The 144,179-nt window shown below is 34.8% G+C and overlaps 11 protein-coding genes and 1 long non-coding RNA gene across 15 annotated transcripts; 8 read left to right on the top strand and 4 right to left on the bottom strand.

Moving 5' to 3' along the window:
- The first annotated feature begins 1,703 nt into the window (after positions 1-1,703).
- LOC133307294 (uncharacterized) lies at positions 1,704-7,084 on the top strand. The gene is made up of 3 exons (XR_009751022.1): positions 1,704-3,644; positions 3,891-3,955; positions 6,479-7,084. It is a non-coding gene; the product is annotated as an uncharacterized LOC133307294 (long non-coding RNA).
- Positions 7,085-7,594: 510 nt separating this feature from the next.
- On the bottom strand, positions 7,595-17,557 carry LOC133307286 (protein transport protein SEC23 E-like). Of its 2 annotated transcripts, none has more exons than XM_061507775.1 (12): positions 16,659-17,557; positions 16,380-16,553; positions 13,035-13,196; positions 12,598-12,740; positions 11,337-11,412; positions 11,025-11,197; positions 10,839-10,923; positions 10,147-10,224; positions 9,229-9,390; positions 8,877-9,140; positions 8,523-8,627; positions 7,595-8,355 (listed from the first exon to the last, which is right to left on the bottom strand). In XM_061507775.1, the coding sequence occupies exons 1-12, from the start codon at positions 17,388-17,390 to the stop codon at positions 8,209-8,211; spliced, it is 2,301 nt and encodes a 766-aa protein (XP_061363759.1). In that variant the 5' UTR covers positions 17,391-17,557; the 3' UTR covers positions 7,595-8,208. The 2 variants fall into 2 exon arrangements, with proteins under 2 accessions (XP_061363759.1, XP_061363758.1); XM_061507774.1 differs by having other exon boundaries at positions 7,596-8,355; positions 10,842-10,923.
- A 5,698-nt stretch (positions 17,558-23,255) lies between these two features.
- LOC133307285 (peptidyl-prolyl cis-trans isomerase FKBP62-like) lies at positions 23,256-27,023 on the top strand. 2 transcript variants are annotated; one of them, XM_061507772.1, is made up of 12 exons: positions 23,256-23,508; positions 23,681-23,767; positions 24,222-24,482; positions 24,584-24,658; positions 24,748-24,828; positions 24,909-25,103; positions 25,223-25,312; positions 25,396-25,595; positions 25,684-25,806; positions 25,899-26,045; positions 26,160-26,287; positions 26,453-27,023. In XM_061507772.1, exons 1-12 carry the CDS (start codon positions 23,331-23,333, stop codon positions 26,619-26,621), a joined length of 1,734 nt encoding a protein of 577 aa, XP_061363756.1. In that variant the 5' UTR covers positions 23,256-23,330; the 3' UTR covers positions 26,622-27,023. The 2 variants fall into 2 exon arrangements, with proteins under 2 accessions (XP_061363756.1, XP_061363757.1); XM_061507773.1 differs by having other exon boundaries at positions 25,432-25,595; positions 26,453-27,022.
- A 406-nt stretch (positions 27,024-27,429) lies between these two features.
- On the bottom strand, positions 27,430-34,621 carry LOC133307291 (pentatricopeptide repeat-containing protein At5g27270). Its single transcript, XM_061507779.1, has 8 exons — positions 34,026-34,621; positions 32,434-33,847; positions 32,032-32,343; positions 30,247-30,351; positions 30,078-30,165; positions 29,859-29,980; positions 29,368-29,432; positions 27,430-28,592 (listed from the first exon to the last, which is right to left on the bottom strand). The coding sequence occupies exons 1-8, from the start codon at positions 34,578-34,580 to the stop codon at positions 28,029-28,031; spliced, it is 3,225 nt and encodes a 1,074-aa protein (XP_061363763.1). The 5' UTR covers positions 34,581-34,621; the 3' UTR covers positions 27,430-28,028.
- A 14,242-nt stretch (positions 34,622-48,863) lies between these two features.
- On the top strand, positions 48,864-49,299 carry LOC133307302 (cysteine proteinase inhibitor B-like). The gene has a single exon (XM_061507791.1). It carries the CDS (start codon positions 48,864-48,866, stop codon positions 49,224-49,226), a length of 363 nt encoding a protein of 120 aa, XP_061363775.1. The 3' UTR covers positions 49,227-49,299.
- A 6,076-nt stretch (positions 49,300-55,375) lies between these two features.
- Positions 55,376-59,694, bottom strand: LOC133307280 (MAP kinase kinase MKK2/SSP33-like). Its single transcript, XM_061507766.1, has 5 exons — positions 59,555-59,694; positions 58,985-59,039; positions 56,204-56,401; positions 55,538-55,612; positions 55,376-55,432 (listed from the first exon to the last, which is right to left on the bottom strand). Exons 1-5 carry the CDS (start codon positions 59,692-59,694, stop codon positions 55,376-55,378), a joined length of 525 nt encoding a protein of 174 aa, XP_061363750.1.
- A 13,620-nt stretch (positions 59,695-73,314) lies between these two features.
- On the top strand, positions 73,315-83,091 carry LOC133307281 (kinesin-like protein KIN-12B). The gene is made up of 16 exons (XM_061507767.1): positions 73,315-73,554; positions 73,732-73,953; positions 74,031-74,156; positions 74,239-74,298; positions 74,393-74,446; positions 74,528-74,620; positions 76,791-76,886; positions 77,462-77,607; positions 78,675-78,824; positions 78,906-79,035; positions 79,158-79,610; positions 79,650-80,000; positions 80,087-80,185; positions 80,268-80,420; positions 80,504-81,346; positions 82,743-83,091. The coding sequence occupies exons 1-16, from the start codon at positions 73,315-73,317 to the stop codon at positions 83,037-83,039; spliced, it is 3,513 nt and encodes a 1,170-aa protein (XP_061363751.1). The 3' UTR covers positions 83,040-83,091.
- An 11,661-nt stretch (positions 83,092-94,752) lies between these two features.
- On the top strand, positions 94,753-97,044 carry LOC133307293 (probable amidase At4g34880). Of its 2 annotated transcripts, none has more exons than XM_061507781.1 (5): positions 94,753-95,326; positions 95,660-95,871; positions 95,991-96,227; positions 96,307-96,499; positions 96,586-97,044. In XM_061507781.1, exons 1-5 carry the CDS (start codon positions 94,775-94,777, stop codon positions 96,940-96,942), a joined length of 1,551 nt encoding a protein of 516 aa, XP_061363765.1. In that variant the 5' UTR covers positions 94,753-94,774; the 3' UTR covers positions 96,943-97,044. The 2 variants fall into 2 exon arrangements, with proteins under 2 accessions (XP_061363765.1, XP_061363766.1); XM_061507782.1 differs by having other exon boundaries at positions 95,783-95,871.
- Positions 97,045-108,017: 10,973 nt separating this feature from the next.
- On the top strand, positions 108,018-110,157 carry LOC133307282 (probable amidase At4g34880). Its single transcript, XM_061507769.1, has 5 exons — positions 108,018-108,572; positions 108,872-109,083; positions 109,201-109,437; positions 109,517-109,709; positions 109,795-110,157. Exons 1-5 carry the CDS (start codon positions 108,018-108,020, stop codon positions 110,155-110,157), a joined length of 1,560 nt encoding a protein of 519 aa, XP_061363753.1.
- A 2,855-nt stretch (positions 110,158-113,012) lies between these two features.
- On the top strand, positions 113,013-120,062 carry LOC133307283 (probable amidase At4g34880). Its single transcript, XM_061507770.1, has 7 exons — positions 113,013-113,570; positions 113,813-114,024; positions 114,146-114,382; positions 114,462-114,495; positions 119,171-119,329; positions 119,415-119,771; positions 120,006-120,062. The coding sequence occupies exons 1-7, from the start codon at positions 113,013-113,015 to the stop codon at positions 120,060-120,062; spliced, it is 1,614 nt and encodes a 537-aa protein (XP_061363754.1).
- Positions 120,063-130,482: 10,420 nt separating this feature from the next.
- On the top strand, positions 130,483-135,942 carry LOC133307290 (MACPF domain-containing protein At1g14780-like). Its single transcript, XM_061507778.1, has 7 exons — positions 130,483-131,145; positions 131,278-131,516; positions 132,135-132,336; positions 132,409-132,486; positions 132,570-132,753; positions 133,372-133,538; positions 135,065-135,942. Exons 1-7 carry the CDS (start codon positions 130,879-130,881, stop codon positions 135,764-135,766), a joined length of 1,839 nt encoding a protein of 612 aa, XP_061363762.1. The 5' UTR covers positions 130,483-130,878; the 3' UTR covers positions 135,767-135,942.
- Positions 135,943-141,236: 5,294 nt separating this feature from the next.
- LOC133307299 (rho GDP-dissociation inhibitor 1-like) lies at positions 141,237-142,760 on the bottom strand. The gene is made up of 5 exons (XM_061507787.1): positions 142,518-142,760; positions 142,357-142,423; positions 141,656-141,874; positions 141,433-141,557; positions 141,237-141,317 (listed from the first exon to the last, which is right to left on the bottom strand). The coding sequence occupies exons 1-5, from the start codon at positions 142,758-142,760 to the stop codon at positions 141,237-141,239; spliced, it is 735 nt and encodes a 244-aa protein (XP_061363771.1).
- Positions 142,761-144,179: the final 1,419 nt, after the last annotated feature.

Below are 144,179 nucleotides of genomic sequence, written 5' to 3' on the forward strand. Positions count from 1 at the left end.
AAAAAATATTTATTTTAGGGGTTGAAAATGTGTAGTTTTTTTCAAATTGATAGTAAATTTTACTGTGACATCTTCCACCTCTTTCTGTCTCTTTGTCTCCTTTTTTCTCTCTATAACAAGTTAAAAGAGGTATTTATGAGTTATATTCTCTGGATTGATGTTTCAGCCTCCCACATATTGTGGTTGAAGAGAGGAACAAATATTTAATTTTTCGTATTTTGGTCTCTCATATATTATGTTTAAAGAGAGAAACAAATGTTTAATTTTTAGCCCCCCACAGTAAAAATTCCTGAGTTCGTCACTGACATAAAAGTGAGTGGGTTCCATTAACTTTTTTTCTCTTTTCTCTTCGTAAGAGGACCTACTCATTTTTATTGAGTATGACAGAAAAATATTTTCTACAATAAAAGCATAAATGTTAAACCAGTGTTTTGAAAACTAGTTCGGACCGGTTGGGTGTACCCAGGTCTTGGTGACTTGATGGATTTTTCGATTTGAGCGACCATTTGAATCGGTTATGCTAAGAACCCAATTTGAACCGAACACAATCAACCTTTTTTTGGTTATATTTTTAGTTCACATGTTATAAATTTTGACATCACTCTGTTTTAGTTTGCGTGAAATTATTGCTTGTTTTTTCTCTGATATTAATGATAAGGAGTTTGGCATTTTTTTGTTATTACTATGGTCATTTTTGATAGCTACTGGGGTGTTAGGGGACCTTTTTCTTTTATTAATATGGCACACCACATCGTTTGTTTGAAAGCCTACAACATTTAATATTGATGAGATAAACCCCTACAAAAACTTTGGCTTTAAGCAATGAAAAGTACCGATGTAGTAGTATAACCCAATGAGTTAAAAAATTATTTCTAATGACATGAGTACCCTTTGCTAGCTGCTGCATAATGATTGCCACTTTATTCATCATTGTAAAATAGATAAGTTCTTATTATTGATAATTTTCTTTCTATGAAATTAATATAAATAATATATTTATATTTTTTTAATATGTGAATAATATTCGATTAAACTCAATTAAACTAATGACATAGTAACTCATTACCTGTCTGAATTGATAACTTGTCTGAGTTTTAAAACACTATATTAAACACTATATTTAAAAAGATAAATCTGAATTTATTAAAAAAAAGTTCAAATTTCAAATATGCGAAGAAATATCATCAAATATAATCCTGATTTATTTGAAAAAGATTTGCATTTCAAAATAACATAATGATTAATAGTTACCAAACAGTTAAAACATCATCATATCTTCCAAATATGGTCCATAACTCCCTGCGAAGAGGCACAAATCCTTATCTGATTTGCTTCCTTATTTCCCCTTACCAAAACCTATGATCAAAATGCGTATCATATGATCAACATGCGAATTGAATCGAGTTGTGTACAAGTTTAAATTAACATTTTTTCATGATGGGTCCACGTGTCAACCTGCATAATGATTATTTATAAAAAAAATATATTTACAAACTACTCTGGTACTTCAACGAAAAGTATATGACATGCAAAAAAAAGAAAATTTGTAAACGATCATTTTGTAATATAAAAGAGTTTTATTAATCTCATGTTAAGAGATAAGTTATCTTATGTCATAGTTGTGGCTCCACTGTCTGAAAAAGAAAAGAAAAGAAAAAGAAGAATTGTGTAAGATAGAAATTATAGTTTTCCCCTGTGTAAAAACTATCTTTTGGCTAAACACTCTCCACTCTCTCCCTCTGCTTCACATTTCAGGCCGCCGCACAACCTGCAGGCGACGATCTGGTTCAGCTCCAGATTTCCAGCTCCGTCTCTGTTTTGTATTCTTGGGCCATTCGCCTTCTTTTTCTTTTTCTTTTTGTTGAGGGGTTTAGGATAGCGATTGTTTGAGACAGGCATAGCCATCGAACGTTACACCAACCCACCACCGCTTCCCCATATAGGGCTGCAGTGCCATGATGAGTAGGATGAGCATCACATAGAATAGAATCACCCTTTGTGAATTTTTCTGTTTGTGCTTCTATGTTAGTGTTTGAACACGTGGAAGAAAGTTTCACCCTTTCGATGTCAAATTGCTTTCCGAGTAAATTATTCGGCATCGTTCTATCTACAATTCCTGTTTGTATATCTGTGTTTATAATAATGTATAAATTATCCCCCAACTTATTCAAATGTTTTGCAAATGTTTTGTCTTTTATATTACTCCTACACATTACTCAATGTAGGTCAAGTTGTGCATTTCTGTGATTTTTACATGGTAACTGAGATGAGAACCAGTTTCTAAAGATCTAGATGTCAGAAGAGCTCGAATTGTATTTTATTTTTTTGTTTTTAATATATTTTTTAAAAAACAAATTCTGAATTTTTTAGTTTTTTTTTTAAAAATTCAAATGTTTTGTGTCGTCCTTATTGACCGTGACACGCAGCTGGTTGTGTCCGGGTCAATGTCAACAAATATGTGTTGTGCATAGGTTGAGTGGATTCATGTTCTTGTCGGATGCGTGTTGTATCGACCTGTTTTGCCACCCTAAATCAATGGAGAGAAATTATCTTAACCTTGCTCAGCAATAACCAGAAGTGACAAATTAATTGGGTTGGTAAAACGAATCTCATGGATACAAGTGCTGATATTTTTCTCCCTCAGAAAAATATCTGCATAGCTAACAACTTTTTAGTCCCAAGAAAACGTGGTAGGGATTCAAGAATCAATCCCGTGTCCCTCCAAATCAACCGTCAACACAACATGTAACTTCGATGCTTTAATCCCCGTTCTCTTTCGAAATTTTTTGTAAATTTTTCTTACTTATTTTATTATTTATTTGTTTAGACGGAGAATATGAGAATGAAATTGACAGAGAATGTGATGGTGCAATCGATTATGATGGCATCAATGGAGGCGGAAATGATGAAGAAGTTGAAGGCAAAATAGGAAGAGATTGATATGATTGGAAACTAAGCTAGGCTTTGCAAGAGAAAGTTAAGTTGCTGAGTCGTGAGAACCAGTTTTGCTAGCAGCCACAGGTGCAACGGCTATGACGAAGTTTCCATCACCATTCTTGGAGATGCTCTCCAAGAACGGCGATGGAGAGTTCGTCATTACCGCACCTTGGTTGCTGCCAAAACTGTTCTCACAACTCAGCGACTTAACTTTCTCTTGTAGAGCCTAGTTCAGTTTTTCAATCATATCAATTTCTTCCTCTTTTGCCTTCAACTTCTTCATTATTTCCGCCTCCATTGATGCCATCATAATCGATTGCATCATCAGCTATTCTTTCAATTTCATTCTTACATTCTCTATCTAAACAAATAAATAATAAAATATTTAAAAATAAAAGTTTACAAAAAATTTCAATGAGGGAGTGGTGATTTAAGCACCGAAATTACATGTTGGGAAATGAGACTATCGATGTTGTATTGATGGTTGATGTAGAGGGATACGGGATTGGTTATTGAATTCCTAGTATGTTTTCTTGGGACTAAGAAGTTGTTGTTGACGATGCTGATATTTTTCTGAGGGAGTGATTCAGCTATGAAAGAATTACAAGTGAGAGGTGGATCTCCGATGCGGCAATGGTGGTGCCTAGCTGTTTTCATTCTCCGGTGCTTATGGAAGAATAGAAAGTTAAACTGGACAGCAACTGAAGGTATATTATTAGGAAAGGCTTACATTGTAAGTTATGTTGAATACTGCATTTTTTATTTTCATGTGGCTTGTGCTATGGCCCCTCTAATTTTTGGAGGGTGCTCTTGGAAATCCTCAATGTTATGCATTTTGAATGGAAACCAATTGACTCTATGGTTGGTGGAGTTTTATTTGTTGATATAAAATTATCATCCATCTTTGCCCCAAAAAAAGTAGTTATTCACTTTCGTCCTAATTTTTTCTGTAGAGGGAGGGTGAGAAGCTTAGATTATGCAAGGCAAATATTGGTCATGACGACACTAGGAATCCTAGGTAAGCTAAAGGAATTCTCTTTCCTTTTCTTTCTTCTTGGGTTTGTCTTGTTTTTGAGTAGAGGATGGGTATTGCTTTGTCTTTCTGGTTGCATTGCATGTGTTAGATATTAAGATAACATTAAGCCTTCAACTTTGCATGTACAATTTTCCTTGGGATTTGAGTAACTCGTTTGTATAAAGAAAATTTATGTTTCTAAAGAGGGGATTGTACGATGACTAGTGATTCTATAGTGTCAATACTTATAATAATTTACAATGTTGGTGTTGTTAATTTCTTATTGCATTTGATAGATAACCAATGAAATTGCTTTTTTCTTTAAAAAATGAATATATGATGAGAATATATATACCTGGTTGGCCCTTCATTTATAGCTATATATTCTGATGTAAATGGCTTAATATGTCTGTCATTCGTGGTGTGAGTCTTCAACAATCTTGGAAGCACGTAAAAGGAAGTCTTTCTTGGTTTACAAGTACAACTCAACTTTTATATTGTATTATGTACAGTTTTTATTTGATAAGTTGATGTTTTTTCTTGAATATCTGATTCTGCATTTGAAGTTCTCAATAGCTTTGTATTACAATTTGTCATATTTTGATCTATCATGTTAGTTCATTAAATTAGCATTTGGTTTTCTTCAATGTCTCCCATGAGATAATGAGAGTCAAATCACATGTTATTCATCTGCATGGAAGTAAGCATGTGATTGACTCAATGACCGTTCATTTGGGAAGCTTTCGTGCTAATATTTGAAACTATTTTGTTAGGTGCAAATTCAAAACAGGCAACCTAAAAACCCCATCTTGTGTGTTTGATGTCATATTGATGCAAAAGTTTGTAAAAGTGAACATTTTAGTTCCGAAAGTTAATGCAATCCCTGAAGTTACACCATGCTCTTTTATATCCTCCTTTGAATCACTTATTTCTAACTTTGCCAGATCCTTTCTCTCTCCATTCTCTTCTGGTTCTTTATCAACCCCAGGCCATTGATTACCTAAATGCCAATTTCAAAAGTTCAATTCATCTATTTCTCAAAACATGTTTCAGGGGTCAGCTTCCCTCAAAAGACCTTGTCTGTGCTGGATTTTTTCAAACAAATTGGATTTTCTTAAACCCAGATTCAGTCTATTATACGTCAGAAACCCCAAATACTGTTTTCAGATGTTGATAAAACCCTAAGACCAAAAATTGCGTTCTTTCAGCTAGTGGGTCTTGAGGGTTCTGAGTTGTGCAAATTTATTTCCAAGAATTCAACCATTTTGACTTCTAGTTTGAGGAAAGCATTGGTCCCCTTTGTGGAAGCTATTAGAAAAATTATGTACAAAGAGAATAATTTTATTCAAGTTTTGCACAGATGTGGCTGGATACTCCCAAAGTACCAAAAATTTGTTGGCAATGTTACCTTGTTAGAGAGTTATGGCATTGTTGGATCTCAGCTTTCTATGTTACTCAAACGACAGTCAAGACTTTTCATTTCACCACAGTCTACTCTTAAAAACCATATTTTGCGTGCTGTAGACATGAGTTTCAATGAAAATTCAAGAATGTTGGTCCATGCACTGCATACAATAAGTAGTTTGAGCTATAAAACATTTAGTAGAAAGCTGGAGTTAATTCAGTGTTTTGGGTTCTCTAAAGATGAGAGTGTGCAAATGGTCAAAAGATGTCCAAGTTTGTTTAACATCAGAAAAGAAATTAAAGGTTGGAATGGAATTCTTCTTGCATACAGTTATGCTGCCAAAATTGGTCTTGATTCATTGGCCTATGATTTTAATGTATAGCATCCAGGATAGGGTGGTTCCTCGGTATAGAGTTTTAGAGCTCTTAATATAAAAAAATCTATGTAAGAAGGTCAAGTAATGTTTATTTGTTTTGTTTGTCTGAGGAGATGTTCTTGGACAAGTATATATCAGAGTTTAGAGAAAATGCAGAGTCATCATTGGTAGCTTACAAGGGTCATCATCTGGAAGCATAATCTCTTGAAGTTCTGGTTTTCAGTCGTCTTGACAGGAAGCTTTAGGCACTTTGGGGATTACAACTTTGTCCGTGCTTATGGATTTTACCTCCTTCAGACCTCTCCCTACCTAATTGCAATGAGATATAGATTTTGTTAGTAACAGCTCCTCCCTCCCTGTCTTTCTTCTATTTTTTCATTTTTGTTCTATGCTTCTGAGTCTGCAATCCAAAAGCCATTGTTAAAGATTAGAATGACAAAAGCCACTGGGATTGGTCTAGTGGTGAGAGGTTTGGATAATTTGTATTATGTTATGTGTTCAATTCCCACCATTGTATATAAAAAAGAAGAAAAAAGAAATGTCTAGTTGATATTTGAATATATGTTTACCGTTTTTGCAACAAAAACACATGTCAAGTGCATTTTGGACTGCTTACTTGAATTTTCCATTTTTAATTGCCCTTCTCTATGAAAGGCAAGCATTAATATTTATGAGGTTTGGTCATAATGTTACTATCTGCTGAAGCTGTTTTCTGATAACATATTGCATTATGTTTCCTTGTTAGGGAGGTACCATTTCTGCTTTGTGAATCATCCTCCTAAATCATATTTGAATCGAAGTTATGTATGTAGTGAAGCAATGGAAAGGAAAGAATGGATTAGGGTGCTTGGTTTGAGATTTTGACCACGACTCCAACTCAGGCTGCAATAGGACAGTGGTGAAAGTGAAGGCACATGCAGATTTTTCCCTGCTGATGTTTCCCCAATTTTATTTAACTATTTTGAAGTTGAATCCGGTTTTTCCTTTTGTACAACTTTTCTTGGATTTTTTCTGGAGGAGGACATACTAATATACTATTAATTTATGCTATGCTGGATGGAGGTTGTAAGAGCAGCAGTTGTTTTCACTCAATCAAGGGAAGTTGTGAATTTTTTTGCAGAGCGCCATTGGCCTATCATTAACGAAGGAAGTTATTTGAATTTTAGCAATTTTCTACCATTGCAGTTGAAGTAGTGCTTTTAGCCCAAAAAAGAAAAGTACTCTGTATTTTGTTAAACTAGGCCTATCGTTAAACAGGCACAACTACTTGTGAGTTGCGCTTATTTTCGTAGTTACTTTTTTAAACGAAATTATTTATGTAATTATTCATTCAAATTACCATATTTTAATTTTTTAGACACCATATGTGTTTTGACTGAGTACGAATAAAGTTCTTGGATAAGGATTTTGAAAGTAAGAGTGAAAGCAATGGAATTGATGGAGCATGATCCTATTGAGAGGAAGGCCTATGGCTATGATTTGAGTAATAAAAGTTGTATGATACTTGAGGAAATACGTGAGCATGGATGTCAAACTAGAGTTTGCTTCACTTTTTATTAGAACACACTGCACACGTGTGGTACTGATGGAAGGACTTTGATGTTTTCGTGTGGTACTGACACCATAACTTTGCCTCCGAAGGAAAAAAATCTGCAATCTTGAAAAGGTCATTTAAAATTATAAAATTGAATTTATTATAATACATGTTGCAATATAACAATGAATTTCATGACATACATTTCACAATAGAAAATTGTGAAAACTTAAAAAAACGTGCTATGCACTCCAATTGAAGGATTTTTGTTCGCTCAAGCACATAACATCGGAACCTCTTCTTTTTTTCCCCATTACTGAATAGTTTACGTAAATATGGCTCAAAAGGAGGAGCTATCGCACTGCATCCAGTAAACAATCTTTCTAATAAACGAGGGCTCACACTATGAGGCTAACTGGGGACGCTACGGGAAGTAAACATCCGCCATCAAGTATTCATTTCACCACGATGTGTCCTATAATGCTAACTTCATATACAACACAGGATTGTAGATAGTATGACTTGTATCAAACTCAACAAGACAAAATGGCTTTAATTACTTTGCAACCTAGGGATCATATAAAAAGTAATACTACATAAATTAATCCAGATCAGGAACCCAAAATTCAGATCTAGCCCAAAACAAGTAGGAAAAAATGTGATCAAATTATCTCTGACATTTGCCTTGCTGCTGTTACACTTGTAGCTCTTAAATTTCATTATCCTTTCTTTCCGCAATATCCAAACTGAATGTACTTTTCGAACCCTTGCATAAAGAATAACGTTTCAGAACTTTCAATTGATATGGGCTCCGATCTGCTCTCCTTTACCAACAAGGAAAAGAAAGGAAATTAACTGAATGGAACAGCAAAACGTAGGACACATCATTGGTGAATTCTCCGAACCAAAGTCCAAAACACAAACAGTGTCGGTCACTACTATCAGGATTGGACAGCCAGCCTCTGCAGATGCTCAAAGAAAACTTGAAGGCTCACATCATCAGTAAAGATTACATCTGAACCAGCAGCCATCTCATGCGCATTGTTGTATGTTGCAGAGGGATTCAGCTTTGCTAATAAAAATCTAGCCTGTTCAGCATCAACCAAACCCAGCTAAGGTTCCAATAAAGAAAAATCTAAACTTACCAAGCAAAATGGATAAATTAATGAATACTCTTCTAATAAACTGCGAAGGAGTTGCTGGGGGTACAAATGAATTTCAGGAAAGGGAAACATTCTCGGTACATATAAATTACCTGGGAACCATGTTGATCACACACTACCAATCTAGGAACAGGAAAACGGTCTCTTATTATGATTTGGGCATCGTCCCGTGGAGCTTGTAATAGTTGTGCAAAAGCCTGTGCCGTATATTAAAGCTCTTAGCAAACAAGGACAACGACCAATTATAAATGCAACACTTGTTCCTAATTATAAATGATGGTTCTGAATAATATAACTTCCATCATAAACTGACAGAAAGCTACTTATGCTCCCATTGAAAGGATCATAAGGATTATATCAAACAAACTAATAGATAAAGATCAATGCAGAATTTGCACGTGAAAATAATTTATTTAGTAGGTCATGTCCAAGCAGCAAGCACATACCTGGTATTCTGGCCGGTTCTGGTATCCCAAGTTGCGCCATTGGGCTATTGTCATTCCATGAAAAATAACCACACTAAAGTATGAATCAAGCAACAGAATCCGGTCCACGGAAATGGAAGCCACATCTAACAGTGCTGGTGCAGGCAGTGAATTAAATGAATATGATATTAGAGATGGTTGAATCATGACAGCAGCATTACTTATATTTTCCCTGTTTAACAACATGCGGAAGTATGCAGTCTCATCTGGACTGTTATTAAAAACCTGCCAATAATTTTCACCACCAAAAAATACCAGAAAGGTAAATCAGGAAGTTCGCAAAACAATACAAGAAAATTACAAGAAATGATACCTGTACAAACTGAGATCTCCGGAGATTGAACATAAATTGGGGGAACAATGAAAATACTGGGTTTAATGTAAAAGACGACGGATCATCCTTGCGGTAGTCACCAAATTTAGAGCAGAGGCGAATGAGTAATCGGTCCAACCACCGTGTGGCATCAAATGCTTCCTATTAAACAAAAAAAGATGCACATCAAGGAAACTTGGTAATATAAGTCGGAAAGATACATAAAAAATAAAACTTTCCACAGGTAATATGTGTCCAAAAAGAAGGCAATGACAAAATCCTTATTTCCAGCATGTTATTAGCAAAAGAATACTAAATAGAAATAAGCTGCTCTAACTAACAGAGAAGTTATGGGCATAGAAAAATAAGACGGTAAACATGCTCACAGTTATATGAAAAGCCATTCACTAAAATTATTAAATAAACCCAAATAAATGAATTAAAACTAGAACCTTGGATGACATAACAAATAACGTGAATTGCCATTCCATCAGTACTCGATCCCACTAGTAGAAGGTAAAATAAGCGCAATCACTCTCCCCGTTTTATATTTTCCTATAACACCCAACACTCACCCGTTTGAACAAAGATAGAATATACTGTAACTTGAGAAAATATTTGCCAGAAGTTATATAATATATTTGAGGAATACCAGTGCGAATAACATGTGAATTGCATTACATAGAACTTGGTCTCACAAGTAAAACTGTAAACGATCAAACAAGTGCAAATTTCATCAAAACCACCACCACTACCAATGTTATTTGCCTAACTACGTGTTTTCTTGAAACTCCCAACTATCATCCATTTGAACAAAGACAAAATTTACAGCAACTTGACCAAATAAATCCAACAGTGGTAAGATACATTTTACCAAATAGAAGAGAATAACAAATAAAAACACAACTTGTGATATACCTCTGTCTCCATTTTCTGAGACACAAGTCTAGCCATTACCACTGCAGCAGTTTCTTGGTCGAATCCTACAAGCAATTCCTGAAGATAAAATACTCAATATTTTAGCATATGCATTCTTCTTACATGATGAATGCATTGATGGAGACAGAAAAGCAGCAGCACGCCAATGACAAAAAAATGAAAGAAAGCCCAATACTATTATTTCCTTTGAATACAAGACTCAACATAAATGGGCATACCACATTTAGTCGAACAAACATGAATATTATACATTTGTCATTAATCAATTTAACAATTACATTCTCAAGAAAAATTGGGAGTTTCAAGAAGCACATAATAAACACACGCGGGTAAAAGTTTAGATAACTACTCAGCATCAACAACACATTCATCCCAAACTAGTTGGGGTCGGTGGTAAATGAACCTAAAAAATGGTAGATTGAAAAAAAAGTGATAAAAATAAACTTTAAGTAGATATATTTATATAACTACTGTATTAAAAAAAAAAAAACTTTAGATAACGATGTATACCAAAGTTTAGAATCAGAATTGGTTGTAAGGAAATAGAGTTAAAAAAAAATATATCATATAAGCGTCTTAATATTATGATAAATGGAAGCTAAAACTAAATCTTTGACATTGACAGATAAACAAACATCCAGCCACAAATATTAAAAACAAACAAATGAAACTACCTCAGACCTAACAGCAACATCTAACCATCTTCTAGTTACTGTTGTGACCCGGAGCACTGATTGACCATCTGGGCTCTGGTAACTGCGATAAGAAATGACCATTTATATTCAGTGCCCAGCAATGAAAGGGAAAGAGGCACAGCACAGTACATATTTAGTCTAATGAATTTTCTCCAACATAACCTTGTAAGGAACTGCAGGTACAACTGTGGATTGGCAGCACCTGGAGTGTTTGAACGATCACTTGATGAAAGATCAAACATCACAGTCAAGCATGTACTCTTGTCAAGGCCACACATTTTCCAAGCTGTAGTGTTTCCTTCTCCTATCACAGTATCAGCAACAGAAGGCCCTTTCTGCAGTACGTGATTGAAACCATCAAACCCCAGATATATTATTTTTAGTTCAGTCTTATTTTTGTTTACCACATAAAATCCAATTCCAGTGTCGACACGCAACAGGAAATTATTTGAAATAAAATGATCCAAAACAAACCTTTTCCAATGATGTGCAGGGACCAATTATACCCTGAATTTTGATTTCCTTGGAGCAATTGATCTCAAGGGTTCCACTGTTACATAAATTAAGTTGGTAGGTTGAGCATGTTTGTTAGGTAATAAGGGCAAGATAAGAAACAAAAGAGGAGAGAGAAGAAATGAAAATGTAAAAGAACCAAAGAGAAAATAATTTTATCAGCACCCCAAACTGAAAGATGATCAACTCAATAATGATCTATGAATACACAAAAACCAATTTTATTTTAAGTCTAGGAAAATAAAACTCTAAATTTCAGGCAATTGACATTCATATAGAAAACCCAAAGTCTTTCCAAACCTAAAGTTTCCACCAAATGAATTAATTAAAACATTTCTAAAAAAGCAGCTTAAACCCTAGATCCCCCATACATGGATTATTAGACAAAACTAAATATTTATTTGCCCGGCCCTCTTGTGGGGTGCATTTGGATAAGCTTTAAAAAATGTACTTTAATGATATAACTTTTTTAGAGCTTTTTTCCAGAAGCTGAAAAGGCAATCTAGTACTATAAAGCCCCAGCTTTGGACAGGGTTCGGGGATGGGTATACAATAGGCAGCCATACCCTGGAGTGATTACATGAATAGAACCTGTGACTTCCGGATCACATTGCGACAACCCTAACCATTGTTCTATGGCTTCCCTTCTATTTTGGATTTTTGTCTTCTGATAGAAGCACTTTTCTGGGATTTTTATTTTCAAAAAAAAAAAAAAAAAATCTGATTATTATAAATTTTTTGAAATGTTTTTATTTGAAAAAATGTTTTTTATTAAAAAAAAAAGCACAAACAAACAGGTCCTTAGTAAATTATATAATTATCTAATTCCTCTACTTTCCGCCCTTTCTCTTCTTATTTCTTTCATGACTCACTAGTCCATTATCTGAGTCATCTACAGAAAATTTATTGTTCCCTCCGTAGTATCAGTATCCTCGATCTTCTACAATGTTACAAGTTTCTAATAAAATAAAAAATAACTACTTAAAAGGCACACACACAAAACACTCTGTAGATACAGATTTTATGCTAAAGAACAATGAACTAAGAACCCAGCACTTCAACATTTCCCAACAGGAAATTTCTGGCACCAGCTGTGAATCATACTCAAGTGGTGGTGCAGGGGAAAGAGAATAGGAAAGGCCAAAATAAATAATTATACAGCGCATCAGAATTGAATTTAAAAAACCAAGTATCATTTAAAAAAATTGAAATGAAGACCCACTTGAAACAAAGACCGAGAGATTGCTCCCCATCCTCAAAAACACGCTTAAAAGAGTCCTTGAAGACTGAATGACCAAAACTCTCAGACAGGACAACAAGGCCTCCAGTTTTTTCAACTGCAACTTTCATTTCTGCAACTCCAACCTAGAGATTCAAAACATCCATGAAACAGCAGAAAACAAAGAATGAGCACAACTTGGTCCTAATTGTCATGAAATGCAACATTATGATAGCAACACCAACTCTATTCCAAGGATTCCCACTGCATAATATAAACAAGAACTTTCTTGTATATTTTGAAGAAAATCCATGGTAAAAATGAAGACTGAAATAACATGAGCTTATCATCTCAAGCAGATGAAAGTTGTCGACAATCATTATGCCAGTAATGTTATCAGTGAAATAATTGTATTAAAAAATTTGCATGCTGACACATACCTGATCAAGCGCTGATGCAAAAAGATCTAATACGTGACCCTGGCTAACCAGCTGTTTCGCAAGACCCTCATAAAATTTGATTGCTTTCTTGAAGTATGGTGCTGCATCTTTGTCAAGATCTTTATGAGAGCGCACTGGGTCAGATAGATCCTTTGACACAATCTGCAAAGAAATTTTAAAATCAATATCTCATGCAAAAAAAATTTCTATAGAAGTATAGATGGATTCAGGAACTGTCAATATAAGCAAGAACAAGCACAGCATTGCCATTACCTCCCTTCTACTTATTCTAATTTTATCACATGGTCTTTTGTGCTTCAAGTCACGATTAAAATAAAGAGCTAGGGTGTCTCTCCAAAATGCCAATGGCACAGAAGAAATCGAGTCTTACAACTAACAACTGATTTATCCTAATAATGGCAGCACAGTTACCTCTTTTAAATAACTAATAAAAGCAGTTTAATATCCCTCCAAATATCTCTACACTCAAAGATTTGCCGAGTCGTAGTATTGCCATTCACTACAAAACCATCTCAACACAAGTGACCATACAAAAATGTTTAAACTTCTTGCACCATAATCTAATTTCGAGTATGAAACCCAAAATGCCTGACCATTTGCTGTTTAAATGATCGTCAGTCTCCAATGGCCACATATGCCTAACGTTAAAATTTGATGAATATTCCTTCCTAACAGAAACTAATATTTCATTGATAAACCCTTGGTTTACTATGTTTTTAAGCTAATTTATATAAGAATTACATCAAGGATTGCATGGAAATTAGGGTTTTACACTATAAAATCATAAAGATGGGATTTCTAGCTAACATCTTGTAATCTTTCTTATTTCAAAGGAATTTTGACATAAATTGATGCTTTGTAGAGCAAGGGAATGAAAAGAGATGTTGCAATACCAGAGAAAAGTCCAAAGGAAGCAAGATATGAAGCAATTCAGTGGCTGAGGAAGAGCGTTTTAGCGCTCAACAGAGCGTTAAAACACTCTAATAAAGAAAAATGGAAAAATTCCACTGGAGGAGTGCGTTTTAGCGCCCAACAGCGGGCTGACAATCACAAATTTCCTCTCAAAGAGAGCGTTTTAGCGCTCTCCTGAGCGTTAAAACGCTCTGAGGTAGACAAAATTATTCTTCAAGAGCGTTTTAGCGCTCTAATGAGCGCTAAAACGCGCTGATGCGTCAAAGTTCAAGCCCACTTATCATCAGGGTCCAAATTAAGATACGAACGAAGATTTCATGGAGATGTGAATAGAAATTAAAATATATGTTTCTCCTCTATAAATAAAGGGTCTTGGGATCAATTGAGGGAGATTTTAGAGAACGTTGGAAGAATCAAGAGAGGAATCCTGTTGCAGAGCATTGGAACACTGAAGATTCAAGACGACATCACACCAATGGAGTCTTAGGGAATTATTTTCTTTCCTATTGTTTTTAATTTTAATATGCTAGGCTAAGTTTTTATGTAGTTAGGGATAGATGGAACGCAATTGAATCTTGTGTTATGAATTAAATTGTCTCTGAATGAATTAAATTCTTCTCTTTTTATATTTGAATGAATTTATCTGTTTTTAATGCTTTCTATGAGTTTGCTCCTTATAGATTGATTTAGGGGAATTGTATGACAATAGGGATGTTGGTGCATGAACCCTGATTTGATAAATTCATCATAATCCTTGTGATCTAGGGATAGACATAGGGTAGTTGTGCAATCTTTGAATTCTTGATCTTAATACATGTTTTCTTGGGAAATAACCGGGGAACTAGGGTTCTTCTAAGATCACATAGATTAAGGGTAACAAGGAATTGAGCCCTAATTAACTTAGAAAGAATCATAGTTGTCAATAGCGGTGAGTAGCGGCGCTAAACCGCTACAGTAGCGGGTAGCGGCGGCCGGCCGCCACAACCTGCGACGCGACGCGACGCCGGCCGGTAGCGGAGGTGGCGGCGTAGCGTAGCAGTTCTCACAGGCCGGAGAAGAAGACGCTACAGGACGCTACGGGAAAAAGGGAAAGAGAAGACCTTTTTTTGTTTAATTTGCTGCTTCAAACAAAACGGCGTCGTTTTCCTTTGCAGTGGGGGTATTTTTGTCAAGAGAAAAAGTTTATTATTAAGTCACAAATAAAGGACCCATTACCACCACATTACACGCGGGAAAGAAGAAAGAAAACGTGGCAGTGTGGCACCAAAGGAGAACGATGGAGTTGCAGTAGACAGCCAAGGTGTTTTTTTTTCCGTTCCTTCCTTCTTCCACTCTTCTCCGGCAAGAGAGCTTCTATTTTCCATTAAGTTCTCAACATTTTGAGGCTTCTTTGTTTCTTCCTCCTTCCACTCTTCACTCTTTCTTTTATCTTCACTACCCATTCTTCTTCTTTGATGGAGGCTTCTTCTTTCTTTTTCTTTTTTACTTATTCTTTTTTGCTTTTTTTTTTTGGGTACTTCTAGTTTTATTTTTACTTATTCTTTTTTGCTTATTTTTTTTTTTTGGGTACTTCTGGTTTTATTTTTACTTTTTCTTGCTTGTATTTTTTTTTTTTTTTGGTAAACTTTCTTTCTTGTATTATTTTTCTGGGTAAACTTTTTTACTTATTCTTTCTTTTATTTTTACTTATTCCCTTTTACGTTCAAATTTGCTATTGCAAGTCCCTTCCTTCCCTTTTTTTTCCAGCTTGTAATATATTGTTGTGCAGCTTGTGCTATGCGTATGCCACGGTTAGGCCTACATACAAACAGCCACACAATATAATATACAATAAGTACACAAAACAATATGCATGACATATATAACTAGAGCATGGGTGGACTGATAGTTGAGCATTTATATTAGTTAAGACTATTCTGTTAATACTTCACCGTAGCGGCAATACCGCTACCCGCTACACCGCTATACCATTTTTGGGGTCGGCCGCTACCGGCCGCTAACTGCTATTGACAACTATGGAAAGAATTGATTGACATTATATTAAGAGCAAATTCTTGACTGTTTAATTCATAGCATAGAGAGGAAATTAGGAGAAGTTGAAACCCTAACTACGCTTGTTCTTTATTTTTAAACCAATCATCTTTTTAATTGCTTTTTAATTTTGAATTTACATGTTATTGATTGTTTTTAATTTAAATTCTCTTCATCTCAATCTTGATTGTCCAACTAAGCCGCGTTTAGTGAACTAGTGTTTGAAACCAATCCTTGTGGGAACGATCTCGTACTCTGGTATACTTTATGATGGTGCGATTTGATTCTTTTTTTTTACCAACCTTAACGACCGGTGCACTTGCCTAATCACAACATTCATCAACATAAAAAATACTGCAAAGAACCGAAGAACAAATTTACCGTGCCCGGTCCTTCTGTGCATGGACCCCCAACCAAAGCAATGATTCTAGCACCAGTCCCAGGATTACAAGCACCAAGCAACCCGGCTGCAACACTCAATGCCACTCCGGTGCACCGAGTCGGACGACTGCCCGGCGGAACAAGCCACTGGTCTGTTTGCAATTCATCCAATAACTGCAAAAACACACATATATACACATACACAAACACACGAGAGTCAAGAATCAATGCCGCACGGCATAAGACAACAAACTCTTCAACATTCACAACAAAACCCACCGAATTTAGAGTGTATTCACATTCAGAAGCAGGCAGCAAGAACCTCGTGACACCACCACCACCATCACCACCCTGCAACCCCTTCTGATACGGTCTCCGGGCAGAAGCGCCGCTGAGGCCCAATTGCTCCAAAATCTGGTCTTTAGGAATCTCCTTAGTCCCCCGAAACACATAAACCTTAGACATCTCAGAGAACCCCAATTCGTGGACGTGAACCTGCGTCCCGAAAGACACGAACCCCACGAAGGCATTATCGGGAAGGAGCTCGATCGCTTGGCGTAGCGCGGATTTAACAAACTCCATCTCCTCATGGATCATGCAGGTATCAAGGAGGAAGAGGAAAACCGGAGATTGAATTGACGGAGCCACGTTAGGGTTTTGGAGGATGTATTGGACGGTGGTGTAATGGGAAAAGAGTTCGCCGGGGAGATTGGTTTCGGAGATTTGGGAGTAGTGAGGGGGAAAATGGTTGCGGTTGTAGCACAAAGGGCAGATCCAGATCTTGGCGGTGAAGTCGACGCGGGAGAAAGGGTTCAGAATGGAGGAACATGTCTTGCATCGGAGTGGCGCGTAGGGGAGCGTAGGGATGTCAGGGTGGGGGCGGATGAGGGAGATGGTGGCGGCGAGTGGGATCACGCACTTGCTGGCTTCTACCTTGGTGCGTGGCCATAGGTTCCATGTCATGCGGACTCCGTCGACGCCTTCCGCATCGATGTTCGCCACCTCCGACATTGCCACCCCAATTCAGAAAGAATTGAATTGAATTGAATGGGGGTTTGTTGGTTCTCTCTTTCAGCGGCAAATGGTTTTGCCGCTGCGCCACCGTCACCGCAGTCGTGGTTGCTGGTCTTGTTACCTTCTTCCTTCCTTTTTATTTATTTTATTGTATACTTTTTTATTTTTTTGGTTTATTCAAGTTTCTTTCTATCTTCTTCAATGTAACATTATCTTATATTAATTGAAAGATTACACGTCTTCCTAAGCGTTAATATTTTAATATTTATTAAGGACCAAAGAATATATTTACCATCAAAAAAAATTTACAATTTTTACAGTCAACTTAGAGCATGTTTGTATTCTCTTATTTTTAAGCTAGAAGCTACTTATGAGCTAAAGCTCAAAAAAAGAACTTAAAAAAAGAAGCTAAAAGCTGTTTGGAAATTACATGAAAATTTTAGCTTAAACTTTACTTAAAACACATATTTCAAGAAAATTATCTCTCTCTATCTTTATCACTCTTCATTTAAAAAAAGCACACAATTCAAGAAAATCAGATAAGTGCTTAAAAAAAGCTCTTAGGGAGGAGCTTTTAATTTTCAGCTTTTTTCTTCATTATAGAAAAAAGAGTTTTTCATTATAAGAGCTTTTCCCAAAACCTGTTTGGCCTAGCTTATGCTTATAAGTAGCTTCTAGCTTAAAAAAGAGAGGATCCAAACAGTGACTTAATCACTGTTAATTTTCGTTAATCTAACGATTATCATTTATTAGAAATTATTGGGTCGCATTTATTAATTTAATTATTAATTTCAATAAATAATAATTATTAATTGACGAAAATCAACTATGATTAGATTGGTTGTAAAGGTGGTAAACTTTTTTGGTTGCAAGTATATCCTGCCCCTTAATTAATACTTTTACTTTAAATTTTTAACCATTTAAGTGAGGTTGTTGAATCGCAATATGGATTTGTGTATCGTCTAACCGATTTTTTGTATAGTGTGTCATGAATAGTAAGATATAGACATATAATAAAAATAATTTAAAAATATATAATAAAATTAATATCATATAAATTCAAATTCCAAAAAATCCAATAAATAAAATACAAAAGTAATTAAAGTATAAACCAGTTATTATCTTATTCGTTATTTATTAAGACTAATATTATCACTTTTATTACTATCAGGACGTACCTAATCTATCATCATCTTTCAAAATGGATCCTTTTAGGTTTTTTATTTAAATTGTAAATCAAATCATTATTTCTTTTTTTTTTAATTAAAGATTACAGATTTTGATTTAATTTTTGTATCATATGGTACACGTATCGTATCGTAAGATACAGTGTAGTATCAGACGATACAAATCTCTTTCTGATATACCTCATGAACATATCACTGGACTTGTAAATCGTATCGTATCGTATGAATCGTATCGTGTATTGTAAGAAACTGATAGCTATGCATTTCAGTATAGTATCATTCGATATAAATCCCTTTCTGATACACCTCATGATACATATTGCTGAACTTCTGAATCGTACGTGTATCGTTGATAGTTATGAATTTCAATATTTCACTACCTACAAGTATTCTTTAACAAATTTGGCATAGTAATTAATTTAATTGGTTGATCGAAATTTTATTTGTATACATTAATTGGTTGATGATATCACTTCTATACATTGCACATGTTATTTTAAAATTTATAATTTTGAATATTTTATGTAAGTAATAAAAATTTAATGCATAGTTAAATTAGTTTGTTTTGACTGAGATTTTAATTGTAAAATTATTTTGAATGTAAAATAAATTGTAACACTTTCACTTTATTAAGAAGTGATACGTAAACAATTCAGATGTGAATGAATTTTTCTAAAATACTTTCACTACAAACATAACAATATCATATATCCTAGGGGAGGAATACTATCAAAAAATTTCACTATCAACTTACTACCTATTTAATCACCATCAGATTAATATTTTCTCTCTCTTCAAAAAACTTTTTAACATTCTCTCTTTGATCCAATGGTGATGTGATAGGTAGTAAGTTAGTAGTAAGAATTTTTAATAGTTAGAATATCCTCACTCTATAATCTATAACGGAAGATTATAATTAAATTGCTACGAAAGAGATAATTATTTTAAGAGGATATAGTTTCTCACTTTGCATGAGATAATTTTTCTCGTGCAGTATATAAAAAAGTGTACGAGGCTCACCAAAAAAAAGAGAAAAAAAGAAAACAAGCGAATCATATTCACTTTATTTATATTGCATGAGATAAAATATCTTTTTATACTCCATAAAATGAGATAAAAACAAAAACATGATAAACATATTTTCCTTATTTTAAATGCAAATTAAATTAATGAAATTATACATGTAATCTTGTAAAGTATAAACAAAACAAAACTCATGATAAAATGATAATTACATAACTCGATTTGTTGTGTGTGTGTGATAGTATTTATTTGGATTTGTGTGCATAATCTAATATCTACATAACTCGACTATAACATGTTGTGCGACTTTATTTAACACAAGGAAAACCAATATAATTTTTGTTATTAGTTTTGTAAATAAATTTTAATTATATTTTGATAACTTTTCTTATTAATTTTAAACACTCTTTTCTTAAAATTTTAAATATACTAATGTCATTTTTAAATCATTTTAATTAATGTTGAGATGAAATAATATTTATTGAGTTGTACAGTTGTTGGAATTTTAATCATTGATTACACAATTACATAATCATAGGAGATTTGTATTAAATAGATTAATTTTCTTATTTGCAGTTGATTGACATAATCATAGAAGTTTTGTATTAAATAGAAATAGTAAGAGGTTATTTCATTTCCTTATTCATAGCTGATTGACAACTAATTTGTAATGGACCTAGAGTCCTTATTTACATATATAATTATCCCAGTAGAGGAAGAATAAACATGCAGAAATATTCATAATATGACATCATTGTTTTGACAATTAATATTTTAAACTTTAATCATTAATGCAATTAATGTAAGCCACTGAACGTTTTGTATTTCTTTCATATCTGATAGTGAATAGTCAATAATATATTGGGTTGATATTTTTTTTGTTGGGTAACCTTGGGTTGATATTTACTTTAGAAAGTATTTTTCTTTTTAAGAAATTTATATTAGATAGTAACTAATAATTAATAGTTAATTCTTAATTCTATTTATTTGTGACTGTCCAAATTGTATTAATTTTCAGCTTTTTCCACTAATTCATTTTCAAATGTTTTATTACCGGTAGTAAAACATATATGGACAAACTCTTAAATTGGTTATCTAAAAATTAACATGTTACGAAATCAGTCTTTTAAGTATATCTCTAATTTAGTACATATTTATAAAAGTTTTATTTTGTAAAAAAAAGAACTTTTTAAAGTAATTTTTTTTCAAAAATCTGTAAAAAAATACAATTATTTTCTCAAATAATGTAATTTAAATATGCATTTATTGAGACCCAAGTAGCAATGAAAAGCTGAGATGTGATTGATTACATTATGTTCTGCATTTTTTTTGGTTGATTCAGGTCCATATTAATTTGGGTCCCAATATTAACACAATATTATTTAGACAGGATTGATTAGATTTATGGACTAAGCTTTTATTTTAATTTAGGTAGAAATAGAAATATCCATTAGGTATAGAATCCGATAAGGAAGATTGGACCCAAGTGAACAATCCCATCCTTGAAATTCGTCTCTTTAATAACATGGGTTGGGTTAGAATTTAATAAGATACATTATTCGGGTTAGAACAGTCCCTAAACAAACCCATGTATACAAGACTACAACACAAGGAAGGAACAGGCCCAAGTAAAATTTGGGAATGGATTCTCTTATGTGAAAAAGTGATCATGTGATCATATTATTTGGTCACAACCACTCATTTAAAAATTATACATTTTTCTCTCTCTTATCTCATCATCAATGAGTGGTTGTGATCAAATAACATGACCACATGAACATTTTTTCACATGAGAGAATCTACTCCTGTAAAATTCAATATCTTATGATCAGACTTTGGGCCGGCCCAGTCCAAACAAAAAGCCCGACGAATGCGACTGGGTAGGTATATCCAACACAAGCTTACGTGTCATAAAAATGCAAATACAAATAATTAAAAATGAATTAAGGAAAAGGATATTTATGACTACATTTTTTCATACCTACTCTACTTATTTCTTTTAGACATTACTATATCAGAATTTTAAGAATGAGAAAAATGACAAAAATTATATGAGATTCTAATTTAATGATAGGATTCAAGGCTACACAAACCGCTGAGGATAGTTCCAGATCTAGTCCAAGACAAACTGTTGTAGGAGATTAAAGGCTCGGAACGAATTCACCACCATATGGTTGACCGGCAATTACTAGCGATTCCGACCTTGCAACCAGACTTTAAAAAAAAATTATTGGAAAAGAATAGGTAAAGTAGTCAAAATATGAATATATTTTTTTGAATAGAATATTATGTCTATTTTCTTAATGTTTACTCTATCTTTCTTTTTTTTATATCATTAGATCATAATCTTAAAAACAAAATCAAAAATAGTTGAAATTATGATATAATAATGATGGAGATAAATAAGTAGAATAACCATAAAAAATTGGGTTTTAAGTACGTCATGTCACAGGAAATTAGCAAGGTCATGTTTGTAACGCCCGACCGCTTAAAGAATCAATGACTATCCCCACATAGTGATACGAGACTTTTCAGTGTGTTTTTTCTCACTCGCACACTTCTCGGGAAAACTTCCCAGGAGGTCACCGTTCCCAGAATTACTCCAAGTCAAGCACGCTTAACTGTGGAATTCTTCCGTTCTGGGCTACCGAAAAGCAGATGCATCTTGTTAGTATAGGTAGTACCAATTAATTCTTATAACCTATCCCAAACTGTACAGTATCATATCTGCACAGTCTCTGGAATCCCTCTCTTTCGGGTGTTGATTCGATTCATTCATGTACTCCGTCGTTGGAAGCCTCCACATACTAACACGAGACTTTTCAGTGTGCTTTTCTCTCACTCGCACATTTTCCGGAAAAACTTACCAGGAGGTCACCCATCCCAGAATTACTCCAAGTCAAGCACGTTTAACTGTAGAGTTCTTCTGTTCCGGGCTACCAAAAAGCAGATGCATCTTGTTAGTATAGGTAGTACCAATTAATTCTTATAACCTATCTCAAACTGTGCAGTCTCATACCTGCACAGTCTCTGAAATTCCTCTCTTTCGGGTATTGATTCGATTCATTCATGTACCCGTCGCTGGAAGCCTGCCAGGAGCCGCTCCTTGTCCATGCCATTTCGCAGCGGCGATCACTCCCCGCCCTCGTCAGCATCCGGGATGTTACAATGTTACTGATATAGAAATTAGTGGAGCCCACCATTAATCTTTAACAGAATAAAATAAAACATAACAAGACGAGCCAAAAAAATAATAATAAGAATAAGGTACTATCCCCATTTTTTAAAAAGTAATAATGATAAATTTTTGTTAGCGTTATAAGTGGGATCCAAAGAATTGTTCAACCTCAGTTACATTCCGCAAAAGGAGTGACAAATAACGAACAACCGCTGTTGCGTCGGGTCTCGAAATTTGAAGAAGTTTGTGCTTACAATTATGTTTTTTATGCATAACATAACCAACCACATACAACAACATCATCGTGATATTTATAATGAAAACCATAATAAAATAATAATAATAAAAGTGAATAAAATGGAGTGAGGTGATTCTGGAACCATCGGGACAGCTTTGAATTACGGAACTCTCTAGAGACACACTCATCTTTCACTCACTCACTCACTCCTATATATACATACACATGTAGCCATTCTCTTTCACTGTGTGATTTCTGAGTTCTGAATTCGAAGTTGTTTCATCCGCATTATTCTTTCGACATCTGTGGCGATGGAGGAGGATTTCGAGTTCCCAACTGAGGGTAACATGGAGGAGGAAGAGGATGAGATAGAGAGCCCGATTCTCAAGGTTGGGGAGGAGAAGGAGATTGGGAAGAATGGACTCAAAAAGAAGCTGGTCAAGGAGGGTGAAGGATGGGAAACACCTAACACTGGAGACGAAGTTGAAGGTAATGCCATTCTTAATATCTTCCTCCTTCGTAAATGTGATACACTGTTCATCACCATGTCCTTTTCTTCGTTCTCTGTGGATTGCATGATCTATCAATCATACGGAATTGGATTTGGAAATTGACGGAGCAGTATAATTGTGTGTGTTTGTGTTTATTTCCTTTCTTGCAGTGCATTATACTGGAACCTTGCTCGATGGAACTCAATTTGATTCTAGCCGTGACAGGAACACACCTTTCAAGTTCAAGCTTGGCCAAGGTACATACATTCATTCAATGGTTCCTGATTAATATTTTTGTGTTTTGGTTATTTTAGGGGTGTGAAATGATAAATATTAAAAAAAAAAAAAATCAGGTTGATTTCGGATAGGATACAAAATACAAATTATAAAATATTGGGATCTAGTAGTTTATTATTTTGATTCCTTATTTCGTGAAAAAATAAATTTAGAGGCTGTATATTATTATGTATATGGTGTAATTTCTTCGGGATGTTAAAATTTTACGATCCTGTGAAATTTTTGTTCCTATTTTTTTTATGCATTAAAGAGCTGAGATTCAATTATTATTAATGAAGAAGAGTTAGACATTAAATTTATATGATCAAATCATATGAATTTTTAACATTAGAGGATTTATTCTCAATTTATTCGGTTAGTTGCAGTTGATTACGAAAATTTTATTAATGTTCGTCTCTTGTTTGTTTAATGCAGGGCAAGTGATTAAGGGATGGGATGAAGGCATCAAAACCATGAAGAAGGGTGAAAATGCCATTTTCACAATACCCCCAGAGTTGGCTTATGGAGAGTCTGGGTCTCCTCCCACCATTCCCCCAAATGCAACTCTACAGTTTGATGTGGAGTTGCTGTCTTGGACAAGTGTAAAGGACATATGCAAGGATGGAGGAATACTTAAGACGATAATTACTGAAGGGGAAAAATGGGAGAATCCTAAGGACCTCGATGAAGTGTTTGGTACTGAACTCAGTCTTATTATTATAGTCTTTGAGATTCACTTGATTGGCAGCATTGTACATTATTGGCTCAAATTCTCCTTCTTTTTCTCTTTTATGCAGTTAAGTATGTAGCTCGGCTTGAAGACGGGAAAGTCATTTCAAAATCTGATGGGGTGGAGTTCACTGTGGAAGAGGGTCAGTTCCATGCTTCCAACGTTTTGCCTTTATGATGTAGTTGGATTCTGATTTGCAAGTAACTATAATATGACATTTCTTTCATACAGGGTATTTCTGTCCTGCTTTGGCCAAGGCAGTGAAAACAATGAAGAAGGGAGAGAAAGTTCTCTTGACCGTGAAGCCACAATGTGAGTCAGATTCTTGTTATCAGAATTTTAAATATACGCTTGTTTTGTGTGCAAGCTATTGACATTTTTAAGTTTTGTAGATGCATTTGGTGTCAGTGGAAGGCCAGCATCAGGAGGTGAAGGTGCTGTTCCTCCAAATGCTTCGCTCCAAATAGATCTTGAATTAGTCTCGTGGAAGACCGTGTCTGATATTACCAAGGATAGGAAGGTTCTCAAGAAGACTTTGAAGGAAGGAGAGGGATATGAACGACCAAATGATGGAGCTGTGGTTCAAGGTAAAGTTTTGCAGCCTTTACTTATTAAAGCTTTTCAAATCGTACTCTTGCTCTCTTCATTTCCGTGTTTTACATTTGGATGGGAGTGTTGAATAGTTGCATTCTTTCCATTGTTTCAGTGAAACTTATTGGCAAGCTGCAAGATGGGACTGTCTTCCTCAAGAAGGGTTACGATGATGAACAGCCATTTGAGTTCAAAATTGATGAAGGTACCTTGAACAATTGTTTCAACTTTTATCCCCTCCCCCTTCCCCTGTTTTTGTTTCCTTCTCTTCTTCCAAATGATACTAAGTTGTATGTGGGCTGCACCATGTCGAGCAAGTAATAGATGGACTCGATAGAGCTGTGAAGAACATGAAGAAAGGGGAAATTGCATTGGTGATCATACATCCTGAATATGCTTTCGGACCAAATGGGTCCACACAGGAATTGGCTACTATTCCTCCCAATACCACTGTGTACTATGAAGTTGAGCTGCTTTCCTTTGTAAAGGTGAGAGAATATTGTCTTCACTTTCCGAATGTTTCTTGGTTTTAACAAATTTGTAAGATATACTTAATTACTGAGAAGTGGGTTACAGGAAAAGGAATCGTGGGACCTTAATACGCAAGAGAAGATTGAGGCAGCTGGGAAGAAAAAGGAAGAAGGAAATGCATTGTTCAAGGCTGGTAAATATGAAAGAGCATCAAATAGATATGAAAAGGTATCCCTGCAAAAGCCATAATGTCTTGTAAAGTTGCTTGGCTGGTGACACGTAAGAATGAACTGACATTCTTCTTCTTCTCTGGGTGACAGGCCATAAGATTTATCGAGTATGATTCCTCCTTAAGTGATGAGGAGAAACAACAGACCAAAGCATTGAAAATAACATGCAATCTCAATAATGCAGCCTGTAAGTTAAAACTCAAGGACTACAAACAGGCTGAGAAGTTGTGCACAAAGGTTACTTTATGAAATATCTTATTCTGCATATCTTTGTTTGTCCTCTTTCCTTAGCTGAATTCATGGAGTGAAAATCACTAACATGCCCAGGATTTTGTTGTTTGTACCATATAGGTGTTGGAGCTTGATAGTAGGAATGTAAAAGCACTATACCGGAGAGCGCAGGCATATATTCATCTTGTGGACTTGGATCTAGCTGAGATGGATATTAAGAAAGCCCTTGAGATTGAACCAGATAATAGGTAATGCTCTTGGTCTTGTACATGATCGTTAACTTGCATAGGAAGTTATATAATTTGTTTCAAAGGGACAAGCTGACGAAACTGTCCTGTTCCGTTCAATTTTACTTTTTTTATTTTTATTTTATATTTATGTTTGCATTAACCTCCGCCGGATGGATGTTTTAGGGATGTGAAGATCGAGTATAAAATTTTGAAGGAAAAAGTGCGAGAATACAACAAGAAGGACGCACAGTTTTACGGCAGCATATTTGCAAAAATGAACAAACTAGAACAAACAAGAACTCCAGCAGCAGAAAAGGAGCCTGTGCCAATGGCTATTGACAGTAAAGCTTAAATGTGAGGAGTTACATCTGCTGTCCGTGTCTCTGCATACTCGTATGGTCTATTGCTGTGTGGTTCCCGTTTAGTCTTGGTCTCATAAGTAGGGCTTTGTTTCTTCATACGACGATGCTTATGGTCTCAGTTGTCAGTTGTATCACAAACTATGTACACTGATAGCTATTAAGGACTGAAGTGAAATGTTTTGGTTATTTTTAATGTTTAATTTTACCCTGGAATCTGGATCACCTGAGGGAGCAATTATGGGTTTTCTTAGCCATAAGGAGTTTCAAAGGGGTCCCACTCTGTTATTGCTAAGTTCAGAATTATTCGGGTAATTGCAACGGAATGAACTAATGTGGAAACAGGAAACACTACGCCCTCTTGGATAACATTGTCGAGATATTTGTAGGTATCATTCATAATATAATTGAACTTAAAATCGTCCATTGCTGCTAAGAAAATTGTGCTTTACAAATTAAGTTCCCTTGGCCAAGTTGAATTAATTATAATATCTACCATAGTAAATATTATAATTAAGTGGAACATCTGCTCATAAAATCGCGCAAATGACAGGCAGCCATTTTAGAGGGGGAAGTGGCATCTTAACAACTGCTCTTTAGCACCTTAGTTTCGGCCATCGAAGTTCTTTTCTCAAATTCATGCATTAGTATGTTTACATCAGTGGCGGATAATAATAAAAGATTATAAGTACTAATAATTAGTCTTTTCCTAAAAAATGTTTGTAAATAATTAATCATTTCAATTGATCTTAATAAAATTTGTAACTTCAATATTTATTTTAAGATCCTGCCATAAAAAAATATCAGATCCCCGTGTAGAATATAAAGTCTGTGTCACTGAGATCTCAGTTTTTATGCTACATCCGCAATGCCCACCCAATTTAGAGAAAGAATAAATTTCATTCCTGAAGTTAAATTCATATACAATTCTTTACATCATGTAAACCAAAATATTAAGCTTCCAGTATTGGGAGTAGTCTTGTACCTTTTTCGGTTCAGCCCGGCCAGATTGTGAAAACAAAAGCTGGGGCCAGTCAGTCATGAACTCATAACGTTGTCACCATAAATACCTTCACAATACAGTGCAGTCATGCTATCAGTATGCCAGGTCCTTTGATAGTTGCAAATGTTGTACTTGGTTCGCTTTCCTTTAGTAGGTGGAACAAGAATAGAGATTTTTTGTCATATCCAACTTAATTGACTGTTATACACTGCAGCAAAGGTGGATCAGGTCCTCATCATCACCGACAAAAGAACATTCTTGAACCAAGGGTCAGAAAACATATATGCAGCCATCATCAGGCTTCCACCATCACCATTACAAGGTTGATCATAACCAACGCTTTTCCGTCATCACATTGTTTCTCAAGCAAATGAGTATTTCCCAAGTAGTTTATATCTCAAGGAATTTGCACTCTCTCCCCTGATCCAACTTCAAGATTCCTAAGGAATGGGATCCTCATGTTGTTCATTGAACTCAATATTTCTTTAGCTTTGCTTTCCTTCCCCGCAGATTTGTAAAAATGCACAGCTGCACTCATGATGAACATGTCTTCTTTTGTTGACTTGCATATGCTTTCGAAGAAGTTGATTCCTTCTTCCACGCATCCATATTTGAGGTAACCTTTCAGCATTGTTCGGTGACATATGAGATCAGGAATTAAACCAAACTTCGATAGCTCCTCATAAACCCTCTTGGCTTCATCAATCAGCCCTACTTTTGCAAATGCTGAGAGTAAAATATTAAAATGGGCACAAGATGGTGGAATGCCTTTGCTCTGCATGGCATGTATGGTCTCCTCAGCTTTAGGGTAATTCCGGCTCTCCGTATATGCTTGGACAAGGGAAAGATATGTGAAAGAGTCAGGCAGACAACCTTGTCTTTGCATGGCATGGAAAAGTTTCTCTGCTTCATGATGAACTCCAGCATTACCATATACATTGATCATAATATTGTAGCTGACCTATAAGGAGAATAAAATATAAAATAAGCATTGGTTTTTAATGTTGGAAATGCAATATTACAGAACCAGTGAACCACAAATGACCATTCATTGCATCTGACTGCAAAACAGATATTTATACATAGATCTTAAAATGATCTTATTTCTTTTTTAATTATGATATAATTTCTTGAGCAAAGTGATCGATCATAAACAAGCAAAAAAGAGAAGGAAAAAAAAAACTGCGAGAAGTAAAGCTTAAGGGTGTGTTTGAAAGTGTTTTTGTTTTTTTGTTTTCAAAAACTATTTTGAATATGAATTTTAAAAACTGATTTTGAGAGTAGAAAAACAAAAAAACTTGTTTGAATGTTGTTAAATAAAAGTTATAAAGAACTTGTAGTTATTTACCAAAATGCCATTAATGAAATTTCAGAATTACAAAAATGCCACCGTAAAGCATTTGTTTTTAGTCTTCGTATTTACGAAATTGCCATTAATGAATTGTGATATTTACAAGCATGCCACCGTGAAAACAAAAAAAGCAGAAAACTGCTAACCAGAACATCCGTAGGTTGTTTCCATTTTTCAGTTTTTAAAACTAAAAAACAATCATTGTTTTGAAAATCATTTTACAAAACAATCATTTCCAAACAGATTTTTTTACTTTTTAGTTTTAAAAACTTAAAAACAGTTTTTGGGAATAGAAATCAAGCAGGGCCTAAGCTTTTGAAGTAATTTGGTAATATCTATAAGAATTGTCAATTATACACTCTTAGGTCAAAATTTTCAACTATACCTTTCCAGGTTTTATGCCTTCTTCCTGCATTTTACAGAACAACTGCGAAGCTTCATGCATCATACCTACAAAATAGATCAAATAAGTAGGAGTTTGATTGCAACACTGTAGAATATAACAATCACGATGAAGTAAATGAACTAACCACCTATCATCATACAGATTTTAGAACACCCAAGTGCTAATCTCATTAAGTAATCACTTGCCATCGTATATTAAAGGGCAGCATTTGCAAGAATAGGGGTGAGGATCGATCGTATGCAGCTTTAGTATTTTTGCAAAAAGATTGTTTTCCAAACTCAAATTAGTGACCTTCTGGTCACAAAGGAACAACTTCATTGTTGCTCCAAGACTCACCCTCTATGAATCATATTAGATATGACGAAGAAAAATTATGCACGTGAAATCCAGGTACAATGGAATTCTCAAATACATTATTGCATCCATAATTATCAGAATTTCATCTTAGTTAAGGTAAAATGGCCAGGTACCTGCTTTCCCATAATAGCCAATCAAATTCATGCATGTTTTTTCATCCAAAGGTACATCCAATGTGCGAGCTTTGTTGAACATCTCCTCAGCTCTATCCAACTTTTTATCTTTTCCATAGACACTGCATCAGTAGTTTAACAATTAGTCTGACAAATAGCAACCAAAAGGAAAGAAATGAAAACTTCTACTGGTGAAAGACAACTTATCAAAATTACAACCTTATCATGGTGTTAAATGTTTGAATTGACGGAGCAACACCAGAAGAACACATGCGCTCGTAAATACTGGATGCAAAATGCAATTTGCCTACAACACAGAACAAACTGTGTTAGCAAGGCTCCTGCTTATTTTTATCTTTCTTATGTAAGCAGGATGCTTGATATTAACCTGCTTCAAGCATTGCTTTGATAAAGGTGTTGTAAGCCACAGTATCAAGCTCCAAGTTTTTTTCAAGACTCCTGCAGATAATATTCTCGGCCTCCTGGTGTTTTCCTGAAAAAGAATTAGGCTTATAATTATCAATTAAAAGCTAAATAAATGCATGCTGAAAAGAGAATAAAAAGTAACAAATGATGCTATAGAGCAATTTGTTTTTAAATTCTATGATATCAAAACAGACGCTTTTACAATAAAATCTAATTCTCCTGCACAAGAAACGACAGCAGGTAAACATTTCCCTTAATTTTTTGAAACAATTGGAGTACTGCAGGAATAATTGAAAAGAAGCCATTTAACATTAAAAACACAACTTGCACAAATTTTTTCTTTTTTCAGATAAAAGAATAAATTCATTAAGATAAAAGGATACCATTATACAGAGATTGGAGGATTAGAGATCTTCCTCAAAAGAGAAAATTCAACTAGAAGAATTAAAAAAAAAATCAATGGAGTAAGGCTACCCAGTCCCTAAACATATATGCAAGGGAAACCCCCCAAAAAATTCCATGATCTTTACACCAAGTTGAAGCCAAAGCCTAATCCTATGCCAAAGAAGCTGTGCACTCATTAAACTCTCCTCAAAGATACAAGCATTATGCTCTAACCATATGCACCAAAGAATTATGCTCTAACCATATGCACCAAAGAGTAGCATAGGCAGCACATGACCAAAAAATTTGGCTTCTTTACTTCTCCTGAAACCATCACTGATAATCGGGACGACCTAGGAGACACCTAACACTCTCCAAAGATGCCAAACAACGAATTCAATAAAGAAACGGCTACAGAACAGAGCCAAAAAAAAGGGTGTAAAACAGACTCTGCTTGCAGCACGCATAACACATCAGGTCAAATAGCCATGTGCAGCCAGCAAACCTGCAACATGTCATTGGTATTAATTATATTAAGCACAGTTGTCCAAATAAAGGACCTTAGGATTTCCCAACACGTTCATCAAGATGGAATTAAACTGTATTCAAAGAATATGTTAGGAATTGGAAGGATTTACACAAAAACACCTCAAAAGGATCAAGAGATCAAATCCTTTTATCTGGACTTGAGGACAAAATAAAAGACTCAAGAAATGCAAAAGAGACTCCAACTTAGGATTCCCGATCTTTCAGTTACCGAAAAAGTGAAAAATCCAAGAAAGAGTGGAATCTTGAATGCTATGGAAATCATGGATAGGAGAATTGTTAGGAAGAAAGACAAAAAAGATCTGGGAAAGCCGAATTAAGAGAGCAATCTCCTATCCGATGATCCTCCCAAAAATTTACATCAGAACCATTACCTACCTTCAAGGAGAGCAAAGACTTAAAGGAAGTATCAAGTATCACCTTGGGAGATAAATTTCCAAGGACTAAAATGAGAAGCTCATGAATCTGCAAAATATATGTTGTAGAATCCAGGATAACTGCATAAAGTGTAAATCACTAAAGAAAGGCAGATATGAAGCATGACATAATCAGTTAAACACTCTACAGTTAAAACTTTCAGATTAAATAAAACTGGAATCAATGTCTTTCTCCAAACCCAGCCCTATGGAAAACAACCACAGTATTATACAGCTCTTTCAGAACCAAACAAGTTATAGACTGTGAAAGACAACAATTCATGAATTGTTCTAACTTATACGATATTATTGGTAGAATTTTATGAAAGAATAAGGTGTTGCATGTGTTAGGTTGAAATATGGATCATATTCTAGTTTACTTTACTCTTCCATGGCCATACCTCCATTGCTCAAAGCATTTACAACAATGCTAATACCAACAGCACCCAAATCACGTCCTTCATCTGTTACTTGCTTGTATAGCAGATATACTTTCTCTTGTTCACCACATTTGGCATATGCATCCATCATAGAGTTATACAGTAGTTTACTAGATGTAGGGGAATCTGCATATTCTGCAAAGATATCTTCAGCTTGTTTCAACATGTGTTGCTTGCCATAATGGCTAATTAAAGAAGCCACAGTAGCTTCTTCCATTCTGCAGCCAAGCTTAATTAATTGATGGCTGAGAGTTTCTGCTTTACTTATTTCTCCTGTAAGAAAAGATAACTTAAGTTGAAAATGGAAATTTCAAGATGATATACCGGAAAGAGGTATAATCAATTTTAATAGAAGAAATATACCATTTTTAGCCAAGCTGATGACAAGCTGCCTAACAATATTTGATCCCCCAGAACAACCCAGCAAAAGCTTCAGTATTATATTTGTCTTGCTTAAGTTGCCATTAGTCAGATATATACTAAGCATCAGCCCAAGAGCTCTAATGTCTAGTTTGTCAATGGGCTCAATGGCCACAAGTTTATTATCAGATTGTGTATCCCCCCTATGTTCACAAAGAATCCAATAAAATGTCTGGAAGAATTTATAATTTATAAAAGTTTCATTCTTAACCATCTGATTTGTCAACTGCTCAGCTTCTAGCAACATTCCCTCCTCACAATAAACCTTCATAACTGTCCTATAAAGCTCCTCATCAAAATGTATATTATCCTCCCTTATTCGGATAATGAACTCCTTGGCCTTTTTCATCAAATTGAGCCCCAGATACAGATTGAGCATATCATTACAACAACCAGCATCAGGTGCTCCTGTCTTGCAGAGAGCTAAATATGTTCCTTCAGCAGATACTACATCTTCTTTCATAACATAACACTGCAGCAGTACAATATATGCGAATCTAGAGAACCATAGATTGCTACACTTCATGAGTTCAATAACTTCCAAGGCTTTGTCTACATTTCCTGAAGTAAGATGGACTTGTGCCATTGACAAATATGTTTTCTCATTGGTGAGTAGGCCCAGCTGCTTTGTATCTTCAAATGTTTTCTGAGCATCCTCATATAAACCAAGCTTTCCATAAATTCTTATCAGCAAACCGTATATAACTTCATCCGCTGGAATTTTGCTGCTTACCATTTCTGAAAAGAGGGAGAGGGCTCTAGGGTAGTCCTCAAATCTATAATACAAAGATATAAGTGAAGCACAAGTATAATTACTAGGAATTATTCCCAGAAACCTCATATCCTCATAAAGTCTTTGCACTTCATCTCTGTTGCCATTTTTAACAAGTAAATTTATAAGCAGGCTATAAGTTATCTCCTCAGGGACAAGTCCATTATTCTTCATCTCATCAAAAGTCTTGAATGCATCCTCATGCAGCCCTTCTTTGACAAGCGAGCTGATCACAACCGCATACGTAAATTCATTAGGCATCACCCCTTTTCCAACCATATCCCTCCACACCTGTACAACCTCTCCATGGAGCGATTTCTTTTGCAAAGAAGACAACATAAAGTTGAAGACAGAAACAGAGAGCATCATCCCCCTCTCTTTCACAGCCGAATAAAAAGACAACATAGACTTATGGCGTCCCCATCTGGCATATGAACAAAGCATGGTACCACAAGCAACTTCATCTGGCTCACACCCTGTATCAAGCATCTCCAAGAATATCTCTTCAGCCAGTTTCAATTTCCCAACTTGCCCATACAGCCGCAACACTATGGTGTACACAATAACACTTGGACGGTAGCATAGCTGTTGAAGCACCAGACTATCAATACAACAGTATCAATATCTATACTTTGGAGAAAAACCACATAATAAAATGAACACACACAGACCTTATCTTGAAAATTTCAAATAAAATGAACATTCAAATAATCCAAATTCAAAAATTCAAAAACCAAGTGACAGAATAGGTAAGAAGTAGAACCTGCAATTTCATCCAATCAAAAAAGTCTCTGACTTGCCTCCACCCTTTTTGTTCCTTGAGGACAACACACATTTCCTTGAAGCTGAGCTTGCCAACAAAGGAAGCCATGACCATTCTCATGTCATAATCACCATCATGCTTCTGTGAGAGAGCACGCACCTTCTTGATTGCAGCCACCACGTGTTTTCCGTACATTTGGCCGTTGCGGTCATCATGCAAGTACTGAACCATCTGTTCGGGTGTTCTCTTGATCCAGCGAGGGGTCTGTGCCTGTGGGCCCTGGTTCCTCCGAAGAACGCTGAGGTACTGAGCCTTTGCCTTGATGATGCGGCGAGCGTTGTCATCGGAGAGAGGGTTCTTCGGGTTCTTGAACCGTGGCTTCGGTTTCGTGGGGTCGCCTTGTCTGGGGGACCATGGGTCGCGATGGACATTCGAGGAGTGAATGGGATTCAGTTTCTTCTTCTTTGTCTTGGTCTTGGTCTTCGGAAAAATGAAATAGGGTTCAGAAGTTGGAGCTAGCAGCGGGGTGAAGTGGAAGAGTTTCAAACACTCCATTTTTTTGTGGACAACTTTTTAATTTTTTGCCATGAAATCTAGATATGTATAACTACGACACGTTTGAAGTTTGAACTTCAAGCACGAGATATTTATCTTCTTCTTCTTCTTTCTTTCTTCTTGTTTATCAAAAATAAAAAATAAAAAATTAAACTCGATAAAAATATTACTCTCATAAAATAATAGATAAAAATTAAGGATTCGTGGGTTCTCCTTTCATTGCTGATGAGAAAAGTTACAGCAAATTTTTAACAATAGAATACGTGGTCCTGGCCTAAAAAAAAGAGAAAAAATAAGTGTTGCTGTACTTTTTCCCGTCTGCAGTGACATGAGAGCTCCGTAACCCAAAAATTAAACTCGATGAAAACAAGGGAATGATATCTAAAGGCAGAGTTTATTTGCTGTGAGTTGATCTTCTGCGAGTTTATCTCCCCTGCAAACTACCCAAAAAAAAATGTAATCTTTGGATTTGAGTTAATGCATTATATGATAAGAAGTCAGAAAGGTACTGTCATATGTAGACCACTTAAATGTGATTTGAATGCAACAAAATTATAAAAAGCCAGAATTCCAAATTAGTATTTACATTCCAAACTACAACTAAAATGGTCAAAAAAACCTGAAAGGCCTTCATCGTGCATTAGCTCATGGAGAATGAAAACTGAGGTTTGATATTGCCTCGTTGAATTTAACAGTAAAATTTGTAACTCAGGGAATTAATTAGTTTATAGTTTGGAGTGTGCTTAGTCTCCTGACTATTTGAGTTTCGATTTGAAGCCAAATAGTGATAAGTGTCAAACACATCACGTGTTTAGAGGCAAAAGTATGATAAATATTATTGTAAATAGTTAAAGACATGTCATATATGATCAAATGCAAAAGACTTTAGAGTTTTTATGTTTCTCACTTAAAAATATATCGGTTTCAGGTCAAAATCACCTTATCAGAGTATTGATGGATCAAGGAAGTCAGAAGAAGTCAAGACTTAAGCCAAGCTGAAACCCAAGAAGTGATCTCACATTGCATCTCGCTGAGTTTTTCACTACAACAAGTTATTCAGCGAGAATACATCAAAAATAGCCATTTTCACATGTCTGCTTGCCTTAATGCTCGACCAAGCAAGCAAACAGTGAACTGGTCAATTCACCTCGCCAGTTTGCAAACCAGCGAGTAACGTCGTAAATGGAGGTCCATGGATATTTGCGTTAAAAAGGGACGAGCTAGGGCTATTCTATTCATTCTTGTGTGGCTGAGACGTCTTGGAGAGGTAGAAGAGTAGCTTTCTTGGAGGAGGAGAAGGAAGAAAGACTCAAGATTTCACCATTCACTTTGATCACCATGTTTTCTCTATGACTTTTCATTACTTTCCTTTTATTGCTATTGTTTCTATGACAAAGCTAGGCTAGTTTATTTTATGTGGTTAGGGTTAGAAAGAACCAATGCAATGTGTTCCTAATGTTTTTTACTGCTTTCTTGTAATTGATATTCAAGTTTATTGTTATGCAATTATTCTGTTTCAATTCCTAGTTTCGTTTATGATTTGGCCAGTCATATATGAGCATTAGAATCTTCATGACAATAGGGATGCTGGTGCTTGATTCCGATTGATTAATTGTCGAGGTTTGTATGATCTAGGGATAGACTTATGAATCTTATGGCTTTATGATTCTTGTTCTTAATGCTTGCTCTAGAAGAGATCACTAAGGAATTAGGATTTTGAATAGAGTAAAGGATTAAATCACTAAGGGATAGTAGTTTAGTTAATTCTAAAACAATCGTCAATAACATGTTCTTGAATATTGATTATAGGAAAGGGTAAATTCATTAGGAAGACGTTAGAGAAATCAAATCTCTAGCCACATTTGCATTCTTGAATTTTACTCCGAATTATTTGTGTTCTTTATCTTTGATTTTCTTTTATCTTGATTATTATTAGGTTGTTTTAATTTTTGTTTTTATAATTTAAATTGTATTCTCTAAACTTGTTTCGATCGATTTATTTTTTATCGTATAGATACCTTATTGCTTGATACATCAATCCTTGTGGGAATGATAATCCTATTTTTTCACTATATTACTTATACGGCCGATATACTTGTTGTGATCGTAACAAATATAGGATAATTAATTTTTAAATGTACTAAATCGATGTAGGGAGTAGATCTTAAAATTGTTAAAAAAATCCTAATTAACCCAAAAATATTGCTACTATACCAAAAATTATAAAAGTAAAGATTATTATAAGAACCTACATTGCTAAATTAGGAATTTAAGGAGTTAAATACGATGTTAATAAATAATTATATAATTGACCTAGAAAAATTAAGAGAAAATAATAATAATTAAGATTAGGTCACTTTATGGAAGAAAAGTATAAATATCGGGTATTTTGCAGTATAAATGCATACCGGTGAAGTGTCTAAAAAATTAAAATTAAAATATGATAATTTTTAGAAAAATGTCTAGGTTAAGAATATAAATTTTAAGAGCAAAACAAAGAACATAACCATTAGAACTAATACCGACAAGTTAGTAAGCAGTGTCCTTTTAGGTGACTTAAGACCCCTATTTTCCTTACATTGTCTTGACACTTACATAAAAAACTTTGCAAAACCCTAGCACAGTCTCTTATTTCTCTCTAAGTTCTTGAGTCACCTTCCATGAGAATCACTCAAAGACCTTACCTTTCTTCACATTTCTTCTCTTGAATCACTCTATACATTAGAAAGCTATCATCTTCCAAGTGAAAAGGTTGTTCTTCGGTGGCATGGTCACTGTGTTGTAGGGGTTTAGGATTGTCGTCTTTTGAGAGAGTGGTGGGAAGCCATTTTCCACACTTTGAAGTTCCAAGAAACCAATTTTGTAGAGAAAGAACTAAGTTTTCTCAAGGATTTTCATGCAACCATTGGGCAATGGCTTAGGATAACATCAAAGTCTTCAAATCTCCTTTCTTTCTCTGTTTTCAAGAGCCCCAAGGTAATCCTTAATCATTTTCCTTTCATTTTCATGAAAATAGCTTGTTTTAAGTCATTAAAAAGACGAATTTTGATAATTTGTGTTGGGGGTTATTAATCTAAGTGTAATAAAATTAATTGAACTTCTGTAAGTGAGAATATCAGAGTTAGAACCCTTGGGAAGCCATGGAAATAAGGATTATATAGAAAAAAAAATGCAGTTTTTTTGCATTCTGTCGTGGCAAAATTGATTCCAGTCGGGGGGAATCGATTCCCGCGTGGAAAAAAATGACAGCAATGCAATAGATGACTTAGTATTTTGGATATTATGTTTTTAAACAATGTTTTGTATACGTCATGATATGTGGACGTTGGTCATGACTACGTGATGTAGTTTCATGACTTAGTATTTATTTATGATATTGAGGCATTTCGGGAATTCTATTGTGGTTTTGGAATTACATAAGGATGTAGATGAATTTTCATATTGTTATGTTAATAAAGAAAAAAGTAATCTTACATGTCTAATAACTTGATTTATTTTAGTTTCTGCATTTAATTGAGTTGTGCTTAATACTGTAATATGATAATAAATTCGGATGCATATGGGGTGTTACAATTATCATTTAACATGTATAAAAAAAAGTTTATCATTTAAACAATTGAGGGCTAGGCCTGATAATCATTGTACATGCCATTAAGCTTTCGGTCTAAAAGAGTTGACTAAAATGCAAGAAATCTTATTTAATTACAGATATAATATGTTAAAATTTCTCTTATGATTTCAAACTCAACATCTTGCATCCTAAATTGTCACTTCGACCTAAAATTTTACACCTATAAGTGATATTTATTATATTAATGGTTTTATATTAGACTTCTTTAACACATTTCATCGTAAAAGAGTCCACTGAGATTGAAGAATGAATAATGAACAAGTTCACCTATATGTGCTAAGAAATTTAACAACCAAATATTTATTAGAAGGATGGGATAGTGAAGATTGAATTTGTAACCACTCAATCATAAGCTTTGATACCATGTAAGCTTTTAGGTTCAATTAACTTATTATATAGTATTAGAGTCTCTGTAACCAAGTAGTTACAAGTTTGATCATCGCCGCTCATATTCTATTAATAAATAATAATTAAATATTGTAAAAAAATTTAACATAGGTATGTGGACCCCAATGGAGCGTGTTAGAGATATATAATATAAAAACTATTAATGTGACATTCACCTAATAATTTATGTTTTTGGGTTGAAATAATGTTTTACATAAATTACCAAATCATACATAGTTGACATTTTATAATAAGGGTTAAAAATTTACGCAACTATTAAATGATGGTAGCTCAGTTGACGTTAGGGAACTGCGCAAGTGGGGGTGAGAGTATGTGTTCAATCCTTCCAAGTACCGTCTTTAAGAGGGGTTTGAAGCCTTAATTACGGTACCCGCCCCCGAATCGAACAAATCGCGAAGCTATAAACCGATTGAAATATCTCAAAAAAGAAAATCACCTTGTTTTACATGGTTTTATAAGTTTAGGAAGTCTAACTTTTAAGTCTTTAACCATATGAGGATTTGTTTTTTGTAATTAATCTATAATTGGAATGGATTATTTGTTTTTTTATCCAGAAGAGCTTGTATACAAATTTAGGGCCTGTTTGGTGTGACGTATAAGGCATGATAGTATAAGCTTATAATATACGTTATGACATTTTCAATTGTTTGGTATGACCATCGTATAATATAAGCTTATACAACATAATCCCTTAATACATCAAAACGATGTATAACTTAATCCGGCCTAAGGGTGAGGGATAAGGCCTCATAAGAGATTGATGTATTAACATCGTTGGCCAATGTAATTCTCAAAAACTAATATATTATTTTAATATTAATCTATTAAAATAAAAATTAATTTTTCAATATATTAATTTTTAAAATATTGAATATTTTTATTTTTATATAAATTGAATTTATATTTGGACACACTGATCAATAAATTATTATAAAAATTAATATCATATGACATTTTTTGAAGAATTATATAAATTCTTTATTAAAGGATATTTTTATTAAAAATATTTATTTTTATCATATATAGTATTATACAGTGCATTACTAAATACTAGATGATATTATCTTTTACAATGTATTATTTTATACAATACCGTGCCAAATGCTGGATAGTATTAAAATTTAATCAGGTCTTATACAATCAGGATAAGGCTTGATAGTATAAGCTTATACTATACGTTATGATGTTTTCAGTTATTTGGTGTGACCATCGTATAGTATAAACTTATACAGCAGGATCCCTTAATACATCAAAATGATGTATACCTTAATCGACCTAAATGAGAGGGATAAGGCCTGATAAGAGGTAGTGTAATTCTCAAAAATTAATATATTATTTTAATATATTAATATTAAAATAAAAATTAATTTTTCAATATATTAATTTTTAAAATATTGAATATTTTTATTTTTACAAAAATTAATTTATGTTTTGGACACACAATAAATTTTTATAAAAACTAATATCATATGACATTTTTTGAAGGATTATATAAATTCTTCATTAAAAGATATTTTTATTAAAAATATTTATTTTTATCCTATATAGTATTATCCAGTGCATTATCAAATACTAGATGATATTATCTTATACAATATCGTGTCAAACGCTGGATAGTATTAAAATTCAATCAGGCCTTATACTATCAGGCCATATCATATACTATGCACCAAACATGCCCTTAGGGGTGTGCAAAATAACCAAAAAATTAGGCCGACCATGAACCGAACCAAACCGCCCCATAAAATAACCAGTTTTTAAAAATCAGTTCATAAACCGAATCGATTTTTAAAGAACCAGTTCATGAAGCGAACCGGTTTTTAGAACCGGTTTAAGAACCGAACCGTTTTCGAACCGAACCGAATCATTTTCAAAACGAACCAAATTAATTTTTATAACTTTATTTTTTAAATTTTTAATTTTTTTTCTTTTCAAAAAAGGGTCGACCCGAATTGGTTCTGAACCGAACCAAACCACTTTCGAACCGAACCGAACCACTTTCGAATCGAACCATTTAAACCAATTCGGTTCGGTTTTTCAAAAAAAAGTTGTTCGGTTCGACCCATGCACATCCCTACATGCCCTTAATACATCAACATGATGTATAACTTAATCAGGCCTAAAGAGAGGTGAGATTATGCGTGATAAGGGAGTTGATGTATTAACATTGCTGACCAGTGCAATTTTCAAAAATTAATATATTATTTCAATATTAATATATTAAAATAAATATTTTTTAAAAAATTGGAGTTCTAATTGTTATAAAAATTAATATTTTTTTTGGACACATTGATCAATAGATTTTTATAAAAGTTAATATCAAATGACATATTTGGAATAATTATATAAATTCTTTATTAAAGGGTATTTTTCTTAAAAATATTTATTTTTATCCTATCTAGTATTATACAGTGCATTACCAAACACTTGATGATATTATCTTATACAATATATTATCGTGTATAATACTATTTCAAACGTTGGATAATATTAAAATTTAATCAGGTGTTATATAATATAATTTTATATTATCAATGGCGGGCCCTGTTCCCATTTCTGCTAACAAACCCAATAGAAAAGGATATAAACTTTGATAAAAGTGATATGCAGGCTTCAATGAGCAGGCCGAAAAGTTAAAGGCTTGGCCCTCCTTTGAGAAAGAGTTATTAACTATCGAGAACAAGGTCCAAACAACATAGGCCAGAGCAAAGGCCCAGTTTTGGTGCTAGTAGCTTCGCCTACTTGAGGAGAAACAGCCGAAGTTGAGCGTTACCGTTAAATTGTTTGAAAAATATTATATGAAATGATATAAAGTTGAATTAAATAGTTTAAACGAGTAGAATTTTCTTTAAACTAAGCCATATATAATATAAGTTATATCCTATGAGTCTAAAATATTGTTATTTTGGGACGAAAATCAAAATATTTTTGTAATTTTAATATATTGCAGAATTATATTAGTGTTTATAATTATAATTTGTGAATCTTATAATCCAAAAACAACTCGTTTTAAATTCACTGGAGATAATTTTATCTCCAATGATTAAAGAAATACTTTTAGCATATTTATTTATCTTGGAATTGAAAGCCAGTCTTATTTCTTTTCTTTATTAAATTTTCGGAATATCATCGTCTTATCAGTGTTATGTGTGCAATAAATAAAATCCACATAAGTTCAATAATCATGATTTGATTTGAGAAAAATTATTGATTTAATTGAGAGGTGGATTTTTTTGAAGCGTTGATAAGGATAAAAAATCTCCCAAGTCCCGACAAATTGAGTCTCCGTAGTGTTTGTTTAGCAGCACTGGTTCTTTAGAATTCAAAAGAATCCCGGGAACAAAAAAAAGTGACCAAAGGCATTCAGTCAAGAATTATTCCTTCGGAAGATGGACAAAGAGAAAAAGGGTTCATATTTCGATATTCTTTAAACAAAGGAAAAAGAGTTTGTTATTTTAAATGACATAAAGTTATGTTATTTTAAGAGAGAGATAAACACAAAATAATTTTTTTATTTAAATTTTAAATTAAAAAAACCGTCCACTTTCTCTCTTTCATGATTTCTATTTTTTGTGCCTATCTCTCTCTTAAAATAACATAATTTATGTCATTTAAAATGACAAATACTAAACCCAGAAAGAAATATATATTCTTATTGTTTTTTTAAAAACTATGTATTAAATAAAAAAATATTTGTTATTTCAAAAGACACAAGTCACTTCGGTGTATATTTAGTACTATTTTACATTTTATCACCTCTATAAAATTAGAAAGAGAGAAAAAATGAGAAAGAATATAAAAAATATCAATTATTTACCAAAAGGATAATATTTTATTTAAGATGACATAAAGTTGTGTCATTTAAAATGATAAATATTTTTTTTCTAAATAAAAAATTATATATTAAGTAATAAAATTATTAAAAATTAAGAAATATAAATTTTATTATTCAGATCCTAATTTACAAATTTAGAATTGTTACTATTTAAATATGACATTTAACAAAAAAAAAAGAAAGATATTTCTTTTGTTTTTTTCTTTCAAAGAAAGTAATGAAGTGGATTCTGAGAAATGATAGGGTTGCCTGTAATTGGAAGTGCATCTTATCTGCAATAAGTATGGGGGCCAATACCTAGACTTATCCTATTTTGGAGTTATCTGCAATAAGATGGCAACCAATACCTAAAGTTGCCCCATTTTGGAGAGTAGCTTTTGCCTTCCCTATTTAGGAAGGAGCCCAGGACAATAAAATACTCTTCAACAAGATTCTCCCAGTTTTGTTAAGTATTTCTTACACCGCTCGTTGAAAAATTATAACTGGTAATTAATATCCTAGAATTAAAGAAAGGATATAAATGTTTTAAAATAATAATTTAACTAAACTTATCTTTAATCTTTTATATTTTTAAATTTATTTATGTAAATTTAGAAATAAAAACAAACTATTATTCTTTTTCTTTCCTAGAATGTATATATCTAAGGTTTTTAATTACTAAAATATTTTTTCACAACATCATATTTCATACAAAATTTTCAATTTATTATGTGTAACAAGAAAAGAGCATTAGCTTATTGTGACATAATCTTAGGTCAGAAAATTAATTAGGACCTGTTTGTGATTAATGCTAATTAAAATGAAAAACACCGACATATACTGTCAGTGTCTTAGACTCTTATTGATTCTGAAAATAGTTATTTACTTATTTTATGCATTTTGAATTTTCAATACCTCTACCTATTAATTATATTGTTCACTTATTTAACAAAAAATTGTCATAATAATAATAACAATAATAAATTTCTAGATTTATAGAATGATTCAATGAATGAGAAGATATGATTTTTAAAAGTTCATACTCTCTGTAAACTTATTTTATTGAAAATAGAAAGAGAAATTCTTACTCTCTCTTATGCAAATGTAAAATATTATCCAGCTCAATACATTTTAGACAGAAGAAAGAACAGGATATGATATAATACATCTTTGCATTTAATATAATGGAAGGGAAAATACAAAATTTTCTCAAATAAGGATAAATTGAAAACTCCAAGCAATCAATATAGGAGACAAGCATATACGTTATGTAAAGAAAGGATAAATAGTTGCTATGGTATCAAATAAAGGGCAGGCGGAGATTGAAACAGAGATGTGAAGCGTCAAGGTTGAAAGATAGATATATGCAAAGAGAAGTTGGGAATAAAAAGTGAGGCAATGGGGTGGTGACGGGTGGAAGGAAGATCCTCGCTTAGCTGTCACCGCCCATGTGTATTTTCTATGATTAGAGTTTAGACCTTAATTACTCAACGAAACAAAGATGGCGTGTTATCGTTGGGTATGACTTATACTTTATATTCAGATAATGACTTTTGTTGGAGTTTGAGAGAGCCGTCTCGATGGGGTGGGTGAAGTGCTCTAGAACCTTGGAGGCTTGATACTTTTGTGTACCTCTAATTTATTTTATTTTTATATTTTTTTAGTAATTTGAACTCATGAATAACTGTCGTTGTTTAAAATTTTTAATTTTATTTATATTCTCGTTATAAACTGAGTGCACTGTGAACAGAACATATCGCATATTGCTGGACGTAAGTTATGATGAGTCAATCATATAAATCTGTGTTCCACTTTTCTTTCTTTTCTCTTTGACTTGATTTGCTCCTGTGTGTGTGATTGTCTCGGTTCCAGCACATATTGTATTCTTCTTCTCCATGCCTCTTGGCAACTTGCATGTGTACTCTCTCTGTTTTTCTCCCTCGATCCATCTCAAAATGGCAACGTGCTAGATCGGGACCGGATGATGCTTTTCCTGTCCTTGTCCCCATATTCCTTGCCTGTACCCATTCATGACCTTAACAGCTAAACAAGTATTCGCATGTATTTACAACTTTCAAATAAAATTGTAAAAAATTTGAGGATTCAAGTGTGGGGTAAACTCCCCATTGTTTATAAATTGAATAAGTCAGGATTGCATATATTCAAGAATTTACTGCCTTATCAGAACTAACAGTTTAGGTTAAAGCAAGTGTTTGGTGGGATTGAATATTGAAGATTGTGGTTGATGTCATTATCTCCCCCACTCATGTTCTAATTGATGGAGGTTTATCTTATTATGTGCTACCCGTTCCACCTCAGTTAAAATTACAAAAATAAAACAAATATATAAAAAATTTGAACACATCTCATATACGTAACACAATTTTTTTCCACAATATTTAAAGACTTTGATACCAAATCTAACTAGATTGGGATAAAGGTGTGGTTGATATTGATTTAGAGACTTTGATAGTGTAAAACTTATTAAACATGTAACAACATTATTAGATAACAGTATAAAAAAATAATTCCATATTTTGCTGAGAATTTTCCAAACGATTAAACTAAAGTGAAGTGGGCTATGTTCTTCTTTGATTCTTATACCACTAATGGCAAGGAGAGTATAAGATCGATAAATAGATTCCCCCCATGTTACATCATCTTTCCAAGTTGGGTATTCAATGGATTCAGAACGGTTTGTAAGATGGGCATTACTGTTGAACAGAATTTCTCTAGACGAATACTATTTTGAAATGCGCAGCACATAATACAATACCACATGGATCGACTAGAGTTTTTTTATAAAATAAATATTTCCTCTTATTTAAACAATTATTTGTGCCATGTGGCTGTAATGTTCTAAAAAACAAGTATTTGTATAAAAAAAAATTCGGAAATATTGCAGTAATATGCCATATATTATACTATTTATACCAAATATATAAAAAATCAAAATTCCTTATTCTTGTGGCATGTTTCCCTTTGCTACATTCGATAAGGATAACATTGTTTTATGTAGCATTTGTCTTTCCGATTTACGTCCAGCTGCTAACGTATTACAGGCCAAATTGGCACGACATATCCACGTTCACGGTGGCAATTGTTTTATTATTCATATAAATCTTGGGGGGGAGGGGGAGTTGTAAGGGAAGGCATTGTGCATTAGTTTCCCCTATAAATAGAGCCATATGAGACATCTTTCCTAATCATAGAGCTCTAAGGTTTCTTACTCCTGTTACAAAAAACAACAAGGAGAGGACCTTCCCTCCACCCCTTTTTCCCTCCAATTTCAAGCTTTCATCTTGGTGTATTAAATATCTGTCATTTGTCTTTTTTTATTTGGTGTTCTATATCGTTCATCTTACATCAATATAATTTATCACGAGGAGGAGGTGTTGGTGATGCTGTTGACAGAAGATAGAGAGCACAGATGATGAAATGCATGAAAAGGAATGGCATCTCACTCCTTTGTGCTCCCTATTCTTCTGTCATCACCCTTCAGCCTCCACTCTCATACCTTAATCTTGATAATGTACAAATAAACCCATTTAATCTTACATTTATATTGCTTGTTTCTGTCATAGTATGGTCTAAGGCGTGTATTGACGTGACTTTTTTTTTTTGTCATTAACTTTGCTTTATTTTTATTTTTTTGGATAAACTTCGGGTATTCCACGGGAGGTAATTCGAGCCGAGAACATCTACATCACAGTGGAGCTAGCTCTCTCAAAGGAAAAAATTTGGATTCACAAGGACTTAAACCCAAGACCTTATTTAAGCGGAATCAAACATGCACCACTTGAATCGTCTCTTTTGATTTTTGCTTTACTTTGATTAATTAACAAAATCATTTTTTTCTCATTTATATTTAGAATTTTTATATAAATAATTGTGAATTTGATTGTTAAAAATTCAAGTTAAATGATGAACTGCTGTCTTAATTAAGAATAAGTTGACTGAGGATCATAAAAGTGAAAAGAATGAAATAAAATAAAACTATATATTTATTAGGAATTTTAGCTCGCTGTTGTTATTGGTTAGTCACATGATGGATAGCTCCTCTACTTATGAGCTCTCATAAACCACTTTATAAGTGGTAGGTTGTCGGAGATCTACCATATAGTTATGTGCTGCTTTACTTTTGAGCTCTCCTAAACTCCTTATTAAGTGATATAAGAACTAATAGTTTGGATAGACTTAATATAGAAAGAGTACTGGTTAGTATTCAGGTTTGTACGTGGAGCATTGACGAAGGCTTCTATTCGACGAGAACAAATTAACGTTGGGACTCACTTGTGAAAAAAATTTAGAAATTTCAATGTCAGTGATGAATTTTTACTTTAGTTAAAAATGACTCTAGTAAAGATTATAAAAGAGAAAAATATTTATATACTTATTTTCTTAAGTTTTTTTCAATACATTATTGTCTTAAGTTTTTTCTTTGGGGGTCAAATATATGGTATCAAGCTTACTATTGTAATTTGTCACTAAGATCAGTCCGTTTGTTTGGGCTTATAAAAAAAGAAATTTTTATCTCTTTCTTATTTTAAAAGTATTTTTTATAAAAGTTAAAGTTATTTATATTTTTATAAAAAATTTAATTTTTGAAAAAAATATTTAACTTTTGACTTCTACTTTTTTAGAAGTTAAAATTTTTAGCTTCTTAAAAAGTAGATTTTTAGCTTTTTTTTGTAACTTTTGTTTTTTTTAAAGCAGAAATCCAAACAAACTTAAAGTGAAAAGTATTTTTTTTTTCTTAAAAAAAGTAGCTTTTGGAAAAGAAAAGAAAAAGCTCATCCAAATAGTTCCTAAATCGATTGATCGATGTAGGTCTCTCCTACTTGGGCTCCTCTGCCTAAAATTAATGTTTAAGATATTCCACTTAATGCTGAAATCTTAGGTAACTTTAGATTAGTTTGCAAAGGGACAAAGCTTTTCAGCAAGATCATGCCTACAATTACCGAGGAAAATAATTTAATTAAATCTATTTTTCCAATGATATTAAAATTTGTAGCTCCACTTCTGGATATGAAAGTTTGAGCAGACGGTCTCTAAGATGATAACATAACATGATGCTCTCGCTTTTCATTTAACATAATTGATTGCCATAATTTTATATGACCACCTGCTTGGACCAACCCGAGACACCGACCAGCATAATCACCAGAAGCCTAGCAAATACACCACGGTCACCAATATATGGTGTTCGAAGTTGTAAACGATAGGATCTTCTTAATTGGTTGAAGAAATAACCAATTCGAAACTTGAAGTCAAGATGATGATGGTGCTTTGCATGGGCGATGCGATTTTGGTCAACGATCAAAGTCAGGATGTTTGGTCAGGTGTTCGTGGATCGGCGTGGGGTCGACTATCTCGTTATTAAATGAGGGAGCCTTGTTCAACAATGACCAGTTTGCAAGGGACCTAATGCAAAGAAGGAAGACTTCCCAAAGAAATTATAAATTATCGAAATCAATTAAAAATAATTTGTAACTTGAATATGTTACACAGTATAAAAATAATTTGTAACTGGTGTATAATTTGTAACTGGTGTATATTACACAGTTTTCAACAGTCAAAAAATTACCTTTGTCCATCAAGGTAAATCTGTAACTGGTGTATATTACACAGTACAAAAATAATTTGCCCCTAGTTTAACCTATATTATTACAATTAAATATATTATTTATCAACTACATATTTTTTCACAATAAAAATAAAAACAAATTATATTATGAAATCAAATATTTTGCTTAAATTTTTTTCTAGGCACAAAAGTAAAAAAATTAAAAACAATATAAAATAAAAAAATAATTATTTTTTCTAGGCACAAAAGAAAAAAAATTAAAAAACAATATGAAATAAAAAATAATTATGATGTACACTCTAAATATATTTGGAAAATTCTAAATGCTCCGTATTATAGATATATGGAATAAAATTATTTTTATGCCACTGACATAAAATACTCAAACTGGTAACACGTGGAATTAATATCAATCGTGGCAGCCTCCCAGAGTGGTGTGGGCTTATCTGTCAGTTTCTCATGAGCACAGCATACCAACTATTACGCATGTCAGTTTCAAATATGGTATGGCCCACACCATATTTGCAGCACAACCCTATGTGATTACTCTAAAATCTCAATTAATTCGCACGCAAATTCAACAACAACAATCACACACAAAAATTGCAACAAAGCCAATATCATTTCCATCCAAAATTCCCAACTCAAACCTTCGTTTACTTCCCTCTTTCAAATACTCGGCACGCAATTTTCGTTTCCCATTACCCATTCTCGGTTAGTCTTTGTTACGTGTTCAAACACCCCTTATTTCCCTATATAAACGGCGTCGTATACATAACTTCATCAATCTCCTCTCATTCTCATCGTAACTGATCGATGGCGGCGTTGATAAGTTCACCACCGATGGTCACATTGGCGGTCGCGGCGATCTTTGCGTCGGTCCTGTGTACGGCGTCTTACGGGCGATTGGTCGGAGGGAAGACGGAGATCGAGGACGTGAAGACGAACGAGGAGGTGCAGGAGCTTGGGAGGTTCTCGGTGGAGGAGTATAACCAGAGCGCGAGGCTGCGGCGGAAGATGGAGGAGGAACTGGAGTTCGTGGAGGTGGTGGAGGCGCAGCAGCAAGTGGTGTCTGGTATCAAGTACTACATGAAAATATCGGCTATTCAGAGTGATGGAGCTACCAGAATGTTCGACTCCGTGGTGGTGGTGAAGCCATGGCTTCGTTCCAAGCGGCTTCTCAACTTTTCTCCTTCCTCCCACTAAGCTAGGGTTTCTGGTTTGGCATGGTTAAATCGTGGTAATATTGTAATAGTGACTTGTAAAATAAAAAAAATAAAAAGAGAAAAAAAAATGTTCCAATATGAATGAACTACCAACTACCAAGTACCAACCATGATGTTTCAAAGAAATTAAACAACTGCATGCCAAAGTATAATATGTTTGTAATAATTATTCTTATGTTTTAATTTATCTAATGTTTTTATTGTTTTTTATATTCAATATAATATGTAGATATTTTGTGTGCATCAGTATGTTAGGAAACAAATTGAATGCATTTATAGGAGATTTATAGAACAGAATTTTTTTTTTTTTGGCCTGAAAATTATGATTTTTAGGAATATGGTCAGAAAAATTTTCCGCAAATTTTATTAAAAAGTTATTCTGTAGATTAAAATATTATCGAGAATATTAACTTTAAGATTACTGAATTTATATTTAATTAATTGTCACATATTAACGAAAATGTGAGATTATTTTACAAAAATAATTTCACCTTATATTTAATTAATTGTCACATATTAACGGAAATGTGGGATTATTTTACAAAAATAATTTCACCTTCCAACATTTTGGAACGGTGACCATTTTGTCACGTTTGGATAAAAAAATTATCAAACTGTCACGCTAACAGTAAATTTTGTCAAAATGCAACGCAGCATAATTCCCTACACAGTGTAGGGAATTATGCATGCAAGTAATTCGCTACACAGTGTATCGAAATATGTCACGTCAGAACCAAAATGCCACATGTCAAATTTTGAGAAATTCGCTATCCTATGTAGCGAATTTTTCAAAATTTGACACGTGGCATTTTTGGTTCTGTGCATTCTGACGTGGCATATTTCGCTACACTGTGTAGTGAATTACTTGCATGCATAATTCGCTATACTGTGTAGCGAATTATGCCGCGTGACATTTTGGCAAAATTTACTGTTGGCGTGACAGTCTGATAATTTTTTTGTCCAAGCGTGGCACTTTAGTCACTGTCCCGAATTTTTTTTCCATTTGCACGGATAAACATGCATAGGGAACACAAGCATAATACTCTACTTTGTTCACCAGCCATTTTTCACCTTAATTTCGAGGATCCAAACTCAAGAATAGAGGAGTCTAATTTTGAGAGATCTTTTGTCTTTTGTTTCCTCTTTCTTCCCAAAAAAAACAGAGAGAGACAACCTTAGATATTTTCCGTTGAGTTCTTGAACCAAAGACACGTTTTTTACTATGTTGTCGGCTATCTTTGACTGTTGGTTCTCGTTCACCTGCTGAATCAGCATGCGATTCCGATCAAGCATCGAACAGGTTCGCCCACACCTCGGGGTCTCCATCCTCTTCCTCCTCCATCTCCCGTCTGACTCCTCGATGATGGTGTTGACGATGGTGGAGGGGTGGTGGCGCCGATGGTGGTTTGATGGGTTTTTCATGGTTGATTCAGCGGCTGAGGAGGATGAATGAACAGTGGTCATAAGCATGAAACAAGAGGGGTATTTTTGTTCGAGAAATTTGTTTCCATTTTCCCACCGGGTGGGATTTCTAAAATATTTTGGATTGGAAAAATGTGTGTAAAATAGAATCTTGGGATTTAAATATTTTCAGAAATTTTTTTTGAATTTGCGTATACCAAACATTGGAAAATTAGAAAAAACAGTTTCGTTGGAAAATAAAATTTCCCTATGCACCAAACAGCACCTTGCGGATTTATAAAAGTCTTTTATGTTTTTTTTTTTGTAATATTTTATGTTTTTTTTTAGGTTATTATTATATAACGGAATGAGATATTGATCAATTGCGATCTATTTTTATTATTATTTAAGGGATTAGTGTTTCTCATATTGAACGAAATAATTTTATCTTACACATATATAAAAGTATGTGGGATCCATTTTTTCTCTTTATAGGCCCTATATGGGCTCCATATATTTTTATGTGTGTAAGAGATAAAATTATTTTTTACAACATAATAAACATTAATCTCATTATTGATAAAAGAGCTTTTAATTTTTTAAATGTCTATTTAATACTTGATTTGAACCTTCCTCGTGCAAGATTATAGGGCCCCACCTGTAGAAGCACTACAGGAAATAATGGTTTTAGTGACGGTTTAATTTGGGTTTAGCGGCGGTTCAAACCGCCACAAAAAAATTCTGCGTCATTTTTTAAACCGACCTTGAATTTGGCGCCACTGAATAATTTAGCGTTGGTTTTAGGAAAGCGACGGAATAACCGCCGCTAAAATTAAAACTGACGTTCCATTTGAAACCGACGTGAGTACTATAAAAGAAATTTTGATGACGTCAGTAGTGTAAAAGAAATTTTTATATTTCGCCACGTTTAACCGTGGCTAAAATACTTATTTTAATAAAAAAAATTCGTAACCAAACGTGGCTATTTTTCTAATTTGTAATATTGTTCAATTGATATAAAGTAGTCAAAGAAAACATTCTGCAACATTGCACCACTAGGGTTAGCTTAGTGGTGTGGGGTGTGTGTGTTAGGAGTGTGTGTAGTGTAGGGTGTTGTGTTCAATTCCTTGTAACTTTCAAAAAAAGAAACATTCTGCAACATTTAATTCAACTTTTCCATTTACTTAAAATTCAGCAATCCTCTTCAAACTCTTAAATTCAACAACCAAAGGAAAAAAAGAAAAGAAAAAGGAATTTGAACTCTTGACCAACAACTAGAAGTGAGGTTGCAGACATGACAATCAATGAATTAAAAAGGAGAAACAACACTGCGAAGAACCAAAATGGAGGACTACAATAATCAGAAAGAGAACAGTTAATTATAACATTAACATATATGTGTGTCGCACAAGAAAGTATACTATTTAAAATCTATATAGAGACTAAACATTAGCATATATGTGTGTCGCACAAGAAAGTATACTATAACCCAAGAATATCTATCTCCTTTAGGAATTTAAAACCACCAAATTCCTAAAACAACTTTGAAATCCTCCTCCTCCAATGATCGTTTTATATATTTCCGAAAATCAAGTGAAACTAGTGAAATTTCAAGTCATTCATTGCATGTTAAAGACAGTTAAGAAAATGTAATCCCCTAGCATGCTGAGTTTCTAGGTGTAATAAATACAAAGAAAAATTAACCAAATCTTTTTGTTTTTGAAAATTACAAACCGAAACAACTAGTTAGAAAGGAAGACAATATTTACCATGTGACCGTACAAACTGCCTAAAGAAAAAAACCTGCAATCAGGTGCAAGAGAAAGAAACAGGTTAATAAATTAATACGGAACGAGAGAGACAAATTAAGCAGCTACTTTGAATATCTATAGATGCTTGTATTTTTCTTAAAAAAAAATAATTTAAGGAAAAAAAGATCTCTTTTCTTTGGTGAAAAATGACAAATATGTCACAAGAAACTTCGGCCAGGTGTTGCCCATTCCAAGAGAAGACCATTGTTTCTTAATATGTAACCTATATAGTTAAATTATCTTCGGCCAGGCTATGTACATAATATGAGCTTTCAGCCTACACGTGCCATATTAAAGATAGAGAAGGAATACTTGATTTAAGGGGAAGTTCTATCTGTGGTGGTAAGCCAGCTTCTAGGACCTCCTGAACCAAAAACTCACCTGCCCCAGCCTCCTTTCCATATAAAGCAACCACATTTCCTGCCACAGATAATGTTAGCATGTTAGCACAAAATCATAATCTCAGACAGACAATCATTTTTTTTTTTGTAATAAGACAGACAATCATTTGTATGATGGGAAAGTTGTATTTCTACAAGAACAAATACCATTAAGAAGCCACATGTGTGTGTACTTGTCTTGGTCGACAACGCGAGTGTTCTCGAGCTTGACGTTGAGGTACTGATCAACAGAGTGCAATGATACATATATAAAATTTGAAAATCTTCCTCCTGGGCTAATAAAATGAACAACACCACTACAAAATGCATGGTAGTTCATCTAGCTACATAACAGACACAGAAAGACTCAACTTCAGGCCACGTAAGGAGAAGCAAAAAGATAATATAAGTATAGCGCACAATCTCATTGGTCCTTACTCAGGCATCACCTTTTTTTTTTGGACAAGTACAGAAAAGATAAAAGACAAAAGGCAGAGATAAGAAAAGAAGCTAGGCACACGACACAATCTCATCGGTCCTTCATTCTTACTCACGCATCACCTCATGATGTAGACCTTGGGCGAATGCGTAAGCTGCAAACCTTGGGCTTTACCGTTGACATTTATGCCATTTTCATTTTAGGAAATATAAGATAATTTTATCACACAGGCACAAAGTAACAAAATTGATTCAGGATATGTAAACGATGAAAAGTAGTTAAGATCAAGGAAGAATACCTATGAAAGCAATATCCCAAATCTGCAAGTGAAGAATAAACTGATTGAAGAATATACCAAGAATACCTATGAAAGCAATACCAACTTTTACCACTATAGGATTCAAGGAAATTATTCTAATTAATGGATCTTAGGATTCAGTTTCAGAAAATCTTCCAAATTTATGCATAAAATGGTGCATGCATATTTAAGACCAAGCGTTCAACATAACATAATACTATAAATAACTTCACACACCTGATGCAGGACCACGTGGGTCAAAAAAATCATTAGTGGACTCAATTTCCTGGGTTCCAGTTGCAGCAGTACTGGCAGTAGGAGCAGTTTTGGTTGGATTATTGCTTACAGGAGAAGATCCTGTAGGTGCAGAGGTTTGACTAGGATTATCACTTACATGAGGAGAGGAGTCTTTTGGAACAGATGCTTCTGAAGTTTCTACATCCCTGCAATCAAGATCATATTAGTAGAAGATTCTATTGTAAACAAGTGTGGTCCATAGCATAAAAGTTCATACCTTTCACTGTGTACAGGGCTCCGAGATTCACCAACAACTTCTTCATAACTGGGAGGAGCACCCATATTTTTCTCAGAAAGTTTATGCTCAAGCCTGCCCATTTATATTGCACATATCAATCTTAAAAATGCCTAGCAGAAATAAGAATAAATAAGAGAGGGAGAATATCTCTATGATGAATTCACCTTGCTTCCAGAGATTGGTCCTCGGCTTTAGCATTGCTACCTCTGAGAGATCATTGCAAAAAAAAAGACCCATAACAAACGTTTTTTGAGATCAACCCGAATTCTCAACAAAGGAATCCGACCAAAAGTCCTAAATGAATTTTTTGAGATCAACCCGAATTCTTAAACGTTTAAATGATGAGCCAGATACCTACCACTATTGTCTCATATCACATCTCATAAATTTCACCCCAGAGTTTATAATATCTATCAAAGTTGAAACAATCACAAAGTGCACCAAAGAACATAACAAAAAAAAAAGATGATGATTTCAACAAAACCAGGACACAAAAAGGTGCAAAATCTTTTTGATCATAGTGCAAAATCTTCGTATGTCCACCAGAGAAGAATCAATGTAATCTATAGTTGCGTGGAACATGAAGTTTACGAACTACCCATTGATCTATAATTGATCATGAGAGTGGTGACCTTCAAATTGGCGTTTCAAACATACTTCAAAAAATAAATATAGTAAATGCAGTAAGAGATTGGTACCTGATATGGAAGAGAACATTATCTGTGAAGGAATACAAAAGTATTAAAACTCGCGGAGTATGATGCCAAAACATGTATATAAAGCATATCTTATTTGAGTAAAGGGGGGGAAGTTACAATGAGTATCAGGTTCAGGTTATACTATTTTCAAATTTTATAAATGCTCATGAACATAGCCACAAATGCTGCCAAAGTAAACATGTAAAAAAAGCAAAAAAAAAAAAAAAAAAAGATGGTTAGCAAGAGATATAACTGTCAATCTATCTATATTTACTTTGTATAAACCCATTGCTTTAAACAGATATGGACCAATGAGTACAATATATATATATATATATATAGACAGGGTCTGTTTAAGAATTTGCCATGATCGGCATTCAAGCTCATTAAGATATAACTGTCAATCTATCTACCACACACATTCAGAACAAAATACCTTTGATGTGAAAAATGGCCTTCTGTCCGAGACGCATCCTATGTTCCTGGTGCAATGAAGGGAAAGAAGAATCACAGACTCCTTACTTTGAAAAATAAGGAAAAATGGCTAGACAAAACCTTCCAATTATCCTAATTCTGAGCTAACACCAAAGGTACTGGATAACCACAGAAGAATCTTTGCTCAAGCTAACAAATTAGGGAAAAGAAATACACCAGACCTGAACTCATGCTTAAGACTACCATATCAATTCCAGTTGCTGATATGAAATATAATATTTATAATGCACTTACATAATATGCAGCCCAATGGAAAACTTCATGCTTTAGTTCTGCATCCAGTTTCCTTAATAGCTCATAAAGAAGCCTCTGAGTCAACAAATATACATAAAAGTCAAGTATTGATAAAATAACATTTGAAGGGGACATTGTAAAGGAACGTATTTACCTTCAAAATGATCTCTGGAGGAATGCAATTGACTAGCAGCTCATTCAACTTTCCTCGAACTTGAAACAACCTAAGGTGAATTTTTACAGTAGAATTAAATACTTACAAAAGAAATCACAACTTATGTTCATTCATTCATTATAAATATTTTTTTGAAAAACTTAACAAAGTAGAGAGAAAATGTGAAAGTGAAGATATCTTTTTTATTATCTCCCTTAATTATTATTTTTAAGTAATTATAAAAACATCTCGCTATTTTTGCTTTATTACTTTCTCTATTTTCTTATAAATTCATTAAAAAAAGAAACAAAATAGTATTTTTATAATTATCAGTAAAAACATAAGCTAAAAATAAAGACTGAAAATAAATCAAATTTCTAAAATTCACTGAATAGGTAAAAAAAATATTTACAAAAAATTACGCCATAAGAATCGGGGTCAAAACGCTCGGGGCTCATGTAAGCGCACATTCCCACGTATGAATTGCAAGCGTCAAGTGTACGGCACATTACCTTGCTCACACCGAAATCGCCGATCTTCACCTTCATCTTCCCATTCACAAGAAGGTTCGACGGCTTTATGTCGCGGTGTATGATCTTGTGCGCGTGGAGGTAGCTAAGCCCGCTAAGCACCTGACGCGCCACCGTCGCCAGTTGGGGTTCCGAGAAGGTGCCGTTGTTCTTGAGCAGCGTGTCCAGAGTTCCCAAATCCTGTTGTGAAATGAATGGATAAAATAATTAAATTAAACTAACTAAAAACAGAGAATCGAACAAGATAAAAAATCAGAAATAAACAAAATCGGTTCAAAACCAAAATAATAGAAAAAAAATATTCAAAAATGAATGCAGACATTCATAGATCTGAAGAGCAAATCCAAAAAAGCAAGAAAGAATTGAAAAAATTGGAAGTGACCTGGCGAGAAAATTAAGAGAGAGAAGGAGAAGAGCCACAATCCCTATTGTGAAACCAAAGACACAGGAAGAAGAAGAGAGTTTACCTTGAAAAACTACTGTGAAAGATACGATAGCCCGATCTATGCAACGGGGAAGGGGGAGAACACTTGTGAGATTGGATGGTGAGAAAGAATGGAGAAAACCCTAAAAGATAAAGAAGAAAAGAATTAATATTTTATTTTATGATTTTTTCTATCCCATCTGAAGGGAGAAGGGTTAAAAAGGAAAACTCAATAAAAGTAAAAACCTTTTGGTTCAACTGTTTCAAGCTAATAAGTGAAAAAATAATACGAGAGATGAAGGAGGCTTGAACAGAAGTGATTAATCCAACCGCCTCGGGAAAACCGCCCCTATGCATCGTTTTTCTTGTAGTGAAGGCTCAATAGGCCTATAAAAACCTGATCTGAACCTTACTTATACGAGGTATGAAGGCCCAATCCAAGAAAGATCCAACAGGCCCAAAGGCCATTATTTAACAGGGAAGAGAACATGTTCATCCTGCGTAACTTGAATATCTCGCAATTATCCTACGTAACTTAAACATCTTGCAAAAACCAACAACTTAGGCAAGTGAACCTAGCAAGATCAGTTGTTCAGGACAATTTGACCACTACATAAACCAATGACTGAAGGATAGCAACCAGCTCCGTAACATCTATAATGACCTAGCCTGACTATAGGCATCTCGCTAACAATGTAACCTGTGAAAGCTACCATTATCAACCAATAGAAGTGAGTATCGCTACACAAAGACGATATAAGCAAGGCATCTCCCACTTTAAATACAGATGCATTCAGCTTAGGTAAGATAATTTTTCCATCAATACTTAAACACTTTGAATGTTGAATTGACTTAAGCGTCAGAGTGTCTTGCAAGTACAACCCCTAATCTCCTTGAATTGCCAAAGTGCTTCTGCACCAAATCATTCATCTCACTGACCCTCTCACCAACAATCCGGTCATCTCGTGGAGCATATCTCAGCCTAGACCTTCACCAACAATACCGAGCTCAATTGTGTATGATCCAACCTAATAGTTATGGGACTGATCATTGGCACTGTCTGTGGGGAACGATATATTTTGACTCACACTCAAAGCAAGTAAAAGCATGGTTGATACCAGGAGCAAGATGACAAAGTCTCAAAACATATCCAAGAACCAGAATCGTCAAACTTCTCAGAGGAGAATAACTTATTCTGTTTCTCTAACATCTCCTTAGCAAAACAATCCACCATCATACCAACGACTTGCTGCTACCAATCAAAAAATTCTTGAGCTCCTCAAAAACAAATCAACTGAGGAGTGTTTTGATCTTAAAAACAATATTGAAACTTTGATTTGTGAAATAAAACCTAAATAATTTGTTACCAACTGTAAGAAAACAACTAAGTACAGAAAGCGAGATAGAAGCCCAGATCGAGGCAAAAATCTTCCCAGAAGGAACTATCAAGAAAGGAGAAATTAATGACGAATAGATTATCGACGATATGATAGATACTTTGAAAGATCTCCTCCTCGTGAAAAAAGACGATAATAGGAGCATCCAGATGTGTAGCAAGAGCCCACACAACCACAATTTTCCAACGATGTTGTAAGAGTCTTAAGAATGATTTCAAGAGGTGCAACCGGTAGAGGAGAGTCATATTCTGAGAGAAAAAATACACTTAAAATCCATTATACAGTGTCAAACTATAAAAAATTCCAACCACGCCTGAGAAAAGTCACCCCAATACCTTTTTCATGAAGACGACTATGGCGACATAGTTCGAGCTCATAATGATCCCTTGGTCATATCAACATACATGGAAAATCTTCAAGTTAAAAGAGTATTCACATATCGATAATGATAGTTCTGCCGACATTATCTTCGGGAAACATTCAAAGGAATAAATATTCCTGAAGAACAAATAACTCTGTCAAATAGGATTGTTGGAATTTATGGTGAATATGTGCAAGCGAAAGGCACAATTGAGTTACAAGTCACCTTTGGGATCTTTTCTAAAGGAAAAACCATCAAAGTACATTTTTATGTTATTGACTGTTCATCTGCATACAACATTATCATAGGAAGGCAATCCATAGTCAACCAAGCAGATGAACAATCAATAACATAAAAATGCACCTTTTATGATTTTTGCTTTAGGAAGGATCCCAAAGGTGACTTATAACTTAATTGTGCCTTTCACTTGCACATATTTATTGAAAAATCGCAACTATCCTGTTTGACAAGGAGTTATTTGTTCTTTAGGAATATTCATTCCTTTGATGTTTCCTGGAATATGATGTTGGCAGAACTGTCATTATCTGATCCTGTTTATGTGGTAGAGGCCTGAGACTCACAGAAGAAACATTGGGCATAACAAGTGCTGATGACGTAGAAGGTTTAGGTGGAATCCTAAGCAAAGTAGATATCACATAATCTAGTGTAGGAACTATAGCAGATCCCAAAATCTCATCCGATTGGCAAATAAATATGAAGGTAAACCATAGAGAATCAACAACATAAAAAGGGTATTATGTTGTTCCAACTCCTTATCAATATCACCAGTAAAGGGCAGAAGTTCATCGAGATCATGAAGTAAACTCTGAGCTTTCCCCAACTACTCAGACATAGGACCATTAAAATTGTGAGGAGCAAAGGTAGACATTAACTTCTGACACACACTATAGAGTCATTATGTGTCATTGGTGTACAAGTCCTTCGCTTGATGCCAAATAGCCTTATAAGTGTTTGCAGGCTAAAAAATTTGCTTAATGGAAAGATGAAGAGTGGGCTTGATGAGACTGCACAGCTGAGAATTAATCAGCTGAGAATCAATCATCTTCCATCGTGTGCGCTCACCAGCCGCAATAGAATCAACTTCAGTAGTTAGATGAGACGTATAATTATGCCAATCCAACCAAAGTTACAGATCTGAAGACCATGAATCGTAGTTTGAGCCATCCAATTTATCCATACTAAGCGGAGCAAGGATATAATTGGCAAAAGTAGGAGGATCTGACTTAGGGCCAGTCGGAGATCCAGAAACAGAAGAAATAGGAGAATCCATAATCACCAAATAAAAGAAACCAAGAAAAAATCAGAAACGTCTAATCATAAAACAAACCTAGGATCTGGAATCACTGATAACGAGATCAAAATTTCAAAGATCCAGAACTGTCTCGGAGAGGGGAGAAAATTCAGACCAGTTGCAGCCAGAGATGAGGCTCTACGCCACGGCCGGCTAACCAAACTGAGCATCAAAACTTCCATGCGCGCGTGAGGACGCGTGGCTGACCAGACGAAGATGAGACTTGGACCAAACGAACCGCACGGCTGAGAAGAGCACAACGATAAGTTGCTCGCCGAAAAATTCCAATGGACGATGATGGTCAATGACGGACGAACGTCGGTCAACTGGTGTCTAACGATGATGCGTGATGAGAAAGGGCTGGTAACAACGCCAATGAGTCTTAAAGAAAAAAAACTTCTAGAAACTGACAAAGAGACAGTATCCAAAAGAAATTTGAAAAGGAAATGAACGAGAATAAGTGGATGAGGATTCGTCTCATTAGGCTCTAGATACCATGTAGAAAAACAAGAGACGAAAGAAACATTGAATGAATTCATGTGTAATAGCACAGTGGAGGATAATATATATATATGTATATATATATATATATATATATATATATATATAGTTACATGATACAAACAAACTAAAAAATACATGGTGGGCTAAGCCCATGCTATTTCTATTTTAATATACAACACTTCCAGACCGATGAATTTCTCTTATCTCGCACGTAACTCCTCAATGGTCTTTGGCTTTGTTTTGCCGAAGATGCAGAGAACGGTCCATCTTGGAGACCATCTGTAATAAGATGTAAAGAGACTTCAGGGTCAAAATCTCTTACAATGAGAGCTTCATCAAAGAACCTGTTTTAATAATGTCGCGGGGATTCCCTAGCTTCATGCTTAACTGTCTTCAATGCATAAGTTGATTTGTATTGAGCTTTGCTGGTTGCAAATTTCCCCAAAAATTGATTGGCGAGATCCTCCCAGTTATGATGAGTTTGGTGGTATGGCAAAATATCACCTTAAAGCCACTTCTTTCAAAGTGGTTGGGAAGATCCAGCAATTTATTGCTCCTGTGGATATCACTTACCATTGTATTTTTCAGTAGTAATTTTAATATCCTTTGGAATTGGCAGGTTTATGATTTGTGACGTGAAGGGATGAGCCACTTTAGAAGCTTTTTGATGTGAATTCTGATCCATGTGATAGTTAGCGACATGGCTAACTTAAGGCTAGTGGTTTTCTGTTTTCTACTTTTCCTTTTTTTTATGAAGGACAAAGATCTTTTTAGGGCTGTTCTGGTCCATTTTCATTCTCATCGTATTTTTCTTCCATATTATAATGTTTTTAATGATCAAATTGCTATTTTTTAAATTCTAGTAATTCTTGTTGTTGTTCTTCAAGCCTCAAGCTTTGTTGCTTTAGAAGTTCAAGGATATGTTGATTCGTAATAGCTACTTGTTGAATTAATAGGTTGTTCTGCTGAGGGGAGATTGGAGACACAGAAGAGGTTGTTCTTCTGCGAGATGACTACCATATCTACTTTTTGGCTTTATATACGTTCTGAGATTTTGTGATCTTTCTCGTTGCATCAACCATGTCTTTATTTATTTATATGGAGTGAGAGTCAAAATTTATCGATCGTACAGATGGCGCCAATGATCGGTCCAACAGAAATTGGGTTGGGTCTTATCGTACACGGTTGAAAATGAAAGATGTTAATGAAGAGAAGGGTTGATGACAAGGGATCTAGCTGAGATGTTGGGCTGTTTAGCGAGATAGTAAATCCAGAGGTTTAATGTATGATCAGTTTGGAGGAGACTGGGGGATACTTGCAAGTCACTCCAACAAGTCAGTTTAGTATTCAATATAGTTCAAGTATTTAAAAAGAGATATCTTACTGGGCTGAATGCCCCTGTATTTATAATATGTAATGCCTTACCACATGTCGCCTTTCAATGGCGATGGCAATTCTTAGTAGTGGAGAAGGGTGGCTTTCACAGGCTATTCCTTGGGCGAGAAGTCTATGGTCAGACTAGTTTCAGCAGATGTAGGGGAAAGCTGGTGTTGGCATTCATTAGGTTCACGTGGAAGTCAAGTTGCCTGAGCTGCTGATCTCGACAATAATATTTCCTTAGCTGCTAAGTCGCTTCTGGCTTGTTAGTCTAAGACTAGATGTTCATTGTCCATTTGTAGATGCGGTCCCTTCATGGTTAAGTATATGGTTCATTGGGCCTTCTAGGTCTTTATTAGATTGGGCATTTGTAACACCCCGTATATATTCGGTAATGTTATCATACTATCGTATTAAGCAGCGCTTAATTAAAAATGCGGAATATCTTTTTCTTTTGGATTATGATGTCATTATCATTACCAACTTGCTTATTAATCAATTAATAAAACATCGCCTGTATGTAATTGCAATAAAACAGCTAACTGAAATACCTCGTTAAATAAAATAACATAATGTATGGCTCTAGTCACGGAACTACAACACGTAGACCAGACCAACTATCAGTTTATACAACCAAACTCAAAAGTACTAACGACATAGTGGCATGGACAACTCCCATGCTCACCCAAATAAGGCAACAAAGCCCAACATAAGTCTCAACATGAACAACATATAATAGTGTGGAAAACATAAACAACATCCAATCCAGTCATGCTAGCAAATAAGCAGTAATATCATAATCAGCTAAGCTCTGGCCTCCTGCCGCCAGAGGCATCAGTCACCATACTACCTGAACCTGAAATAAGCATTCCCCAAACGTGGGGTGAGATCTTTAAACAAGAAATCTCAGTAAGGCAAGGGGTCCTCAAGGATCTTCCACCCCAAGCTCACTTACATGTGCAATATAAGTTTAAAAGCAGTTCATCAATATCATTTCTAAAACAGTGCAATGCAGCAGATAATCATGTCATGTGTGTCAATTCTATTCTACTGGCAAGAGAAATGCAGGATTTATATACGCCAAATATCCACACATAGTGCAAGACGCCACTTGCATTCACCCCGGACCGCCATATCGTATGACGCCACATACTCAGGCTTACCGTCAGGATGAAACAACACATGCATATTAAAAGCCATTACACATAAAGCTCAACAGCATTTCGAATATTCAAAGCATGTAACACAGCATGCATATAACCACACCCCCATGGGACATGGTGGAACCACAACATGGCTAAACCGAGGATACGAAAGCTTACCTTGCAAGCTAACACCCAAAGCCAAGAGTCCACAACACAAAGTCCAAACACAACAGATTCACAATCTGTTATGGACCAATACTATATCAATAATAATGCACCACAAGCATATAACTTAAAGACAACGTCTTTCCTTTACGTTTTACGTCTTAAGGCTCCATACCAAGCCATAAGCCCTTAATCACTTGATTCTGACTTAGTTCATTAATTACAGAAGTTCAACTTCATCAAACTAGGGTTCACAAACCCCCAATAGCCTACTGTACACATAGCACAGCTACTGTTCTTCGAAATCCCAAAATATTCGGATATTCCTCGGAACCATATCCGGATATTCAATATCCGGATATCTCACTGTACATATCCGGATATCCAGATTCCCGTATCCGGATATCCAATATCCGGATATTTCACGACAGAATGCAGAAACTGTATTTCGTGAAGATATCCTTCCAAGGTTCCATTTTTAACACTTTCAAACGTTAAAGCATGTATCTTTATACTATTTAAGGGTCATACCACTGTTGGTTACTCGATTAACTCTTTAAACATGCAAAGACACCTCTTTTAATCAACAAAACACATGATCAAGGTTGGTACAACTCACCAAAGCTCAAAACAGAGGAAGAAAGGCTCGTGGAGCTCTCAAATCTGCCTCTACAGGTCTGACCTTCAAGGCACACGAAAATGGTGATCGAGAGTGATCCTTTCACACAAAAGTTCACTCCTTGAAGCTCCCACAATCAACACAAAGCCCCAACTACACCAATGCAAGAACTCAGCCCCAAACCTTGACTCAAGACAGTTCCCACAACTCAGAAGATGGGACCTCAACCTCCCAAGGCACTCACCCAAGTGTTTACTCACTCAAAGAGGAGAAGAAATGGATCAAAGGTGGTAACTTAGCTCACAAATGGAGGAGAAACCATAGGCAAGCAACCAGCAGCTGACCAGCCTCCTAACACTCACGCATTAGTTAGTTTTCTGGGGCAATGTGCCCTTAATAAGGTTATTTGTATCCGCTTTCCATTAACACACACAGTATTAACTTTAATTGCTACGCTTAGCATTTTAATCCCAAACTCTGGATTCTTAACCTACTAAATTTTACAAGAATTATCATATTTTTCTTATAATTTTCGGAGCACCTTTTCGGTACGCGCTTTTCAAAGTCAGTACCGGTTTCTAGCACCAGTTCTCATTATTTGGACTTGAAACTCGTTTTAAAAGTCCTACATATTATTCTAGTAATTATCATGCACTTACTTTAATTTTATGGGATACTTTTTTGGTACGCATTTATACCGACTAGTAGAACCGGTATCTGCACTTTTCTTCCGAAAAGCGACTTTCAGCATTCTTACTCACTTACTATAATTATTAAAGCCTCATAATAATTGTTAAGGTCAATTATGGAATCATTTCCTAATTTTGCATAATTCATTAATTAAAATCCTTAATTAACAGTGCGGGTTCTTACATTCACCCCACCTTTTTAGGATTTTGTCCTCAAAATCAGAATATACCTGTCTCGGAAGTCGGGATACTGCCGGAGAAGCTCGTCCTCTCGCTCCCAGGTACACTCCTCAGGAGTTCTTCCGGACCATTGCACTTTGACCATCGGAATGATCTTGCTCCTAAGCTGCTTCTCGCCACGATCGAGAATCTTTAATGGTCCGACGGGAGTCTTTAGGTTCTCCCGAACCTCCACATCATCCGGTTGCACCACGTGCAAAGGATCCACTACGTACTTGCGAAGTTGAGACACGTGAAACACGTCGTGGATGTTGGCTAGGTTCGGAGGCAAGGCAAGCCGATAGGCAACATGTCCTACTCTACCCAGAATCTGGTATGGCCCAATAAACCGCGGGCTCAGCTTCCTCACTCCGAGTGCCCGTCCAACACCAGTGACAGGTGAAAGTCTCACAAACACGTGCTCACCCTTACTGAACTCCAGTGGACGATGCTTGACATCGTAGTAACTCTTCTGGCGATTCTGCGCCTGCTTCAACTTTTCTCTGATCATCTGGACCTGAAGGGTGGTATCTTGGACAAAGTCCAAGCTAAACAAATCACCATCCCCAACCTCAGACCAGCAGGTAGGTGTACGACACCTCCTACCGTAGAGTGCCTCGTAGGGTGCCATGCCCAGGCTAGCATGGAAACTGTTGTTATACGAAAACTCCACCAATGGAAGGTACCTATCCCATGCCGAGCCCTGCTCCAACGTGCAAGCCCGTAATATGTCCTCTAAGGTCTGGATAGTCCGCTCAGTCTGTCCATCAGTCTGAGGGTGATAGGCTGTACTCAGCCTCAACTGAGTACCGAAAGCTCCCTGCAGCGCCTCCCAAAATCGAGATGTGAACTTCGGGTCCCTATCACTAATGATACTCTCGGGCACCCCGTGAAGCCTCACGATCTCGCGAACATACAGTTTGGCCAACTGCTATGTAGTGAAGCTCACCTTTACTGGAAGAAAATGGGAAGACTTCGTCAGTCTGTCCACAATGACCCATATCGAGTCACAGCAACCTGAGTCTTCGACAAACCCACAACGAAGTCCATGGAAATGCTCTCCCATTTCCACTCTGGAATCTCAAGAGGTTGAAGCTTACCAGACGGCTTCTGGTGTTCAATCTTCACTTTCTGGCAAATCAAACACTTGGACACAAACACAGCTATGTTTTTCTTCATTCCTGGCCACCAGAAATTCCTCTTCAGGTCGTGATACATCTTTGTAGCACCAGGATGAACAGTAAACTGTCCCTTAATCCATCTCCTCTGCCTCATGTTCAGCTCTTTCTGATCAAACAGATACTTCAAGCTCTTGTGATCACTGAACACCGCAAACTGCATGCCAAACAGGTAATGCCTCCAAATCTTGAAAGCAAACACAATCGCAGCCAACTCCAAATCATGAGTCGGGTAATTCTCTTCATGAGGCTTCAACTGCCTCGAAGCAAAAGCAATAGCTCTACCAGACTGCATCAACACACAGCTCAGCCCCTTTCCAGAAGCATGACAGTAAAGCTCGAACTGCTCCTCAGGATCAGGAAGGATCAACACAGGTGAAGAAGTCAATCTCTCCTTCAACTCCTGAAAGCACGCCTCACACTCGTGAGTCCACACAAATAGAGTCTCCTTTCGAGTAAGGTGAGTCAAAGGGAAAACCATCGTGGAGAAACCCTTGATGAACCTCCGATAGTAACCTGCCAAACCTAGGAAGCTCCTCACCTCCGTAACTGTCTTTGGCCTCTCCCAATCCAGCACGGCCTCAATCTTGTTGGGATCCACTGCAACTCCATCTGCTGAAATCACATGCCCCAGAAACTTGACTGATTTGAGCCAAAACTCACACTTAGAAGGCTTAGCATAAAGCTTTTTTTCCTTCAGCACTTGCAGAACAATCCTCAGATGCTCTGCATGCTCCTCCTCAGTCTTGGAGTAAATAAGAATGTCATCAATAAAGACGATCACAAACTGATCCAGATACGGCTGGAAAATCCGGTTCATGTAATCCATGAACACTGCGGCGCATTTGTGAGTCCGAACGGGATCACCAAATACTCAAAGTGACCGTATCTCGAACGAAACGCGGTCTTAGGGACATCTTCCGGCTTACCCGAATCTGATGGTATCCGGACCGGAGATCAATCTTGGAATACACGCAAGCACCCCTAAGCTGATCCAACAAATCATCAATCCGAGGAAGGGGATACTTGTTCTTGATCGTCACCTTGTTCAACTGCCTGTAGTCGGTGCACAATCTCATTGTCCCGTCCTTCTTCTTCACAAAGATGACCGGTGCTCCCCAAGGAGACACACTCGGCCGGATGAAATCTTTCGCCGAAAGATACTCAATATGCTTCTTAAGCTCAGCCAACTCTGGTGGCGACATCCGATATGGAGCTAAAGAAATCGGCCCCACACCAGGCAACAAGTCAATTGAGAACTCTATCTCCCGCTGTGACGAAAACTCAGGAAACACCTCTAAGAACTCCCCACCACAGGAATGCCAGTGATATCCTCCTGTATCCCACTCACCAAACCTCTCAACATGACATAACCAAATGCCCCTGCTCTCAAGGCCTTCCTAGCCTGAAGCAATGAAATATATGGCGAGGAACTAGCTGTGGAATCACACAGAGACATCACCACGCGCTTTGCACAATAATCAATCAGTGCACAATTTCTAGACAACCAATCCATGCCCAAAATAATCTCCAAGTTGGCCATCGACAATCCTATCAGATCCACCGAGAACTCACGGCCATCCCACTGAAATGCTACATCGCGATGTACAGTGGTAGAATCACATATTTCTCCGGTGGCGGTAGTCACCCGCAACAGTGGGGAAAGCACAGACATGGGCAACTCAAGCCCCAAAGCAATCGGGGTAGCAACAAACGAATGCGTAGCCCCAGAGTCAAACAATGCATCAACAACAATACCACCAATAGACACAGTACCTCTAACAAGGTTCGGAGCGCGGTCCGACTGCTGCCTATCCAAGGTGTATACACGCCCAACAGAAGGAGGCACTGCAGGTGCTGAAGTAGAAGCCATCTGAACCATCTGCAAAGGAACTGCCTGAACAGCTGCAGCTCTCGCCGTCAACAACGGACAGTCTCTAGAAAAGTGGCTCTCCTTGCCACACTGTTAACAGATCAACTGACCTGAAGCACAACGGCCAGCATGCTCCTTCCCGCACCCCGCACATCTCAGAGTGGAAGGAGACCTAGCAAAACTCCCCTGCTGTGAAACAGTCCTCTTGAACTGACCAGGCGCCTGCCTAGTCGCCAACTGTTTACCCTTGCCCTTCCCAGCAAACTTCATGTCCTTCCAAGAAGTAGAAACAGGAGTGGAACTAACAGTCCCCTTGGTCTCGTCGACCTTGGCCCTCTTGGCCTTGCTCGCTATGCAGACATCCTCAATGTCCTTACACTGCTGAACCAGCGTACCAAAGTCCCTCGAAGTAGCTCCAGCAATATGCTCAGAAATCACCTCACTAAGTCCTCTGCGGAACTTAGCAGCCAGAAACATCGGAGTAGGAGGAACCATCCGGAAGTGCGCAAACTTCACCAGCTCATTGAACTTGGCCAGGTACTCGTCAACAAACATCGAGCCCTGAACCAATCTATCAAACTCCCCCTGCTTCCTCTCCTGCGCATCGTAGGGAAATTATCTGCCCAAAAAGCATTCCTCAAAGAATGGCCACGTCATGACACGACCCTGCATCTCACAAGCACGAGAGGTGTTCGTCCACCACTCATGGGCATCGCCCTCCAGCATGTAAGTCGAGAACATCAGCTTCTGTGGGTCTGTACACTGCATGACCCAAAATATCTTTTCCAGCGACTCCAGCCATCTCACAGCAGCAATAGGATCCAAAGACCCTTCAAACACCGGTGGCTTATGCTTCCTGAAAGCATTTAGCCGGCGATCTATCACATCACGATCCTCAGCAGGCTCTACAAGAGTCTCTCTCGTCTCAGCGACATGAGCAGCACTGCCAATGTGACTCAGGCTCTCATCCTGAACACTAGGTGGAGGCGGCGGTGGTAACTGGCCTGCAGCAGGACCAGCCCTCATCTTCTCCAACATGACTCTCATCATTGTCATGTTCGCCATCCTGTTCGCCTCGAGGACATCCTCAGTGATCCTCCGGTTCGCTTCACGAACCTCTTCTGCGGCTATCCGGTTCACCTCGCGAACAACATCCATCATTGCCGCGTTGGCCAATCTAGTGGCCTCCTGATCGGCTACCCTAGCCGCCTGCATCTCAGCCAATGCAGTCAGGATAGGATCGGGTTGATCCTCAGAAGTCTCTCGTGGTCTCCCGGATCTTACCATGACTCCGCACAAGTTACACAATTTATGAGTTGATCAGGGCCTCGCAATGTGATTACATATGCATTATCATAATAAAATTCGACGGAGTAAACACACAGGACAGACACAACCAAACATCCTAACTATTGTAATACATACAAGCTTTTCCCTCGAACCATTGCTCTGATACCATAAATGTAACACCCCGTATATATCCGATAATATTATCATACTATCGTATTAAGCAGCGCTTAATTAAAAATGCGGAATATCTTTTTCTTTTTGATTATGATGTCATTATCATTACCAACTTGCTTATTAATCAATTAATAAAACATCGCCTGTGTGTAATGCACTAAAACAGCTAACTGAAATACCTCGTTAAATAAGATAACATAATGTATGGCTCTAGTCACAGAACTACAACACGTAGACCGAAACCAACTATCAGTTTATACAACCAAACTCAAAAGTACTAACGACATAGTGGCATGGACAACTCCCATGCTCACCCAAATAAGGCAACAAAACCCAACATAAGTCTCAACATGAACAACATATAATAGTGCGGAAAACATAAACAACATCCAATCCAGTCATGCTAGCAAATAAGCAGTAATATCATAATCAGCTAAGCTCTGGCCTCCTACCGCCAGAGGCATCAGTCACCATACTACCTGAACCTGAAATAAGCATTCTCCAAACGTGGGGTGAGATCTCTAAACAAGAAATCTCAGTAAGGCAAGGGGTCCTCAAGGATCTTCCACCCCAAGCTCACTTACATGTGCAATATAAGTTTAAAAGCAGTTCATCAATATCATTTCTAAAACAGTGCAATGCAGCAGATAATCATGTCATGTGTGTCAATTCTATTCTACTGGCAAGAGAAATGCAGGATTTATATACGCCAAATATCCACACATAGTGCAAGACGCCACTTGCATTCACCCCGGACCGCCATATCGTATGACGCCACATACTCAGGCTTACCGTCAGGATGAAACAACACATGCATATTAAAAGCCATTACACATAAAGCTCAACAGCATTTCGAATATTCAAAGCATGTAACACAACATGCATATAACCACACCCCCATGGGACATGGTGGAACCACAACATGGCTAAACCGAGGATACGAAAGCTTACCTTGCAAGCTAACACCCAAAGCCAAGAGTCCACAGCACAAAGTCCAAACACAACATATTCACAATCTGTTATGGACCAATACTATATCAATAATAATGCACCACAAGCATATAACTTAAAGACAACGTCTTTCCTTTACGTTTTACGTCTTAAGGTTCCATACCAAGCCATAAGCCCTTAATCACTTGATTCTGACTTAGTTCATTAATTACAGAAGTTCAACTTCATCAAACTAGGGTCCACAAACCCCCAATAGCCTACTGTACACACAGCACAGCTACTGTTCTTCGAAATCCCAGAATATCCGGATATTCAATATCCGGATATTCAATATCCGGATATCTCACTGTACATATCCGGATATACAATATCCGGATATCCAGATTCCCGTATCCGGATATCCAATATCCGGATATCCAAATCCCATATTCGGATATTTCTCGGGCACATATCCGGATATTTCACGACAGAATGCAGAAACTGCATTTCGTGAAGATATCCTTCCAAGGTTCCATTTTTAACACTTTCAAACGTTAAAGCATGCATCTTTATACTGTTTAAGGGTCATACCACTGTTGGTTACTTGATTAACTCTTTAAACATGCAAAGACACCTTTTTTAATCAACAAAACACATTATCAAGGTTGGTACAACTCACCAAAGCTCAAAACAGAGGAAGAAAGGCTCGTGGAGCTCTCAAATCTGCCTCTACAGGTCTGACCTTCAAGGCACACGAAAATGGTGATCAAGAGTGATCCTTTCACACAAAAGTTCACTCCTTGAAGCTCCCACAACCAACACAAAGCCCCAACTACACCAATGCAAGAACTCATCCTCAAACCTTGACTCAAGACAGTTCCCACAACTCAGAAGATGGGACCTCAACCTCCCAAGGCACTCACCCAAGTGTTTACTCACTCAAAGAGGAGAAGAAATGGAGCAAAGGTGGTAACTTGGCTCACAAATGGAGGAGAAACCAGAGGCAAGCAACCAACAGCTGACCAGCCTCCTAACACTCACGCATGAGTCAGTTTTCTAGGGCAAAGTGCCCTTAATAAGGGTATTTATAGCCGCTTTCCATTAACACACACAATATTAACTTTAATTGCTATGCTTAACATTTTAATCTCAAACTCTGGATTCTTAACCTACTCAATTTTACAAGAATTATCATATTTTTCTTATAATTTTCGGAGCACCTTTTCGGTATGCGCTTTTCAAAGTCAGTACCAGTTTCTAGCACCAGTTCTCATTATTTGGACTTGAAAATCGTTTTACAAGTCCTACATATTATTCTAGTAATTATCATGCACTTACTTTAATTTTTCGGGATACTTTTTTGGTACGCATTTATACCGACTAGCAGAGCCGGTATCTGCACTTTTCTACCGAAAAGCGACTTTCAGCATTCTTACTCACTTACTATAATTATTAAAGCCTCGTAATAATTGTTAAGGTCAATTATGGAATCATTTCCTAATTTTGCATAATTAATTAATTAAAATCCTTAATTAACGGTGCGGGTTCTTATATCATTCATCTCACGTACATTAGATTCAGAACATCCACCAATGATAATTAACACTGCCGTTGAAAGGCGGCATGAGGTAAGACATTTTTACATTATAAATACAGTGGCGTTTAGCCCACGTAAGATATCTCTCTTTGAATATTTGAACTATATTAAATACTGAACTAACTTGAGCGTTAAAGTGCCTTGCAGGTACCCCCAGTCTCCTCAAAACTGCTTAAAGATCAAACTCACGAATCTACCATATCACTAAGCAGCCTAACATCTCGTCATCAACCCTTATCTACATCAAAATCCTTCACCTTTAATCGTATGTGATCAGACCCAACCCAATTTCTGTTGGACCGATCAATAAGCTTAAATCATTTGTATAATTCAGAAGGATGATGATTAGGGGAACCAATTCTTCAAGTAATCTATGTGTACAAAAGTATTTCGGCAAGTGTTAGATATTTGAGTATTAGACATTTTAAGTATATCAAAGCAAACAATGTTAATGAAATTAGGCATTGGTTGTAATTTCTTAACTTGAGTTCGATTCCCACTAATTACATCTTTAGGGAGATACGAAGAGCTTTAATTGTGACTAAGCTTCGACTCGTTATTAGTCTCATAGCCGGCTCAAATAATCAAAATTTGTGGAGATACCAGTGGGCCGACTCGCTTAAAAAAGTAATTAGGGTTGGTATGAAAGAAGAAGAATAAGAAGTTGAATGCTAAGCATGAAGCTTACAAATTAAAGTTGTACAAATTAGGCATTAGCTTCGGAGACTTTTGGATCTCCAATTTTAATGTAAGCAGTTTTCATGGAATAAATTTGCTTTTTATGAAAGAAAAAGTAATGCCATATTACAAGATTAGCAAAATATTTGTAAATAACTTATTAATATACAATTTGAATCCAATATTCTTCTTGATAGTGATATTTAATCCTACTTTTCCTTATCATACTTTACAAATTTTGGTATTATTGGAACCATATTGACCGACTCAATTGGTTTAACCCGAGATTTCACACTGCGTCAGTTCAAATGTTATATTATTTAAAGTTATTGATTATGCGCACTTAAATTAGTAGTTGACGTATATAAAGTTAGGTGAACTAACTTAAAAATACATTTCGAGAAATTTTGCAGTATTTCCAAAACTATAGTTTTTATTTTATTTTATAATATTAAGTGAGTATTATCATACTTATTTGATTTATTATTATCTCTTTTTTTTGTTTCTATGAAAAATCATATTAAATTTCAACGTATAATTTTGTAAATATTTTCAGCCACTTAGTCCATATAAAATTTTAAAAACAGTTCATTCTTTTAAATTTTCGACAAAATATTATAAGAAGATATTTAAAAAAGTTGATATTTATTTTGAAAATCTTTTAAAACTTCTTAATAAATAATATCTTTACTTTCATTTTTGTTTATTTCCCTTCAGTTTTTTTATTGTCTTTCTTTTCAGTTTTATTTAATATTATAAAGAGTTTTATAATTTTCATGTTACATCATAAATGAATTCTCATGTCAGATAAAAAGTATGTGGGACCTATATATTAAAAAAAGTCATATATAAAATCTATATCAATAAAAAAATTAAAGAGTGTGTAAAAAAATCCTATTATAAAATCTAATTATCATGTTACATGAGAATTATAAAATTCTATTATAAAATATTTATTTAACTACTCTGATATCTCTTTTTCTTCTCACACGACGCACTCGTGTTAACATTCAAATCCCAACTCCCCTAACGGCTTTCCCTCTATCTCCTATTTTTCCCTTTCCTCTCTTCTCAGTTCTCAACCCAAACCCTACATTCTCTGTCTCTCTCTCTCTCTCTGTCTTTTCTTTCTCTGTCTAGAACCAATCCAGTGCAAGTGAAATGAAGCACTTGATGCTACCAAGAAAAGCAATCTTGCACGACACTCCTTCTTCATCAGAGCTCCCTATGAAACCCACACCCACTCGCAACAAATACAAATTTAAGGATAAGGAGAATCATCCTCTTCCTCTTCCTCTTCCATCGAAGAGCTTCTTTCCCCCAAGGCCTCCCTCAAACCCTCGCAAGCGTAAGCTCCCGGACATTTCTGTTCCCGCAACTCCCTCCAATACCGGCATCCAGGTTTTTTCATTCTCGTGTTTCTCAAGTCTCAACGATTGAGAATTTTACATATATATATTTTTTAATTTATAATTTTATATTTCTCTTTAGTGGTTGTTGTGAGGATAAGACCTAGTGTTTCTCAACAATTGAGGATTTTACATTTTTTAATTTATAGTGTTATATTTCATCTTATAGGTTGTTGTGAGGATTCGGCCACTGTTCCATGACAAGGATGAAGGAGATTCTGTAGTTAACAGGATTTCCAGTGATTCCTTGTCCATTAACGGTCACAATTTCACATTTGACTTCGTTGCTCACACTCATGCTACCCAGCTTGATATTTTCGAGCTTGTTGGGATGCCTCTTGTAGAGAATTGCTTGGCTGGATTCAATAGTTCCATATTCGCTTATGGGCAGGTTTCTTCCAAATATCCCATCCCATTTTGTTGCTCTTGTTGTTCGTGGTTATATTAATTCTCAAATTTTACATATAGACTGGGAGTGGAAAGACTTATACCATGTGGGGTCATGCCAATGCTTTGTTCGATGACGATTCTGCAAAAGATCAACACGGCCTCACGCCTCGTGTGCTTGAGCGACTCTTTGCTCGCATGAATGAAGTAGGCATTAAGTTTTACAGTCCTTTTTTTTAATGATTATACGAACTTTGTAATGATGTTTATTCTCTTATTCCCTGCTCAGGAGCAAACTAAGCATTCTGATAAGCAACTCCAGTATCAGTGCCGCTGTTCTTTTCTTGAGGTTGAATTGAATGACAGCAAATTATTTCTTTTCATGTTTCCGTCCTGCTTAACCTCGTTGTCTAGTCCTCTTGATGCACAAATTTGTTTTGCAGATATACAATGAGCAAATAATGGACCTGTTAGATCTGAATCAAAGAAACCTGCAGGTAAAATCTAAACCGCTGTAGTTTTCCCTCATTCATGTTTTACTGGTTTATACTGGAACTGCTCTTTTGTTGTTTATCCAGATTAGAGAAGATGTCAAATCTGGTGTGTATGTTGAAAATCTTACAGAGGAGCATGTGTGTACAATGAAGGATGTGACTCGCCTTTTGATCAAGGTCTACTTCATCTTGTATTAACACAAATGTTTTCTTTCAATTATGACCTGATGAGGCTTTGTAGAAATAGTCTTAGATTGCTGTTCTGCAGCAGCTTAACTTTTGATGCTCTGAAGCATGAACACTTACTTGAATGGAAAATATTCATATTGTTCATTTTTTAATGTTGGCAAATTAAATGATTTTGTGTCAATTGTTTAAATTTAGATTTGAATGTCATTTTTTTTTCTCATTAAATTTCTGGAAGAATAAAGAATCTCAAAACAAATTTCTATAGGAATACCTATGAAATGCTTATCTTATTTTTATTTCAATGAGATAGATCTGTAATACAATGTTGATCCTGTAGGATGCCTTTTATATTCATTTTTTCCTGATACTAATTGGGGGGAAGTTGCCACAATTCATGTCAGATACCTCTGTGTGCAAAACATGATTCACATATTGTCATTTCCGATTTAGCTATTAAACCACTCCATTCCATTTTGTTTTGCTTACACAGATAACTGCGTATGAGAAACAAAATGATTAACACTTTGTCATTGTCGGATGTATTTATTTGATTTTTCTGTGGTTTTGTTTTAGGTGGTGATTCCATTGGAATTTAATATGGTCAATTATATTAGACAGTTGGGGCTTCCCTCTTCCATCTCCATTGCCTATTTACATTAAACCATTCTATTATTATGAGTAAAAGTCTATAAAAAGAATATCTTCTTCTTCTTTTTTTAAAGGATTCAAATAGAATCCAAAAAGTATTTATCAAGGACAAATTTGTTTTTATTTCTTCCATCAGAAAAGAGGCAACAAAGGTAATAGAAAGACAAAGATTTGAATAATACATTGTTGTTGCATTAGAGAATCAGGTGCTTAAATATCAGAAATTTGTAGAAGTACTGGCAACATTCTCTGGTAGCATGACCTAGCATCCTTGTTGCATCAGCAACTATGCTATGATGAATACCCAGTTTTTGTTTTCTAACATTTTGAGTGTCAAGTGTCAAGAACCCATTAATCAATAGGATGAAGTATCTGTTCTTAATTCTCTTTCACTTAAATATAAAATGAACAATAATAAGGAACATTTAGGGATCATATATTGTACATCGTGAACTGTCTAGTGTGGAGCTTAGGTTTGTTTCCCTTGATAGGGTGAAGTATTTCAATGTAACAGCGCTCTTAGATGAAGTTGTAAGGACCAAAGCTCTACAGAGAAGTCACCGCGAATATCTCAGGCAAAGGCTGAGAGAGGTTGGATAGTGAAAAGACACAGTGACTCTATATTTCAGAAGAGAAACAACTCGAAATGTAGGACGTAAAATGCCTCTTCAATGGCTGAAGAGGGGGTATTATAGAATAGTTCAGGAGCAATTCGAGAGGATCCAGAGGTCTCTCCTACTCTGGTTTCCGGCCGCATTTAGTCTCCAATTCCTAGCCTCCCTACCTTCACGCTTTTCTTCTCTTTTAACCTTTCAGTTGCCCCCCACTGCCAACTCAGTATTTGATTCTCTCTCTCCTCTAACCGTATTTCCATCCAATCAATTCCTCTCTAGAATATTCCCCTTTCCTACTGAGTCATACCCTTGTGTTGATTCTGTGTGATGTTACCTATGGTAGATTAGAGAGTCCTATCAGTTTCACTTTGGGGAAGCAGGGAAGTGATCCCTTGAATGGGCATCTAAGGGCGTCTATGGGACAGGGAGGTGAGACTAGTCCAGAACACGTCCTAACTTGAGTACCCGTGTTTCAACTAAACTTGTCATCTTTGAAATTGGCACTGAATGATGATTATTCATTAATTTGTTTTCTATAAATAGAAGTATTTTTGTAAGAAATGTTGGCAGGGCTTCATTTTGAGCATATATGACTTGTAAAGACAGAAAAGTTCATTTAGGCAAAAATGATTAAAGGCTTAATTGATTTAATCATTAAGAGGAACGAAAAGCTTAGCTACCAGGCTGACTTGAGGTTTTTTTTTTTATGGCATTTGACCTTGCTTTATGTCAGAAACTATTGAGTTTTAGCTTTTGATTTTATTGATAATTTTTTTTTTTTAATCTTTTTTGTTTACTTATATACTTTTGGGCTCCACATTTCATAGTTGCCATGTTTTGCCTGCGTGCTTTTCTCCTTTATGTGTTTTTACTATTATCTACCATTTATTATGCAGGGCCTGTCAAACAGGAGAGTAGGTGCCACTAGTATGAATTCTGAAAGTTCCCGTTCACATACAGTTTTTACTTGTGTTGTTAAATCTCGATGCAAGGTGATGCACTCTACTCTTTGTGGCCTGGAGATTGATGAATAATATAAACTTTAATACTATTAGTGAAATTGTATTACGGGTTGTATGTAGATAGGAAATCCAGACAGTTTATGGTCTTTCTAGATAAATTTTACAAGAAACGATATGCTATATCGGAATATGAAATCTAGCAATCTTGAGCTTTTACTTTGTTGTTGGGAAGATATTTCCTTGCCTGACAACAGAGCTTTAAATAGAAGAGGTATTGAAGTAGTTTCACGTAAAGAACCAATTCGACCAATTGAGTGAGACTATATTAATAGTTTTATATTTTTCTAACACGCCTCCTTATACGAAAGCACATTGGGTTTAAAGGGTATATAATATATACTCATTTATTCATGCTAAAAAATTCCACAATACTTAATTATTTATTAATTTATTAGGAACGGTGAGGATCGAATTCGTGATTACTTGAGTCACTGAGGCTTTGATACTAACCATAATAAACAATTCAACCTAAAAGCTTATGTTATTGGGTGAGCTTACATTTACAGCTTTATATTTCTCTAACCGTACGTATTTTCACTTCACAGCGCCCCGCAGATGGGATAAGCATATTTAAAACAAGTAGAATCAATCTTGTTGATCTAGCTGGGTCAGAACGACAGAAATTATCGGGTGCAGCAGGAGATCGTTTGAAGGAAGCTGGCAATATTAATAGATCACTTTCACAGCTTGGGTATGGTTTAATATGCATGCGTATTACGTTGGTATTAGATATCAGAGTTGAAATACAAATTACAATCACAAATCATGAATAGCTTTGAATACAAAACTCTTTGGTACCATATTTAATGGAAAATGAAAAATAAATTGTTAAAAGAAAAGGAAAATTGAGCTTTAAGGATAGTCATTTGGCAAAAGCTGAGAGCAACATGGGAATCATCAACAGTAAAATGGTGGTCGTATTGAGGTTTTTTATGGAAGTTGCCAAACCACATCGAGTCTTAGAAATCGCCTAAATACCATGGCACCCTGAAACATGAGCGAGGGAAGGATAGAAGCAAATATGGAGAGTTCATTACTCCCACAACAAGAAGTTTTGTCCCCCGATTTGGTTGATTACATGGATCAAACAATGTTATTGGGCTCAATAAAAAAACAAATTTTCAATAAATCCATTTAGAGTGGTCTTTTATAATGGTTTCCCCTAAATTTTTCTTTGGTCTTCTTCTACCTCTTTAATTGGACTTCCATTTCATTTCCTATTCTTGCTGGGTGCTGTGCTGGTCTTCTCCTCTCATGACAAACCCACCTTTGGCTAGTCTTTTTTGTCATCTTCTCATCAATAGGTTTATACTCCATCTTTCTTGTTGGAATTTACAACATCCGTTATCATAATCCAATTTCTATTCTTATTGTTACCAGTAGAATTTTCTGTTGAGTTTGATGGCACCTTGCTATCACAAATAATGCCAGAAGCATTTTACATTTCATTCACCCATCTTTAATTCAATGTGTTACATTCCTTAAATCTCCCCATCATTTTGTAAGATAGATGAAAGATACCTAAGCATTACTAACTTGTGTTTTGCTGAAATTGCATTCCATTTGCTCTCTCATAGTCCCTACTTAGCCGAAAGCCTTTCATTCCAACAATTGCTTGTCTATAATGCAAAGCTGCAAGTTACTATTTCTTACCATTTTTATTACTTGTTTCATCATATTAATACCTTCCTGATTGCCAAATTGTACAGTCTCTTTCCCATCATTCCAAGAACTTACTGAGGTTATATCGGGCTGCAGGAATTTGATAAACATTCTTGCTGAAGTTTCTCAGACAGGAAAGCAGCGGCATATACCATACAGAGACTCCAAGTTGACATTTTTATTACAGGAGTCTCTCGGTGGAAATGCAAAATTAGCAATGGTTTGTGCCATTTCCCCAGCACAAAGGTATATGTAATCCACAAGTGATTTGAATTTATTTTTGCTCTTTATGTATTCTGGACTTTTTGATATGACTAAGCACTGCAGTTGTAGGAGTGAAACTTTTAGTACATTGAGATTTGCACAACGTGTCAAAGCTATCAAGAACAAAGCAATTGTTAATGAAGTAATGCACGGTGATGTGAACAAATTGCGAGAAGTTATACGCCAACTCAGGGTATATTCTCTTCCACAAAGTTCAATCTTTTGTTGGTTTTTTTTTTTTTTTTTTTTTTTTCTCCTTTTGGCCAGTACATAAAATTTGTGTTGAATAATTTAGAACTGTAAGCAATCAAACAGGATGAGCTGCATCAAATTAAAGGAAATGGTTACAGTCCAAGTGATGGAAGTGGAGGTCATTCAACAGCCTGGATCCAAAGAAGTTTGAATTTATTGCAGTCTAGCCTTAATCGCCCGTTATCACTACCTCATGTTGACGATGATGGTGATGAGGAGATGGAGATTGATGAGGAAGGTGTTGAGGATCGTGCTGTAGTTCTTTGCAATCCCAATGCAGGTTCTGCTGGTTGTTCAGGCCTTGATGGATCCATTGATTCTCCTAGCGCTGCAATGAATTGTGACACCCCTGCTAGCCTCAGCATAGTTCACTGTGATATGTCCCCGATCCCCATATCCCCATCTCTCCATATATCACCAACAATCGGCAGCAGCAGGAAAAGTTTGAGGACCTCATTAAAGCTTTCTCCTTCTCAGAATAATCTTCACAATGAAAGTGAATTAGACACAGAAACTGTTATTCGAAAGAGCTTGTGTACTGCTATTTCTAGTCAGACAGCTCCAAATTTCCTTTCTAAAACTGAAAATTTAGCAGCAAGCATCCACCATGGTCTTGAATATATTGGTAGCCACCATCATAGTGCAGCTCTGGGGCGGTCATCGTTGAGGCTCTCATTGAGACCCAAAGATTCCAGAGTAATTTTTCCAGTGGACAAAGTTGATGTGGGAGTGCAGACCTTTCTTGTTGATAAGGCCAGAGAAGAAGATTCTTTTTTGTTTACCTGTAACAACTGTAAAAGCAGAATGCAGCTTGATGTCAATGAGACTGACAGTAGCTCAAATATGCAGCCAGTACCTGTTGATTGCCCTCAGTCTGCTGATAAGCCAAAGAAGCACATTCTCAAAGTGAGTGTAAGAATCTCAGCTTCATTTTCCGGTATAGCTTGAATTCAATCTATTAATTATAATTTCTTTCTCTTGCAACATTATAGGCAGTGGAGAGCGTTTTGGCAGGATCGATAAGGAGAGAAATGGCACTTGAAGAGTTCTGTGCAAAGCAGACTTCTGAGATAATGCAACTCAATCGCTTGGTAAGTTTCGGTTTGTTTACTAGCAACCATCTGTGGCCAGTGTTTCGTCATCTGTTGTGACTATTTTCAGTCATATTTGTAGTTGCAACAGTACAATCATGAGAGGGAATGCAGTGCCATAATAGCGCAGACAAGGGAAGATAAAATTCTTCGCCCTGAGAGCCTTATGGATGGCGTTTTACCTGCTGAAGAGTTCATGGACGAAGAGCTGGTTTCCCTCAGACATGAACACAAGGTAGAAATAATTTCTTTTAAGGTTTCCTTTTTATGATTACTATATTTTATGGTTATATTTAGGACTTACGTAACATTCAACAGATTTTAAAGGAGAACTATGAGTGTCATCCAGAAGTTCAGAAGATGAAGATAGAGTTAAAAAGAGCACAAGATGAGCTACAAGAGTATCAGAAATTCTACAAATTTGGGGAGAGGGAAGTGTTGATGGAAGAGATATGTAGTTTAAGAAATCAGCTTCACTTTTATATATATTCTTCATCCACTTCAGCACAAAAGCAATATCCGCTATTGCAATTTCCTTATTCATCTGAACTCCATTTGGCAGAAAACCTCACTGCCATTCCAGATTGCACAGCGGCTAGCGCTGAGGCCAGTGCCATGCACTTCCTCTCAACTGATGACAGGGACAAACTAAAACTTGAACAGGAAAGAAGTCAATGGATGGAGGCGGAAAGCAGGTGGATTTCTCTTTCTGAAGAACTGAAAGCTGAACTTGAAGCCAACAGATCACTAGCTGAAAAGAGGAAGCAGGAACTAGATGCTGAGAGGAAGAATGCTGAGGAACTGAATGAAGCAATGCAAATGGCTATAGAAGGCCATGCACAAATTTTAGAACAGTATGCAGATTTGGAAGAGCAGCATATCCAATTGCTTGAAAGGCATAGAAAGATCCAGGATGGAATTGATGATATCAAGAAAGCAGCTTCCAGAGCTGGAGTTAGAAGTGCAGAGTCTAAATTCATAAATGCCCTTGCTGCAGAAATTTCAGCATTAAAAGCAGAAAGAGAAACAGAAAGGCGAAACCTGAGGGATGAAAATATAGGGCTTCGGGCTCAATTGAAGGATACTGCTGATGCAGTGCAAGCTGCAAGTGAACTGCTTGTGCGACTTAAAGAAGCAGAAGAAGGTGTCATTACCGCGCAGGTGAGTAAAGAATCATTATGTATTTTAAATGTTTGTTATCAACTGAATGAGAAGCACTCGTTGTTTTAGTCAGCATTCTTCCTCACCCATCTCCCAACTTCACTACATCATCCTATGTATTCTCCTTGTCTGTTCCATTGACAATGTCATTTGTTCCTTTAAAATAAAACCATCAGTTTCTTCTATTCTCATGCTATGTATAGAGCGAGAAAAGGATAGTAGCTTCCATTAAGAGGGTTAGCCATCAGTATGAATCTCTATGATGCCAAATATAAACAAGAAGGGAAGCTTTGATGATTTTAGTTATTTCATGCGACAGGATCTGGGGCATTCAAGCATCAATGTCTTTCTTATTCAAATTTGAGGACAAAGGAATGTAGAGTGACACTAAAATATTATTAGTAGTGACGTAATAGAGCAAATATGTTGGTGCCGGGCAGCAACTTAGAATGCAAAGCTTCTTGGGCCATAAGTTGATTGGGTTGGGAAATGGTTATTGCAGTAGGTTATAACAAAAGGTTTCCCTTTATACTATTTTCAATTTTCAAGAGATTGACAACCAAAAATGAAGGAAGATAAGTGGAAGAAAGAGGGAGTAAGAAGTTGTTTTTTATTTTTTTATTTTTATGCTAAAACTCATTTTAAGCATATGGGAAATAGACGAATCTTATTTGATGATACCAATGCATTGTGTACTTCATTTCTTCCATTTATATATGCACATTGTCTAAAAACAAACAGTTTCTCTCCAGCTTTATTGCTTCCATTACTTGCCTGTATTACCTTTTATTTTGAAGTCTCTCTCTTGTACACTGAATTTCTAGCATCTTGTAAACCTATCCTACAGGCTAACCCTATCAGAAGCAGGTCATTTATATTTTGCTGCAGCTGATATATACATACTTAAATATATATATATATGGAAAAAATATTTCTGCTTTTTACTACAATTTTTTTTTCTATGCCACACTCGAGTAGGCCCCACTAATATTTTCTCTCTCATCTCTTTCCATTAATGTGCTTATATCTATTAGCTCACACATCTAATAAATCAGAGATATTATATGATGGGCCTTCAATAAAGTAACCAAGCCCATTAATTAGGAATTAGTATATATAGAGATGTTTAGGGTGGGGTTTCATTATTCATGTATTCAGAATTGGTTACTGGGGAAATGAGAGACCTCTAGGGAACTCTTGATCCTAGGTATTTGGTTTGAGGGAAAGTTGAGGCTTTCTGGTTTATTTTCTGCATTTTATAGTGTATTAGTGTATGTAAAAAGAGGCTATGCCTCCATTGTTAATGAGTTCAGTATTGTATTTTTCTGGGTTCCATCATTATATATATATATATAAAGGTTATTTCACTATTTGAGTATGACTATATAATTTGCAGAAGCGGGCCATGGATGCAGAGCGGGAAGCTACAAAGGCCTACAAACAAATTGATAAGTTGAAGAAGAAACATGAGAAGGAGGTTAGCACACTTAATGAGCTCCTTGCCAAAACACGTTTGCCTAAGGAAGCAATACAACCTACTTATGATGATTTTGTCATGCCCACTAATGATGACACCAAGGACCTCGTCAGTGTTAATGATCAATTTGAGCCATTTTATAATGAAAAAGACGGTGAGCTTGCAAAATTAGCAGAACAATCATGGTTCTCCGGTTATGACAGATGCAACATATAAATAATCACACTTCCGTGTGTTCATTTGTTCTTATGATTTGAGGAAATAATAGTATTATAAGAGCATAGAGTTTGTCTCCCAGTTGTCTCTCCCTTACACCAAAGACACCTGCTTTTAGCCTACCGGAGTAAGTGGATCTGAAAGTTGTGGGAAGTTTTGCATTAGTCTGCAGCGAGGAATCAATACCCTTAGGATTTTGGGCTATTGACATTAAAAAATCCTTCTAAGAGTTTAGTTTCAAAAAACAACAATGAAGAAGCAATTTTAGCATAAACTTTTTTTTTTTGGTACATAATTTTAGCATCAACTATTGAAGAAGATTTGCGAGCAGTGGAGTTACATGTCCTTAGTGGATTATAAAGTCGTGGAAAGTTTTTCATTAGTCTGCTGTGAGGAAATCAAGACCCTTTAGGACTTCTGGTTATTGTAATTAAGAGCATGTTTGGTGCATAGTATACGATAAGGCCTGATAGTATAAGGCTTGATTGTATAAGATCTGATTGAATTTTAATACTATCAAGCGTTTTGGCACGGTATTGTATAAAATAATATATTGTATAAGATAATATCATCTAGTATTTGGTAATGCACTGTATAATACTATATGAGTTCGCTTTTTCTGCAGTTACTGCAGATAAATTATCTGCAGTAAGCCCAATACGACGTCATTTTGGGGCGAAAATCATGGTGTTTTTGTAATTTTAATTTATTTCAGGGTTATAATAATCTTTATATTTATAATTTTTTAAGATTTCAATATAAAACGACGTCGTTTTGGAAATAAAAGCAGATAACTTATCTGCATTAACTGCAGAAATATTTTTCCCATACTATATATGATAAAATTAAAATTTTTTAATAAAAATATCCTTTAATAAAGAATTTATATAATTCTTCAAAAAATGTCATATGATATTAATTTTTATAAAAATTTATTGATCAGGGTGTCCAAAATATAAATTAATTTTTATAAAAATTAATTTAATATTTTAAAAATTAATATATTGAAAAATAAATTTTTATTTTAATAGATTAATATTAAAATAATATATTAATTTTTGAGAATTACATTGGTCAACGATGTTAATACATCAATCTCTTATCAGGTCTTATCCCTCACCCTTAGGCCGGATTAAGTTATACATCGTTTTGATGTATTAAGGGCCTGTTTGGTGTGATGTATAAGGCCTGATAGTATAAGCTTATACTATACGTTATGGCATTTTCAGTTGTTTGGTGTGACCATCGTATAGTATAAGCTTATACAGCATGACCCCTTTATACATCAAAATGATGTATAACTTAATCCGGCATAGGAGTGATGGATTAGGCATGATAAGGGATTGATGTATTAATATTGCTTGCAAGTACATTTCCCAAGAACTAATATATCATTTCAATATTTATATATTAAAATAATTTTTTGTAATATATTAATTTTTAAAATATTGGAGGATATTATCTTATACAATATCATACCAAACGCTGGATAGTATTAAAATTTAATCAGGTCTTATACAATTAGGTCTTATACTATCAGGCCTTATCCTATACTATGCACCAAACATGCCTTAAGGAATTATGCTGTATAAGCTTATACTATACGATGGTCACACTAAACAACTGAAAATGTCATAACGTATAGTATAAGCTTATACTATCATGCCTTATACGTCACACCAAACAGGCCCTAAAGAAATAATTGGCACGAATGCATATGGATTAAGTAGTTGTTAAGCATTATTTATATGAGTAGGGTTATATTGATAAACTTTTTTTTACAAACTTACAAACTACACTATGTCTGACAGATAATACTCTACTCAAGAGTGTATTACCGGTTAGACATAATGTAGTTTGTAAATATAATCATCCTCTGTTTATATTTTGTAACTTAATTTTGGGAGTCACTGAACATAACTTTCTTGTGTTATTCACTTTTATCCTCTACAATATAATAAATACTAATCCCGTATAACATTTTTGAAGTTACAAACTCAGAATGTAGCTTTGAAGCAAGGCAAAAGCTGTAAGAAGTATTAAATGGATTCCCATTTAAACGAACCCCTTCTTTTCTAAGAAAACATATCATGCAAATCGTTGAAGTAAGAAAAGATTTAAACTAGTTTAACAGAAATTAGAAAACTTTTTTTTTTCGTTAAGCAGAAAACTTTTAAGTGCACGGCTATATCACTTATTTCTTTATTTAAATTTATATTTTACGATAATAATTTTAGAGACATATTAATGATTTTAATGTTATGCAATAAAACTATATTTGGTGCATTTCATTTACAAGGAAGTTTATGAGTAACAGTGACCAAAGTGTCACTGTTGGCAAAAAAATTACCAAACTGTCACATTAACAGTAAATTTTGCTAAAATGTCACGTGGCATATTTCGCTACACTGTGTAGCTCGCTACACTGTGTAGCGAAATATGTGTGCAAATAATTCGCTACACAATGTAGCGAAATATGCCACGTCAGAACCAAAAATGACAAAAGCGAATTTCTCCAATTTTGACACATGACATTTTTGATTCTGAGCATTCTGACGTGGCATATTTCGTTATACTGTGTAGCGAATTATTTGCACACATATTTCGCTACACAGTAGCGAAATATGCCACGTGGCATTTTGGCAAAATTTACTGTTGGTATGGCAGTCTGGTAATTTTTTTTACCGTAGCAAAATGGTCACTGTTCCAATTTATGAGGGATGGGAGGCTAAGCCAAAAGCTTTTATTCGACTTAGTTTAGGACCATCATTAGTACACATTTGATGCATGAAATATAAATGTTTATATTATATCTTTTGCTTTTGTTTCATTAAAATAAGGAGGCTGCCATTATCCAACAAGGCTCACTTCACCTCGTTGCATTGTCTTTTTAATCTTCAAATCAGATTACCTAGATTAAAATCCATCTAGAGCTTAAGATTTGTTTTGTTTTTGGTAATATAATATCCCTAGTCACATGCCAAAAAAATAATAATATTTTTTTTGGTATAACATGATGGTTCCCTATTTAACCTCCTTCGGTCATCTTGTCCTCGGAGTACGTCCCGAAAGTTATCTCTTATTAGAACAACGAGTGCATTAAGTTTCACTATCGACGGAAGGTTGAGACTAATTCTTCATTTGCTATAAAAACACATTTTTAACGTGAACATAATTGTTATTTTTGTTGTTGAATAAATATAATTAAAATTAAATTCTTAACAATTTGGTTTCATGTAGAAAATGATATTTGGTAAATGTAATTCTCTAATTTGATGATATTACAACTTATACAAATCAGTCTAAATGTAAAAGATGAAGTTAATAATTATAGGGATTTTTTTTTAAAGTTATTTTAGATAACTTTATCTAATGTTCATCGAAATAAGGTAGTTTTGGGACGAAAATCATGGTGTTTTTGTAATTTTAATTTATCTCAAGGTTATAACAGTCTTTATCATTCTAATTTTTTAATTTTTCAAACCCAAAACGACGTCGTTTCGATGAAAATTAGACAAAGTTATCTAAAGTAAATATTTTTTTCCTATAATTTATAATAATAAATTTTAACTGATATAATATTAAAATTGATTCTATTTAATATCTAAGATTAAGAAATTTGACATCTCTCGTAAACTATAATAATTTAATTCTGATTAAATCCTTACAAATTAAAATTCTACATTAACTCCGCATAAAAATTATAATAAATAAACTTTCCTTAAGTTTAAACTCATGCCAACACATACATATATTTTTAATTTGGAAACCGTGGGCTAATACTTCCTCCCTTGTCCAGTTGAATGAAACAATTCCTATGCTCATGGATATTTAACAAATGAACTTCACATTTTATCATGCAATATATAATATAATATATACACATCCAAGTAGACCTCATCATGTTAGGTAAGCAATGAAGTCAGCATACCAAACACCTCAGAACAGAGCAAACATGTAGAGGTCCGGGCCCAATGCATCCTTTGTGAGAGAGAGGAGAGGAGAGAAGAGAGAGGAGAGAGGAGAGAGAGAGGAAGAAGAGGGAGAGAGAGAGGGATCAGAGAAATAATTCCCCTCAGAACAATACCAGGTGGCATACAACACTAACTCAGTTCATCAATTTAAGAAAGGAAAGTGGATAACGTCTTTCCAGACTGAACTGGAATACATGTAACTGGAGGTTTACATTGACACAAATTTCAAATTAGAACATAAATACAGAAACAGAGAGCTTGGACTATAATATTACTGGGAGTAGATTCTCTCATGTGAAAAATTAATTATGTGGTCATGTTATTTGATCACAATCACTCATTGATGATGAGATAAGAGAGAGAATAATTTTTAAATGAGTGATTAAATAATATGATCACTTTTTCACATAAAAGAATTTACTCCCAATATTGTTTAAGAATATGAAGAAATTCCATCATTAACCCGTTTCAATGGTCTACAAAGGTACAACAAGTCAACGGAAAACGAGTCAGTAGTTAACAAACTCTACATTACTACCAGGACAGAAAAAAATAAATCCAACAACAATCCAAAGCAAAATAAAAAATTGTTATAAACAATTCATTAGGTAAAATCAAATGAAGTATTTTTCGAATAAATATTCTAGTTCAAATTTTTACTTTTTGATGGAACAAAATGTGAAGGCATTTAAAGAGGTGTCTGGTACATGTTTTGCAAAGGAAAGTGATATTTTACCTAACATATAATCCTTAATGAAAATAAAATAAAACATTGGAAATGAAATTAAAGTGTGAACAAAAAGTCCCACGTCAGATAGAAATGATTTAAGTGAGAAAAACTGTATAAATAGAATCTATGCCTTAAGGTTTTGAGTAAATATATGATATCAAACTGTTGGCTTTTTGACCATTTTATTCTTTATTAATTAATTAATAATTATTTTGTCCTTTATTCAAAACTATCTACTAATCTGCCATTCTTTAATCGATTAACTTGAAGATTTAATCGATTAAATGGTCAAAACTGACAAAAATGATTGACTTGAAGATTTAATCGATTAAATCTTCAAATTAATCAATTAAATCTTCCAACAGGCAACAAAGGTCAAATCTCGTTCATAATCAAAAGTAGATTCCATGTATATGAAGCAAATCAACAAGCATAGATAACCAAACATTGTTAATGGTTTGATTTAGCAATAGCACGAAAAGAAAAACAATTCTTGGAAACTGGATTGATTTACATGAACAGGTCTGGCTCCATTTGTACTTCTCACATGAAAACCTTGCTTATTACATGATAAACGGCGCGAAGTGATCTTATTGTCAACCTCAGAACGATGACAGCGATCAAGGCGAACAACGAACCATTTCCGTCTTGCATATTTATCATAAAAATACTTAGCAGAATCTTCAATCAATTTTTTGTGTATTGGAGGTTATTCGAATTTTGAATTTAATGTAATAGAAGTTGATTGCGACTTGTATTTAACAGAAACTGATTGTGTTTTGTATTTAATAGGAGCTGATTACATTTTGTATTTAATAGGACACAATCAGCTCCCATTAAATACAAATCACAATCAACTCCTATTACATTAAATTAAAATTCAAAATTCAAATAACCTCCAATACCGTGTTTGTCTCATTCAATTAATGCTTTCACGCTCATTTGGGATATTTAATCGATTAAATATAAGTTTTAATCGATTAAATCAATTAAAAGGGATATTTAATCTATTAAATCTTCAAGTCAACCATTTTTGTCAGTTTTGACTATTTAATCGATTAAATCTTCAAGTTAATCGATTAAAGAGGGGAAGATTGATAGATAATTTTGGATAATGGACAAAATGATTATTAATTAATTAATGAAGGACAAAAGGGTCAAAAAAACCTCAAACTATTAGAGAATAAAATAAAAACATTAAAAAGGTCATCACCTAACACCTTAAGGTTTTGGGTTGAAATGATTTTTTACATGGTATTAGAGCTTAAGTGACCATAAAGTTGCGAGTTAAATGGTTCTTTACATAGTATCAGAGCTTTAGTAACTATAAGGTTGCAAGTTTGATCCTCACCGCCCCCACTTTCAGGTGGAATTAAGAAAAACACAAGGTAGACCAAAAAAATTTGGCTTGTGTACCACAAGACAAACCAAAAATGGGCTTGTGCCATATCCACGCTTCAAGCCTAAAGGACTCTTTCGTGAGGGGGTGTGTTAGAGAATAAAATAAAAGCATTAAAAAGGCCATCACCTGACATCATAAGATTTTGGGTTGAAATGATTCTTTACACAAACGACTCAAACTCATCTATTGTGATATGTCACTTATCCAATCATTAGTGGAAGCATACCTTGTAAGGGATTTTGGATTTCTTATACCATTTGCAAAGGCTAGTATGATGTAGAGTGGGTAAAACGAAACAAGTCTCAACACAAAAAACGAGATGGGGCACGTTGACCCGCCAATGGTGTGTGAGTTGAAAATATTAATCAATTCCGTTTTCGGTTGGATTCACATGTCAACCCACCAAAAAAATAAATATATTGATGCTAATCTTTTATTTCTAATAACATCTAAATATTTTTTGTTTAAAAAAATAAAGCAATAAGTCAAATACAAAAGAACTATTTAAGTCAATAATTTCATTTAACATAACTATACAAATCATATTTTAAAATTAATTAATAATTTCAGTGTTATTATATAACAAAATAATGATATCAAGTATGGAAGTATTTTCAAATGAACACATAATTGCATCCCTTAACTAAAATTTCATAAGCATCTAATTTGATTTGTGTAGATACTATCATTTAAATCCAAAAATAGTCTTAAGTTTATTTTATTTTTGTGTTAATCTCTTTTCTGTCAAATAAAAAATAACCTTTCTAGTAAAATAATAGTATCATGGCTCCAAAAGAAAATATTTCGTTTCACATAATAGTCATTCACATAAATTAATTCAGCCATAATCTAACATTTAATATATATTTTTAAATTATATTTTTTAAAAAGTGACATGTGGGTTGACTTGCGAAGTCTATGATTTAATAGGCATATAGGGGTTATTTGACCATTTTACTCCTCATTAATTAATTAATAACCATTTTGCCCCTGATTCGAAACTATCTACCAATCTGCCCCTCTTTAATCGACTACCTTGAGTTTTTAATCGACTAAATGGTTGTTGAGAGATTTAATCGACTAAATCTCCCTACTTAATCGATTAAAAAATTATACTGACTTGTTTTCCTTTGTTGTCTGTTGGGAGATTTAGTCGACTAAATAGGGAGATTTAGTCGATTAAATCTCCCAACAGCCATTTTTGCCTGTTTTGGTCATTTAGTCGATTAAAAATGTAAGGTAGTCGATTAAATAGGGACAGATTGGTAGATAGTTTCAAATCAGAGACAAAATAATTATTAATTAATTAATAAGGGGCAAAAGGGTGAAAAAGCCGGCATATAGGTGTACTAAAGTTGTGTAATGAGTCTTTTTTTTTTTTTTTTTTTATAGCCATGTAATGAGTCTTTTATTGGTGATATCATGTGTCACTTATTTGGAGTATAACCAGCCATTCAATTTGTATTTATTTGGGGTTAATAATCTCTTCATATGCTATATTTAGTTTTGGTTTTTGCTTATAATCGGCTTGTGGAAAAATATTTTCTTTTCCAACATTGTGAGTTTATTACCGTTGAGGAGATGTATGATATTGAAACTCACATTTAGAAAAGAATGTTTCAAATAAAATTAAAATATGAGCAAAAAGTTTCACATAAATTAAAAATAAATTAAATGAGAATACAAGTGAAAAAAAAATCTTTTATTATGATATCTCATTTGACTTCTTTTCATCGGTTTTTTATCATTGTGTCCCTGATTAAAATAAAAATTATAATTATACCCTCGTACCAAAACATATCAATCCTATATCTCTATTTGATCGTTAACCGAGTTATATATTCAAATACATATTCAAGTATTTTTTACAAACAATGTATACTCAGGTACATTAATTAAGTATTCAAATATTGTTTGTCATCTGAATTTTTATCAATAATATACTCGAGTCAAAGGTGGAGTATTCGAGTATATTGCTGGGTTTTTTAATGGATTTTATATTATATTAAAGGAGATAAGCTATCTCATGTTATAGAGATAAATTTATGGGCTCCACTACCTAACAAAAGAAAAAGAAAAAGAAAAATATGACACAATTATTACAGAATGTGTAGGAGAAAAAACTTATCTCATGTAACATGTGAATAATTTTTTTCTTTTTCAACGTGCATAAAGTAACTTCTATAGTTGATAAAAGTAAAACAAGATAAAAGCCCACCTGCACAAAGACGTGCTCTAAAGGAAAAAATAAAACAAAGTAATAATCATTGAATAAAGGGTTCGTTTTTTGTCATGTCACGTGACAAAAGTATTTTTCTGCCTACACAAATCAAGTGTGGGTCCCACACTTAAATAAAAAAGTCAGACAAAGATCAGGATACGAAACCGTATCCTTAAGATACGTAACCGAATCCTTGTTGCAGGAATGAACAGTATCTATGCAACATAATTCTTATATTTCCCTCGAATAAAATAGCCAAAATATCACAAGCTACACAATTGGTAGAATCTATTCATGTGCACGTTGTCCTTTGCATTGTCATTCAAGCATGAACGTCCCCTGTCCTGATACTTTGCTCTTCAAATCAAGCTCTCACATGACATTCCCAAATGCACCTTCATCATCAACTTTCTCCCTTTGTATCCTGCTCTATATGTTGTGATCTTTTCTCTCTCTTTTTTAAAAAATAAAATAAAATTTGTTGTGTATACTTTTTTGTTCTCTATTGAGATCTCCCCCTTTTTTTTGTTCTGAGAATTTTTTTATGCTTAGAAATGTATTCTCAAATGTAGTGTCCCCTTTGTTTCCTAACCTCTCTCCTTATAACCCAATGTCTGATGTGCTTATGAGAATGTGGGAGGCTTGTGTATGAAGGAAGGATACTCGAGTATCAGTAACTAATGGAATACTCGATTATCAGGTCCATACTCGATTATAAAGCCATAAAAGATATGATCAGCTTCAACCTATGAAATATACTCAACGATCAAACTGAAGCAGATTATTATTATGTTTGGGAAAAATGTTAAATTTTTAAAATAATTTAAAAACAGAAATATAATAATAATTTTTAATTAAATAAAGGGTACAATAGTAAAAGAACCCTCATCGTTAGTGGAATAATCCATTCCATTGTAAAGAGTTTTGGGATAGTAATATTTCATTGAAATAGTAATGATTGTGTCCCGTCAGTGTGGTATTTCATTCAATTGGGTATCAACATCAATCACTTGTAAAAGAGTGACTTTGGGCAATTAATCAGTTCTACAGGCTTCGAGGCTAAATGCAATCGGGGAAACCACCGCATATGCATCAAACACCGATATTTTAAAAAAATTCACGTATTGTGTGCGATATTTTTCAATTTTTATTGACACTTCAATATTTTTCAACACTCTAATACTCACGGCAAAGATTCAAAAAATACGTTGCATTGCATTTTGAATTTCAACTATTAGATTCTTTAGATTATGATTATCATTTTATTGAATTTAATATAAACATTTGAGATTTCTTTGATTGATATTACAAGTTTAACTTTATTTTTTGTTAAATTATTGAATACTAAATATAATATACACTACATAAATTAAAAATATTATATAATATCAAAACATGTCCTAACGTGTCAAAATTTAATATTTTTTAAAATTAACGAATCGATGTATTGGGTCGTGTTATATCTCGTGCTCCGTGTCGATGCAACATAGCTACATATACCATAATTGTGGATTCCTTCCAAACAATACTGTCTTTAATTGAGTCAACAACAAAAGTTCTTATCTTTTAGTGAGAGAAAAATTCTCAATTCTTATTCACTTTCAAGTTTCAACTATGATATTATAATGTTATTATTCCCCAATATGTAGAGACACCAATTAACAAAAAAGTATGACAATTTCTAACTAACCTCTGACTAATTACCTCACCGATGTTCTTGATTATTCCCCAATATGTAGAGACACCAATTAAAAAATATATAACAATTTCTAATAGAAAGGCATACGTAAATAATGAGAGAGGTTTATTCCAATGCTTGGCATCATGTGTCGCGAGGAAAGCCTCGGGTACGAAAAAATTTAATATATTACGATACCTATTTTACGATGCCTTACTAATAAAGCATAATACATCAATTGACATATTTATTGAAAAGAGAAAAAATAATAATATTATAATTATATATTTCTTAAAATATATAATTTATAATTTTATTTTGAACAAGAGTGATACGCAATCCCAACACTCCGAATGACTAGGGGTGTTTGCGGTCTGGATTGGATCGGTTTTGGAAGCAAAAATTATCCGAAACGATCCAATTCCTTCGGTTTGATCATGTAATCATTTATTCGGTTTGAATTTTTTTTAAATCTGATCCGATCCAATCCAATTTTTTTCGGTTTGGATTGGATCGGTTTCGTTTTTTTTGAAAATCCTAAAATTTGTTTCATAATTATTGTGCAAATAACATCTTTTGTATATATTGACTTTGTAATTATTATTATTTTGAAATACAAAAGAATCAGTAAATGATAATATAATTTTTTTTTGGACAATGAGATATGAAGCTCTACATGGATAAAATCTTGTTGATGAGATGTGACTAGATTTTTTATTGGGTTAGTTGATGGGTTAATGAGTCTTGAGTTTAGAAATTTTTGGATTATGATTGGGAAAAATTCCAAGTAGGTAGATGGGAATTAATATATTGAATCGGTTTGGATTGGATCGATTTTCATCAACGAATCCGAAAACAAAACTGATTCAATCAATTAAAATTTGCAGTTTTTTTTTCGGTTTTCGATTTATTCGGTTATTGATTTTTCAGTTTATTTTGTTATCGGTTTTTCGGTTCGGTCACCGTGGTTTGAATCGGTTTGGATAGGTTGATGAGCATCCCTAAATATGGCTACTGTTGAGATATATAGTCCCACATTAGTTGTACGAGCAACTAATGCGGAGTTTATAAGGCCTTGGGCACTCCCACCCTTTGAGCTAGCTTTTGAGGTGGAGAGCTAGCTTTTGGGGTGGTGTATACCAAGGTTCTTTACATGGTATCATAGCCTCGCCGCCCCCCACTTTCTCTTGGCGTTTCTTAGCACATGTAGACTCGTGTGAGGGGGCGTGTTGAGATATATAGTTGTATGAACAATTAATGTAGAGTTTATAAGGCCTTAGACACTCTCACTCTTTTAACTTTTAGGGTGGTATATCCCAAAGTTTTTTACAGCTACATTACCCGTAAAGATGTTCTCCAAGTAGACACGTATTCCAATAGTGCCCAATCAATCAAGTATATGACAAGTATATAGAGCATGTCTCGGGCCCAATTCTTCGTTGCTTCCCATGTTGCTGTTGCTGTTCGTCCCAACCATTAATGGATATGTAGTCATAGCTTGGATAATGGATACACTTTCTTGCCTGTCATGTTAACATTTGATTGTGGAGTTGTGGACACCTCACCCACTGTAGAAGTTGGATGGTGCGGAACCTGTGAACCACGTTTGAGTAGTACTAGATATTTTATTTTTGTCCACTGTAATGATTGAGCAGCATATAAATACACACACTGTGTTTAAGAATGGCACAGCACAGAACACAGTTACTTGAAGATAAGCGGGTGTTCTCATGGCTTCCACTACACTATATGGTTTCTCTTTTTTTCAATTCCTTTTTCTGATCATAGTTGTCAGTACATTCTCTTCTTTGATATCAACTTCCTCGGCAAAGGGGTTCTCATTAGAGGAGGCAACTGTGCATGATCTCCAACTTGCTTTCCAAAGAAACCAATTAACCTCTAGGCAACTTGTTGAGTTCTACCTTAAACAAATACAAACCCAAAACCCAGTTCTTAAAGGGGTGTTGGAGGTGAACCCAGATGCACTAGCACAAGCAGACAGAGCTGACCAAGAGAGAAAGGCTAAGGCACCAGGGTCTCTTTCAGGCTTGCATGGAATACCCATTTTGCTTAAGGATAACATTGCAACAAAGGATAAGATGAACACCACAGCAGGCTCTTATGCACTGCTAGGCTCTGTGGTGCCAAGAGACGCAGGTGTAGTTACCAAGTTAAGAAAAGCTGGGGCTATCATATTAGGAAAGGCCACCCTCAGCGAGTGGTCACATTACAGGGCGAATGGAGCACCCAGTGGTTGGAATGCCAGAGGTGGTCAAGGAAAGGTAATTTAAGTGTTGTTCTTAATCTGAGCTTGGTCTTGCTTTTCTAGTCACATCTATCTACCGTTTAAATTTTTTTCTCGTAGCATGTTATTCTTAACCTTGATGTATTTGTTATGCCAATAGTAATCTTTGATATATTTATACATCAAATGCTATGAAGTTAACATAATTTTTGTACAGTTGACTACTTATTCTGGTATATTTGGATGCTACTCAGCATTTACCTAATTGATAGGCCATATATTATAGAGAATAGCTGCATGACTATACATACACCTTGACGTGAATGGTTGTAAAAATTCAAGAGTTAACCATGTGATATGTGTTCTGCAGAATCCATACACAATGGGTGATCCCTGTGGGTCCAGTAGCGGATCAGCAATATCTGTTGCAACAAATTTGGTGGCAGTGTCCCTTGGTTCTGAGACTGATGGCTCCATTTTATGCCCTTCTGAGTATAACTCCGTAGTGGGCATCAAGCCAACACTTGGTCTCACTAGTAGAGCAGGGGTAGTTCCAATCAGCCCAAGACAAGACTCAGTTGGGTAAGTCTATTGCAATGGCTCATTTTCTATATATCAACTCCTTGTGCAAGAACAATTTCCACAACCTTGATAGTCTTTCTTGCTACAACAAATGTGTAACATTGGGTGGAATGGTACAGACCAATTTGCAGGACTGTGTCAGATGCTGCTTATGTTCTTGAAACTATTGCTGGCATGGACACTAATGATGAGGCAACAATTAAAGCATCAAAGTATGTTCCCAAAGGTGGCTATACTCGATTTCTAAAGGAAGATGGGCTAAGAGGAAAGAGATTAGGAGTAGTGAGATATTTCTACAACTTTGGGGGTCATACTTTTCTGGATGAAACTTTTAAGCTACACCTAAAAACATTAAGGTAATGAAAATTACTACTTGTGTCAACTAATATTGCTAATGAAGCTTTAGTCTGTCTCATATGCTTCCTTCCAACTCAGGAAAAAGGGTGCAGTTTTGGTTGACAATTTGGAGATAGATAACATGAATGAAATTCTTAGTGGTACGAGTGAAAGTATTGCTTTGGCATTTGAATTTAAATTATCCTTGAACGCATACCTTAGAGGTTTAGTTGCCTCCCCAGTGAGAAGCTTGGCCGATGTGATAGCCTTCAATAAAAATCACCCAAAATTGGTAAGTATGTGAGAAAGGCCATTTTTGTTTATTTGTTCATGGTTAACATGAATAATACCAACTTAACAGTGGTATGGAAATTACAGGAGAAACTTGTTGAGTACGGTCAAGATCTCATGCTGCGAGCTCAGTCGACAAATGGAATTGGGAAAACACTGAATCAAGCATTATCAAACATGACTAGATTGTCAAAAAATGGATTTGAGAAACTAATGATAAGAAATAAACTTGATGCGGTGGTGATACCTTTTTCAAACTTCAGTCAGATACTTGCTATTGGAGGTTATCCTGGAGTAATTGTTCCAGCAGGATATAAAGAGAGTGTGCCATTTGGAATATGCTTTGGAGGTTTGAAAGGTTCAGAGCCAAAGCTGATAGAAATTGCTTATTCATTTGAGCAAACAACTAAGATTAGAAAGCCTCCTCCACTTCCCAAAGTTTAATGCTTAGAGAAAGATAGTCAGAATTTTGAATAGAATATAAAATGGCATGTACTGCTCATTTATTTAAGAGTAAATAAAAAATTCTGACAATAGGTTTAAACTTCCTCATCACTATTAAATACCTCTTCTATAGTTTGCACTACAACTATTTATCTTTTATTTCTTTTTTTGTTATTTCTTTATTTTTTTCATCAAAATCTACTTAAACACGGTTAAAAAAAGAAGGGAAAAACCAATATTACGTTGTAGAAAAATTCTTAGGTTATATCATAGAGAGTTAGAGACAATTAATTGTGAGGGCCATTATTTTTAAAATAAAAGAAATGTAAAAGAATTGATGGCCCAATTTTATGTGTCTGTGAGAAAATTATTTGCGTCATGTGAAAGGAGGAAAACATTACCCTTAAAAAAATGTATAAACTATCTATTTTTCCTCGTGAACAATAAGTCTATCATTTGATTACTTACTTCTCGTTATAATTTTTTATTGTGATTTTTTTATCTATAAGTATATCATTAATCACCGTAAAGTTCAAATATCTCCCTTATCAAGTTTTTATTACTTATCTTTCTTGTGTGTTTTTTATGCATTGTTATTATTTTAAATTTTAATTTGCTTGAAATAAATAGATTTGTTTTTTTTTTGGTAAAAAAATAAATAGATTTGTTACTTGGCTTAAAATAAACAAATTTGTAATTTTATAATAATTAAATAATAAATCTACTAATATCCAGTCAAGTAAAATTATCAAATATAATAATAAAAAAACTACAAAAGAGGTAAATGATAAAAGTTGAGGATGGAAATATTTGAATTTTCCATGAACTTATTGATAAAAGAAATTAGAAAAGAAGTAAGTAATAAGTAAATTAAATATTTTATACAATTTCGTAACAACGTTTACGTGAATTTAAACTATAAAAAGATAAATAAAAAATTAGATGAATAAATAATTATATAACACATCACATGCGGCGTATCTTAACTTTACCCTATTAAGAAATATATTGAGATGTAAAAAAGAAAACACTGTTGTAGGAATGTAAGCTAAGGTACTTAGTGCAACCCAGCTCAATTGCGCAATGTACAACTGACTTATGATGCTGGATACTGACATACAACATGGAACATAACATGATATGTCGACATTTTAATTCTAAAAAATGGCATATTTCGACACGTTTTAATATTAAATAATATTTTATATATATATAATATAATTTATATTTAATAGATATAACAGTCCATAATAAATCATATAACCAATCAAATATTCAAATTTCATAACATAAATATAAACAAAAATAATTTTTCGTACCTTGTTAATTTTTCATGTCAAATTTCATAACAGAAAAAATTGATTTATAAATGATTTTTTATTTTATTTTTAGTTAATAAAATAAAATTAAGACTAAAAAAAAATGTGTCCGAGCGTTGACCACGTATCAGAAAAAGTTAACTGCGTGTCGAAAAAACGTGTCAGAGCGTGTCCGAGAGTTGACCACGTGTCCCAAAATATTGACCGCGTATCGGAGCGTATCCGTGTCGGACACGCACAATTTTAAAAAATCAATGAGTCTGTGCTTTTCATGAACTGACTAGAGTAAGAAAATAATTTCGGTTCTATTTTTACTAAATGTATTTGACTGTGAAAAATTTCTAATTCAAAATTAATTTTATAATCAGCTGCTCAAAGAGTTAAAGCTTATTAAAATATTTGAGGGACCAATTCGTCTTAAAGAAATAATTAGGTGATAAAAAAAGAAAAAATTATTCCATTGCTTGCCATCAAGTGCCGCGTGGAAGGCCAAAAGGTTTATTTCATACATACTCCAATAGTGCCCAACTAATCATCCAGCCTCTCATAAACATATATGGTGTGCATGACAACCTTTCCGGAATCAAGTTTTTTTTTTAAATTTCTATTTCCGAGAACAGAAATGGATAGAAAACTCATTTGGTAAAATCGATTTATTTTTTTGTTTCCAGGATGAACCAGTTTAATTTTTGTGCCGGAGAACAACAAAAAAGAATTAGAAAATTTCTGTTTTTTTTTGTTTCCGGGCACAAAATGAGAAACACTTATCTCTCTCAATCACTCTCCACCTCCACCATCATCCCGACACGACCAACGCCCCATCGTTGTCGCCGCCATCGTACAACTAGTGTCGTCGTCACCACCCCCCACCACCATGATGCCACCGCCACCATCTTCACCATCTTCACCCATCACTAGCACCATGTCACCGTCACCACCTCAACCACTATCACCGTCACCGTCACCGTCACCACCACTATTTCCATCAACCACCACAATCATCATCGCAACCATTGTCGTCACCGCCACCGCCATCACCACCACCACGACGCCACCGCTACCATAACTACCATTGTCACCAATCACCACTACCATTGCCGCAACCACTACCATCACCATCGCCGCCGCTGCCGCCACCAACCACCACCACTGCCACCATTACGCCACCCCCGCCACTACCAGCACCACGCCATCGCCACCACTACCACCTGCCGCCACCATCACCACTGTCACCTACCACACCACCGCCATAGCCACCACCTTGCCACCGCTACCATTGTTGCCGCCACCAACCACCATCCCCACCACCATTGTCGCAGTCACTGCCGTCACCTCCACCACCACCATCCCCACCACCATTGTCGCAGTCACTGCCGTCACCTCCACCACCACCATCCCCACCACTACCGCTGCTGCCACCATTACCACCGCCATCGCCGCAGGCATTGCCATCACAACCACCACCACCCCTATCATCACCATGTCACTGCCACCACCACCATGCCACCCCTCACCGTCACCACCACCACCACAACCACACCATATGAAAAGGAAAGTGATGATCCGAAAATTTTTTATATTTAAAAGGAATTATTTTTTATTATATTATTTGTTGTATTATCAAACACAATTCTCATTCTCGGAATAAAAATAGAACATGTTATCAAATACATTTTTTTTTCTCAAAAACTGTTCCAAGGCACAGAAATAGAAAAGAATTGTTGTTTTTTTTTTTTTTTGAAACAGTGCTAGGAAATAGAATGATTTTCATATACACCCATAGGTCATAGAGCACCTCTTAACCCATTTTTCTATCGGGATAGGATAGTATTTTTATCTTTTTATATTTACTTTATTTATTTCTTTTTAACATTATTATATCATAATCTTAATTAATATTTAGGTAAAATAGGCAAAAATGAAAATCAGCTAAAATTATAATCTATTGGTGTTGAAGAAAAATCAATAAAGTAGAAATAAAAAAATATAAGGATAATATCGTATTCCTTCTTTATCCGATTATTCTTTCCTTCTCATGTTGCTTACCCTTAGTATTAATCCCACAATATTATTACTTGGCTAAGTGGAATTTCAAGGATGAAGATACAGCGTCAAATCTCGCTGCATTTAATACTGGATCATATGCAATAATAAAATTTATTTGACTAAGAATAAATTCAATGCAATAATAAAATTTATCTGGATCGTATGCTGCATTTATCATGAATCTTAGCTCAATCGTGAAAGAGCTAATTGAGGGTTATTTCAATAAAAGTTAAAGAGCATTCAATAAAGTTGTTTATGTCACTCTTGTGATCTATGCTTATCTCACAGTGAAAGACACACTGAAAATGAAGAAGAAATGTAACGGACTAATGGAGGAGTTTGTCTATGTTTTTTTCCCTTTAGTTATTGTTCTATCCGGTGGATAGAAATGTTGTTACATTGAAGAAATCAGCTAGAAGCAGAAGTGCTCCATCTTGGGCCAAAAATTACTCTCTGAATGTTTAGTAGTTGGGCAATATTGTCACGTGCGTGTAAATGGAAGTGTGAATAAGTGAAGTAGTTAAGTAGTTTGTCTGGGGACCATCCCACAATATCTCTCATGAGATCCTGTCACATACTCATTTTAGATTTCATTCACATCAGGTTGGATCATGTATGATCAAGCTCAGTATCTGTTGGATTGATCAATTAGAATTTTGGTAGAATAAAGTGACGAAAAGTTAAAGCTACTTTTTGGCGGCTTTTGTTTTTCCATGAAACAAATCTCTTACCATTATTCATTTAGTGGCTTTGGATGTTTTGCAACTGCAGAAAGTTGCAGAAAGAATGGGGAGGAGCGATGCAACACGGGTTCAACACAGAAACGCAAATTAAACGTGGAAAGAATTCGCCTATAAATAGATATTATTTTCTTCACTTTCGATCATCCCAAACTCAGAAAAATATATAGTGTCTTGTGAGTATTTTTTAAGAGTATGGTGTATTCTCTTAATTCAAGAGAGAGTAATATTGTTCTCTCCTTGTAATTAAAGAGATGTTGTAATTTCTTCCATTTAGTGAAGATCTTCTATACTCTTGCTCACGATTTTTTCCAATTAGATTTTTCATGTAAATTTGGTGTTTCACCTTATTAATTTTGGCGTATTTATTAATCTCTTGACAGGTGAAATTAAGATAAAGTTAATTATATTGTTGATGTCTAAGAAAGTGGTTAAAAGATATAGCTTTAAATTTAGTGGTTTTTTAATTAGAAATCATTGCATAGCACAAAGAGACTTCGATTAGATTTACAATTACTCATACAATTATATTGAAATGAAAAAGAAAAAGATAAACTTAGGGGAAAAAATAAAAGAAAAATAATACTAAATATGTTGATTTATTATTCTTCTATTTCTTTTTTTCTTATAAATCATCCGCAAAAAGATGAGATATGCTAGGACTCTTTTTACCCACTGTCACAGGCCTCTAATCTTTCCTCTCCACTGCATCGGCTATTATATGAGACATTTTTTCCATGCAGAGGACAAAAATATAAGGGGAAATGGGATCCCTTTGTCTAAGACCTCTTACTAGGGAAGATGAATCCAGACTTAGCACCATTCCAAAGAACTTCTAACTTAGAAGATGAGATGCAATGTATGATAAGATTGATCAAGAGCTCGGGAAGATTGATATCAGATAGCACTTTATGAATGAAGCTCCAAGAAATATGGTCATAGGTCTTCTCAAGGTCTATTTTGATAGCAAAGAAGCCTATTTTACCTTTCATCCTGATCATGGAGTGTATCATCTCCTGGGCAATGATTATATTGTCTTGGATTTGCCGATTGGGAACAAAATTGACTTGGAAGAGGGAGATTAACTTCTGAAGGAGGGGTTTTAGCTTGCTCACAATTATCTTGCTAATGCCTTTGTAGAGGACAAAATAAAGAGCAATGGAATTAAACAGATAGGTCTTATTGAGGTCTTTGATCTCAGCAGGGTTGTTCCAAACCTATCTCACACAATCACAAACTTGTTTTTCCACTACAGTCTAATTTGTTTTGGAAGAAAAAAGCTGGAAAACCATTCGGCACCGGAGCTTTGAGAGCTCCCATAGTGAAATAAGCTTCTTTAATTTCAGCGTCAGAGATATTCTTCTTCATACCATCCAAAACACTGTTCCCAATCGCTGGCCAGTTGTTCTTAGTGGTGGTCCAAGGTCTGCAGGGAGTGTCTTCAATAAAAAGTGTCATATAGACGGAGTGAATACGGTTAAGAAGGATAACTTCCTCTCTAACAAAGTGGCCTTCATCATTTTCAGCTCCAGAATTTTGTTTCTAGCTCTCCTAATGATAGTTGTGGTATAATGAAAGCTTATGTTCCGGTCACCATCTTCGATCCACTTGCATCTAGCTTTCTCAAACCATAAAACTTCCTCTTGTTTAAGGACCTAATTTAGCTCATCTTGCAGGGCTTTTTCCAAGACAGAGTTATCATCATTCGAAGGTGAAGAAGATTCAGCTAAGTCTCTTGAAGCTTGTTCATCAGAAATCCTTCCTAAGCTGAATGCAGCCGAACACTCTATTGTTCCAGGATTTCAACGGATCAACCAGATTAACAAGACTAAGATTAATGTTGAGATCCGGGCACCGAACATCTTTGAGAAAGTGGGGGAAGGAAGAATACTCTTCCCAAGTTGCTTGGAATATGAAAGGTATATCTTTCCAGTTGTCCACCAAAGGAAAAAGAGAGAGGAGGAGGGGGTTGTGGTCATAATTAAGGCGAGGCAGTGTTCTGACGTATGCTTCGTCAAATATGATTCTCCAATCTGCATTAGTGCACACGAGGTCCAGTCTTTTGAAGACTCTATTGAGACTAAGCCATTTAGGGCCTCTCCAAGTGAACTTAGAACCTCTACAGCCAATACAAAGGACATTGCAGTCACTTAAAACCGAAGAAAACTTAGAGCATCTACTTAGATTAATAGGAGCACCACCTTTCTTTTCCTTGGCTGAAGTAATTGCATTGAAATCACCCATCATCAACCAAAGACCCACAACAGTCCCACCAATTTTGATAAGATCTAACCGAAGAGCATGACACACATCCTTCCTCGGGCTGACATAAACAATAGTTAAGAGAAAAGAAGGCCCTGATTTGGGATAACATGTGACGTGAACAAACTGATTAGATTTTTCAATGAAAGTAATAGAGCAACAATCTTCCTTCTAGAGAATCCAAATACCACCAGAGGAGCCAACAACTTCCCCAATCACTGAAATTTTAAAGCCAATCTGCTTGATCTTTTTTTGAGCCATCATGCCACTGATTCTAAGTTCCAAAATGGCAACCAGACCAATCTTGTGTTTCCAAAAGAAATTGCAAAGTGTTGTTTAGAAGGGTTTTTTTGCAGCACCCCTACAATTCCACACTAGGCAATTCATTAGGAAATTGAAACAGACCCAGGATTGTTGAGTTCCTGGTTACTCTCCATCATGTGATCAAAGTTTATTTCAACCTCACAATTCTCTGTCTCCATACCTACAATAGCTTCCTTGGTTAAATTTGGGAGAACAGACATCATGATATCCTTATTGGGGGTTAAAACTTCTTGGTTATTCAAACCTAAATTAGAAGGAGACATTATGTATTCCTTCTTACCAAAGGGAACCAAAACAGAGGGCGCAGAACACTCTTTTTCCATAAGATCAGGTCCAACCAGAGAGATATTCTGAGCAGCAAGGCTAGAGCTTGGTCCTCTGCCTTGGTCAAAATTCTTTCTCAATGAGGGAGAATGGGACTTGGTCATAGCCTTGGCCTGTAGACCAGGACTGACCACAACAGAATTGAAGACAAAGGCTGATTTAGTCTCTATTTTTTGGCTTTTAATCCCTTGTTCAGCAAGGACATGAGCTTTCTTGCTATGCACAGGGGCAGGTTTAACAACACGAGCAGAAGAAGACATTTGTTCTTATTCCCTTTGGGGTTAGGAATACTAGCACCCAAAGTGGGCTTCTGATTTCGGTCTTTCCTAGGATTGCTCCCTTTTCCTTTTCAAGATTTTGTCTTCGAAGAGAATGGTCTGCTAGTGTTAGTAATAATGTTATCACCAAAAGCCCTACCAGCAACTCCCCCATTTTTAACAGCTACTTGGGACTTTGGTTATCATTTTTGGACTACCATCCAGGGGCCAACTCCCTAAATTGTCATAGGATTCTCCACCTCAGTCTCACTATTAACAGGAGTATTACTGACATGCACAGGCTTGGCACAGTCTAGGCAATTGTCAGCGTTGTGACCATAGTTGAGGCAGATTAGGAAGAGACCTTCGTATTCTACTTTAAAGACATCTTCTTCTACTCCTCTCAAAGGTTTGGAGAGATCTAAGTCAACACAAACTCCAGCGAATTCTCCTCTATCACCGTTCAAAGTAGCTTTGTCAACTTTGATAATTTTCCCTATTAAATTTCCTAAATGGTTCAAGCAGGGAGGCGAATCCAAGCAGCAACTCTATAGATGTTGTTAGCCTTGAGAGGGTTGAAACAGGGTTCCCACTTCCTGATAGCTAGATAATGACCAAACAGCAGCCAGGGTCCTCCTGTTAGAGCTAGGTTAAGATCTTCTACACTGGCGAACTTGACAGAGAAAAAGTCATTGCCCAGACCAACTACCACAATCGACCCTGACTTAGCCTATAGACTTTCAAGTTTATTCTTTATGAACATGACACCAACTTTCTTGTTTAAGAGTTTCACTATCAATGCATTCTTCTAAGGGCTTCTCATCCTCTGTTTTGCTTTCCCTTAGCACCTTATTCTGATGGAGCCATCTTCCTCGAAGATGGTTTGGAATCCCCAATCAGAAATCTATCCCTTTGACGGGTCTAGTGGAACACATTTTCTTCTATCGCTTTGCTCATCCATGAAGAATCAACCCCCGTAAGGCATTTATCCTTTCGTAAAGCATCGAGAAAGGTTCTGAGATTTTTAGGAGGTGTGTTTGAGATTTAACCTAAACTTGTTCCTCTATTCATTGAGTATGGAGAAAACTTCTCCCAATCCTTAGATCTTTTGACACTTCTTCGCAAACTTTCAAAAGAATCGGGAGAGATCGCCGAAGAAGCACCGTTGGCATCATCCATGGACGACATCTTCAAAGCCCTAGCCCCTAGCAGAGAGAGAGAAAGAAATTGTGCGCGTGTCACAAACGCACCTAACCCATAGCAGTATTGTTTAACTTTTGTTTATCCTATAATTTAAATGGTGTGAAATATTATTCTACGTAAGATGTTGCACACACCGGCCAGTTTCCTTCTTAACCTCTAACTAATTACCTCATCACTGTTAAATACATCTTCTATAGTTTGCATTACAATTATTTATCTTTTAATTTTTTTTATCAGTTATTTTTCTGTTTTTGTCATCCAAATCTACCTAAATTCGGTTAAAAAAATGTATAAACTATCTATTTTTCCTTGTAAACAATAAGTATACGATTTCATTACTTCTCCTTATAATTTTTATTGTGATTATTTTTTTATCAATGAGTTTATTATCGTAAAGTTCATGTATCTCCCTTATCAAATTTTTATTACTTATCTTTCTTGTGTGTGTTTTATTCATATTATTATTTTGAATTTTAATTGGCTCGAAATAAATGATTTGTTACTTGGCTTAAAATAAACAAATTTTTAATTTTATAATAAAATAAATAATATAAATAATAAATTCACTTACATCAAGCCAAGTAAAATTATCAAATATAATAATAAAAAAAACTACAAGAGAGGTAAGTGATAAAAAAATAGACAAAGGAACTATTTGAATTTTACCTTAAAAATAATGAATTTATTGATAAAAATTCTCCCAAATAGTTCATTGCAATATTAATAAAATTTATGTGGATCGTATGCTGCATTTATCAAGAATCTTAGCTCAATCGCAAAGAGGAAATTGAGGGTTATTTCAATAAAAGTTAAAATACATTCAATAAAGTTGTTTCTCCCATTCTTGTGATCTATGCTTATTGCACAGTGAAAGACACACTGAAAATGAAGTAGAGACGTATTGGACTAACGGAAGAGTTTTGACTATGATATTTCCCTTTTAGTTATTAAAGCTAAAAAGAGTGATGTTGTTTGATACTAGTGTTTTCTATGAAATAATACACGAAGGCTATTCACTTGATTATTTTTTTAACAAAGTTAAAAATAAAAAATTAAACTAGATGTTACGATGCAAAGCACTTATAGTATCGTAAAATATTACATAAACAATTGACAACATGTATCGTACATATTTTAAATTTTGTGTTGATAATTTATAAATATTTTAATTTTTATTCTTTAGGATGGTTCCTTTTATAATATTTAATTGGTGTGGTTAATAATGTTTTAAAATTCGTATTTTCTCTCAATTTTATTTTAACTGAATAATACTCTATTAATTGTTGTGTTAATTGTTGTATGAAATAAAGTCGTATATATGTACTATTAATCCAGGCAAAAAAGAATTCTGAATATGTGGTTTAAAGTTAGAGAGAAAATTGGACATTTGACTATTATAAATTCATTGCAATAAGATTTTTGACTTGTTGTCACTTGTATTTTGAATTTACCATGAATTTGACTTATTTATTTATTTAATATATTTTCTTATTTATTTTTCTAATATTTTAAAAAATACTTAGAAATTAAGTTTAACGAAAATAAAATTCATACTTATTTTAATATGTATATACGTATATATAATTTAAGAAAAATATATATATATATATATATATATATTCTAAAAGTTTAATGTTAATTAAGTCCTTTATGATTATTTTTAATTATTGAAAATAGTATGTGAATATTTTAAAGTAATTATAACTTTAAATGTTTAACATAAAAATAAAAATAAACATCAATGGAAGATAATTATTCAATATTTTATAAAATCTTTAAAAATATATTATTTTAATAAAGTTTTAATTTTTACCGTATACAAATTGATTTAGGGCTATAATATAATCTTGTCCAAAAGAAAGGGGTATAATATAATAATTATGCAACTTTATAGTTGATATTAGTGTGAGCAAAGTTTTCATTTTGTTCATTAGAGGCCTTATTGAAAGATTTATAAATAATCATTTATAAATTGTTCCATTATTTACACAAATAGGTTTATTTATAATTTGAGAAGCTATCAAAATAACTAAGAAATTCGAAAATAATGTTTAGGTTAATTTAATGTATGCACCAAATAATTCGGGATTGGTTGCTATCGCAAACAAATGGGTTATTGCATTGGCTTCATAAATTCTTTCATTTATATTATCTTTATTTAGTTCATTAACTACTAAACAATTTGGTGTTCCATCATATTTGAATATCCTAATAATAACACAGTTTTAATTTTTGTCCTTCTGAATATTAAAGCATGTACAATGTAGTAGAGTCATGATTATAATTATGAAGTCCATCATTTTCATATTCAGGAAGTTATGGAAGCTCTATTACGATATTTCCTTTCCATTGGACAGTAAAGCATAGCAAAAAAGTTTTATTAACAAATTGCATTTCAGTCACTAGAATTTGGATGCTGTGGAACAAGAGAATTTCTAGTGTAGAAATTCTCGTGGAACAGCGAGTGAATCACGGGGGGGTGTTAGATATTTTATTTTTGTCCACTTGTCTTTCATAACTAAGAAGCATGTATACATCTATAAATATTCACAACGTAATTAAGAATGACACAATAACTTGAAGATTAGTGGGTGTTTCTCATGGCTTTCACTACACTCGGGGGCTTCTCTTTGAGTTTTTTCCGATTCCTTTTTCTGATCATTATAGTCACCTTCACTTCTTTGATATCAACTTCCTCTGCAAAGGGGTTCTCAGTAGAGGAGGCAACCGTGCATGATCTCCAACTTGCTTTCCAAAGAAACCAATTAACCTCTAGGCAACTTGTTGAGTTCTACCTTAAACAAATACAAACCCAAAACCCAGTTCTTAAAGGGGTGTTGGAGGTGAACCCAGATGCACTAGCACAAGCAGACACAGCTGACCAAGAGAGAAAGGCTAAAGCACCAGGGTCTCTTTCAGTGTTGCATGGAATACCCATTTTGCTTAAGGATAACATTGCAACAAAGGATAAGCTGAACACCACTTCAGGCTCTTATGCACTGCTAGGCTCTGTGGTGCCAAGAGATGCAGGTGTAGTTACCAAGTTAAGAAAAGCTGGGGCTATCATATTAGGGAAGGCCACCCTCAGCGAGTGGTCAGAATTCAGGTCGAATGAAGCTTCTAAAGGATGGAGTGCCAGAGGTGGACAGGGAAAGGTAATTTAAGTGTTGTTCTTAATCTGAGCTTGGTCTTGCTTTTCAAGTCACATCTATCTAACGTTTAAAATTTTTCTCATGCTATTTGTTATGCCAATAGTAATCTTTCATATATTTATATATCGAATGTTATGAAGTCAACATAATTTTTGTACAGTTGACTACTTATTCTGGTATATTTGGACGCTACTCAGCATTTGCCTAATTGAAAGGCTATATAGAAAATAGCTGCATGACTATAACTTGACGTGAATGGTTGTAAAAATTCAAGAGTTAACCATGTGATATGTGTTCTGCAGAATCCATACACAATGGGTGATCCCTGTGGGTCCAGTAGCGGATCAGCAATATCTGTTGCAGCAAATTTGGTGGCAGTGTCCCTTGGTTCTGAGACTGATGGCTCCATTTTATGCCCTTCTGAGTATAACTCCGTAGTGGGAATCAAGCCAACACTTGGTCTCACAAGTAGAGCAGGGGTAGTTCCAATCAGCCCAAGACAAGACTCAGTTGGGTAAGTCTACTGCAATGGCTCATTTTCTATATATCAACTCCTTGCAAGAACAATTTCCGCAGCCTTAAAAGTCTTTCTTGCTACAACAAATGTGTAACATTGTATGAAATGGTACAGACCAATTTGCAGGACTGTGTCAGATGCTGCTTATGTTCTTGAGACTATTGCAGGCATGGACACTAATGATGAGGCAACAATTGAAGCATCAAAGTATGTTCCCAAAGGTGGCTATACTCAATTTCTAAAAGAAGATGGTCTAAGAGGAAAGAGATTAGGAGTAGTGAGATATTTCTACGACTTTGGGAATGATACTTTTCTGGATGAAACTTTTAAGCTACACCTAAAAACATTAAGGTATTGAAAATTACTATTTGTGTCAACTATTACTACTAATGAAGGTTTAGTCTGTCTTATATACTTCCTTCAAACTCAGGAAAAAGGGTGCAGTTTTGGTTGACAATTTGGAGATAGATAACACTGATGAAATTCTTAGTGATACAAGTGAAAGTATTGCTTTGGAATTTGAATTCAAATTATCCTTGAACGGATACCTTAAAGGCTTAGTTGCCTCCCCAGTGAGAAGCTTGGCCGATGTGATAGCCTTCGACAAAAATCACCCAAAATTGGTAAGTATGTGAGAAGGACACTTTTGTTTATTTGGTGATGGTTAATATAAATAATACAAACTTGAGAGTGGTATGGAAATTACAGGAGAAACTTGATGAGTACGGCCAAGATCTCTTGCTGCAAGCTCAAAAGACAAATGGAATTGGGAAAACACAGAGTCAAGCATTATTAAATCTGACAAGATTGTCACAAAATGGATTTGAGAAACTAATGATAAGAAATGAACTTGATGCGGTGGTGATACCTTTTTCAAGATTTAGTCCTGTACTTGCTATTGGAGGTTATCCTGGAGTAATTGTTCCAGCAGGATATAAAGAGAGTATGCCATTTGGAATTTGCTTTGGAGGTTTGAAAGGCTCAGAGCCAAAGCTGATTGAAATTGCTTATTCATTTGAGCAAGCAACTAAGATTAGGAAGCCTCCTCCACTTTCAATGTATAACGTTTAGAGAAAGACAGTCACAATTTTGCTAGAATATAAAATGGTATGTACAACTCATCTATTTGAGAGTAAATAAAAAATTCTGACAATCAACTAGTGAAAAGAGAAAATGAGAAGTCAGATCTCTGATCAATCAACTGAAGCTTCAAGGAACCTTTTCCTGGAGATATTCGCATACTGATACTGAAATTAGAAAAGAAAAAAGGGGCAGTTTAATTTTAAACTGTTTCATCCTTAATTTTTGAACATAAAATCGTGGAATGTTTTTGCTGCTAAGATGAGGATGATGGAAAATAATAATGTTGAATGATTTATGTAACCGAGAAAGGAAAGGTAAATGTTCATGGCAAAGATTTATCTCAGTTACTGAAATGTTACGTAATTCTAACCTTAGAATTACATGATACCTAAAAAAAAAAATACTGAAATGCTAATAAGAATGATGAACTAAGATGAACTTGCTAAATACATTCAATAATGTTGAATGATTTGTGTAATAGGAAAGGAAAGGTAAATAAAACTATGTCTTTGATTTATTAAAGTTCGCAGTCTCGATGACTTAAGAGTAGGGAGGGGGAGCTTATCACGAAAAAAGAGTATTTGTCTCTAGTTTTTTTAAGCTCTTTCAATGCCTCTCACAAAACTCATTCCCACACTATATACCTGGGTAACAACCTCTTGCATGTGAGTCCAACAAGCTTGGTGATGGAGCTAGGAGAAGAGATTAAACACACACCCTTGGAAGTTAAGTTGCTTCGGCTTGAGGTTACTTTGAAACTTTGCATGTAGAAGTTAGGGGAAGATATTAAGTGGGGAATGATATATTAAGATGATGGAGATTGAGAGAGTGTGGTGATAGCTTGGCCAAGGAGAATGGAGATAGGTAAGACTTGGTGAGGTTTTTCGTCAAAAGATTTATGAAGGTGATGAGATGATGGCTTCGGCTGATTTGCAAGACTTTTGAGTGTCAAAAATAGATATCTAGCTTAGTGTTTGAACATTCAGATTTTTGGTCAAATGGATATATTGTGAGTGGATATGTTGTGTCATTTCGCTGGTTAGGCATGTGGCGCACATGCATATCAGCATATGCATGAGATGTGATGAGAGTTTGGGATGCCACTTGGTGGCCATGCACCCAATTGAATGAATTGACAAGAAATTCGAAAATTACTATTTAGGTTCTAATGTATGCACCATTTAACTCGGGATTAGTTGCTATCGCAACAAATGGGTTATTGGATTAGCTTCATGCATCCTTTTATTTATATCATCTTTATTTAATTTATTAAATTACTAATTAATTTGATGTTCCATCATATTTGAATATCCTAATAATAAAACAGTTTTAATTTAATTTTGTCCTTCTGAATATTAAAGCATGTACAATGTAGTAGAGTTATGATTATAATAATTATGAAGTCCATCATTTTTGTTATGGACTCATATAAGGGGTCCATCAATTGGTAAGCCCAACAAGGAACAATCCAAGATAGGAATCAATATTAATAATGGATAGATATTCATTAACGATACTAATCCTAATACGATAGCATAGTAAGTAGGCCTGAGCCCTTACTAGAGGCACCAAAGGCCCATCAACGCTACCCACAGGGTAACCTCTATAAGTATAAGGTAAATCCTAAAGGTACATTACGCTCTCTCTCTTACTGTTATGTTGTCACTGTGCACACACACCACATTGGCTAACGCCGTTATAGTATTCTATGCACAATGATCTGTTTGACTCAAAGATATCTCATTCATTATAGATACCTTGGAAAGGGCACTAGTTCAAAGAAAAATATACTAATCTATTAGGCTGAACATTTCTATATGAAAGAATTTTCATATTGAGGAAGTTATGGAAGCTCAATTACGATATTTCCTTTCCATTGGACAGGAAAGCATAGCAAAAAAAATTTATTAATAAATTGCATTCCAGTCACTAGAATATTCAAGATGATATACTTAGCAATTTCCTAGGTGGTTTTTTGTAATAATTATTGGGTTAAGGTGGCCTGGACTCGTACGGGTGTCCTGGTTCTTATTAGGCCTTTGGCCAATTCAAACACATGGGCCGGGAGTAATACTCTGGCCTACGACCGCAGAACTCAATCACTCTAGAATTTGGATGCAGAATCAGGAGGTATTAGATATTTTATTTTGGGATTAGCTTTCTCATCTTATAACGTTTAATTTTTTTATATGAGATTTATATTTATTTTTTTATTTTTTGTTCTTTTCTTAGGACTCACCTATACAGCTCATATATTTTTATGTATGTATAAAAAATAAAATAATAACTCTTTTTATTTTTGTTCACCGGTCTTTAATAACAAAAATTTATAAATTTTGGATTTTTTTTTTTGAGTTAACACAAATAAGTTATCTACATTAAGCTCAAAACAACTTTGTTTTGACACAGAAATTAATATATTTTTGTAATTTTAATTTATTTCTCAGTTATAATAGTCTTTAATATTATAATTTTTTAATTTTTTAACTCAAAATGATATCATTTTAAATTAAATTCATATAATTATACAGTTATTGTAGAAATATTTTTCTCATCAATTTTACATGTATCCAAAAAAAACTATATAAATTTTACAAAAACATGGAAAAGAAAAGAAGAAGCATATATCAATAGGGAAAATTGTTTATTATTTTAAATAACACAATTTATATCATTTCAGGCTCACTAGGACTCACACATTTTTTTTGTCAACCCTCTCTACCTTTATCTATATCTTTCTCTATCTTAAAACACGTAACTTTATATCGCACTTTTTACCCGTGTCAATATTCATAGTATAATTAAGAAGGACAAAGTCACTTGAAGATTAGCGGGTGTTTCTCATGGCTTCCACCACACTTGGGGGTTCCTCTTTGACTTTTTTCCGATGCTATTTTCTGGTCATTATAGTCACATTCTCTTCTTTGAGATCAACTTCGTCGGCAAAGGGGTTCTCATTGGAGGAGGCAACCGTGCATGATCTCCAACTTGCTTTCCAAAGAAACCAATTAACTTCTAGGCAACTAGTTGAGTTCTACCTCAAACAAATACAAACCCAAAACCAAGTTCTTAAAGGGGTGTTGGAGGTGAACCCAGATGCACTAGCACAAGCAGACAGAGCTGACCAAGAGAGAAAGGCTAAGGCACCAGGGTCTCTTTCAGTGTTGCATGGAATACCAATTTTGCTTAAGGATATCATTGCAACAAAGGATAAGCTGAACACCACTGCAGGTTCTTATGCACTGCTTGGCTCTGTGGTGCCAAGAGATGCAGGTGTAGTCACCAAATTAAGGAAAGCTGGGGCTATCATATTAAGAAAGGCCACCCTCAGCGAGTGGTCAAATTATAGGTCAAATGGTTCAGCACCTAATGGATGGAGTGCCAGAGGTGGACAGGGAAAGGTAATTTGATTCTTGTCCTTGATGTGTTTGTCAAACTGATTGTAATCTTTGAAATATTTAAATACCAAATTTTATGAAGTCAACATAATTTTTGTATAGTTGACTACTTATTCTGGTATATTTGGAGACTACTAAGTAATTACCTAATTAATTGAGAGGCTATGGACAATAGCTGAATGACTATACTTTGGTGTGAGTGAATGTAAAAAATCAGGAGTTAACCATTTGATAGTGTTCTGCAGAATCCATACACAATGGGTGATCCCTGTGCATCCAGTAGCGGATCAGCAATATCTGTTACAGCAAATTTGGTGGCAGTTTCCCTTGGTTCTGAGACTGATGGCTCCATTTTATGCCCTTCTGAGTATAATTCATTAATGGGTATCAAACCAACCGTTGGTCTCACAAGTAGAGCTGGGGTAATTCCAATCAGCTCAAGACAAGACACGGTTGGGTAAGTCCATGGAAATGGCTTTTTCATTTTCTTTTTATCAACGCCTTTTGCAAGCACAATTTCCAAATTCAAATTGACATTTTGCTATAACAAACGTGGAACATTATATGGGCTGGTACAGACCAATTTGCAGGACTGTATCAGATGTTGCTTCTGTTCTTGAAACCATTGCAGGCATCGATACTAATGATCAGGCAACAATTGAATCATCAAAGTACGTTCCCAAAGGTGGCTATTCTCAATTTCTAAAGGAAGATGGGCTAAGAGGAAAAAGATTAGGAATAGTGAGATTATTCTACAACTTTGGGAATGATACTTTTCTTCATGAAACTTTTAAGCTACACCTTAAAACATTAAGGTAATGAAAATTACTATTTGTGTCGACTATTATTGCTAATGAAGATTTAGTCTGTCTCATATACTTCCTTCAAACTCAGGAAAAAGGGTGCAGTTTTGGTTGACAATTTGGAGATAGATAACACTTGAAAAAGGGTATTCTAATATATTATAGAATTGTAAATAATGTGTACAAAGGGTTCTCTATTTATAGAGAATATTTGACCTACTTTTAACCTAATGGGCTTGGCCCAATACAACAAAGGACTTGGCCCAATACAACAATAAATGACTAAATAAAAACTAAATAATCAATATTATTTACAACACTCCCCCTCAAGCTGAGGAATAGATATTTATCATTCCCAGCTTGCTAGTAAGTTCTTGAAATCTGTCTGAAGGAAGCCCCTTTGTTAATAGATCAGCTAATTGACGCCCAGTGGGAATGTATGAAGTGGTAATCAACCCGCTATCAAGTTTCTCTTTGATGAAATGGCGGTCGACCTCAATATGTTTAGTCTGATCATGTTGAACTGGATTATGAACTATACAAATAGCGGACTTATTATCACATAGCAGCTTCATAGGTCCCTCACATTTTATTTTGAGATTAGCAAGTACAATTTTCAGCCACAGTAACTCACAAACGCCTTGAGCCATAGCTCGAAATTCAGCTTCTGCACTTGATCTGGCAACCACATCTTGTTTCTTACTTCTCCATGTCACCAAGTTACCGCAAAGAAACATGCAATAACCAGTGGTAGAACGACGGTCAGTCACAGATCCAGCATAATCAGCATCTGTGTAGACTTCTAAAGATAGATTGCCATCACGTCGGAATAACAATCCTTTACCAGGAGTACCTTTAAGATACTGAAGAATTCTCTCTACTGCCTGCATGTGTTTTTCCTTTGGGTCGTGCATAAACTGACTGACAACACTAACAGCATAAGCTAAGTCTGGTCTAGTATGGGCCAGATATATCAATTTCCCAACTAGCCGTTGATATTGTCCTTTATCAACTGGAGGACTCTCTTCTTCATAGCCCATCTTGTGATTCTGCTCAATAGGAGTATTAGAGGGTTTACACCCGAGCTTTCCTGCTTCTTTGAGAAGATCAAGAACATATTTTCTCTGGCTGATAAAAATTCCTTTGCTTGAATGAGCTACTTCTATCCCTAGGAAATATCTCAGTTTCCCAAGGTCTTTGATTTCAAACTCAGAGGCAAGCCGTGTTTGCAGAATCTGTCTCTCCACAAAATCATCACCTGTGATAATAATATCATCAACATATACAAGGAGCACAGTAAGCTTCCCATTTTGGGAGTGCTTGAAGAAAAGAGTGTGATCTCCTTGGCTCTGTCTGTATCCTAAGGTCATCATAACCTTAGTAAATCTTCCAAACCAAGCACGAGGTGACTGCTTCAATCCATACAAGGCCTTTTTTTTTTTTTTTTGATAACGTACAAGGCCTTTTTTAATCTACAAACTTTATTTTCCCCCTTCACAGAATCAAAAACAGGCGGGATTTCCATGTAGACTTCTTCTTCTAACTCACCATTGAGGAAAGCATTTTTCACATCAAATTGATTTATATCCCAATTGTAATGGGCAACAAGGGATAACAAGATTCTCACTGTATTCATCTTTGCAACTAGAGCAAAGGTTTCTTCATAATCAATGCCATAGGTTTGAGTGTAACCTTTGGCCACTAATCGAGCCTTATATCTTTCAAGAGTGCCATCAGAATTATATTTCAGGGCATAAACCCATCTGCACCCTACTGCTTTCTTTCCGTTGGGTCTATCAATAACCTCTCATGTTTTATTTTTCTCCAAAGCATTCATCTCCTCTTGCATGGCTTGAGCCCAATTCCTATCTTTCAAGGCTTCATGTACTGATTTTGGGATTGTAATAGAATCTAGTGCTGAAACAAAGCTTTTGTGCTGCACAGAAAGATTAGCAGAGAAAACAAAGTGGGAGATAGGGTATTGAGTACAAGAGGGACAGGAGGAACAAGTTTTCTTGTGACAAGATCTTTTTCCTTTTCTAAGAGCAATAGGTAAGTCATCAGAAGTAGAAGCAATGGGTAAGTCATTAGAGATATCAGAAGAAATAGACAAATCATGAGAGGAAATAATATTAGAATCAGAAACAGGAGATTCAGGAGACTCAGAAGAAATAGGAGATTCAGGACTTACCAGTGGTTCAGACGATTGAGGTTGCTGGTGAGACAGTATGAGTTGTATCTCAGGTGTATTTGAAGGTTCTGACACACCAGGAGCAGACACACTAGGAAGAGAGAATATTAATCCAGACTCAAAGAAGGAAGGGGACGAGTCTTCTGAAGAACTATTCTCCCCCTGACGATGAGGACCCAGGAAATAAGATTCAGATTCTTGAAAGGTGACATCCATAGAAACAAAAAGTTTCCGACTTGGTGGATGATAACATCATCGAGTTAATTTGCATTGTGATGTTTCATTGTGATGTTTGTGAATTTGCAAAACACCATCAAGTGTCATTTCCTTCTAGCACTATTAAAAGCAGGGAACCTTTTTCTCTTATCCATTCTGATGTTTGGGGCCCTTCTAAAGTGCACAGTGTTTCAGGTGCAAGGTGGTTTGTTTCTTTTATTGACGATTGTACTCGGATAACATAGATATACTTGATGAAAGACAAGTCTGAAGTACCAGAGATATTTATTCGGTTTCATCACATGGTTGAGACTCAGTTTGGTAAGGGTATTAAAAGACTCAGATCTGATAATAGTACTGAGTACGTCAATCAACGCCTGTCACAATTCATTTCAGACAGAGGTATGATTCATGAGCTCTTGATACCCCTCAACAAAACGGGGTTGCTGAAAGGAAAAATCGTCATCTTCTTGAAGTTGCTAGAGCACTACTTTTTCAGACATCTGTTCCTAGTTCTTATTGGGGAGAAGCAGTATTAGCTGCAACTTTTTTGATCAACCGTTTACCTTCACGGGTCCTTAACAATATCAGTCCTATTCATTCCATGACTTCCTTCTTTCCTTCTGTTCCCATATTGCAGAGCCTTCCACCAAGAGTGTTTGGATGTGTTGCCTTTGTCCATGTTCATAAACAACATCGGAGTAAGTTGGAACCTAGGGCTCTTAAGTGTGTCTTCCTTGGTTATAACCCTTATAAAAAAGGGTACAAGTGTTATCATCCACCAAGTCGGAAATTTTTTGTTTCTATGGATGTCACCTTTCAAGAATCTGAATCTTATTTCCTGGGTCCTCATCGTCAGGGGGAAATAGTTCTTCAGAAGACTCGTCCCCTTCCTTCTTTGAGTCTGGATCAATCTTCTCTCTTCCTAGTGTGTCTGCTCCTGGTGTGTCAGAACCTTCAAATACACCTGAGATAAAACCCATACTGTCTCACCAGCAACCTCAATCGTCTGAACCACTGGTAAGTCCTGAATCTCCTATTTCTTCTGAGTCTCCTGAATCTCTTGTTTCTGAATCTCCTATTGAGAAACAGAGAGGGGAACATAGACTTCAAAAGACTAAATGGTGGATGCCCCAGACGCTTGTGATGGAGCCAAATCATAGACTCTGCAGTAGAAGGATGACGTGTCATTAATAACTGATTTTTGCTAGCATGGTCTGGAAGGAGATGATACAACCCATCCTGTTCATTAGCAACTCCAATTGTCTTCTTCGTGGTAAGATCCTGAATAAGACAATGAGAAGGAAAAAATGTGATAGAACAATTCAAATCAGTTGTAAGTTTTTGAGTGGAGATAAGATTAGTAGAAAGCTGAGGAACATAAAGAACATTTTTAAGAAACAAGGAAGGTTGAATTTGAATGTTACCAGAACCAATAACTGATTTATGGGATCCATCAGCTACGGATATAGTATGACTACCAACAGTAGGATGATAAGAACAAAACAACTCAGTACGACAAGCCATATGATCAGTTGCACCAGAATCCAAAATCCATGAGGTTTTAAAATCAGTGCAAGAAGCAAGAAGAGATATAGAACGTGTGCTCTTACCAGATAAGATCGAAGAACTATCATGCTCATCCATTCTTTAACAAAAAAGTTAACAATCAGCGATAAAATCAACCAAACAAAATATCAAATGACCTCTGATCAGAAAAATAATTACAGATCCAGACAAGAAGACGAGAAGAATGGTGGTGGTCTGGTCCAAAAACACGGCCGTACGCGCCTCCACGCGCCGGAGAAAGGAGCTGCGCGTGAGATTCACTCGCCGGGAAAGGGGCGGCGCGTGAGAGCGCGTGGATGGGCTTCGCCGGCTGAGATTTTTCTGGTGTGGTCATCCAGTGAGCGTGCACCTGTCTGTGGGTGGTCGCGGTTGAAAAGTCGCCGGAAAGTGGTCCAAACAGTGAAGACAGACCTGATTGGAGGCGGTCGGAGGTGTTTCGGTCGTTTGTGGCGGAGGAACAATGCGTAGAATGATAGATCGGAGGAAAAATAAGGTCAACAATGGTCCCCTTGGTCCAAAAGGTCCCCGGAAAAATTTTTCGGTGGCGGCTGATGGCGGCAAGAGGCAAAGAAATTAGGGTTTTGTTAAAAAAGAAGATAATATGTGCGGAAGCAAAGCCCTCAGATCGAGAGCTCTGATACCAACTTGAAAAAGGGTATTCTAATATATTATAGAATTGTAAATAATGTGTACAAAGGGTTCTCTATTTATAGAGAATATTTGACCTACTTTTAACCTAATGGGCTTGGCCTAATACAACAAAGGGCTTGGCCCAATACAACAATAAATGACTAAATAAAAACTAAATAATCAATATTATTTACAACAATAACATTGATGAAATTCTTAGTGGCACAAGTGAAAGTATTGCTTTGGAATTTGAATTCAAATTATACTTGAATGCATACCTTAAAGACTTAGTTTCCTCCCCAGTTAGAAGCTTGGCTGATGTGATAGCCTTCAATAAGAAACACCCAAAATTGGTAACTATGTGAGAAGGACACTTTTGTTTATTTGGTCATGGTTAATATAAATAATACAAACTTGAGAGTGGTATGGAAATTACAGGAGAAACTTGTTGAGTACGGCCAAGATCTCTTGCTGCAAGCTCAAAAGACAAATGGAATTGGGAAAACACAGAGTCAAGCATTATTAAATCTGACAAGATTGTCACAAAATGGATTTGAGAAACTAATGATAAGAAATAAACTTGATGCGGTGGTGATACCTTTTTCAAGCTTTAGTCCTGTACTTGCTATTGGAGGTTATCCTGGAGTAATTGTTCCATCAGGATATAAAGAGAGTATGCCATTTGGAATTTGCTTTGGAGGTTTGAAAGGCTCAGAGCCAAAGCTGATTGAAATTGCTTATTCATTTGAGCAAGCAACTAAGATTAGGAAGCCTCCTCCCCCTCCAGAGTTAAAGGTGAGTAATGTCTTACGGTTTAGAAAATAAAATATTTTGATAGAATAAATGGTAGTTTTTGTATGAAATAAGTGGTATATCACTGCTCTTCTCGGCAAAAAAATTCTGACTAGTAATAAGTTCATTGCAATCTTGCTCTTGTTACTTAGTTTTGGATATTGCATGAATTTAACTTAGTTATGAGTTTATTTATTGTCATAAATTTTTACTTTATTTTTTTTGGATAAACTGCAGGTATCCTCCACGGGGGAGGTGGTCTGTTCGAGTCAAAAATATTCAAAGTGGGACTAGCTCTCTAAAAGAGATTTACTTTATCTTCTAATATTTAATAAGAGTACCTAAAGTTTTTTATTTAGCCCATGTTGTGATTAGTGGCTATGATTATGAACCTCCTAGATGGTGTGGAATATTCCCCTATTTGTACGAACCTTAGTTTTTAATTATAGTCTTGTATGCATGTGATATCCAAATTTAAAGTCAGTTGAATATGAAAACAAATCTCTCTTTATATAACTAGAAGGATAAGGCCATAGACATGTCATCATATAGACGGACTTCAAGTTTGTTTAGTGTCACCAAGATGCTTCCATCCTAGCATCACTAAAGGAAATGTTAACCAGAGATGGGGAGATTCTGCATGTGTTTAGAGAAGGCAATGGACGTGATGGTATCCAATTATGGAGGGTTAGAATTGATTTTAAGAAAAGGTAATTTTTCTTGCTTTTGCGATAATAATACTTGATGTAATGTTATGGCATTCTGTCGGAGAATAGATTTTTTCCTTGTGTTTTCACATAATATATAATTATGTTAAGGGTGGTAGGCACAAAGACTATTTAAGTGCGGTTTTACTAAAAAAAATATTTAAAACTTTATTTCAAATGAGATAATTAATTTCTAATTTTGTGTAAAGTATAAATGCATAACTTTGTATCTCTGGTACGCGCAAAAGTGTCAATTTAAACTGGTTGGACCCAGGCCAACCACTATGGGTCAGTCAAATACAAGCTAAACTCCATTAATTAGGTTTAGGATAACGGGCGATAGGTTTTCAAAAAAAAAAAAAAGGATAATAGGCGATAGGAAGTTATTGACCCAACTTGACCTTACTCAGGAGATTATTTAGAGTGAACCGGGACTACTATTTTTTAGGTGGTCCTTTAGTGTAAATAGGAGGGTAAAATCAGAAAAGAGAGAAAATAACAGGGATACAAAAGGAAAGAAAAAATTAATGATGTGAGAGAAGTACCAAAAGATTCAATGGTCCTGGTCCCTGGACCATATTAAATATTTTCCTTACCCAGAGTGGTAGTTATGGCTTTTAACAAGCCGAGTGGGCTGGATTTTGATTTTAAGAAGATAAGTTTATGTTTAAATGTGTTAATCTGTCTAGCTTGTTATATGTTATGAATATAATTATCGGTTTGTGGCTTAGCTTATTTACGAAAAATAAAAGTCAGGTTTAGTCTGTTAGCCTGTTAAAAAAATATAAGACAACAAAAATTTATCTAAACAGAATATACAATTAACAACATTAATAATTTCACAAAGATTCATAAATTTAATGTATATTCAAACAGCATAATATAGAATATAATTATTCAAAAAGTCTGTTTAACTAATAAAATGAAGTGAAATGAGTTAAGGAGAAAGAAGAAGAAGACTATTATAAGTAGTATAAAAAATAAATAAAAAGTGAGTATATTAGGCTAGCTTAAGAGATTATAAGACTGAATTTTTGAATTAGAACCTGATGTCTTTTTATTAAATAAACTTTTATATAAATTTAAACTTGATTGCAATAATTAATTTTAGATATGTAAATCTAAACCTTCGTGAGCCGACCCCTTATTCGTTGCAGCTATTTATACTAGCTGGTTAGTTCACATTTCGTTATCTAAGTGATTTACCTTTTTAATTTACAATAAGAAGGCTGTAGTACTCCTTGTGTTTGGCATAAGGTCTCCAGCGAGGAATGTTATCAGGTGGCGTTTGGTTACAAGCTTTTTAACAGATACCTATGCAAATGAAGTTTAGATTTTAGAATAATCACGTTTGTTTCAACCGATTTTTATCAAAAACTATCCATATCATTTGCATGGATTTTTTAACTTTTGACGAGAAAGATTACTTTTTGCACCGTTGAGAAAGCTAATGTGAGGATAGTTTTTTTGAAAAACCCAACACACTTTTTGGACTCCCATTATACCCTCTCGTTGATAATGATATTTTCTTCTTTTTATGTTTATTTGCATTCAAATAGTGCCTGGGGCCTGCGAGTGCGAGCCACCCTTTCATGAAGAAGGGTTATCGCAAAAATGCTTTGCGAGATAGATATAACTCTTTTTCAAAGACGGGCTAATTATATTTTAAATTTAAAGAAGAAAAGTTAAAATATTAATTCCTTCTCGTTTTAAAAAAAATTCAAACAATTAAGGCTGTGATGTGAGGTGAGGCACGCTGGAAGTTGAAAGAGCAGAGATGGTGTTTTCCTTCTGAAATGGAAGCTTTCGATTGGTTGCTACTATATTGTGTGTATGCCAAACACAGCTCGTGAAACTCAACACTAAGGTTTGGATTTGATGGCAGAGGAGAGAGGGGAGATCAATGGCGGATTCTCGATGGAATCCACCGAATCGAGGTGGGTTATACAGGAGGACGATGAGGATGCGTGTGATATAGAGGGCCACTGTTTGTTTGTTTAGGATAAGGGTATCGGGGATAAAATTGTAATTTTATATCATTTACCTATCTATATTTTTTTCAAAACCAAACATAGGTTTTCAAAATTTTCATATATTTTCCTGGTAAAATTTTATCCAACCAAACAACTTTTTTTTACAGTTTCCTATCTATCTTACTTTATATCAATTTCTTACCATTTCTCTATCAATTCTATTTTCCTACTATTCCAAAAAAAATTCCTCAACTAAACACCCCCTTAGGGGCTATTTGACACAGAAGAAATTTTGTTTTACTAGAAAAAATAATTTTTGAGAATACGATGAGAAATTTTTTTTCCTGAATAAGTTACTAAAAAATATTTAGTAGGCTAAATTTTTTCCAAAAATGTTGAGTTAATTTTACTAATATTGTGTGTTTATTTTTCCATCACATGAGAAAAAAATAATTCCATCCCTTCAATAATAATCTTCTTCAATCATTTACATAGAAAAGAAAATGATGAAAAAAAATTTCTCAATCATAATTTTACTTTATCTCTTATCAAATATAGGCAAATAATTTTTCCTACTAATTTTTATAGGAAATTTTTTTGTTCACCTCTTATCAAACACTCCGTTACTGTTGGAACGGAACTGCATATATACATGCACCCCTAGCAACATTTAGGGCTCTTCTTATTTTTATCTTTTTTTAAAAAGGTCAACACATAAGTCCGATAGTGCCGAACCGATCATCAAATATCTACAAACATGTACAGCACCTCCTGTCCCATTTGGGCTCCATGGTCTCAGCAATAATTCTAAAATGCTTATGTATAGTCTCAACTCAATTGAGTGCATTAAGTAATGTTGAGTTGCTGCTGTTCTCTGCGTGGTTAAATGGAATTTTTTTAAAAAAAGAAAAGAAAAGAAAAAGGGACTCCAAGCACAAGAAGTGGTTGAATCCCATAGTCCAATCTCCACCAAATGGAACCATCGACAGAACGTTCAAATGCAAAAGATTACAAAACCTCATCCACTTTAAAATTCTAAAGCCGAAAGTTAAACTAATGATTGTCTTATTTGACTACTGATAAAAAAAAAAAAAAAAAAAATCATTGTCTTATCTTCCTCAAGAGTATGTTTCATTTAGCTTGAAACAACTTAAAAATAAGAGCTTATAAAATAAAATTAAAATTATTTGGAAATTATATAATTTATTTAGTTTAAAAGCTGCTTTTAAGCTTAAATTATAAGTAAATTGTTTGATAAAAAAATTTATGTATGCGATAATTCTAATTTAAATTATTTTAAAAGATATATAATTATAAATCTCTATATTACTAAAGAAGTTTCAAATAAACATAATATTATTTAAAAATACAAATACAAATTCTCCAAAAAATAAAAATAAAAAATAGTTATTTTTTCATATATCTAAAAATAAAAATAAAAATATTAATATATCAATTTGTACATAATATATAATTTTTTTAAATAAAAATTTATATAAATAAATAATTTTAGACATTTTTAATATATTAATATACTAAAAAGATAATATTTTTTTCCAACTTGAGCATGAAATCTACGTAACTTGTGGAATGTGTACTTCTTTTTTTTCTTTTGAAAATCGAATGTGTACTTTTTAAAATAAGCGAGAAGTTAAAAGCCGAAAGCTTTTCATAAAAGCTATTTTAAGTTTCAGAAAAATATTTGTCCTTTTAAATAATATATTTTTTGTCGTTTTAGTCTCACAAAGAGGTGACTGGTGAGATTCACATTTTTTTTTGTTCACTCTCTCTCCATTTATCTATCTCTTTCTCTCATTTAAAATGACATAATTTTACATCCTTTAAAATGACACACACATTTCCTTCTAGGGAGTGTTTGGTTCAAGTGAAAATTTTAGTTTACCGAGAAAATGTAATTACCAGAGATCTACAGAAAAAGTGAATTAGATAGGAAAGTTAAAAAAAATTTGTTTGGTTGGACCAAATATTACCAGACAAATTGATTAAAGTTTTTGAAACCTATGTTTGGTTGAGAATAAAATATTGATGGGTAAATGTTATACAATTACAAATATAACTCCATAAAGAAAATGAAACCTTGACACTTTAGATGAGGGTATTTAAGTCTACTAGTGAGTTGCTCTTTTATCATTTAACTAATTAAATGTAAAATATCACCTCAAGTTATCTTTACAAATAGTAACTTTTGCTTTCTATGAACAAATAATAAGGAATGCTATGCAAATACAACCCTAGGAAAATTTTGTAAAATTTTCTACCAAATATTGCTTTCTTACTTTGCCAATTTGACTTGCATAGGTAAGTTTTAAGAAATCTTCAACCAAATATCATCTTAAGTTTTTTTCTTCCGTTAAAAAATTGTTTTCTTAATAACTTTTATAAAAACGTGTTTGGCTTGACTTAAAGTAGAGAAAGATAAAAAAAAAAAAAAAAAACTAAGTCAAACGAGCACCTAACGCCACTATTCCGACTCATTGCTTTGCTAGGATTTTATTTTTTTTTAAAAAATTGAAAGTCATTTGGAATTATTAAGTTCTAGAAAAATTTGAAATAAAAATGAAACTAAATCCATTTATGAGATAAAAGTAAAATATTAAATAATTAAGTATATAGTTTCATTTATTGATAGTTTATATATTTTTCTTAAGTACCCATACAATATTTTAAAAAGTTACTTAAAAATAATTCTGGCAGTTCTTTTTCCCCTTTTTTTTCATGCGGTGTTGATGTTCCTTATTTCAAAATATCTCATGCATGCAGTATAGGAGTATTTTTAAATTTACGTTAAATTTTATAATTATATATTAAAAGAAAAAACTTAATTATAAAAATATGCATAATTAGTTCAGCACAAATGAATTTATTTTTTAAGAGAAAATTTATATTTTAAAAATTTAAATTACAGAAAGATACGTACAATTATTTAAGAGAAAAGTGTTTGTCATTTTAAATGACATAAAGTTATGTCATTTTAAGAGAGAGATAGACACAGAATAAATTTTTTATTTAAATTTTAAATTAAAAAAAACCACCCACCTTTTCTCTCCCATAATTTTTATTTTCTGTGTCTATCTCTCTCTCAAAATGACATAACTTATGTCATTTAAAATGAAAAATACAAATCCCTTAATTTAAACAAAAGAAACGTTGTAGGTATAACTGACGGTGGAGAAAAAGATTGGGAGAGGTTCTCGCCTTCCTATTCTCATAAAGAATTTTTTTGTTTTTTTTTTTGTAATTATTCTCATAAAGAAATTTAATGTAGTCTTTTTTATCATTTCTCCTATTTTATTTTATATGAGAGATGCATTTTCTTATTTCAAGAGATAGTATAATTAAATTATTTTTTTAGTTTGTTAAGGATTTTATTATGTGTTAATTCCTAATTTTTTTCAAACTCTATTTAGTTCACTAGGTGGTATGTAGATGGTTGAAGTGTCTTCCTTCAAGTTTGATTCGGTTTTTAACGATTTCCAACATGCGTGTTTGATATTTTGTCCACGCCAACTACTATAATTGCTTTTCTTTTCTTTTGTTTGTAAATAACACTATAATTCCTTTCCCAATGCATGTTGAGTGAACGGAACTTCTTTATTTTTACGTTGGTCAAACACCTGGTTGGCGTTTTATATATATCTAATGCAAAGAAGGCCTTTCAAGGTTCAATTTCAATTCAACTTCTTGGCCGATCTCTATGACCAACTTACATTTCAACTAATACATACTTTTTAGAACCTTGGTTATGACTTATGACTACTCGCACTTCCTATTGACCGAGTCAATATATATATATTATTTTTGGATTATATACGGTATCCTCACAGTCGATAGCCATGAGACTATCCCTCGTCCCGGGTCAGCGCACAAAGCGGTAAAGAGCTGGTCACGGAATGCTTTCCATTCACAACAGTTGGGGTTCGAACCTCCAACCACTTGGTTAAAGAACGAGATGCTGAACCATCACGCCTACTCACGTGGTTAATAGATATAAATAGATATATATTATGTTAATGAATACTTATCATCTCCTCTATTATTTAACATGAACATATTATGTGTGATGAGTCTAATCACACAAGAGTGAATCAACGGTGATGATAGAAGAAGAAAAATTCGAATAAGAAGATACAAAATCATCATTGTTGATTTATTTTTTAATAGTTAGACAAAATCATGTATTTTGATCAATTATGATTTATGACACTCGCATGATAATTTAACTTTATCTTAATTTAAATATGAGAAAAAGGTAAACATAATATTTTATTTCAAAATAAATATTTACACAATTTCTTCAAAATTAATAAAAATTAAGTATTTACACACGGAGGAGGGAGTGTGGAGAATGTGAGCCATGGAATGAAGTGTGTTGTTAACTAATGGAAATGGATCTCTCTTTTCCACCGCTGTGGTGGCTTGGTGTGATCGGCGCTACTTCTTCTTGTGGGGTAAGTGAAATGTGTAAACTAATTTACAAGTCATTCATATATATATATATAAGGCGATATAGTTTTTCATGTTGCATGAAATAAATTGTCTCATGCAACTCACAAAAAAATGAATGAGATCCATTAAAAAAAAAGAGATAAAAAAATAAGTGGGTCTCGTATACTTTTTATATGTTTCGTGATATAAATTGTATCATCCACTTTTTATATGTTGCAGAAATGAACATTGTGAAAAAGGGAAAACATTATTCGTGTACTCTCTTATCCTAGGCTTGGTCATCGTAGTTATTTTCGCACAACCCTAACACTGTTTGACACAGTATTTGCTTAAGCATTTCACGTAAATGGTAAAAATCAAAGATCAGATTTTGTCTAATGACTCTATCCTAAGCAGTTGTATAGGGGGAAGCTACTCTCTCCTTTTTTGGGTAAAAATTAAAGGGTAGGGAGAAGGGAGATTACTTCGTTCTTGTTGGAAATCGACACACAAATCAAAAAATAGAAAAGAGAAGAAAAGAGAAATTGGACAAAACGATTTACCCACGTTCACCCAATGTAGGTTATATTGTCTGTATTATATTCGCATCACAGACACTCTATATAAGTCACTCAGTTTATAAGAAAACATAGAGATGATTTAAAAAATTCTAACAATAGTTACTCATGGGCCCAAGCCCAAACTAATAAAAAAATGATAAATACAATGATTCAACAATAAGTCAGCAATGAGTCAGAGGCCCACAACAGTTCAGGGCTCTACGGGACCCTAGTTGGCTTTCTGCTGACCCCGCCAACAAGGATCTCCATCTGAATGTGAAGTATGAGTCATACTCAATATTTCTCCCTCTTGGTGAATACTTTGCATACTTCTTCAGTCCCAATACAGTTATACATCATTCAAACTTCTTTGAAATCATTGCCTTGGTCATAAAATAAGCATTATTCACCTTTGTGTCAACTTTCTCCAACAATACAACCTTGTCTTTTATCTTCTCTCTGTGACCAGATTTTGATCTGTCACTACTCCTCCCTCTAACAATCAGAGCCTCATTACTAGTACCTTCAGAACCTACCTTTCCCATCTCCTCAGACAACAAGGTAGCAACAACTGTCTCGAACGATAGTTTATTAACACCAGTACTGATTGAAACAATGATGTGCTCCCAAGAGTTAGGTAGTGAATACAGTAAAGTGCAAGCTTTGTCTTCCTCATCTAGGTTGATATCTATAAACAAAAGTTGCGCACAAATAGTATTAAATTCATTTAAATGAGCAGCAAAAGAATCACATTCTCTCATCCGCAAATTATACAGCCTCCTTCGGAAGAACAACTTGTTCACGAGTGACTTGCTTTGAGAGGGACCTTACAGTCTCGTCTAAAGATCCTTCGCAGTCTTCTCAGAAGTTACGTTCACGAGAACTTTGTCTGCCAGGCATAACCAGATCAAGCTTTGCGTCTTTCGATCGTCTATGATCCATGCCTTCAACTCCTTCGACTCGCATTTCTCTGACGTTCCATCACCGTCAATTTTCGTTAGTACCGATGGCTTTTCATCTTCGATCACGTACCACACATCCCTATCAACGAGCAAAGCCTCCATCTCCAGCTTCCATGACTCGAACCCCTTTCCTCCGAACTTTTCAACCTTGATCCGTGATTGTCCAGTCGACATCCTTTCCAGATCAATTTCGTAATTTTTTCTACGCTAAGAAAAACCCCAAATCATGAAACCCCAATCTGTTGTCACAGGAACCCCGGTCATAAAACCAATGCTCTAATACCAAATGTTGGAATTCGGCACACACAAATCGAAAAACAGAAAAGAAAAAAGGAAGAGAAGTTAAACACGGCGATTTACCCTAGTTCACCCAATGTAGGTTACATCCATCCAGCTTGTTTATACTATATTCGCCTAACTGACACTCGTTACAAGTCACTTAGTTTACAAGATAATATAAATAGGATTTAAAAAATCCTAGCAACAACTATTCATAGGCTTAAGCTCAAACTACTAAGAAAATGATAAATACAATGAGTCAGAGGCCTACAACAGTACCGGTTGGCTTTCTACTAACTCTGTTGACAAGGATCTCTATCTGAATGCGAAGTATGAGTTATATCCAATAATTCTTCGGTCATAACATGTTGCAAGCCTTAAAGGGAATATACAAGAGAAAAAAGTCTGATGCAAAAATCTTATGTTCTCATTATATGAGAACTACTATATTTTTTAATTTTTTTAAGAATATCAATATTCAAGATGAGTGGTTAGTTATTTATTTTTTATTAATTATATTTTATTAGTTTTTAAGTATTTATTATAAGAGATAGAATATTATGTCTATCTTTTTTTTACACCTACTCTATCTATTTATTTTCAATACTGTTAGATCAAAATCTTAAGAGAAGAGAGAAAATATAAAAATTAGTTGAGATTCTTATCTAATGAGGTTGAAGATAAGTTGATAGAATATGTATGAAAAAAAATAGTTGCAATATCTTATCTCTTATTAAAAAAACAAAGTTCTACCTTACATTTAAGGAGGTGATTAGTATAAGTTTTTTTGGTTAAAATGCCGGGAAAGTGGGGTGGAGAACTTTTTTTTATCATATTTAATATGAGTAAAAATAAAAAAATCGTTGGATACTTTTTTTTCATCATTCCCATTTTTAATTATACATGGGAAAAAATAACCCCATCCAACCATGGTATCATTTTTTTCCTATCAACTGGAAAACACATTTTCACATTTTGAGACAAAAATACTTTTATATAATATATAAGTAGATATGTAAAAATAGATAATTTTGTCACTTCAGTTCAAATTTCTATCAGTGTTTTACAATCAACTAAACATAGTATCAGTAAAATTAACCAAACTTTTTTGAAAAAAAAAATTAGCATACCAAATACTTGTTCATAACTTACTCGAGAAAAAAAAAATTCTACCGTATTTTTGAAAATTATTTTTTCCTGACAAAAAAATATCTCGTATACCAAATGTTCCATAAAGATATTCTTGCCCCAAGTGCAAATTGTGTCGAGTTTCTAGAGCCGAAGCATTTTGTTTCTTTGTGAAACGCTTCTTCCAAGTGAAAATGATATGTATCTAAGGGCACCCATTGATTGAGGAGAGGAAAAAGGGAAGAAAAGAAGAAAAGAACAAGAAAATGAAAGAATGGTCGAACATACTTCCGTGTATCTTCTATGTCAAACGTTAGACTTTATTACCAATTATATCTGACAACTTCTTTTTATCTTATTTTATTTTCCACAAACTCATCCGTGAAGGAACTAGACAGATCAAGAGATGTCATCATATGGGCCCCTTTTCACTGTGCAGCATCTTGTTGCGATTATGGACGAGAAGTATGACCTGGTAAAACAGAAGTAGGTAAAGTCCAACGCGAGAGAGATAGAGAGAGAGAGAGAAGAGTAAAGGCAACACATGCCAAAGTTGAGTTGGCATACAGTCATTATTTTTCAAACGTTGATTGATAGATAGATAGATATTATTCTCTTCCCATTCCCATTTTCACAGCTCCACTACTAATTCTAACACCGTCAAACACAAATTACACACAACCCCTTGTGGCTGATTCCTCTCTTCTCTTATTTTCCTCCAAACCAAACAGAAGTACTTCCTACCTTCCCTCATTTACCTTAACGTTACGTAGCATTCACTGATCCCATTTTCTCCTTCATTTGAATTCTGCATCACCCATCAGTAGCTAATAATACCCATTTTCTCAAAAACGCCAAAGCCAACACCTTTCTTTGTCCTTTTGCACTAAAATCATGCTAGACTCACACCAACCCACATGGAACCCATTTGGTTAGTGAACTAGAGTAGGCCCTATTGCATCCTAACCTCACCTCTCTCTCTCTCTCTCTCTGGTTTTTGTTCTGATTTCTGGGTTTTTCTTATTTTTGGGAATCCCTGGTTTTTTATTTTGGAAATGGCGGGGGAGGAGGCGATTGAGATGGTGGCATTGGAGTGTCTGGGTAAAGGGTTCGATTTGGCCAGCGATTTTCGTTTGAGGTTTGCAAAGGGCATTGGTGGAGGTAAGAGTAGTAAGAGGTTGTTGGTGCTTGATGAAGAAAACAAGAGAGATATTTTGATTCCTGGTTCAGCAGGAACTATCATTACAGGGGTTTCTGAGAATATACGCTGTGATAAAGGGGATCGAATACGCTTTAAATCCGATGTGCTTGAATTCAACCAGGTCCCTTTTCTTCTTCTTCTTCTTCTTCTTCTTCTTCCCTGTTTCCTGTTATAAGAAGAAGCAAATGAGTTAGTAGGATAATCGCTATCACTGTTGAATTAAGATTTATGTATGCATAGTTTTTCCTTGCAGATGTCTGAGTTGCTTAATCAGAAATCAGCAGTACAAGGGAAAATTCCTTCTGGCTATTTTAATGCTCTTTTTGATTTAAGTGGTGATTGGTTTCGTGATGCTGCTGACACCAAATATCTTGCTTTTGATGGGTATTTCATTTCACTCTACTATTTGCACCTAACAGCTTCTCCACTAGTACTGGAAGAGGAAGTAAAGAAGTCTGTTCCAGCTCAGTGGGATCCGGCTTCATTGTCTAGGTAATCACTACGCCACAACAATCTTTCATAAGTAGAAAGGTGATAGGATCTTTGTTTTCCTGGCGTAGAAATAACTTATTTTCACTTTCTATAACTTCTCATGAGAATAAAAGGGCAAATCCCATTGCACAAGCCTCCCAGATTTGCGAGGGTAGGGATGAAGATCAATTGTACACTGCCTTACTCTTATATTTTTGCAAAGAGACTGTTTCCATACTCAAACCCATGACCTTCCGGTCACAAGGAGCAACATTACCTGCCCCAAGGCTCGCCCTCTATAACTTCTAATGAGAATGAATTTAATAAATTCGATTTCTTGTTGATTTTCTTGCTCTCATCATTTTGACCGACTCTACAAAATTTTGTATGTTTGGTAATGAAGAACCAATTGATAAAAGAATGTAATATCTTCATACTTCCAGCATGAGGCTCAGATTCCCTTTTAGACAGAGTCCTTGTCTCCTTGATAGTGTCCGTTTCACTTGATGTTAATTGATGTGTTCATATTTTATAAGTGAAACAGTCTGGAAGAGTAACTGATGTTGACAGCTTGAATGGTGCATAATTTTGGGTTGATAAGTTGTTAAGTATATGATGCTGATCAATTTTGTTAGGCAGGTTCATCCAGACATATGGTACACACATAATAGTAGGTATGGCTGTTGGAGGTCAAGATGTAATCTGTGTCAAACAAAAACATTCTTCAAAGATTCCTCCTGGTGATCTTAGAAAACATTTAGAGGACCTTGGAGATTTTTTGTTTTCAGATGTAAGAAGCCCTTCTTTATTACAGAGGAAGACAGCAGATGGAAAACAGAAGGTATAGTTATTTATCTTAAGTAACTTTAGCATATTTGTTGCTTTTCTGTTGATGTAATCTCTATTCATGTAGGTCCCTGATGTCTTTAATCGTGTGATGCAATCAAACACAATGCAGTTCACCAGTATTTCAGAAACATCAAGCAAGGATGTAAGCCCTGAAAGGAAAATATTTTACCATTTGAAATAAATTAAATTTCTAGGCTGTGAATATGTTGCTTTATCTTGGAGCAGGGCCTCACTATTATTTGCTCAAAAAGAGGAGGAGATATGTTCAAGCCAAGTCACTCAAATTGGCTCCAGACAGTGCCTTCTAATCCTGAAGCGATCCTCTTCAAGTTTGTTCCTATTTCCTCACTTCTGACAGGAATTCCTGGAAGTGGCTATCTTAGTCATGCAATGAATTTGTATTTACGTTGTACGTTCTTATCAGATTGAACAATGATACTGTAATCTACTACATTTATCCATATTCAGTTTATGTCTATTACTATTTATACATTTTTACCATGATGTAGATAAGCTCCAAAACTAGGGAAGAATTTAATTCGCACCCTTCAGCTTTACATGTGCAGTTTAGTCCTTAAACATAAATATGCAAGATGGTCCTTTGATTTCCCAATGTTTGCAAAATGGTACTCTTGACTGTTGTCTGTCCTAAATTTGTTGAAAATCGTCATGTGCCAATCACTTGGCCATAAAAATCCTGAAAAAACACATGGTAGCAAATGACTATTTCCGTCAAATTTTGGATAGACATCCGTCGCAAGGAACATTTTGCACATGTTGGGAAGTCTGAGGATAGTCTTGCATGTTTTTAAAGTTTAAGGCCTAAACTACACATCATGTAAAGTTGAAGGGTGTCAATTGGACTTTCCCAAGAAACTATTGTGTTTTGGGCTCTGAAATTATTCATGTCATGCTTTACTTTTCTATACATGAAGTTTCCGAGGCAGCATTTCTTGCATAGTACCATTCTTCAATTTCTTTACCGTTAAGGTACAGAAAACTTCGTTGATTCACTTGTTCTCTGCAGATAAGCCTTCTCCTGAAGATTTACAATACTTCTTGGAGTTTCAAATTCCAAGGCAATGGGCGCCCATGTTTTGCGAACTGCCTCTCAGGCATCAGAGGAGAAAGACTTCTTCCCCTTCCCTACAATTTAGTTTCATGGGTCCGAAGCTCCATATCAGCTCTACACAGGTACTGTTAACCAAAACCTCCTGTTTGAGCCAGCAAGTATTGCATGTGTTGGACTTTACTCTTATTTTTGAGTTTAATATTTGCTTTGACAAAATTATCTCTTAATTAGTGTCAGGATATTCTCCTGTCACTTCTTCTGGTTTGTGATAAATTTAGCTGGGTTATATATCTTTTTGGGGATTCTTTAACCAGCTACTGTTTCCATCCTGCCTATTTCTTTTATTCAATACTTTAGCTGTTACCCTTCTTCGGCTTACATGTCACTCCTTATTTCATATGTATTGTCAGAGAAGAGGACCTGTAGGAGTCTGAAATAAATGGTATCAGGTAGGATTAGGATGTGAATCTGGTGAGATATGTCTTGAAGAATCCCAAGATCAGGGGCTAACAAAGAGTGGGATGCTTTCAGATTTAAAAATAAATAAAAGAACTGGTTCTAAGAGAGACAGTTTTTTTGTTTCATAAGAAATTTAATTGGAGAAAATTAAGAAAGAAATACAAGAGCAGAGGATAAGATATCCTCCTATAAGAAACCACAAAATAAACAAGAAAAAACAAATCAATTGAGCAAAGATGCAATCTCTCTGTATATGCAACAAAGAAACCCCTCTAAAATACCCATTGGGATCTACCAGCAGATTCAAAAGAAAGTGCTCAGTACATTAGAACATGACCCTTCAACATATATCAGCACCAAAATAACAATACAGCCACTACCATTGGTGGGCCTTCAATTCATCAAAATTCAATCCGTATGCCCAACATTAGGAAGACAAAACCAGAAGCAGAAGAGCAGGGATGAGGAGTAACTGTTGGTCAGTAAAGAGCCATCAAGAGCATAGCTGTGTGTGGCAGGGATGAGGATGTTGTGGTAGATAAATGAACATACAAAACAAGATCAAGAATGAGTGCATTAGAGAGAAACTAAGTGTAGCACCTATCAGGGAAAAAATGGTAGAATATCACCTAAGGTGGTTTGGTCATGTGAGAAGAAGACCAATAGAAGCCCCAATAAGAAGACCAAGAAAAACACTAGGTGAAACCATTAAAAAGGACTTAGCTCTACGTGCCCTGTCTGAAGAGTTGCTGACAACTCCTAGTGGCATGAAGCCTTTGACTATATATATATATATATATATATATATATATATATATATATATATATATATATATGGAAAGTCTGAAGTTTGGGTGATTTATATTTTTTTAGTGGATCTTGTGCTTTTGGCCTTTATGTGAGCTTCTGGCCTTTATGTGAGCTTCTGGCTGCCTCTGATAATTTTGGGAAGTGGTTTTTCAGAACATGTCATGATCCTAAAATCTATGAGCCAAGAAGCTCATATAAGTACTTAGTTTATTGTTTCAGTTTTCTTCATAGTATGCATCGCTTTGTAGGGATTTATCCCTCTTGCTTTATTTTTTTCCACTCATCTTTGCCTTGGCAACTATCCTGACTTATCGACCCTATATTCTTATAATCTTATATTTTCCCCTTGTTAACTATGGTATTTTAAACAAAATGCCAGGTGGTAAGTGAACAAAAGCCTGTGGTTGGCCTCCGCTTGTACTTGGAAGGCAGGAAATGTGATAGACTTGCTTTACATGTTCAACATCTTTCAAGCCTCCCAAGTACAATGATCCTCTCTTCAGGCACCTCAACCCAGAGCATACCATCTATGTGGCGAGGATCTGATGACAATGAAACCAGTGACCAATTTTTGGAACCAATCAGATGGAAGAGATTCTCAAATGTGTGCACGTCAGTGGTTAAGCATGATCCTAACTGGTTGAATAATTCAAGAGGTGTTTATATTGTAACCGGTGCTCAACTCCTTAGCAAAGGGAGTTGGCCAAGGAATGTGCTTCATCTGCGACTTCTCTATACTCATATACCTTATTGCAGTATCAGGAAGTCAGAGTGGGCTGGTGCACCAGAGGCTTCAAGAAAATCATCCTTCCTCACAAATTTGAGCACAACATTTTCATTCACACAGCACAGTAACACTGGTCCTAAGAAGCAGGCTCCAGCGGCACTTAACTCTGGCGTTTATCCAGAGGGTCCACCTGTGCCAGTTCGCTCTGGTAAACTACTTAAATATGTGGACACAGCTGAGGTTGTGCGAGGCCCCCATGATGCTCCTGGCCATTGGTTGGTAACAGCTGCTAAGCTTGTCACTGAGGGTGCTAAGATTGGATTACATGTCAAGTTTGCTTTGTTAGATTACTAGTGATTTCAGGCTACTCCTCTACTCTACCTATCCAGAGTAATATCATTGGTTTTCATGTTTTGTTGCTTAATTTTGTTTTTCTTTGAAACTACAGATCACATGTATATATTCTTTCTAAAGACTTTGTACAGTATACAAAATGAGTGGCTGTTGACATCAGGCAATAGAAAATTAGAATTTGGCTATTCTGCTAATTTTGGATACATTTTAGTGTTGGGATTTTATTGATAACAATCGTCACTATCTTGTGAAAAAGTTTAGAAAAAGATGGAAAACTCAAATTGAATCCAAAATGTTGCAAATCAATCTAGGTCCAGTATGGCCCTAATATAAATCGCGCCAAATGATTACCTACTCTTGAGCAAGTTTCGGATACTCATGCCATTTAATTTTTGATAAAACAAGATTTTATGAATTTAATTTTTGACTAGTGTGTTATTGTCTTGATGATTATGCATACTAATTTTTTTATTTTATAGATTAGGCATTAATCTATGAGTTCGTTTTTTCTGTAGTTAATACAGATAAATTATCTGTATTGAGCCCAAAACGAGGTCGTTTTAGAACAGAAATCAAGATATTTTTGTAATTTTAATTTATTTCAGGGATTTTTTAATATTTCAACACCAAAACTACGTTGTTTTGAGAGTAAATACAGATAACTTATCTGCAGTAATTGCAGAAATATTTTTCTGTTAAGGGTTCGCTTTTTTTGCAGTTACTGCAGATAAGTTATCTGTAGTAAGCCCAATACGACGTCGTTTTGGGACGAAAATCATGTATTTTTGTAATTTTAATTTAGAGTAAATACTCTTTTTGGTCCTCAGCAAATTTCACTATGTCCGTTTTAGTCCCTAGCAAATAAAAAGGCTCATCGTGGTCCCTAAGAAATTCAAAATGGACCCATTTTAGTCCTTTTAGGGACTAATATGGGTCTTTTTTGAATTTGTGAGGGACCACGATTTCAACTAAATGGTTCATTTTGAATTTCTTAGGGACCACGATGGGCCTTTTTATTTGCTAGGGACTAAAACGGCGTCATGAAATTTGCTGAGGATCAAAAAGGGTATTCACTCCTTAATTTATTTCAAGGTTATAATAGTTTTTATATTTATAATTTTTTAAGATTTCAATACCAAAACGACTTCGTTTTGAGAATAAATGCAGATAACTTATATGCATTAACTGCAGAAATTTTTTCCCCATATATATATTAGTGTATGTAACAGTTGTAATTTAATAATTATTAATTATTAATAAATTACAACTGTTAGATATTCGAAAATCAACAATTAAGATTTTGTGTAAGACTTATTACTCTTTTTTTTTGGAGTTACCCAACCCTAATTATCTCTTTGAGACGAGTTGGCTCCCTCCGGTATCCCCACGAGCTTCGACTCTTTGAGCCGGCTATGGGACTAATCCGGAGTGCGGGGGAACAGTGATGGCTAAAGGTTCAGCCCCCTCCCCAAGAATGCATTCAGCGGGAATCGAACACATATCCAACCCCACTAACTCAGCGCCAAGTTACCAACTGAGCTGCACCCATTGGGTTAAGACTTATTACTCTTACACTGGTGTAAGTTGATTCTGCTCCTATATATATATATATATATATATATATATATATATGGGGTAGGATCATTTGACACCGGTGTCAAATTTTAAGTTTGACACCGGTGTCAAATTTTAAGTTTGACACCTCATCTGAGAGCCGTTAGATCAAAAAATATCAACGACTCTGATTTGTAAGCATGTAACACCATTTGATATTTTTGATCTAACGGCTTTCAAATGATGTGTCAAACTTAAAATCTGACATCAGTGTCAAATGATCATACCCCATATATGGGCAGGATCCTTCGGTGTCAAACTTTGAAATTTGACACCGAATCCTAACCGTTGATTTCCGCCAATCAACGGTTATCATTTATTGGGAATTACACTTATTAATTAATCATTAATTGCCAATAAATGATAACCGTTGATTGGCGAAAATCAACGGTTAGGATTTGGTGTCAAATTTCAAATTTTAAATTTTGACGCCGGTGTCAATGGATCCTATATATATATATATATATATATATATATATATATATATATATATATATATATATATATATATATATATATATATATATATATGGGATAGGATCCATTGACACCGGCGTCAAAATTTGAAATTTGACACCAAATCTCAATCTTTGATTTTCGCCAATCAACAGTTATCATTTATTGTGAATCAAACTTAGTAATTAATATTAATTCCAAATAAATGATCACCGTTGATTGGCAGAAATTAAAGGTTGAGATTTGGTGTCAAATTTTAAAATTTGACACCAAATTCTAATAGTTAATTTTCGCCAATCAACAATTATCATTTATTGGAAAACGGTTAGGATTTGGTGTCAAATTTCAAAGTTTAACACCAGTGTCAAAGGATCCTGGCCTTATATGGGATATGATCATTTGACACCAGTGTCAAATTAAAAGATTTGACATCAAATCTTAAGCGTTGATTTACGCCAATCAACAATTAGGATTTGGTATCAAAGGATCCTGTCCTTATATATATATATATATATATATATATATATATATATATATATATATCAAAGTAAATATTTCTCAAGCAACTTGAGATATATTTATCTTCGTCAACTCAAAAATTACATCATTTTATTTATTTATTTCCTTATATTGATTGATTCAATTTTGAATGGTTATTCCATTTTTCTCTCTTCCTTTATCACCATTGATCCATCTTTGTACGGTTATGATTTAGTAGTGAGAGATAAAGTTATCTCAAGCAACTTGACAAAAGGGAAAAACATTAAATGTAGGAAATCATAATCATACACCTGCCACTGCTGTACGTAAAATGACTGTAGAAATGATTTTACCATATATATATATATATATATATATATATATATATATATATATATATGTTTGGCATGATCAAATTATATCAATGTAAGAATAAGAAGTTTTACACTCAATCTTAGCCATTGATCTCGCTTGTATCTAAGGATTCACATAAGTAGAATCAATGATTAAAATTGAGTATAATACTGAAACCAATATAAATTGATCCTGCTGTCATTGTATGTATATATCTGTGTGGGTGTGTCTATCAATTACGGGTGTTCATCAACCGATTCAAATCACGTCAACTGAACCGAAAAATTGATAATCAAAAAATTAAAAAAAAAAAAGGTATATTTTAATTGGATTGGATTGGTTTTTGATTTGATTGATGAAAACTGATCCAATCCAAATAAATCCAATAGTATCAATGTAAGAATAAAAACTCTTATGTTTATTATTAACCGTTAATTCTACTTGTGGTAATAATTATAATTTATTAGAGATGACAGAGTTTACTCGAACCATTAGATGCATGAAGAATCATAAGTTAATAAGAAGTGTAAGAGATTTTATTCTTAAATTGATGTAAATTGATGCCATATATATTATATGTATGGGTAACTTGGATTTTCCTTTAATCAACTGAGAAAAGTTTGCATGTACTTGCACCAGACGAAAAACATAGATAATTGATTTGGTCTATTTATACCCGCACCTTGCTATGTAAGTCAAACCAACTTCATGTAACTATGGGTTTGTGGGTACAAGAATACTATGTCTGTATGGATAGGACAGTTTCTGCGTATCCTTAACTTGATATTTGCTACTGAAAATCAATGCGTTAGCAATCAATTTAAGGAGGTAGATGATACAGTGAAAAGAAGGAAATGATGACCGTATCAATTACATGCTTTACTGAAATATAACCTTGATTTCAGGCTCTTATTAATTATATCTTATCTGCTAGTTTTTGATTATGTAATTTTTATTTTTTAAAAAAATAGAAGGAAAAAAAAGTAAGAATCGAAGTATATGATGACTAATCCTAGTGATGCTCCATACACAACTATATACAATTGCACGTGGCTTCACGTGCCCCTAATTGACCATCATAAACTTTTTCCATAGTTGGATATAATTGTGCAGTTTTACGTAAAGTTGTGATTCTAATAGATGCCTAGGAATTATTCCTAATATTCCCTATATTGATAAATTGCCAACTGCAATTCATGCATGGGTTGTTTCCAATTGTTTCGATCATTATTATAGTAATGATGCTACTTTACTTGGAAAAGAAGTAAGCTAGACGGGATGCCTTTAATTGCCTTGGGTCAAATATTTGATGCCTAACAAGAATATTATATAGGGAATGAGCGAAAAAAGGGACTGGAAACACCGGTTCTCTTTCTTTTTGGGACCTTCAGCACTCAATTGACGATAAAATAGTCAAACTTTCATAATTCTATTAAGCCACTGCTATTGTTATTTGGTAGTTGTTTTCGCTGAGAATGGTTCTTTGTACCCTAATGACCATTGACCAAGTTGTGATCTACCAGAAACAGATAAACATAAACAAGTGAAAACGGTTAAAAAAAAAAAAAAAAAAGGTAAGGTGGCTGTTTGCACTTTGCAGTTTTTTTTAACAGAAGTCAGATTATTTGTTGAAATATTAAAGAACAATAACTCGAGCACAATGAAATAACAGTAGGTCCTAATCTAAACCATGGCAATAAAATGCCATGTGCGCAGTAATTGATTTCAGAACAGAGGGGTACATATCTCTTTGGAGTCAGATATGTTTTTTGGGTTAATTTAGTTCTGGAGTTAGATTTCGTGAAAACAAAATATTATAAAAACTACTTGAATGTTATACGAGAGTAGAGTTAGAATATAGGTTTTAAACAAGAGTTATACTAAAGACATATGTAATTTGTACAATTCCGAGCTTGACAAATTGTTTTAAGAGGTTTAATAAAATCAAACTTAATCCCAAAGGCACTTTCAAAATGTTATAAATGATAATTTACATTGTAATAAAATTTTGGTTCATGTCTTTAATCTTCATGATGAATTATTTCAATGGACATTCTGCTTTTTGTTTTTGTTTTTCTGAATTCAACCGTTAGTTAGCATACAGCATGTGGTCATCATATGAGAAAAACTTTTGGACCACCAAAGAGTTGATGGACCTTTTGGCCATTTGCTTCAGAAAGCACAAGCAGTAGTTGAGGATATTTGTTGATTTTTATTTCTTTATCCAAATGGGTCCCATTTCCACTCCATCTCTTGATGCCTCACACTCTTAAACATATATTTACGATTAACTCCTTGAGGCATCTTAGGTGGAATGAGTACCATTGTCCCGAGCATTTCCTTTTATGTGAATTCTACTTATTAGAATGAAAAAAAAAAAAACTAAAAAAACTAAAAAATAACCATACAATATAGCAAAAAGGTGGCAACACAATCTTGTTGCATGCATGTGCAAAATTGCGATAACTGGATTTAATAAACAAAAAGTTGGATTTCAATCTGTCCCAGAAAGACACAAGATGACAGAAGAGAAAAAATCCACCAATAATTTACTAAAGATTCAATCTCAGTGGGGTGTAGGCCAATTCTTCTGAATTTCAAAGTGGTAACTAGCATCCAAGTAGCATTTGCGATCATCATCTACAAACTGAAGCAAGAAAATTTATTTAATTCTTCCAACTCAAAAAATAAAATAAAGTAAAAGAAACAAGAATAACAACTAATAGTGAATCAACTATCTCTGTGTAATTTTATTTTCTTACCTTGGTTCTTGCTGAATAGGTTCCCCTAGCAAACAAGCCTGAAGGGGTAGTTTCTTCTTCCAATTCATATGTATATGGTTCCTGCTGTGGGCTATAAGTTCCCAGCATTTTTTTCGTGTTGTCCACTATTTCAATAAATTCATGAAAGCCATGTAACTGAGACAATTCATAATATGGCTGTTATAATTAATATAATAAACACAAAGAGAGGTTTATGTCTAACCTCTAATTCCAGTTTTCCAAACAACATTGGTGTATTTGAGGCCAGAGACGATGTTGTTGGAGACAGTGAAGGAGAATTTCAAGCGGTATTGGCTTCCTTCCTTAAGGGTGAAGATACTCTTCTTAGAATCTGTAGCAAATGGAATTGGTAGGATGAAGTCTGGCCTGCCTGGTGATATAAGGGTGAGGCTCACTATCTTCACTTCTGGCTCTTTGTTCTCTGGATTTCAACACAAGGGATTCCAGATTTTTCAGGACTCCCAAAAGCTAATAATGAAAGTTAATAACACAGATATGCTAAAACAATATGTAAAATAATGCTAGGCTTTTGTTTACAAGGGAGTAGGGACCAACAGTTTCATTGAAAATTTACATCTCCAAAACAAGGTGATTCAAGAGGGTTAGTTTATTATAAATGTCCAAAAAGCTGTGGGGGGAAAAAGCAGGCTAGAAAATGTTAAGTTTCATTTATTGCTTGAAAGAAAAATGGGTTCTCTTGTAAAAGGAAAAAGATGATGGCACATGCAGTACTGCTTCAAATAAACAAAGTCAATTAAACTGGAAGAAGAGGACCATTTTCAACAAGAGTTTTCAATACAGATACACTGTTCCAATCAAGTTAATGTTATATTATTCCCAGTGAAATAATCATTTATTATATAATTGTCCCAGAATGAAGAAACTGGAAGGGAAGCTAAGTACCTCCAACAGCAGACATATCAACACTTGCTAGAAGTTGCTCCTTCCATTTTCTCAAACTTTCATCATCCTTTAAAATACAAAAGAAGATTATTGAATAGCTTTCATCAAAGAACAATTGGAAAATCAGAGCAATGAAGAACCATTTGAAAAAAGAATCTTACTTTATCTTTCTCAAGATGTTCCTTGAGGGAATACTGAGGGCCAAGATCCAATTCCAACTTGGAGTCTTCCTCTTCCTCTGGCTCAGTTTCTTCAGTATCATGGTAGTTGGCACCATCACTATGAGGGAGCTGGTCTGGTTCCCCATGAACCTTGTTGGTTCCCTTGTTTTTGAGCTCTTCTTCTATTTGAGCATTAAAAGGAACATCCTTGTTTGCTGAAACAGATCCCACAGCTGCAGACATTGTCAACCTTCAAATGTGTGTAACTTGGTTGAAAACTCTTCCCACTTCTGCCAAATTTAGAGCTCTCTTCTCTAAACTTGGGATGATAGTTTTCTATATCCCTTACCAATGGATTTGAGCCTCACAGGTTACAACTTTAGAGGTGTGTGTTTATGTATGGAATGGCTCAAAGTTGAATTGAGAGAAAACAACAGTAGCACACAGGTAATTTGGACCTGGAAATGAAATGGTAACCAAAAAACGGTTAGAATATATATGGTAGGGAACCACTGATGGTGGAGAAGGTCATTTAACAAAGATATTGAAACCTAGAATGTTCTTATGCATCTCTTTTAAGGTGTGATGATCAGTTCATGTATCTAACAGTAACGAGGTTGACGGTTACTTTATGTATCAGATTAACGATGTTGATACGAAGAATTGGTACCTCTTTAAGAGATAAGTGTCGGATGCAACGAGTGAGTTCTAAGTGCATAGATGAACTCAAGAAGAGGAGAATTGAGTTTATTGAAAAAAAATTAATTTAAAAACACAACTGCGATAAAATAGTTATTTTGAACAAAGACTAAGTCACGACCTTTTTCAATAAAAAAATTCAATTAAAATTAATTACCTTAACTCAATAAATTCGCTCATACCTTATTATCAAATTAGTTTGATTGCGCCTTAAAAAGAAATACTCATAATATGCTCAACATGCTCTTTTCTCTTGAAAGTTCACCAAAACCTTTTTCTCTTCAAAACTCACTACCAACATGGAGAAAAACTCATATTTATAGACTTTTTCTCAAAATTAAATCGTAAGAAAAAATCTAAAGATTATTATGATTTTTAAGAAAACTTTTCAAAATATTCTTTTAGAAATAAAATAAAAATCTTCAAATTAACTTTTCAAAAATGGATAAAATCAAATATTTGAAAAAGAAAATTAATCTCAAATTAACTTTTTCTTTTTCAAATAAAAATTCAAATCTTAAAAATCTATTTGGATTAAAAATAAAAATTTTAAATTTTCTTTAATCCAATGCATGACCAGGATTCATCTCATCCAACCAGTGGCGGAGCCACGTTGTACTTGGGTGTGGCCTCGGCCCGGGCTAAATTTTAACAAATTGTACTTATCATGTATAATTATATAATTAATTATAATTTGGCCCAGTCTAAAATTATAATCTGGCCCGGGCTAAAATTTATAATTTGGCCCTATAAAAAAAAAATATTTAGTGAGAGATTTGGGTAAGTTGTATTAAGTTATGTTATAATACCCCCTATTTTTATTAATAAAATAATAATAATAATAATAATAATAAACTATAAATTAGTAGTAATAATATATATATAAATCTTATGGTGATAGATAACAAAGTATAATATTAATTGATAAAATTATTTTGTGTCATATGAGTGCTATTGGAAAAT

The sequence above is a fragment of the Gastrolobium bilobum genome, unplaced genomic scaffold (assembly GCF_033153095.1).
Source record: "Gastrolobium bilobum isolate Gb01-03AN ecotype WA unplaced genomic scaffold, APGP_CSIRO_Gbil_v1 utg121, whole genome shotgun sequence".
Lineage (NCBI taxonomy): Eukaryota > Viridiplantae > Streptophyta > Magnoliopsida > Fabales > Fabaceae > Gastrolobium > Gastrolobium bilobum.

Bases quoted from the DNA above. Each gene is read 5' to 3' on its own strand.
- LOC133307286 (XM_061507775.1), bottom strand. From the start codon at position 17,390: ATGTCGGAGGTGGCGAACATCGATGCGGAAGGCGTCGACGGAGTCCGC. The intron at 12,741-13,034 runs GTATGTGTCAGC...TTGAATCTCTAG, and splicing joins TTGCATCAGCGCTTGATCAG to GTTGGAGTTGCAGAAATGAA. The intron at 11,413-12,597 runs GTGGGTCTTCAT...TTTATGTAACAG, and splicing joins TCTCTCGGTCTTTGTTTCAA to TGGAACCCTTGAGATCAATT.
- LOC133307285 (XM_061507772.1), top strand. From the start codon at position 23,331: ATGGAGGAGGATTTCGAGTTCCCAACTGAGGGTAACATGGAGGAGGAA. The intron at 25,313-25,395 runs GTACCTTGAACA...AATGATACTAAG, and splicing joins TGAGTTCAAAATTGATGAAG to TTGTATGTGGGCTGCACCAT. The intron at 26,046-26,159 runs GTTACTTTATGA...TGTACCATATAG, and splicing joins CTGAGAAGTTGTGCACAAAG to GTGTTGGAGCTTGATAGTAG.
- LOC133307291 (XM_061507779.1), bottom strand. From the start codon at position 34,580: ATGGAGTGTTTGAAACTCTTCCACTTCACCCCGCTGCTAGCTCCAACT. The intron at 30,352-32,031 runs GTATGGCCATGG...ATTCTTTTTCAG, and splicing joins AAATGCTTTGAGCAATGGAG to GAAAACACCAGGAGGCCGAG. The intron at 29,433-29,858 runs GTACCTGGCCAT...TCTATTTTGTAG, and splicing joins TGGCTATTATGGGAAAGCAG to GTATGATGCATGAAGCTTCG.
- LOC133307302 (XM_061507791.1), top strand. From the start codon at position 48,864: ATGGTCACATTGGCGGTCGCGGCGATCTTTGCGTCGGTCCTGTGTACG.
- LOC133307280 (XM_061507766.1), bottom strand. From the start codon at position 59,694: ATGGATTCTCCTATTTCTTCTGTTTCTGGATCTCCGACTGGCCCTAAG. The intron at 59,040-59,554 runs GTAACTTTGGTT...TACTTTGCTTAG, and splicing joins GATTCATGGTCTTCAGATCT to GATTCCACCTAAACCTTCTA. The intron at 56,402-58,984 runs GTGAGTCTCAGG...ATTTCACAACAG, and splicing joins TTATGCCCAATGTTTCTTCT to GATTTGGGAACTCTGGACAC.
- LOC133307281 (XM_061507767.1), top strand. From the start codon at position 73,315: ATGAAGCACTTGATGCTACCAAGAAAAGCAATCTTGCACGACACTCCT. The intron at 79,611-79,649 runs GTTATTCGAAAG...ATTTCTAGTCAG, and splicing joins GTGAATTAGACACAGAAACT to ACAGCTCCAAATTTCCTTTC. The intron at 80,421-80,503 runs GTAGAAATAATT...AACATTCAACAG, and splicing joins CCCTCAGACATGAACACAAG to ATTTTAAAGGAGAACTATGA.
- LOC133307293 (XM_061507781.1), top strand. From the start codon at position 94,775: ATGGCTTCCACTACACTATATGGTTTCTCTTTTTTTCAATTCCTTTTT. The intron at 95,872-95,990 runs GTAAGTCTATTG...GGAATGGTACAG, and splicing joins CCAAGACAAGACTCAGTTGG to ACCAATTTGCAGGACTGTGT. The intron at 96,500-96,585 runs GTAAGTATGTGA...TGGAAATTACAG, and splicing joins ATAAAAATCACCCAAAATTG to GAGAAACTTGTTGAGTACGG.
- LOC133307282 (XM_061507769.1), top strand. From the start codon at position 108,018: ATGGCTTTCACTACACTCGGGGGCTTCTCTTTGAGTTTTTTCCGATTC. The intron at 108,573-108,871 runs GTAATTTAAGTG...TGTGTTCTGCAG, and splicing joins CCAGAGGTGGACAGGGAAAG to AATCCATACACAATGGGTGA. The intron at 109,084-109,200 runs GTAAGTCTACTG...GAAATGGTACAG, and splicing joins CCAAGACAAGACTCAGTTGG to ACCAATTTGCAGGACTGTGT.
- LOC133307283 (XM_061507770.1), top strand. From the start codon at position 113,013: ATGGCTTCCACCACACTTGGGGGTTCCTCTTTGACTTTTTTCCGATGC. The intron at 114,383-114,461 runs GTAATGAAAATT...CTTCAAACTCAG, and splicing joins CTACACCTTAAAACATTAAG to GAAAAAGGGTGCAGTTTTGG. The intron at 119,330-119,414 runs GTAACTATGTGA...TGGAAATTACAG, and splicing joins ATAAGAAACACCCAAAATTG to GAGAAACTTGTTGAGTACGG.
- LOC133307290 (XM_061507778.1), top strand. From the start codon at position 130,879: ATGGCGGGGGAGGAGGCGATTGAGATGGTGGCATTGGAGTGTCTGGGT. The intron at 131,146-131,277 runs GTCCCTTTTCTT...TTTTCCTTGCAG, and splicing joins ATGTGCTTGAATTCAACCAG to ATGTCTGAGTTGCTTAATCA. The intron at 131,517-132,134 runs GTAATCACTACG...TTTGTTAGGCAG, and splicing joins GATCCGGCTTCATTGTCTAG to GTTCATCCAGACATATGGTA.
- LOC133307299 (XM_061507787.1), bottom strand. From the start codon at position 142,760: ATGTCTGCAGCTGTGGGATCTGTTTCAGCAAACAAGGATGTTCCTTTT. The intron at 141,875-142,356 runs GTACTTAGCTTC...GTTGAAATCCAG, and splicing joins TGATATGTCTGCTGTTGGAG to AGAACAAAGAGCCAGAAGTG. The intron at 141,558-141,655 runs GTTAGACATAAA...TTATTGAAATAG, and splicing joins TTGGAAAACTGGAATTAGAG to TGGACAACACGAAAAAAATG.